This window comes from Tachyglossus aculeatus, chromosome 22 (assembly GCF_015852505.1).
Source record: "Tachyglossus aculeatus isolate mTacAcu1 chromosome 22, mTacAcu1.pri, whole genome shotgun sequence".
Classification (NCBI taxonomy): domain Eukaryota; kingdom Metazoa; phylum Chordata; class Mammalia; order Monotremata; family Tachyglossidae; genus Tachyglossus; species Tachyglossus aculeatus.
In genome coordinates, this window is record NC_052087.1 from 38,169,906 (window position 1) to 38,291,801 (window position 121,896).

The window sequence follows — 121,896 nt, forward strand, 5'->3', positions numbered from 1 at the left end:
CCCGGGCTCTTTTCCACTGACGCTGCTTCTCTTACTTCTACTGCAATACCAGGCTGGTGTCCTCTACTCTCAGAACTCATGGCGGTAATAATGAAATCAGGATCTCTGGCCTGGGATCAATCAGGCAATCAATGATATTTATTGAGCACTTACTATATGAAGAGCGCTGCACTAAGCGCTCAGGAGGGTACACTACAACAGAATTAGCAGACATGTTCCCTGCCCAGAATGAGTTTTCAGTCTAGATCCCTTCCTGCGATCTTGGGAATGTAATAATAAATAATAATAATAATAATAATAATGATTATGGTATTTGTTAAGTGCTTACTATGTGCCCGGCACTGTACGAAGTGGTGGGGTGGAGACAAGCTAATCAGGTTAGGCACATGGGTCTCACAGTCTCAATCCCCATTTTCCAGATGAGGTAACTGAGGCCCAGAGAAGTGAAGTGATTTGCCCAAGGCCACATAGCAGACAGGTGGTAGAGTCGGCATTAGAACCCATGACCTTAAGACTCCCAAACCTGTGCTCTATCCATTAGGTCACACGGTCTACAGGCCCGGAGAACAGGGTTCGGATTCTTTCCCAGCAAGAGGGTGGGTGCTCCTCATTTTAATAATGGCATTTATTAAGCGCTTACTATGTGCAAAGCACTGTTCTAATAATAATAATAATGCTGGTATTTGTTAAGCGCTTACTATGTGCAAAGCACTGTTCTAAGTGCTGGGGGGAACACAGGGAGATGAGATTGTCCCATGTGGGGCTCACAGTCTTAATCCCTGTTTTACAGATGAGGGAACTGAGGCACAGAGAAGTGAAGTGACTTGCCCAAGGTCACACAGCAGACATGTGGGGGAGGCGGGATTCGAACCCATGACCTCTGACTCCCAAGCCCGCGCTCTTTCCACTGAGCCACGCTGCTTCTCTAAGCGCTGGGGAGGTTACAAGCTGATCAGGTCGTCCCACGGGGGGCTCATAGTTTTCATCCCCATTTTACAGATGAGGGAACTGAGGCCTAAAGAAGTTAAGTGACTTGCTCAAAGTCCCACAGCTGACGGAGGCGGGATTAGAACCCATGACCTCTGACTCCAAAGCCCGAGCTCTTTCCACTGAGCGACGCAGTGTCGCTCAGTGGAAAGAGCCCGAGCTTTGGAGTCAGAGGTCAAGGGTTCAAATCCCGGCTCCGCCAATTGCCAGCTGGGTGACTTTGGGCAAGTCACTTGATTTCTCTGGGCCCCAGTGACCTCATCTGGAAAAGTAGAGGCCGAACCTCCCATCTCTGAGTGCCCATTTTGATGCTAGTGACGCCTGTCTACTCGTTTTGTTCTGCTGTCTGTCTGGACTTTGAGCCCATTGTGGGGTAGAGACCGTCTCTCGATGTTGCCAACTTGTACTTCCCAAGCGCTCAGTACAGTGCTCTGCACACGGTAAGCGCTCAATAAATACGATTGAGTGAATGAAGGGAAAATGGGGATGAAGACTGTGAGCCCCGCTGTGGGACAACCTGATCACCTTGGATCTCTCCTAGAGCTTAGAACAGTGCTTGGCACATAGTAAGCGTTTAACACTGTGATCCCACTGTTGGGTAGGGGCTGTCTCTATATGTTGCCAACTTGTATTTCCCAAGCACTTAGTACAGTGCTCTGCACACAGTAAGCGCTCAATAAATACAATTGAATAAATGGAGGGAAAATGGGGATGAAGACTGTGAGCCCCACGTGGGACAACCTGATCACCTTGGATCTCTCCTAGAGCTTAGAACAGTGCTTGGCACATAGTAAGCGCTTAACACTGTGAGCCCACTGTTGGGTAGGGGCTGTCTCTATATGTTGCCAACTTGTACTTCCCAAGCGCTCAGTACAGTGCTCTGCACACGGTAAGCGCTCAATAAATACGATTGAATAAATGGAGGGAAAATGGGGATGAAGACTGTGAGCCCCGCTGTGGGACAGCCTGATCACCTTGGATCTCTCCTAGAGCTTAGAACAGTGCTTGGCACATAGTAAGCGTTTAACACTGTGATCCCACTGTTGGGTAGGGGCTGTCTCTATATGTTGCCAACTTGTACTTCCCAAGCGCTCAGTACGGTGCTCTGCACACAGTAAGCGCTCAATAAATACGATTGATTGATTGATTGATTGATTAACAAACACCATCGTTGTTATTATTATTTTACACACGGGAACCGTGAAGGTGGAGAGGAGAGGGGGACCCGACGCCCCCCATTTGAGGGTGGCTCCCCGCAGCCCGGCCCCTGGCTATCCTCCCCCGCGCGTTTGCCAGATTTAGTCCCGGAGGGAGGCGGGCCCGGTGTCTTTATTTTAAGCCTCCCGGAGCGTGGCACGAATGCGTTTCCCGGCGGCACAAAAGATTCCCCGGAGATGCCGGGCAGGTGCAGGCTGCGGGGTGGAGGAAGGGAGCTCTGAGGCCTTGTCCTGGGCTGGGACCCTCTCTCTGGGCCCAGCTCTTGGAGGAGGAGGAAGGAGCTCTGAGGGTTGGCCGGTGGTCGCCCTAGGCCCTCGCCTGCGGCCCCCTCACCCTTTTAGACTGTAAGCCCACTGTCGGGTAGGGACTGTCTCTATATGTCGCCAACTTGGACTTCCCAAGCTCTTAGTCCAGTGCTCTGCATCATCATCATCGTCAATCGTATTTATTGAGCGCTTACTATGTGCAGAGCACTGTACAGAGCAGAGTACAAATTGGCACCAAATAGAGACAGTCCCTACCCGACAGTGGGCTCACAGTCTAGAAGGGGGAGACGGAGAACAAAACCAAACATACTAACAAAATAAAATAAATAGAATGGATATGTACAAGTAAAATAAATAGAGTAATAAATATGCACAAACATCTATACATATATACAGGTGCTGTGGGGAAGGGAAGGAGGTAAGATGGAGGGGATAGAGAGGGGGGCGAGGGGGAGAGGAAGGAAGGGACTCAGTCTGGGAAGGCCTCCTGGAGGAGGTGAGCTCTCAGCAGGGCCCCCAGGAAGCGCTCAATAAATACGATGGATTGATTGGAAGCCGGTTCCAGGGGAGTCCAAGCAGAAGTGGGGCCCGCTCGGGTACTGCAGCTGGGTCCTGGGGAGGGGAGGGGGCTGGGCGCCCAGGGTGAAAGCTGGTTGGGATGGCTCTTGGTGACACGCTCCTGGCTCGGGCCTAAGAGGGGCCAGGCTGCTCGTCCCGCTCCCGGCCCTTCCGGAGGTCCGAGGCTCGTCGGGGTGGGATGAGGGTGGGATGTCCCACTGTTGGGTAGGGACCGTCTCTATATGTTGCCAACTTGTACTTCCCAAGCGCTTAGTCCGGTGCTCTGCACACAGTAAGTGCTCAATCAATACGATTGATGATGACGAAGGGTGGGATGAAGGGTGCCCAGGCTGCATGCCCCGTGTCTGCAGGATGGACGGGCTCTCCCGGCGGCTCACGGGAGTTGGAGGCGCAGCGCCCGGCCTAGCTAGGCCCAGCCCTGTCCGGCCCGGCCCTGTCCGGCCCGGCCCACACCGCCGCCGCCGCCGCCGCCTCCATCCCTGCCCCGAGCCTCCTCCGATTGCTATTTTTGGTCGCCTCGCCAGGGATTCGCTCGGCTCCCTCGGAACTGAGGCGGCGGCGGCACAAGGAGGGACAGAAATAGCAAGCTGGGCCAGGCCAGGCCGCTCGGACTCCAGCCTCCCCCGCTCCTGGGTCTGGCCGGCGGAGCCACCTGGGGCTAGGCCTATAATAATAATAATAATAATAATAATGATAATGATGAATCTCTAGACTGTGAGCCCACTGTTGGGTAGGGACCGTCTCTAGACGCTGCCAACTTGGACTTCCCAAGCGCTTAGTCCAGTGCTCTGCACCCAGTAAGCGCTCAATAAATCCGATTGGTATAGCCTTTACTATATGCCAACCACTATTCTAAGTGCTGGGGTAGATACGGAGTGGTCAGGTTGTGCCACGTGGGGCTCGCAGCTTTAATCCCTATTTTACAGATGGGGTAACTGAGGCACGGAGAAGTGACGTGGCTTGCCCAAGGTCACACTGCAGACAAGCGGGGGAGCCGGGATTGAGAAGCAGCTTGGCCTAGTGGCAAGAGCACAGGCTTGGGACTCAGTTCTGCCACTTGTCTGCTGTGTGACCTTGGGCAAGTCACTTCTCTTCTCTGTGCCTCAGTTTCCTCATCTGGAAAATGGGGATTAAGACTGTGAGCCCCACGTGGGACAACCCGATTGCCTTGTATCTACCCCAGCGCTTAGAACAGTGCTTGGCACAGAGTAAGTGCTTAACAAATACCATCATTATTATTATAAATGCGGGAATGTGGCTGTTTATTATTGTACTCTCCCGAGCTCTTAGTACTGTGCTCTGCACGCGGTAAGCGCGGCAATGCATCTGTTTATCGTTCTATTGTATTTTTTTTCAATTGTATTTATTGAGCGCTTATTGTGTGCAGAGCACTGTACTAAGCGCTTGGGAAGGACATATAGAGACGGTCCCTACCCAACAACGGGCTCACAGTCTAGAAGGGGGAGACAGACGACAAGCCAAAACAGGTAGGCAGGTGTCAAAACCGTCAGAATAAATAGAATTATAGCTACAGGGAGTGAGACTGTGAGCTTCACGTGTCCAACCCGTACTCTCCCAAGCGCTTAGTACAGTGCTCTGCGCACAGTAAACGCAGGAATGTGTCTGTTTATTGTTCTAGTGTACTCTCCCAGGCACTTAGTACAGTGCTCTGCACACAGTAAGTGCGGGAATGTGTCTGTTTATTGTTCTATTGTAGTCTCCCAAGCGCTTAGTACAGGGCTCTGCACACGGTAAGCGCTCAATAAATACGATGGACTGACTGACTTGAGATTCCGCACCCCTCGGAGAAGTGGGGGCTTCCAGGGGGAGTTCTGTGTCCTAGTGTACGGGCCCAGGAATCAGAAAGACCTGGGTTCTAATTTCTCCTCTGCCACTCATCATCATCATCAATCGTATTTATTGAGCGCTTACTGTGTGCAGAGCACTGTACTTAGCGCTTGGGAAGTACAAGTTGGCAACATATAGAGACAGTCCCTACCCAACAGTGGGCTCACAGTCTAAAAGGTCACACTCATCTGCTGTGTGACCTTGGGCAATCCGGTTTACTTTTCTGTGCCTCAGTTTCCTCATCTGTAAAATGGGGATTAAGACTGTGAGCCCCATGTGGGACAGACCCTGTGTCTAACCTGATTATCTCGTATCTACCCCGGGGCTCAGTACAGTGTCTGGCACATAGTTAGTGCTTAGCACATACTGTTAAAAAAAAAGGTTTCGACGTAAGTGCCACAGAAGCAGCGTGGCTCAGTGGAAAGACCACAGGCTTTGGAGTCAGAGGTCATGGGTTCTAATCCTGCTCCGCCACTTGTCAGCTGTGTGATTTTGGGCACTTCACTTCTCTGGGCCTCAGATACCTCGTCTGTAAAATGGGGATGAAGACTGTGAGCCCCCCGTGGGACAACCTGATCACCTTGTAAGCTCCCCAGCGCTTAGAACAGTGCTTTGCACATAGTAAGCGCTTAATAAAGGCCATTATTATTATTATTATTACTATTATTATAGCTCCTCACTCTCCCAGGCAACCAGGTAGGGAAGAGTGGGGAGTCCAACTGAACAGTAGCTGCAATTCTATTTATTCTGACGGTTTTGACACCTGTCTCCATGTTTTGTTCTGCGGTCTGTCTCCCCCTTCTAGACTGTGAGACCCTTGTCGGGTAGGGACCGTCTATGTTGCCGACTTGTAGTTCCCAAGCGCTTAGTACAGTGTTCTGCACACAGTAAGCGCTCAATAAATACGATTGAATGAATAAATGAAAAAAGTGGGAAGGGTCAGACCTGAAAAATGGGATTCTGAGAGGTAGTGGCCAGGGGGAGGAGGAAAATGCCCAGCAGCGCGGGAGGCACCGTGGTGTTGTCCCTTGATTCAAGAAGATGCTTTTCCTCCCCAGGGGCCAGGAGAAAACTAAACGATTTCCGCGTCTTTGAAGCAGCGTGGTCAGAAGGGAGTCAGAAGGTCATGGGTTCTAATCCCGCCTCTGCCACTCGTCTGCTGTGTGACCACGGACAGGTCATTAAACAGCGTGGCTCAGTGGAAAGAGCCCGGGCTCTGGAGTCAGAGGTCACGGGTTCAAATCCCCCCTCCACCAATTGTCAGCTGTGTGACTTTGGGCAAGTCACTTCACTTCTCTGGGCCTCACTTCCCTCATCTGTATAATGGGGAGTAAGACTGTGAGCCCCCCGTGGAACAACCTGATCTCCTTGTAACCTCCCCAGCGCTTAGAACAGTGCTTTGCACATAGTAAGCGTTTAATAAATGCCATCATTGTTATTATTATTATTCTCTGGGCCTCAGTTACCTCATCTGTAAAGTGGGGATGGGCACTGTGACCTCCATGTGGGACAGGGACTGTGTCCAACCCGTATTTGCTCGTATCCGTCCCGGCGCTTAGTACAGTGTCTGGCACATAGGAAGCGCTTAACAAATGTTATTATTATTATCATTATTCCTAAACGCGGGAGGAGCGTCCGTGTGTTCCTAGGGAGAGAGGGAGGGCGGAACAGGCGGAAACAGCGTGGTTTAGTGGAAAGAGCCCAGAGGTCATGGGTTCTAATCCTGCCTCCACCGCTGGTCAGCTCTGTGATTTGGGGCAAGTCACTTCAACTTCTCTGCTTCTCAGTGACCTCATCTGTCAAATGGGGATTAAGACTGTGAGTCGCACGTGGGACAACCTGATTACCTTGTATCTAGCCCAGCGCTTAGAACAGTGCTTGGCACAATGTAAGCGCTTAACAAATACCATGATTATTATTAGGTGCGAAGGCCAACGGCTGCCCAGAGGGAGGGAACGACCTAGGCGTCTTTCCTGCCCCTCCCACCCTGTCAGGGAAACAGCGTGGCCCATTGGAAAGAGCCCGGGCTTTGGAGTCAGAGGTCATGGGTTCGAGTCCCGACTCCGCCACATGTCCGCTGTGTGATCTTGGGCAAGTCACTTCACTTCTCTGAGCCTCAGTTCCCTCATCTGTAAAATGGGGATTAAGACTGTGAGCCCCACGTGGGACAACTTGATCACCTTGTATCCCCCCCCAGCTTTTAGAACAGTGGTCTACACATAGTAAGCGCTTAACAAATGCCATTATTATTATTATTATTATAACGGTTCCCACTCAACCGGCTGCTGGTTGAAAGGAAATTCAAACTGGATGCAAGATGCAAAGATCAGAAGGGGCTAATTTCCCCCGTTCTCTCCTTCCTCCGGGCCAGTTGGACTTCAAGGGGCAGAAAAAGCTGGCCAGGAGCGCTTAGTCGGAATAATAATAATAATAATAATTAAGCACTTACTATGTGCCAAGCACTAGTCTAAGCGCTGGGGTAGATACCAGACAATCAGCTTGCCCCACGTGGGGCTCACAATCTTCACCCCCATTTTCCAGATGAGGTCACTGAGGCCCAGAGAAGGGAAGTGACCTGCCCAAAGTCACACAGCTGACAAGTGGCGTTGTCGGGATTAGAACCCACGACCTCTGACTTCCAAGCCCGGGCTCTTTCCGCTAAGCCACGCTGCTTCTCACGTGTGGGATGGACCCACACGGAACCAGAACAGGCCCCGCAAACCAACCCCCAAGTAATAAGAATAATAATAGTGGCATTTGTTAAGCGCTTACTATGTGCCAGGCACTGTACTAAGCGCTGGAATGGATACAAGCAAATCGGATCGGACGCAATCCCTGTCCCACGTGGGGCTCTCAGTCTTAGAGAAGCAACGCGGCTCAGTGGAAAAGAGCCCGGGCTTTGGACTCAGAGGTCATGGGTTCAAATCCTGGCTCCGCCACTTGTCAGCTGTGTGACTTTGGGCAAGTCACTCCACTTCTCTGAGCCTCAGTGACCTCACCTGTAAAATGGGGATGAAGACTGTGAGCCCCCGGCGGGACAACCTGATCACCTTGTAACCTCCCCAGCGCTTAGAACAGTGCTTTGCACATAGTAAGCGCTTAATAAATGCCATCATTATTATTATCATTATTATTCTCGGAGCCTCAGTTCCCTCATCTGGAAAATGGGGATTAAGATTGTTAGCCCCACGTGGGACAACCTGATCACCTTGTATCCCCAGTGCTTAGAACAGTGCTTCGCACATACTAAGCGCTTAATAAATGCCATCATTATTATTATCATTATTATTCTCTGAGACTCAGTTCCCTCATCTGGAAAATGGGGATTAAGATTGTTAGCCCCACGTGGGACAACCTGATCACCTTGTATCCCCAGTGCTTAGAACAGTGCTTCGCACATACGAAGCGCTTAATAAATGTCATCATTATTATTATCATTATTATTCTCTGAGACTCAGTTCCCTCATCTGGAAAATGGGGATTAAGATTGTGAGCCCCACGTGGGACAACCTGATCACCTTGTATCCCCAGCGCTTAGGACAGTGCTTCACACATAGTAAGCGCTTAACAAATGCCATCATCATCAATCAGTCAATCAATCAATCGTATTTATTGAGCGCTTACTGTGTGCAGAGCACTGTACTAAGCACTTGGGAAGTACAAGTTGGCAACATCTAGAGACAGTCCCTACCCAACAGTGGGCTCACAGTCTAAAAGGGGGAGACAGAGAACAAAACCAAACTTACTAACAAAATAAAATAAATAGAATAGATATGTACAGGTAAAATAAATAAATAAATAAATAGAGTAATAAATATGTACAAACATATATACAGGTGCTGTGGGGAAGGGAAGGAGGTGATGATGAATGATCATCATCATCATCACTTTTATTCCCCTTTACAGATGAGGTAACTGAGGCCCAGAGATGGGAAGTGACTGGCCTAAGGCCACCCAGCAGACAGGTGATGGAGGTGGGATTAGAACTCAGGTCTTTCTTACTGCCAGGCCTGGGTTCTAGCCACTGACCCATGTTTCTTCTCCCAAGGTACCATTTGGGTCCGTGGCTCAGTGGAAAGAGCCCGGGCTTGGGAGTCAGAGGTCATGGGTTTGAATCCCGCCTCTGCCAATTGTCATTCATTCATTCAATAGCATTTATTGAGCGCTTACTGTGTGCAGAGCACTGTACTAAGCGCTTGGGAAGTACAAGTTGGCAACAGAGAGAGACGGTCCCTACCCAACAACGGGCTCACAGTCTAGAAGGGGGAGACGGACAACAAAACAAAACATGTGGACAGGTGATACAAGCTAATCAGGTTGGAAACAGTCCATATCATTCATGCGTTCAATCTTATTTATTGAGCACTTACTGTGTGCAGAGCACTGTACTAAGTACGTGGAAGAGTACAATACTGTGTGACTTTGGGCAAGTCCCTTCACTTCTCTGGGCCTCAGTTCCCTCATCTGGAAAATGGGGATGAAGACTGTGAGCCCCCCGTGGGACAACCTGATCACCTTGTATCCTTCCTTACTAGCGCTTAACAAATGCCATTATTATTATTATTATTGTTAATCCCTGTATATATGTATATATACACATATATATACATATATATACATATACATATATATGTATATGCACATATATATACATATATACATACACTCTGTATATATGTATACATATATACATATATGTATATTTTTCTCTGTCTCCCCCTTTTAGACTGTGAGCCCACTGTTGGGTAGGGACTGTCTCTATGTGTTGCCAATTTGTACTTCCCAAGCGCTTAGTACAGTGCTCTGCACATAGTAAGCGCTCAATAAATATGATTGATTGATTGATTGATTGATATATATATGTGTTGCCAACTTGTACTTCCCAAGCACTTAGTACAGTGCTCTGCACACAGTAAGTGCTCAATAAATACGATTGATTGATTGATTGATTGATTGATATATGTATATATGTTTGTACATATTTATTACTCTATTTATTTATTTCTTTTACTCATACATATCTATTCTATTTATTTTATTTTGTTAATATGTTTGGTTTTGTTCTCTGTCTCCCCCTTCTAGACTGTGAGCCCATTGTTGGGTAGGGACCGTCTCTCTATGTTGCCAACTTGTCCTTCCCAAGCGCTTAGTACAGTGCTCCGCACACAGTAAGCGCTCAATAAATACGATTGATTGATTGACTGGTTAATCCCGAGGGCCCCGAAGAAGCCAAGCGGAAACTAGATGGCGGACGATATTTGCTGTGGGTTAATGATATGAATAATAATGATGGTATTTGTTAAGCACTTCCTATGTGCCAAGCCCAGGAAAGGAAATCCCACTGTTGGGTAGGGACCGCCTCTATATGTTGCCAACTTGTCCTTCCCAAGCGCTTAGTACAGTGCTCTGCACACACTAAGCGCTCAATAAATATGATTGAATGAGTGAATTAATGAACTTGATGGGAAACGGGAGAGGAGCGGAGGATTTTGGTATGGCTCAATGTGGCCTTGGCATCTGTTGGGCCACCTGCCTCCATTTCCACCTGTCCAGTTTCGGGGAGCGGCCGAGCGCCTAGCACAGTGCTCAGTACCGTGCTCAACATGCAGCGGTGCTCAATAAATAAGCATGTCGATTCCCCGGGCCCACTCCCCTCGGCTTCTCAGCGGAGACATTTTGCATCCGGGCGCAGCACCTCTGCAGATGGTGGGTAAGGGAATCAATCAATCAATCAATCAATCATATTTATTGAGCGCTTACTGTGTGCAGAGCACTGTACTAAGCGCTTGGGAAGTCCAAGTTGGCAACATAATAGAGACAGTCCCTACCCAACAGTGGGCTCACAGTCTAAAAGGGGGAGACAGAGAACAAAACCAAACATACTAACAAAATAAAATAAATAGAATAGATATGTACATTGTACGTATGTACAAGGGAAGGATGGCCAGCGTGGCTCAGTGGAAAGAGCGCGGGCTTGAGAGCCGGAGGTCATGGGTTCGAATCCCGGCTCCACCCCTTGTCAGCTGTGTGCCTCTGGGCAAGTCACTTCACTTCTCTGGGCCGCAGTTCCCTCATCTGGAAAATGGGGATTAAGACCGGAAGCCCCATGTGGGACAACCTGATCACCGTGTAATCCCCCCAGCGCTTAGAACAGTGCCTTGCACATAGTAAGCGCTTAACAAATACCATTATTATTAGAGAAGCAGCGTGGCTCAGGGGAAAGAGCCCGGGCTTTGGAGTCAGAGGTCATGGGTTCAAATCCCGGCTCCGCCAATTGTCAGCTGTGTGCCTTTGGGCAAGTCACTTGGCTTCTCTGTGCCTCAGTTCCCTCATCTGGAAAATGGGGATTAAGACTGTGAGCCCTCCCGTGGGACAACATGATCACCTTGTAACCTCCCCAGCGCTTAGAACAGTGCTTTGCACTTAGTAAGCACTTAATAAATGCCATCATCATTATTATGGCCAACCCGGAAGCTTTTAGGTCGTGGGTTCTAATCCCGACTCCGCCAATTGTCAGCTGTGTGACTTTGGGCAAGTCACTTGACTTCTCTGTGCCTCAGTTACCTCATCTGGAAAATGGGGGTTAAGACTGTGAGCCCTCCCGTGGGACAACTTGATCACCTTGCAAACCCCCCAGCGCTTAGAACAGTGCTTTGCACTTAGCGCTTAATAAATGCCATCATCATTATTATGGCCAACCCGGAAGCTTTTAGGTCGTCGGTTCTAATCCCGACTCCGCCACTTGGCAGCTGCGTGACTTTGGGCAAATCACTTCACTTCTCTGAGCCTTAGTTCCCTCACCTGTAAAATGGGAATTAAGACTGTGAGCCCTCCCGTGGGACAACTTGATCACCTTGTAACCTCCCCAGCGCTTAGAACAGTGCTTTGCACTTAGTAAGCGCTTAATAAATGCCATCATCATTATTATGGCCAACCCGGAAGCTTTTAGGTCGTGGGTTCTAATCCCGACTCTGCCACTTGGCAGCTGCGTGACTTCGGGCAAATCACTTCACTTCTCTGGGCCTCAGTTCCCTCACCTGTAAAATGGGAATTAAGACTGTGAGCCCCACGTGGGACCATCTGATAATCTGGTATCTACCCCAGCGCTTAGAACAGTGCTTGGCACATAGTATGCGTTTAACAAATGCCAATATTATTATTATTTCAGCCAACGCGGGAGGAGGAACCGTCGCCCACGTCCTGCCTCAGGTCTGGAACGCCCTCCCTCTTCATAGTATTTATTGAGCACTTACTGCGGGCAGAGCACTGTACTAAGCGCTTGGGAAAGTAGAGAAGCAGCTTGGCTTAGTGGAAAGAGCCCGGGCTTGGGAGTCAGAGGACCTGGGTTTTAATCCCGGCTCTGCCACCTGTCTGCTGTGTGCCTTTGAGCAAGCAACTTAACTTCTCTGTGCCTCAGTGACCTCATCTGTAAAATGGGGATTGAGACTGTGAGCCCCACGTGGGACAACCTGATTACCTTGTATCTACGCCAGCGCTTAGAACAGTGCTTGGCACATAGTAAGCGCTTAACAGATACCTTCTAGACCGTGAGCCCACTGTTGGGTAGGGACCGTCTCTATGTGTTGCCAACTTGTACTTCCCAAGCGCTTAGTACAGTGCTCTGCACACAGTAAGCACTCAATAAATACGATTGAATGAATGAATGAAATACCATAATAATTATTCTTACAAAACAACAATAAGCAGGCACATTCCCTGCCCACAACGAGCTTATTAATAATAATAATAATGGCATTTATTAAGCTCTTACTATGTGCAAAGCACTGTTCTAAGCGCTGGGGAGGATGCAAGTTGATCAGGTTGTCCCACGAGGGGCTCACAGTCTTAATCCCCATTTTCCAGATGAGGTAACTGAGGCACAGAGAAGTGAAGTGACTTGCCCAGAGTCACACAGCTGACGAGCGGCGGAGCCGGGATTTGAACCCATGGCCAATAGTTATTGAAGGCACACCTCCTCCAGGAGGCCTTCCGTGACTAAGCCCCCCTTCCCTTTTCTTCCACAGCCTTCTGCGTCACCGTGATTTATTCCCTTTATTTATGAGCCCACTGTTGGGTAGGGACTGTCTCTATATGTTGCCAACTTGTACTTCCCAAGCGCTTAGCACAGTGCTCTGCACACAGTAAGCGCTCAATAAATACGATTGATTGATTGATTGATTCCCCCTCGCAACCCCACAGCACTTATGCACCTATCTGTCATTTAGTTAGAACAGTGCTCCAGTGCTTAGAGCAGTGCTCGGCACATAGTAAGCGCTTAACCCGCCACTTATCAGCCCTGTGACTTTGGCCAAGTCGCTTCACTTCTCTGTGCCTCAGTTCCCTCATCTGTAAAATGGGGGTGAAGACTGTGAGCCCCCCGTGGGACAACCTGATCATCTTGTAACCTCCCCAGCGCTTAGAACAGTGCTTTGCACACAGTAAGCGCTTAATAAAGGCCATCATTACTACTTCACTGCTCTGGGCCTCAGTTACCTCATCTGTAAAATGGGGATTAAGACTGTGAGCCCCCCGTGGGACAACCTGATCATCTTGTAACCTCCCCAGCGCTGAGAACAGTGCTTTGCACATAGTAAGCGCTTAATAAAGGCCATCATTACTACTTCACTGCTCTGGGCCTCAGTTACCTTATCTGTAAAATGGGGTTGTCACGTGGGACAACCTGGTCATCTTATAACCTCCCCAGCTCTTAGAACAGTGCTTTGCACATAGTAAGTGCTTAATAAATGCCATTATTATTATTATTATTATTATTGTTATTAACCGAAGCCACCGTCATCATTATTACTTATTTGTATTAACTAAGTGCACAGCGCTTAGTACAGTGCTCTGCACATAGTAAGCGCTCAATAAATAAATACGATTGATGATATTAACGTCCATCTCCCCCGCTAGACCGTAAGTTCGTTGTGGGCAGGTCTGTTATGCCCTGTTATGCCCCCCCCCCTTTTAGACTGTGAGCCCACTGTTGGGTAGGGACTGTCTCTATGTGATGCCAATTTGTACTTCCCAAGCGCTTAGTACAGTGCTCTGCACATAGTAAGCGCTCAATAAATACGATTGATTGATTGATTGTTATATTGTTCTATCGTCCTCTCCCAAGCCCTCAGTGGGATGGGAGGGTACATAGTCAGCGCTCATTAAAAACGACCGATTGATCGGAAAGCTCCCAAGCGTTTAGTACAGTGTTCTGCACCCAGGAAACGCTCAATAAATATGATCGATCGATTGATTGAAAAGCCACCGCTCCCGGGGAACCGGGCGTGGGGGTCCAATTCCACGACCACCCGGGCCAGGCCTGCATCTGGACAGAGTGGCCCCGGAGGCGTCTTTTTACGAGGGTCCACCCAAAGAATCAATCAATCATATTTATTGAGCGCCTACTGTGTGCAGAGCACTGTACTGAGCGCTTGGGAAGTCCAAGTTGGCAACATATAGAGACAGTCCCTACCCAACAGTGGGCTCACAGTCTAGAAGGGCCTGTGTTGGGTAGGGACCGTCTCTAGATGTTGCCAACTTGGACTTCCCAAGCGCTTAGTACAGTGCTGTGCACACAGTAAGCCCTCAATAAATACGATTGAATGAATGAATAGAAGGGGGAACCCAGGCTCCTTCTCCTCAGCCGCCCCCACCTCCCTTATTCCCCCCTTCAGCGGGGCTCAGTGGAAAGAGCCCGGGTTTGGGAGGCAGAGGTTGTGGGTTCTAATCCCGCTCCGCCACTTGTCTGCTGTGGGACTTTGGGTAAGTCATTTTACTTCAGTTGCGTTGCCAACTTGGACTTCCCAAGCTGCACACAGTAAGCGCCCAATAAATACGATTGATTGATTCTCCGTGCCTCAGTTCCCTCATCTGTAAAATGGGGATGAAGACTGTGAGCCCCACGCGGGGCAACCTGATCACTTTGTGTCCCCTCCAGCGCTTAGAACAGTGCTTGGCACAGAGTAAGCGCTCAATAAATACGATTGATTGATTCTCCGTGCCTCAGTTCCCTCATCTGTCAAATGGGGATGAAGACTGTGAGCCCCACGCGGGGCAACCTGATCACTTTGTATCCCCTCCGGCGCTTAGAACAGTGCTTGGCACAGAGTAAGTGCTCAATAAATACGATTGATTGATTCTCCGTGCCTCAGTTCCCTCATCTGTGAAATGGGGATGAAGACTGTGAGCCCCACGCGGGGCAACCTGATCACTTTGTGTCCCCTCCAGCGCTTAGAACAGTGCTTGGCACAGAGTAAGCGCTCAATAAATACGATTGATTGATTCTCCGCGCCTCAGTTTCCTCATCTGTCAAATGGGGATGAAGACTGTGAGCCCCACGCGGGGCAACCTGATCACTTTGTGTCCCCTCCAGCGCTTAGAACAGTGCTTGGCACAGAGTAAGCGCTCAATAAATACGATTGATTGATTCTCCGTGCCTCAGTTCCCTCATCTGTCAAATGGGGATGAAGACTGTGAGCCCCACGCGGGAAAACCTGATCACTTTGTGTCCCCTCCAGCGCTTAGAACAGTGCTTGGCACAGAGTAAGCGCTCAATAAATACGATTGATTGATTCTCCGCGCCTCAGTTCCCTCATCTGTCAAATGGGGATGAAGACTGTGAGCCCCACGCGGGGCAACCTGATCACTTTGTATCCCCTCCGGCGCTTAGAACAGTGCTTGGCACAGAGTAAGTGCTCAATAAATACGATTGATTGATTCTCCGCGCCTCAGTTCCCTCATCTGTGAAATGGGGATGAAGACTGTGAGCCCCACGCGGGGCAACCTGATCACTTTGTGTCCCCTCCAGCGCTTAGAACAGTGCTTGGCACAGAGTAAGCGCTCAATAAATACGATTGATTGATTCTCTGCGCCTCAGTTTCCTCATCTGTCAAATGGGGATGAAGACTGTGAGCCCCACGCGGGGCAACCTGATCACTTTGTATCCCCTCCGGCGCTTAGAACAGTGCTTGGCACAGAGTAAGCGCTCAATAAATACGATTGATTGATTCTCCGTGCCTCTGTTCCCTCATCTGTGAAATGGGGATGAAGACTGTAAGCCCCACGCGGGACAATCTGATCACTTTGTGTCCCCTCCAGCGCTTAGAACAGTGCTTGGCACAGAGTAAGCGCTCAATAAATACGATTGATTGATTCTCCGCGCCTCAGTTCCCTCATCTGTGAAATGGGGATGAAGACTGTGAGCCCCACGCGGGAAAACCTGATCACTTTGTATCCCCTCCGGCGCTTAGAACAGTGCTTGGCACAGAGTAAGCGCTCAATAAATACGATTGATTGATTCTCCGTGCCTCAGTTCCCTCATCTGTGAAATGGGGATGAAGACTGTGAGCCCCACGCGGGGCAACCTAATCACTTTGTGTCCCCTCCAGCGCTTAGAACAGTGTTAGGCACAGAGTAAGCACTCAATAAATACGATTGATTGATTCTCCGTGCCTCAGTTCCCTCATCTGTCAAATGGGGATGAAGACTGTGGGCCCCACTCGGGGCAACCTGATCACTTTGTGTCCCCTCTAGCGCTTAGAATAGTGCTTGGCACAGAGTAAGCGCTCAATGAATACGATTGATTGATTCTCCGCGCCTCAGTTCCCTCATCTGTCAAATGGGGATGAAGACTGTGAGCCCCACGCGGGGCAACCTGATCACTTTGTATCCCCTCCGGCGCTTAGAACAGTGCTTGGCACAGAGTAAGCGCTCAATAAATACGATTGATTGATTCTCCGCGCCTCAGTTCCCTCATCTGTCAAATGGGGATGAAGACTGTGAGCCCCACGCGGGGCAACCTGATCACTTTGTATCCCCTCCGGCGCTTAGAACAGTGCTTGGCACAGAGTAAGCGCTCAATAAATACGATTGATTGATTCTCCGCGCCTCAGTTCCCTCATCTGTCAAATGGGGATGAAGACTGTGAGCCCCACGCGGGGCAACCTGATCACTTTGTGTCCCCTCCAGCGCTTAGAACAGTGCTTGGCACAGAGTAAGCGCTCAATAAATACGATTGATTGATTCTCCGCGCCTCAGTTCCCTCATCTGTCAAATGGGGATGAAGACTGTGAGCCCCACGCGGGGCAACCTGATCACTTTGTATCCCCTCCGGCGCTTAGAACAGTGCTTGGCACAGAGTAAGCGCTCAATAAATACGATTGATTGATTCTCCGCGCCTCAGTTCCCTCATCTGTCAAATGGGGATGAAGACTGTGAGCCCCACGCGGGACAATCTGATCACTTTGTGTCCCCTCCAGCGCTTAGAACAGTGCTTGGCACAGAGTAAGCGCTTAACAAATGTCATTCTTATTATTATTATCCTCTCCAGACATGATGGTCACCCTCTCGATCCCAGCTATTTAAAAAAGCGGCTCCAACTGCCCTTCCTAGGAAGGATCTGGGAAAGTGGGAAATAAGTATTTTCCCCCTCGTCCCCCTCTCCATCCCCCCCATCTTACCTCCTTCCCTTCCCCACAGCACCTGTATATATGTATATATGTTTGTACATATTTATTACTCTATTTATTTATTTGACTTGTACATATCTATTCTATTTATTTTATTTTGTTAGTATGTTTGGTTTTGTTCTCTGTCTCCCCCTTTTAGACTGTGAGCCCACTGTTGGGTAGGGACTGTCTCTGTATGTTGCCAACTTGTACTTCCCAAGCGCTTAGTCCAGTGCTCTGCACATAGTAAGCGCTCAATAAATACGATTGATGATGATGATGAAAGCGCAGTTTCTAATTAGGGTGGGTTTTTTTTTTCTCTTTCCGTCTCCTGGGTGTTGCTTCCGTGATGAGAAAGGGGCTTCCATCGACCGCTTCCTGCTGCATCCCTCCCCCGTGCCCGGCGCTGCCAGTGGGTAAGACCCTCGCCCAAACCTCGCCCCCCTAGCAAGGCGAGTCGGCCTTTGATGCCAGCCAATCAATCAATCAATCAATCAATCGTATTTATTGAGCGCTTACTGGGTGCAGAGCACTGGACTAAGCGCTTGGGAAGTCCTTTTCAGTCCGGTCCTGCGGGCTCTGAGGTCGGGGCCCTCCCTCCCACGGGGCCCGAGTCCGGCTGCCGGCCTCACGATAATACTAATGATAGCACTTATCAAGCGCTTACTATGTGCAAAGCACTGTGCGACTTGGGGCAAGTCACTTCGCTTCTCTGGGCCTCAGTGATCTCACCCGTAAAATGGGGATGAAGACTGTGAACCCCCCGGGGGACAACCTGATTACCCTGTATCTCCCCCAGGGCTTCGAACAGTGCTTGGCACACAGTAAGCGCTCAACAAAATACCATCATCATCATCATCATCAATCGTATTTATTGAGCGCTTACTATGTGCAGAGCACTGTACTAAGCGCTGGGGAAGTACAAATTGGCAACACATAGAGACAGTCCCTACCCAACAGTGGGCTCACAGTCTAAAAGGGGATCATCATCATCATTTATTATTATTATTGTTATAATTCCGCAGGGAGGGAAGCCCGGTCCGGAGCTTGCCCACTTGGAATCCCCCTCCATCCCTCCCTCTCTTCCCCTCTCTCCCTGTGCCCCCGTTTTCCCCTCTGCCCCCATCCACCCCGGGCATCTCCCAGCCCCCCAATTTCTGGTGACTTCCCCGGGGCTCTCTTGGAAGGGGCCCCGGCTCCTCCTCCCCTTTTTTCCTTTCCCCCCATCCCAACCCACGCTTCCCTGGAGGCCTCGCCAGCCTGTAGCTCCAAGTCGGTCGCCCCCCGGTTTCTGCTCGGTCTTTCCAGAAGGAACTGTCCGCCGGAGCGAGGCCTTCCCATCTGCCTCGTCTCATCTCTTCCCACCCCCGCGCTCTTTCCACGCGGTTCGTGCCCATTGCACAGATGGGGAAAACCAAAGGAGCCAGAGACCGTTCCAGGACAGACCTTATTCTGACTCTCACCACGTCACTCCTTTTCGCGTCTCTCTCCACACCCGACCGTTTCTTTTGATTTAGATATAGTCTCCATTGACATTTTTTGGCCCGGGTGACCAAGGTAACTGTTCCATTTATACTCTTCTGGAGAAACATAGTCGTAATGGTATTTGCTCAGAGCTTACTATGTGCCAAGCGCTGTTCTGAGCTTTCTCTCTTTCTCCAAATACCCGGGGTGGGTATTTGGAGGCCCAGGAGGGGAGAATGAGGTGTGAAGGTGAGGGGATTCCTCCTGAACGCTGCGGTTCTTGACTCAGCCCGGGCTCCGGATGGGACATCTCCCTTGTCCCCTTGTAGGGGACTTCATTAGGGACAAGCCTTCCTTCCTCAGCTGCTCCGGACGGGCATTGGGATTGGGGGCGAGGCAGGAGGCCGAACTGAGCGCCAGCCTAAGGGATCTGTCGCTTAGAACGGTGCTTTGCACGTAGTAAGCGCTTCACAAATGCCATTATTACTGTTGTCTCCCCCTTTTAGACTGTGAGCCCACTGTTGGGTAGGGACTGTCTCTATGTGTTGCCAATTTGTACTTCCCAAGCGCTTAGTACAGTGCTCTGCACATAGTAAGCGCTCAATAAATACGATTGATTGATTGATTGATTGATTGATTATTCTCAGTCGGGAGGTGACGAGGAACCCGAGTTCACCGAGGGCTCTCAAGATCCAGGCCAGGTCCGGTAGTAAGACGGACTCGTGGCCTCGGCAGAGGGAGAGGAGCCTCATCCCATGAGCCAGGGGCAGGCCCCAGGCGCCCCGGACTAGGGTCCCTCGGCAATTTTAGGGCCCGTAGCCACCACGAGGGCCTTCTCTCCGGATTGCCAGCTCCGAAACCACCTCAGGTGCCCGGTGGGTGGGTGGGTGGGGTCCCAGGACCTCGGCCCCTTCCCCTCCCAGGGCCTCTGAATCCTCCAGATTTGGGGACCGCGGTGGGGGCTTCAATCCCCAAGAAGAGCGAAGGATCCGGGCCGCTCCGTCGTCAAGGCGGCAACGGATTTGGTGACCCGGGGTCAGGCCGCCGGAGATGAGACATTAAGACAGAAAACAGAACCCCGGTTGCTGGGAGGGATGTGTTCGTGGGTAGAGCCAACTTCCTCCCCTCCCTCCCTCCCTCCCTCTCTTTGCCCCCTCGCCCTCCCTCCCCTGCGTCCCCCGGGCAGGACCAGCTCCCCTCCGGGATGGAGGGGCGGGAGGGTGAGGAGCTGGGAAGCCCGGTGGGCAGGACAGGAGCCACCTCTGCCCTCAACTCCCTCCTCGGGGGGCTGCTCCTCCACCTGCCAGGCTCCGAAGGTGTGAACTCTTCTCCCACCGCCCCCGACCTCTGTCCCCATCCAGGGGCGGCCCTCTGGGTACCAGCTGGGCTCCAGGGGCCGAGGGTCTCCCCTTTTCCACTGTTGGGTAGGGACTGGCTCTAGATGTTGCCAACTTGGACTTCCCAAGCGCTCAGTCCAGTGCTCTGCACACAGTCGGCGCTCAATAAATACGATTGATTGATTGATTGATTGATTGATTGATTGACCTACCTGCCTGGGGCTGTCCCCGGCTTCCCTCGGCGGGGCGGAGCCGGGGGGGTTCCGGGGGGGGGCCCCGTCCCCTCCGGGGCGGTGTCCGGAGCCCCGCTGGCCGCTGCCCAGCTGGTCGATGCCCTGCAAGCCGATGCCCTGCAAGCCGATGCCCTGCAAGCCGATGCCCCCGTTGCTCGCTGCTTGCTGCTTGGCAGCGCTGCGGGGCTGCAATGAGCAGAGGAGGAGGGAAACCGCCTCAGGTGCGCCCCCTAGTGCTCAGAGGGCGCCCGACTCGGGGAAGCCCCCTTTAATAATAATAATAATAATAATAATAATAATAATAATAGCATTTGTTAAGCGCCTACTACTACTACTGCTACTCCTAATAATGATGGCATTTGTTAAGCGCTTACTGTGTGCAAAGCACTGTTCTAAGCGCTGGGGGCGGGGGATACAAGGTGATCAGGTTGCCCCACGGGGGACTCACAGTCTTCATCCCCATTTTACAGATGAGGTCACTGAGGCGCAGGGAAGTGACTCGCCTAAGGTCACACAGCGGACGTGCGGGGGAGCCGGGATACGAACCCATGCCCTTGTGCATGGTTCTAAGCGCCGGGGAGGACTCAGGGGCATCAGGTTGGCCCACGTGGGGCTCGCCGTCTTCATCCCCATGTGACAGAGGAGGTCACTGAGGCCCACAGAATAATGATGACCATGATGATGATGATGATGATGGCATTTATTAAGCGCTTACTATGTGCAAAGCACTGTTCTAAGCGCCGGGGAGGACTCAAGGTCATCAGGTTGTCCCACGTGGGGCTCGCCGTCTTCATCCCCATTTGACAGAGGAGGTCACTGAGGCCCACAGAATAATAATAATGATTATGATGATGATGATGATGATGATGGCATTTATTAAGTGCTTACTATGTGCAAAGCACTGTTCTAAGCGCCGGGGAGGACTCAAGGTCATCAGGTTGTCCCACGTGGGGCTCGCTGTCTTCATCCCTATTTGACAGAGGAGGTCACTGAGGCCCACAGAATAATAATAATGATGATGATGATGATGGCATTTATCAAGCGCTTACAATGTGCAAAGCATTGTTCTAAGAGCTGGATGGTATTTGTCAAGCGCTTACTATGTGCAAAGCACTGTTCTAAGCGCTGGGGGGATCCAAGGTGACCAGGTTGTCCCAGGTGGGGCTCACAATCTTCATCCCCATTTGACAGATGAGGTCACTGAGGCCCACAGAATAATAATAATAATAATGATGATGGTATTTGTTAATTGCTTACTATGTGCCAAGCACTGTTCTAAGCACTGGGGAGGATACAAGGTGATCAGGTTGTCCCACGTGGGGCTCACCGTCTTCATCCCCATTTGACAGATGAGGTCACTGAGGCCCACTGAAGTGAAGTGACTTGCCCAAAGTCACACAGCTGACAAGTAGCAGAGCAGGGATTTGAACCCACGACCTCTGACTCCCCAAGGAGCCACGCTGCTTAAGTGCTTACTAGGTGCTAAGCTCTGGGGAGGATACAAGATGATCAGGTTGTCCCACATCGGGCTCACCGTCTTCATCCCCATTTGACAGAGGAGGTCACTGAGGCCCACAGAAGTGAAGTGATTTGCCCAAAGTCACACGGCTGACAAGTGGTGGAGCGGGGATTTGAACCCATGACCTCTGACTCCCAAAAGAGCCAAGCTGCTTAAGCGCTTACTAGGTGCTAAGCGCTGGGGAGGATACCAGGTCAACAGGTTGTCCCACATTGGGCTCACCGTCTTCATCCCCATTTGACAGATGAGGTCACTGAGGCCCACAGAAGTGAAGTGACTTGCCCAAAGTCACACAGCTGTGGTGGAGCGGGGATTTGAACCTACGACCTCTGACTCCCAAGCCCGGGCTCTTTCCATTGAGCCACGCTGCTTAAGCGCTTACTAGGTGCTAAGCGCTGGGGAGGATACAAGGTGATCATTCATTCATTCATTCAATCATATTTATTGGGCGCTTACTGTGTGCAGAGCACTGTACTAAGCGCTTGGGAAGTACAAGAAGGTTGTCCCACGGGGGGCTCACCGTCTTCATCCAGCGTGGCTCAGTAGAAAGAGCACGGGCTTTGGAGTCAGAGGTCATGGGTTCAAATCCTAACGCCACCAGTTGTCAGCTGTGTGACTTTGGGTAAGTCACTTAACTTCTCTGGGTCTCAGTTTCCTCATCTGTAAAATGGGGATGAAGACTGTGAGCCCTACGTGGGACAACCTGATCACCTTGTAGCCTCCCAGCGCTTAGAACAGTGCTTTGCACATAATAAGCGCTTAACAAACACCATCATCGTTATTATTGTTATCCCCTTTTGACAGATGAGGCAACTGAGGCCCAGAGAAGTGAAGTGACTTGCCCAAGGTCACAAAGCAGATAAGTGGCAGAGCTGGGATTCGAACCCATGACTTCTGACTCCCAATCCCTTGCTTTTTCCACCGAGCCATGCTGCTTCTTCCAGGCTGGACCACCCCAGCCCACCCCCCCATCCCACCCACTCCCCACAGACGACCCTTCCAGGTGGTGTCTACAGCCCCGAGGGGAAGGACGGGGCGTCGGAGTTGCAGCCAAGCATCCGGGAAGGCCCACAGAATAATAATAATGGCATTTATTCTAGACTGTGAGCCCACTGTTGGGTAGGGACCATCTCTAGATGTTGCCAACTTGTACTTCCCAAGTGCTTAGTACAATGCTCTGCACACAGTAAGCGCTCAATAAATACGATTGAATGAATGAATGAATTTATTAAGCGCTTACTATTAAATTTAATTTGAACTATTAAATTTGAATTTATTAAGCGCTGGGAAGAATGCAAGGTCATCAGGCTGTCCCACGTGGGGCTCACCGTCTTCAGCCCCATTTGACAGATGAGGTCACTGAGGCCCAGAGAAGTGAAGTGACTTGCCCAAAGTCACACAGCTGACAAGTGGCGGAGCAGGGATTTGGACCCATGACCTCTGACTCCAAAGCCCAGGCTCTTTCCACTGAGCCACAGCAGCTTCTCCATAGAGTGCTCTGCACACAGTAAGTGCTCAATAAATACGATTGAAGGAATGAATGAATGAATGAATTATTATTATTAATGATCTTCCTTCCTCTCCCCCTCGTCCCCCTCTCCATCCCCCCTTCTTACCTCCTTCCCTTCTCCACAGTACCTGTATTTATGTATATATGTTTGTACATATTTGTTACTCTATTTATTTATTTATTTATTTTACTTGTACACATCTATTCTATTTATTTTATTTTGTTAGTATGTTTGGTTTTGTTCTCTGTCTCCCCCTTTTAGACTGTGAGCCCACTGTTGGGTAGGGACTGTCTCTATATGTTGCCAACCTGTACTTCCCAAGCGCTTAGTCCAGTGCTCTGCACCCAGTAAGCGCTCAATCAATACGATTAATTGATTGATTCTAGACTGTGAGCCCACTGTTGGGTGGGGACCGTCTCTATATGTTCCCAACCTGTACTTCCCAAGCGCTTAGTCCAGTGCTCTGCACACAGTAAGCGCTCAATAAATACAATCGATTGATTGATTGATTGATTGGAGGCCGCAGAACTTGCTTGCTTACGGCTCAGCCCTGTGACGGATGGAAAACAACTGAGTTAGGGCCCCAGCTCATGGTGGGGAGGAGGAGGAGCCGGGCGCCTCGGGACCTGACCAGCTGCAGCCCCCCAACCCCCAGCCCGGGCACAACCCCCACTTCCCTGCCCACCTGCCCCCCGCGTTTTCCAGGGGGGGAAACTGAGGCTAGCAATGGGCCCAAATCAGCTAGAGATTCAAGGGCAGGGAATCCGGAGCGGCGGCAAAGAGCAGAGACCACGTCCTCCTCATCCCCCACAGTGATTTATTGAACTCCCCCCCAGGTGCGTGGCCCTGGTTGACTGGCGGGGAAACTGAGGTTCTCTGCCGGTGGGAGGGAGAGTGCCCTGAGGGCGACAGAGCTCAGGCCCACTAAAGGCCGAAGCTGACCAGGGAAGAAAAATTGAGTTTTATTCTGCCTCACACGTTGGATCCACACGCTGGAGTATTTGTTAAGCGCTTACTATATGCCGGGCACACGAGGAGGTGGGGGGATATTTCACGGAAACCGCCACAGATCATCATGCTCATCCTCCTGTCTCCTGGGAGAATAAAACTAGAGCATCCCAGGCACGGATGTAAATAGGGGAGGGGGGCGGACTTGGAGTTCAGGACATCAGCGACGGAGTCAGGCATTGAATCCAGGTACCCTGCTTTCTGGTCCGGAAATCTGGTTCCCGGATCTCACGTCCTGGTGCCCGAAATGAGTTCTCTGGACTCAGGGTCACTTGTGGGCACCTCCTTGCGGGTCCCCGGCCGGGGCCCGGAGAGAAATCTTCTGCTGGGGCTCAGCCTCTCCTAGCCGCCGGGCTCTGCGGGGTCAGAATGTGACTAGGGAGGGGGAGACTGAGGAAGGGGAAAAAAAGGGGAAGGGGGGAGAGAAAAGGGGGCTGGGGAGAGGGAGGAGAAGAAACAGAGGGGCAGCTTGCTACTTACCCGTTCTCCACTTCCTCCACGGTGTCCTTCAGGGGCTGGTTCCGGGTCTCTGGCAAGGCGAGGGCCACCAGGCCGGAGAGGACGGGGGTGGCCCCGTAGATGATGGGGGGCAGCAGGGGGGTCCTCTCACCCATCAGCTTCACCACGGGGGCCACGATGCCTCCCACCCGGGCCATGGTGCTGCCCACACCCAACCCGGTCTGCCTGCAGAGAGAGACCATCATCATCATCATCATCAGTCGTATTTGTTGAGCGCTTACTGTGTGCAGAGCACTGGACTAAGCGCTTGGGAAGTACAAATTGGCAACATATAGAGACAGTCCCTGCCCAACAGTGGGCTCACAGTCTGAAAGGGGGAGACAGAGAACAAAACCAAACATACTAACAAAACCAGTCAGTCGGGCAGTCAATCGTGTATTTATTGAGTGCTTACTGTGTGCCGGGCAATGTACTAAGTGCTTGGCAGAGTACAATGTCACAATATGACAGACCCATTCCCTGCCCACAAGGGGACAAGGGGAGTCACCTACGCAGCCGGGCCCGGGACTCGGGCCTGGATTCTGCCCTATCCCCTCCAGACTCAATCCATCGATTGGAAACGTGGAAGCGTGCCTACCAACTCTGTTACAGTGTTCTGTTGTACTCTCCCAAGTGCTTAGTACAGTGATCCACACACCGTAAGCGCTCAAAGAATACGTTTGATATTGAGTGCTTTCTGGGTGCAGAGCCCCGAATTAACCGTTTGGGAGAGTACAGTATAACAGAGCTGGTAATAATAATAATAATGATGATGGCATTTTGTTAAGCGCTTTTGGGCAAAGCACTGTTCTAAGCGCTGGGGGGGATACAAGGTGATCAGGTTGTCTACGTGGGGCTCACAGTCTTAATCCCCATTTTACAGATGAGGGAACTGAGGCTCAGAGAAGTTAAGTGTCCTCTCCTGGTTCTCCTCTTATGTCTCCGGCTGTTCATTCTCAGTCTCTTTTGCGGGCTCCTCCTCCCCACCCATCCCCTTACTGTAGGGGTTCCTCAAGGGTCAGTTCTCAGTCCCCTTCTGTTCTCTATTTACGCTCACTCCTTTGGTGAACTCATTCGCTCCCACGGCTTCAACTATCATCTCTATGCTGATGACACCCAAATCTACATCTCTGCCCCTGCTCTCTCTCCCTCCCTCCAGGCTCACATCTCCTCCTGCCTTCAGAACATCTCCATCTGGATGTCTGCCCACCATCTAAAACTCAACATGTCCAAGACTGAACTCCTTATCTTCCCTCCCAACCCTGCCCTCTTCCTGACTTTCCCATCACTGTTGATGGCACTATCATTCTTTCCGTCTCACAAGCCCGCGACCTTGGTGTCATCCTCGACTCCGCTCTCTCATTCACCGCTCACATCCGATCCGTCACCAAAACCTGCCAGTCTCAGCTCCGCAACATCGCCAAGATCCACCCTTTCCACTCCATCCAAACCGCTACCCTACTCGTTCAATCTCTCATCCTATCCCGACTGGATTACTGCATCAGCCTCCTCTCTAATCTCCCATTCTCCTGTCTCTCCCCACTTTAATCTATACTTCACGCAGCTGCCCGGATCGTCTTTGTGCAGAAACGCTCTGGGCATGTTACTCCCCTCCTCAAAAATCTCCAGTGGCTACCAATCAAACTGCGCATCAGGCAGAAACTCCTCACCCTCGACTTCAAGGCTGTCCATCACCTCGCCCCCTCCTACCTCACCTCCCTTCTCTCCTTCTGCAGCCCAGCCCGCACCCTCTGCTCCTCTGCCACCGCTCACCTCCTCACCGGGCCTCGTTCCCACCTGTCCCGCCGTCGACCCCCGGCCCACGTCCTCCTCCTGGCCCGGAATGTCCTCCCTCCGCACATCCGCCAAGCTAGCTCTCTTCCTTCCTTCAAAGCCCTCCTGAGAGCTCACCTCCTCCAGAAGGCCTTCCCACACTGAGCCCCCTCCTTCCTCTCCTCCTCCTCTCCCTCCCCAACCCCCCCCGCCTTATCTCCTTCCCCTCCCCACAGCACCTGTATATATGTATATATGTTTGTACATATTTATTACTCAATTTTACTTGTACATATTTATTCTATTTCTTTTATTTTGTTAATATGTTTTGTTTTGTTGTCTGTCTCCCCCTTCTAGACTGTGAGCCCGCTGTTGGGTAGGGACCATCTCTATATGTTGCCAACTTGTACTTCCCAAGCGCTTAGTACAGTGCTCTGCACACAGTAAGCGCTCAATAAATATGATTAAATGAATGAATGAATAAATAAGTGACTTGCCCAAGATCACACAGCAGACATGTGGTAGAGAAGCAGCGTGGCTCTGTGGAAAGAGCCCGGGCTTTGGAGTCAGAGGTCACGGGTTCAAATCCCGGCTCCGCCAATTGTCAGCTGTGTGATTTTGGGCCAGTCACTTCACTTCTCTGGGCCTCAGTAACCTCATCTGGAGAATGGGGATTAAGAATGTGAACCCCCTGTGGGACAACCTGATCACCTTGTATCCCCCCAGTGCTTAGAACAGTGCTTTGCACATAGTAAGCATTTAACAAATACCATTATTATTATTATTATGTGGGGGAGCCGGGATTAGAGCCCATGACCTCTGGCTCCCAAGCCCGTGTTTTTTCCACCTAGCCATGCTGCTTCTCAATGTTCAACGTGGTAGAACATTCCCTGCCCACAACAAGCCTACAGTCTAGAGTGAGTTTAGACAGTGATATAAATACAAAAATGACAGAGAAGGCCATGAGTGCTGTGGTGCTGAGGGAGGGGTGATTAAAGAGGTGAGTACAAGGGTGAAGACACCTCTTTTACACCTCCCTCTCAGGGCCGCTTCACATCCCAGCTCCTTCGCCCTTGTACTCTGAGTTCTTGCCTGGCTTTGCTGCTCCAATCAATCAATCATCATCAATTGTATTTATTGAGTGCTTACTGTGTGCAGAGCACTGTACTAAGCGCTTGGGAAGTACAAGTTGGCAACATAGAGAGACAGTCCCTACAGCTCCTGGCCATCTCCACTCCCGCCGCCCACTCTACCCCCAACTATCTCTCTCCAAACTCCTCCCCTTTATTTCTTTCATTCAGTCATTCAGTTCAATCACATTTATTGAGCGCTTACTCTGTGCAGAGCACTGTACTAAGCGCTTGGGAAGTACAAGTTGGCAACATATAGAGACGGTCCCTACCCAACAATGGGCTCACAGTCTAGAAGACAACGGGCTCACAGTCTAGAAGCCCTCTTCTCCCAGCTCAGAGTCAGCCTAGCTCAGAGGCCCCCTGTGCTGGCTACCTAAGGAACCTTAAAAAAGCCTCAGTTTCCCTGATATACCCCACATCTCAGACTTCCTCCCCTAACCAGAAAATGGCTCCGGCCTGGCCCGGAGAACATTTTCCATGGCTCCGTCTGCTGACCGTGTCCAACCCTATTACCTTGTAATAATAATAATAATAATAATAATAATGGCATTTATTAAGCGCTTACTATGTGCAAAGCACTGTTCTAAGCGCTGGGGAGGTTACAAAGTGATCAGGTTGTCCCACGTGGGGCTCGCAGTCTCTATCCCCATTTTACAGATGAGGTAACTGAGGCATAGAAAAGTTAAGTGACTTGCCCAAAGTCACACAGCTGACATTAGAGAAGCAGCGTGGCTCAGAGGAAAGAGCCTGGGCCCTGGAGTCAGAGGTCATGGGTTTGAATCCCTGTTCCTCCGCTTGTCAGCTGTGTGACTTTGGGCAAGTCACTTCAATCAATCAATCAATCAATCAATCAATCGTATTTATTGAGCACTTACTATGTGCAGAGCACTGTACTAAGCGCTTGGGAAGTACAAATTGGCATCACATAGAGACAGTCCCTACCCTACAGTGGGCTCACAGTCTAAAAGGGGGAGACAGAGAACAGAACCAAACATACCAACAAAATAAAATAAGTAGGATAGAAATGTACAAGTAAAATAAATAAATAAATAAATAAATAGAGTAATAAATATGTACAACCATATATCCATATATACAGGTGCTGTGGGGAAGGGAAGGAGGTAAGACGGGGGGGATGGAGAGGGGGACGAGGGGGAGAGAAAAGAAGGGGCTCAGTCTGGGAAGGCCTCCTGGAGGACTTCACTTCTCTGGGCCTCCGCTCCCTCGACTGGAAAATGGGGATTAAGACTGTGAACCCCACGTGGGACAACCTGATCACCTTGTATCCTCCCCAGTGCTTGGAACAGTGCTTTGCACATAGTAAGCGCTTACCAAATACCAAAATTCTTATTATTATTATTTGGTGGAGCTGGGATTTGAACCTATGACCCCGCACCCTCTGCTCCTACCCCGCACCCTCCAATCCTCTGCTGCTAATCTCCTCACCGTACCTCGTTCTCGCCTGTCCCGCCATCGACCCCCGGCCCACGTCATCCCCCGGGCCCGGAATGCCCTCCCTCTGCCCACCCGCCAAGCTAGCTCTCTTCCTCCCTTCAAGGCCCTACTGAGAGCTCACCTCCTCCAGGAGGCCTTCCCAGACTGAGCCCCTTCCTTCCTCTCCCCCTCATCCCCCTCTCCATCCCCCCATCTTACCTCCTTCCCTTCCCCACAGCACCTGTATACATGTATATATGTTTGTACATATTTAGTACTCTATTTATCTATTTATTTTACTTGTACATATCTATTCTATTTCTTTTATTTTGTTAGTACGTTTGGTTTTGTTCTCTGTCTCCCCCTTTTAGACTGTGAGCCCACTATTGGGTAGGGACTGTCTCTGTATGTTGCCAACTTGTACTTCCCAAGGGCTTAGTCCAGTGCTCTGCACGCAGTAAGCGCTCAATAAATATGATTGATGATGATGATGATGATGGAGCCACGCTGCTTCTCGCTGCTTGTATCTGCCTCCACGCTTAGTACAGTGCCAGGCACGTAGTAAGCGCTTGATCAATGCTATGATTTCTTTTTTCTGGTGGCCCAACAAGGGACCTGACCTCTCCCCCTTCTCCCTAGGCCAGTGCCAGCCTCTCCCCTCCTCTCTTCTCCCCTCCACACCCCCAGAGTCGCTTGTACCTGATGGCGGTGGGGTAGAGCTCCCCGGTGTACAGATAGATGCAGTTGAAGGACGCGGCCAAGCAGCCTTTCCCCAGCACGGCCAGGGTGGTACGCAGGGCCCGGAGCTCTGAGAAGGAGACAAAAAGAGAAGCAGTGTGGTCCAGTGGCTAGAACACAGGCCTGGAAGCCCGAGGACCGGGGCTCTAATCCCAGCTCCGCCACTTTTAAGAGCAGCAGAGTGTTTCGGCGGAAAGAGCCCGGGCTTTGGAGTCAGAGGTCATGGGTTCAAATCCCGGCTCCACCAATTCATCATCAATTGTATTTATTGAGCGCTTACTACGTGCAGAGCACTGGACTAAGCACTTGGGAAGTCCAAGTGGGCAACGTAGAGAGACGGTCCCTACCCAACAGGGGGCTCACAGTCTAGAAGGGGGAGACAGAGAACAAAACCAAACATACTAACAAAATAAAATAAATAGAATAGATAGGTACAAGTAAAATAAATAAATAAATAGAGTAATAAATCTGTACAAACATATATACATATATACAGGTGCTGTGGGGAAGGGAAGGAGGTAAGAAGGGGGGGATGGAGACGGGGACGAGGGGGAGAGGAAGGAAGGGGCTCTGTCTGGGAAGGCCTCCTGACACCAATTGTCAGCGGTGTGACTTTGGGCAAGTCACTTCACTTCTCTGGGCCTCAGTGACCTCATCTGTAAAATGGGGGTGAAGACTGTGAGCCCCCCATGGGACAACCTGATCACCTTGTAACCTCCCCAGCGCTTAGAACAGTGCTTTGCACATAGTAAGCGCTTAATAAATGCTATCATTATTATTATTATTATTGTCTGCCACTTGTCTCTGGGCCTCAGTGACCTCATCTGTAAAATGGGGATGAAGACTGTGAGCCCCCCGTGGGCCAACCTGATCACCCTGTAACCTCCTCAGAGCTTAGAACAGTGCTTTGCACATAGTAAGCGCTTAATAAATGCTATCATTATTATTATTATTATTGTCTGCCACTTGTCTCTGGGCCTCAGTGACCTCATCTGTAAAATGGGGATGAAGACTGTGAGCCCCCCGTGGGCCAACCTGATCACCCTGTAACCTCCTCAGAGCTTAGAACAGTGCTTTGCACATAGTAAGCGCTTAATAAATGCTATCATTATTATTATTATTATTGTCTGCCACTTGTCTCTGGGCCTCAGTGACCTCATCTGTAAAATGGGGATTAAGACTGTGAGCCCCATGTGAGACGGAGACTGTGTCCAACCTGATTAGCTTGTATCTACTCCAGTGCTTAAGACAGTGCCTGGCACATAGTAAGCGCTTAACAAATACCATAAAAAAAAAAGAAGCTGGAAGGTAGGCAGACGGGAGAGGTGGGGAGAGACCTGCCCCTTCATGACTGAATGTTCCCAGGCATCTTCTCTCCTCTGGTTTCAGCCCAGCCCCCAGATCAAATGGTATATTTGTGGTATTTGTTCAGTGCTTACTGTGTGCCAGGCACTGTACTAAACACTGGGATAGATACAAGCTAATCAGGTTGGACACAGTCCCTGTCTAATACGGGGCTTGCAATCTCACTTCCCATTTTACAGATGAGGTAACTGAGCTCCAGAGAAGCGCAGTACTTGCCCACAGTCACACAGCAGACAAGCTTGACTGTGGAAAGCAGCGTGGCTCTGTGGAAAGAGCCCGGGCTTTGGAATCAGAGGTCATGGGTTCAAACCCCGGCTCCGCCACTTGTCAGCTGTGTGACTTTGGGCAAGTCACTTCACTTCCCTGTGCCTCAGTTCCCTTATCTGTAAAATGGGGATGAAGACTGTGAGCCCCCCGTGGGACAGCCTGATCACCTTGTAACTTTCCCAGTGCCTAGAACAGTGCTTTGCACATAGTAAGCGCTTTATAAATACCATCATTATTACAAGTGACGGAGTCAGGATTAGAACCCACGACTTCCGATTCAGTCTCCACGCCTCCAGACTCTCACATCCCTCACCCTTAGTTCTATCCCTGACCCACTGACTGGACTCCAAAGGCCCAGTCAGATTCCCTCTTTCCATAGGCATCATCTTTCTCTAGTAGTCCCTCCCTCTTCTTTGCTAACTCAGACTCCCTTGCTGCCGTCCTCAACAGCCAACCTAATTACCTTGTATTTACCCCAGTGCTTAGAACAGTGCTCGGCACATAATAAACGCTTAACAAATGCCATCATTATTATTATTATCATTATTACTGATGCAAGTAGGGGTATTGTCCCTGAGAAGTAAGCCCCTTCCCCAGTCCTGGTCTGGGCTGGGCTTGGCTAGAGTGGCAGCCAGGGCAGCAGAGCTTGAGTTAAAACCAGACCAGATCAGGCCTGAGGCTGAGGCTTACTTCTAAGAGATAGTACCCCTATTTGCAGTCGATAGTAACAATAATAATAATGGTATTTGTTAAGTGCTCACTATGTGCCAAGCACTTTTCTAAGCACTGGGGTAGATACAAGGTAATCAGTCTGGACCCAGCCCCTGTCCCACGTGGAGCTCACAGTCTTAATCCCCATTTTACAGAGGAGGCGTAGAAAAGTTAAGTGACTTACCCAAGGTCACACAGCAGACATGTGGCAGAGCCGGGATTAAAACCCGCATCCTCTGAATCCCAGGTCTGTGCTCTTCCCACTAGACCATGCTGCCTCCAGTGAAAACCATGATAATGATAATTATTATTAGCAGTCTTGAGGAGGGGGCAGCTGCACACATTCAGAAATGCGGCTCGTGTGGAGATGAGGCTCGGCCGGGCCCTGTCTGGCTTGGCTGAGGCTCACTTCTGGCTCAGAGAAGCCGGGCTGCCCAGCTGGGCCTCCTCCCTGACTCCCAAAGGACTGAAGTCCCATCAGGGTCAGCTTTGTGCTGGGCCAACCCTTCCCAGGTAACCAGGTGGAAAATAGAAGGGGTCAAAGAGGGCAGGAAGAGGAGAAAAGGAGAGGGGAAGGGGAAAAAAAGGGCAAGAAGTGGGGAAGAGAAAGCTCCTCCCATCCCTTCTCCTCTTCTTTTCCAGCTGACTTTATCAGTTCACTCTAAGCTGTAAGCTCACTGTGGGCAAGGAATGCATCTGTTCATTGATTTCTTGTATTCTCCCAAGCAGTTTGTACAGTGCTCCGCACACAGTAAGTGCTCAATAAATACAATTGACCGATTGACAATTCTAGCCAGCCGGACAGCCCTTCTATAGAGAGACAGTCCTTCTAGACTGTGAGCCCACTGTTGGTAGGGACCATCTCTATATGTTGCCAACTTGTACTTCCCAAGCGCTTAGTACAGTGCTCTGCACACAGTAAGTGCTCAATAAATACGATTGATGATGATAAATATGATTGAATGAATGAATGAATGAGATAGACGCATGAGAATAGGCATGCCCTAGTGGGTCGTGCACGGACCTGGGATTCCGAAGGATCTGGGTTCTAATCCCAGCTCCGCCATTTGTCTGCTGCTGGGTGACCCTGGGCAAGTCACTTCACTTCTCTGTGCCTCAATTACCTCATTGTAAAAGGAGGATTAAGACTGTGAGCCTCACGTGGGACATGGATGGTGCCCGACCTGATTAGCTCGTGTCTACCCCGGAGGGTCGGACAGGGGCAACTTGCTGTGGATTGGCTCACCGTGGGGGACGAACAGGTTGGCCAAGATGGCCAGTCCCGCCAGCACGAGGGCAGCCACCTGAGTGCCCCGCCGGCCGGCCTGGCTCATGGCCAGGGTAGAGAGGAGCTTGGCAGGAATGTCCACGGAGCCGAAGAGCAGCTGCAGCAGGTGCACGGGCAGCCCGAAGCCCTGCAGGTCCATGGCAAGGCCGTAGTAGGCGAAACTGGTGGCAAACCTTCAGTGGTGGGGCGGAGGGGGGAGACAATCAATCAATTAATCAGTGGGATTTATCGCACGCTTTCTCCGTGCAGAGCACTGTACTAAACGCTTCAGTAGGCCCCGGGCCAGCCCTAGAGCCGGAGGAAATCCTTCTGCCTTGGGGCGCCTGGGCTGTCCCCGTGTTAGAGGAGGCAACGTGGCCTAGTGGAAAGGAAACGGACCTGGGATTCAGAGGACCTGGGTTCCAATCCCACTCTGCCACTTGGCTGTGTGACCTTGGGCAAGTCATTTCACTTCTCTGGGCCTCAGTTACCTCACCTGCGAAATGGGGATTCAATACCTGTTCTCCCTCCTGCTTAGAATGTGAGCCCCATGTGGGCCCGATTATCTTGTAGCTACCCCAGGACTTATTACGATGCTTGGCACAGTTATTATGATCAACAACAATAATAATAATTGTGGAATTTGTTAAGCGCTTACTATGTGCCAGGCACTGCTCTAAGCACTGGGGTGGATACGAGCAAATTAGGTTGGACACAGTCCCTATCCCATATAGGGCTCACAGACTTAATCCCCATTTTACAGATGAGGTAACTGAGGCACAGAGAAGTGCCCAAGGTCACACAGCAGACAAGTGGCGGAGCCGGGACTAGAACCCAGGTCCTTCCGACTTCCAGGCCTGGGTTCTATCTCCTAGGCAACGCTGCTTTTCTTATGTCACTTAGTTTCCCTGTACCTCAGTCTCCCCACCTGTAAAATGAAGTTAGATCCGGGCTACACCACAAGGAGGTTGTGAAAGCCATATAGAAAAGCAGCTGAAGAACAAGTGTGCTCTGGAACGTCTGGGTGAACTTATTCATTCATTGTTTCATTCAGTCGTATTTATTGAGCTCTTACAATGCGCAGAGCACTTTTAGAGGCTCTTCCTGGAGGACCGGGGCAAAACCTCCCACTCCTCTTTGGTAGCCAACCCCTGGTGGAGCCAGGACCGCCCCGGGCCCCCCCGCTGTCTGCCCCCGGAGGGGTCTCCGAACGTACCAGACCACGGCCAGGCAGCAGGAGATGTGACGCACGACGGGTGTGCGCACCAGGTCCCAGGGGGTGACGGGGGTCTGGGCGAGGGCCAGCTCCTTCTGCAGGTGGGCCTGCAGGACCTGGGCCAGAGACCAGAAGCCGCCGGGTTTTGCCACCCAACCGAGGCCCATCTGCCTGCTCGTTCAGCCACTCCTCAGTCTACTGGCTCTCCCCCAGCGCTGGGCACAGAATAGGTACTTAACAAATCCCACAATCATTTCGGTCATTCTCAGGCAGAGGCACTGGTTAGCATCCGGAACTCACCGAGACTTTGGCCAGTGGCTCGGCCAGTAAACCCATCGTGCCTGTGGGGTCCCAGTGGGGGCCTGGGCCTCCCACCCTATGGCAGTCAGAGCCCCCTGGCCTCTGGCTCCCTGGCACTGCTCCCCCAACACCCCCGGGGCCAGGCAACACCAGAGGGACAGACGAGGGTGGGAGGGAAAGAGAGGGACCGTAGACTGAAGACTCAGTCCAATGTCACCTTGCCAGGGAGGCTGGAGACCGACCGGAGCCTCTTGGTACTGGGGCCTAAGGAGGCAGTTTTGACCTGGGCTCTTTGGGCAGCTGAGAGCTCTCCCACCACCCAGGGCATCATTCTCAATCAATCAATCGATCAATTGTATTTATTGAGCACTTACTGTGTGCACAGCACTGTACTAAGCGCTTGGGAAGTACAAGTTGGCAACATATAGAGACGGTCCCTACCCAACAGTGGGCTCACAGTCTAAAAGGGGGAGCATCAGAAGGGCCAGAGTCCAGCCTGCCCTGAGGCTTCTCCTGCTCTTTGGGCTCAGGTGCAAGCGCACTCTCTCTCTCTCTCCCTTCCCCCCTTCTGCGTTTGTCTCCTTCCACCTTTTCCCCACTGATCCGGCCGGCCCTCTTCAGTACCCAGAATGAAGGCTCAGTCCCGTGCCACCTTGCCCGGGAGGCTGTAGGCCGACCAGAACCGCTTGGCATTAGGCCCTAATGTGGCAGTTTTGACCTGGGCTCTGGGCAGACGGGAACAGTGCCCCCCCCCCCCCCCTGCCCCTACCCCCTAGGCATCGGTCCCATCAGAGGGGCCAGAGTCCAGCATGCCCTGATGCTCCCCCTACTCTCTGGGTTGAGGGGCAAGTGTGCTCTCTTTCTCTTTTTCCTCACCTCCTCACTGAGCTCGTCTCCTTTGGCCTTTTCCCCGTTGATCCGGGCGACCCTCTTCAGCACCCGGACGGCCTCCTGGGGCCTCCCCGCCAGGACCAGCCAGCGTGCCGACTCCGCAAACCACCTGGCCGGGGACAAAGAAGACCCCCAGAGGGGAGCCCAACCCCAAGGGCCACCACACCCCCACTTCCAATTCTGTCCCCCGACTCTGGGAGGAAACGTCTCCCCTCACCCAGTGTCAACTGAAGGTGGGTCGGGAGAGATAGTGGTGTGCCAACCACAAGGACGGCCCCTGGCCAAACTATCTCCTGCCTTGGAGCAGTTTGGTTGAGGCCCGGGGTCTGTTCTGAGCCTGAAGCTTGCCCACCTGCCCCCACCTCACCTTACCCTCCCTCCTCCTCCCTACCTCGCCTGCCCACCCCCTCCACTTCCATCCGGGCATGAGGCATGTGCCCTGCTTCATGCACCTACCAGGAGTAGAAGAAGAAGATGAAAAAGGGCAGGGAGATGGCCAGCTGGAGCCAGCGCCAGTTGGGGAAGGCGAATGCCAGGCCAGGGAGGAGGATCTGCCCCAGGGTAGCTGAGTAGCCTGTCAGCACCCCGGTGATGGTGCGGGTCCGGGTGGGCGCCCACTCCAAGACTGGAAAGGAACGTATTTGGGTCCCCACGCCCCCTTCGGCCTCACCCGGCCGCCCCTTCCCGACTCCCCTTGGGCCCCCATATCTCTCCTGGGCTCCCTCTGTTCCTGGAATTCCTCCTTCCTTCCTTCCTTCCTGCATCCCTCAATGCCTTCTTCTCCCACCTCCGTGTGTCTGCAAATCCCACGCTCTCCCGTGGGCCTAGAACTGCTTCCCACTGACCATCTGACGAGCTGCTTCCTGGGCCTTTTTTGGAGACTTTATTCCATCAACCAGTGATATTTACTGAGGGCTTAATGTGTGCAGAGCACTTTAATAATAATAATGATGATGATGGCATTTATTAAGTGCTTACTATGTGCAGAGCACTGTTCTAAGCGCTGTACCAAGCACTTGGGACAACGGAGTTGGTAGACACATTCCCTCCCTACAACAAGTTTACAGTCTAGAGGGGAGACAGCTATTAAAATGTTATGGCTATATACCAGAGGGCTATGGGTGGAGGATGGGGTGAATACCGATTGCTTAAAGGGTAGAGATCCAAGTTCATAAGTGATAGGGAAGGGAGAGGGAGTTGGGAAATGAGGACTTAGTTGGCGGATGCCTCTTGGAGATGTGATTTTCATAAGGCTTTGAAGGTGGGGAGCAAGGTGGTCTGTTATATACGAAGGGGGAAGGAATTCCAGGCCAGAGGAAGAGGCAGGCGAGGGGGTCGGCGGCGACATAGATGAGCTCAAGGTACAGCGGGGGGCGTTAGAAGAATGAAGTGTGCGGGCTGGGTTGTAGAGAAGCAGTGTGGCTCAGTGGAAAGAGCTCAGGCTTTGGAGTCAGAGGTCATGGGTTCAAATCCCGACTCCGCCAATTGTCAGCTGTGTGACTTTGGGCAAGTCACTTCACTTCTCTGGGCCTCAGTTCCCTCATCTGTTAAATGGGGATTAAGACTGTGAGCCCCACGCGGGACAACCTGATCAACTTGTATCCCCCCCGGCGCTTAGAACAGTGCTTTGCACACAGTAAGCGCTTAACAAATACCATTTTTATTATTAGTAGTAGTAGTAGTAGGAAGTCAGCGAGGTGAGGCAGGAGAGGGCAAGGTGATTGAGTGCCTCCACTATACCTAGGGCTGCTGAAGCCGAAGGACAAAGAAGCAGCTGACCTAAGTCACTTCATTGGAGGGCATGGGAGGCCCTGCCAGAGGCCTGCAGGATTGTTGGTATGTAGATGGTGGCCTGGGTGCCTCTGTGCCCTGGGGAGGGTGCCAGGGGGCAAACCCAGTGATAGTCTTCCTCCACCCTGGTCCCACCAGAAACTTAATTTTTTTTTAAAAATGGTATTTGTTAAGCGCTTACTATGTTCCAGGCACTGTTCTAAGCGCTGGGGAAGATACAAGATAATCAGGTTGGACATGGTCCCTGTCCCACATGGGGCTTACAGTCTTCACCCCCATTTTAGAAATGAGGGAACTCCTTCCCCCCTGGTCATGGTGGGAGTCCTTCTCCAGCCTTCCCCTGCCCTCTTTCTCCTTGCATACTTGGGTAAGTCACTTCACTTCTCGGTTCCCTCTTCTGTAAAATGGAGATGAATACCTTGAGCTCCACATGGGACAGGGACTGTGTCCAACCTGATTAGCTTCCAGTTTGCTCCAGTTCTTAGTAAAGTGCCTGGTACATCATAAGCGCTTAACAAATATAAAAAAGGGGCATCAAGAGGGAGCAGAATTGATTTTCTGCCCCTGAACCCCTTGGTCTTCCATCATATTGTCCCCCAATTATCCCTGCCATCTTCCCCTCTCCCACCCCAGGACAGGGACACAGTGGGAGAGCCCTGGAGTGGGCGGCAAGATCCAGGCTCTGCCATGCCTCCGGCCTCCAGCCCACCCCTTCTCTGTCTCCTGCCCATCCTGCAGGCATTTGCTAACATCCAGACACTGGGGAGTTAATAGGCCCCAGAGGGGAGTCGGGGCACAAGCCCTTCCTGGATGAGAACCAGGGGCCTGGAGAGAAGCAGGGGAAGCAATTAAGCCGATGGGTGTGAGCCGGGATGATGGGGGTGAGCCCCGAGAGGGGAACAGGCCGGTGTTTATGGAAACCCGAGAGGCAGCTTCCTCCCTCCCTGTCCTGTGTCCGAGGCCCAGCCTAGCCCCAGGGTAAGAAATCCCATGGAGCCAAAACAGAATTTGTTCTTGCGCTTGAGTGATGGCATTCCAGGCTGTGGGTCTGGGGAAAGAGGAGGAGCGGGAGCTGGGGGTGAAGGCGGGCGGGTGGGATGTGGGCAGGAGGGCGAGAGGGGCAGGGATGGGGAACTACAGGCAGTACAAAGGGATGGTTAGTCTCTAGACTGGAAGCTCGTTGTGGGCAAGAGAATGGGTCTGTTTACTGTTGTATTGTACTCTCCCAAGCTCTAAGTTTAGTGCTCCGCACATCCGCACACGGTAAGTGCTCAGTAAGTACGATTAAATGAAGTTAGGGGAGTGATGCTGGGCTGGGGGACTGGGTGGCCATAGTAGGGGGCACACATCCAAGGAGAAGCAGGGTGGCCTAGTGGAGAGGGCCAGGGCCTGGGTTCTAATCCCTGCTCTGCCACTTGTCTGCTGTGTGACCTTGGACAAGTCAATTTACTTCTCTGTGCCTCGGTTCCCTCACCCGTAAAATGGGGATTAATACTGGGAGCCTCGTGTGGGACAGGGACTGTGTCCAACCTGATTAGCTTGTACCTACCCCAGCGCTTAGAATAGTGCCCGGCACGTAGTAAGCGCTTAGCAAATGCCATCAAAAAGAAAAAGGAGATCTGGTGGGCTTGGTGATTCAGGGGAGAGAAGAGGGAAGGAAGATAGAGCTCAGAGGGGTGGAGTTGGTGGGATGGGTGGGGGCCAGAGGGAAATGGAGAGAGGTTGGGGGGGGGTCTTTACCAAGCGAGATGCAGTTGAGGACGATCCCGGAGAGCGCCATCCCGACGAGAAAGCGGAGGGCGCAGTAGGTGGAGAAGCCAGGGGAGAAGGCCATGGACGTTCCTGCCACACCCAGCTGCAGGTAGGACCAGCTGAGCAGGGCCTTACGCCCAAACCTGGGGACCCCCGGAGGCAGGCAGGTCACAGGGGACCCCCCGGGAGGAGGGACCAGCTCCCCGGGTTTGGAGCCGGGATGGGTGAGGGGCAAACAGGGGGATGGAGAGTTAAGGAGGGGTGTGAGCCAAGGTGGAGAGGATGGGGGCTGCGATGGGCCACTGCAGCGGCTAGGGCCCTGGGGGTGGGACGCCCGGGTCCTATCCCGGCTCTCCTCCCCACCGCCCATAACCCGCGCCCCCGCTTCCTCCCTAGGAGACCGCACCTGTCCGCGAAGCTCCCGAAGAGCAGGGCGCCCACCAGTACCCCCGCCATGTAAATGGACTGGGCCATCTGGGTCAGAGTCCATGAGTCACACACCAGGTCCCACTGGAGAAGAGAGACACAGCGGGGGAAGGACCCTCAGTCAGGGCAGAAGGCCGGGGGTGGCACCAGCCCAGCTGGGACCCTTTTGGGGGGCTGAGCAGAGCCAGAGACCCTACCCCTCACAGTTGTTGGGGAAGAACAGCGCTTTGGGCACAGCTGCCGGCCACATTGCCAGCCTCTCTCTCTGTGGAATTTGTGAAGTGCTTACTTCCCTGCCCATAACAAGCTTATAGTCTAGAAGACAAGTTTACAGTCTAGAGCTTACAGTCTAGACAAATGTATGAGAGCTCTTTTCCTCTCTTCAAAGCCCTACTGAGCGCTCACCTCCTCCAGGAGGCCTTCCCACACTAAGCCCCCTTTTTCCTCTCCTCCTCCCCATCCCCCCGCCCTACCTCCTTCCCCTCCCCTCAGCACCTGTATATATATTTGTACAGATTTATTACTCTATTTATTTTACTTGTACATATTTACTATTTATTTTGTTAATGACATGCATATAGCTTTAATTCTATTTTTTCTGACGATTTTGACCCCTGTCTCCGTGTTTTGTTCTGTTGTCTGTCTCCCCCTTCCAGACTGTGAGCCCGTTGGTGGGTAGGGACCGTCTCTAGATGTTGCCAACTTGTACTTCCCAAGCGCTTAGTACAGTGCTCTGCACACAGTAAGCGCTCAATAAATACGATTGAATGAATGAATGTGGCAGGCACCATTCTAAGCGCTGGGGAAGATCCAAGCTAATCGGGTTGGACACTGTCCATGTCCGCCCAGGGGCTCACAGTCTTAATCCCTATTTTACGGATGAGGGAACTGATTTGCCCAAGGGCCCACAGCAGACAAGGGATACAGACGGGATTAGAACACGGGTCCTTCGGGCTTCCAGCCTGTGTGTCATCCATTAGGCTACGCTTCGTCTCTCGATCCCTGCCTCCCCATTTTGGGATGCTCCCTCCTGTCCCCGATCGGATTCTCCGAAGATGCTTCTCTGGAGTCGGCCATGGAGTCGGGATGGGCGGAAGGATGAATCTGGGCCACAGAAAAGTTCTGGCGGACTGCCTTTTCAGAGGATGCTGCTTCTCAGAGGAAATAGCATGAGCCTGGGAGTAAGAGGACCTGGGTTCTAACCCCGGCTCCTGCTGTGTGACCTTGGCCAAGTCACTTCACTTTTCTGGGCCTCATCTGCAAAAAGGGAATTCAATACCCGTTCTCCTTCTTACTTAGTCTGTGAGCCCCGTGTGGAACCTGACTATGTCTTGTATCTACCCCAGCGCTTAATACAGTGCTTGGCACATAGTAAGTGCTTTACAAATACCACAATTATGTCTCCATGTTTTATTTTGTTGTCTGTCTCCCCCATCTAGTCTGTGAACCCGTTGTTGGGTAGGGACCGTCTCTATATGTTGCCGACTTGTACTTCCCAAGTGCTTAGTACAGTGCTCTGCACACAGTAAGTGCTCAGAGAAGCAGCGTGGTTCAGTGGAAAGAGCATGGGCTTTGGAGTCAGAGGTCATGGGTTCAAATCCCAGCTCTGCCAATTGTCAGCTGTGTGACTTTGGGCAGCTCTGCCAATTGTCAGCTGTGTGACTTTTGTGCCTCAGTTACCTCATCTGTAAAATGGGGATTAAGACTGTGAGCCCCCAGTGGGACAACCTGATCACCTTGTAACCTCCCCAGCGCTTAGAACAGTGCTTTGCACATAGAAAGCGCTTAATAAACACCATTATTATTATTATTAATAAATATGATTGAATGAATGAATTATTATGGTATCATTATTAGTTTGCTTGTCAGCTCATCATATGCCAGACTCCAGTCAGCCCATCAGCGGTACTCATTGAGCGCTTACTCTAGGCAGAACACTGTACTAAGTGCTTGGGAGAGGACAGTACTTTAAAGCAGGGAATCACGATGCCTGCCCACAAGGAGCTTACAATCTAAATAAATTAGAGAGAGGGAAAATGGCAGGGTATAAGGATATATACCTAAGTACTGTGGGCCTGAAGGTGGGTGGATAATAAGTGCTTAAAGGGGACAGATCCAAGTGCATAGGTGACATAGAAGGAGTCGGGGAATTAGGCTTAATCGGGGAAGGCTTTTCGGAGATGTGATTTTAGGAGAGCTTTGAGGGTGGGGAGAGTGACGGTCTGTTGGATATAATAATAATAATAATAATGGCATTTAGTAAGTGCTTACTATGTGCAAAGCACTGTTCTAAGCCTTGAGAAGGTTACACGGTGATCAGGTTGTCTCACCGCGGGGCTCACAGTCTGTATTCCCATTTTCCAGATGAGGTCACTGAGGCCCAGAGAGGTGAAGTGACTTGCCCAAAGTCACACAGCTGACAATTGGCGGAGCCGGGACTTGAACCCATGACCTCTGACTCCAAAGCCCGGGCTCTTTCCACTGAGCCACGCTGCTTCTCCAGGATATGAAGAGGGAGGGAGTTCCAGGCCAGAGGGAGGATGTGGGCAAAGTGTCGGAGGTGGGATAAGATGAGATCGAGCTGCAGAGGGTAGGTTGGTTTGAGAGGAGTGGAGGGGGTAGGATGGGTTGTAGTAGATCAGCGAGGAGAGATAGGAGAAGGGGGGAGCTGGTTGGTCCTTGCCCAACCGTCTACACCACTGACCCTTCTCACTTGGTGACCTCGAGCCCCCCAGGTTCCTGGCCTCTCCCTCCAGACCCTGCTAACCCTCCTCACCTCCCTCACTGGGGTCCCCAAATTTGGGCAGAAGCCCCCCGCTCTGCCAGGGCAACCTGCAGGTGGGAGAGGCAGGCACATCATGGCTTCCTCCTCATTCATTCAGTTGTATTTATTGAGCACCTACTGTGTGCAGAGCACTGGACTAAGCACTTTGGGAAGTACAAGTCAGCAACATATAGGGACGGTCCCTACCCAACAACAGTCTAGAAGGGGGAGACAGACAACAAAACGAAACATGTGGACAGGTGTCAAGTCGCCAGAACAAAGCTACATGCACATCATTAACAAAATAAATAGAATAGTAAATATGTACAAGTAAAATAGAGTAATAAATCTGTACAAACACATATACAGGTGTTGGGAGGGGAAGGAGGTAGGGCGGGGGGGATGGGGAGGGGGAGAGGAAAACGGGGGCTCAGTCTGGGAAGGCATCCTGGAGGAGGTGAACTCTCTGTAGGGCTTTGAAGGGAGGAAGAGAGCTAGCTTGGTGGATGTGTGGAGGGAGGGCATTCCAGGCCAGGGGGAGGACTCCTCCATCTCTCTCTCCCTCCTTCCTAACCTTCCATTCTGGTTGCATAGGCCTGAGCCCTTAGATTCTCTGGAGGGAGAAAGACTCCCAGGAGCCGAAGGTGGTGTGGCTGTGGTGGAGAAGAAGCCTCGCAGGGAGAGAGGAGGAAGGGACGGTCTGGGGGAGAAGGCTGGAGAGGGGCAGGAAGCAACGAGCAGCTTTGGAGAAGGGAGCGGGGCGGGGAGGAGCTGGGGGGACTCCAGGGAAGTCATGGGGGGTGGGGGGAAACGGACCGACAAGAGAAGAGGGATGGGGAGGACTGAGGACTAGGGGGATGTGGGGGGTTGAGGGGTGGGGGGGAAGTTGCTGGGGGCATTGCCAGGAGGAAAATCCAAGACAGGCTGGACAAGGTGGGCCGAAGCAACGGGTCACGATAACTAGTCTGCAGGAGGGTCAGGTGGCCAGAGTTGGCTGGACGGCTGAAAGGATTTGCAGGGATGTGAGAGTAGGGTAGCGGGAGGGGAAACAGTAGTGAGGCCTGTAGGATAGAGCGCTCTCCTGGGAGTTCTAATCCCGGCTCCTCCTCTCATCTGCTGTGTGACCTTGGGCAAATAATAATTTTGGTATTTTTTAAGTGCTTACTACGTGCAAAGCACTGTTCTAAGCACTGAGGAGGATACAAGGTGATCAGGTTGTCCCATGTGGGGCTCACAATCTTAATCTCCATTATACAGATGAGGTAACTGAGGCACAGAGAAGTTAAGTGACTTGCCCAAAGTCACACAGCTGACAAGCGGCGGAGCTGCGATTTGAACCCATGACCTCTGACTCCCAAGCCTGTGCTCTTTCCACTGAGCCAGGCTGCTTCTCTGCCTCATTTGTCTTGTTTTATGCCGTCGAGTCGCCTCCGACCCATAGTAGTTGCCTCATCTGTAAAATGGCAGTTAAGACTGCCAGTCCCATGTGGGACTTTCATTAATTCAATCATTCAGTTGTATTTATTGAGCGCTTAGTGTGTGCAAAGCATTGTTCTAAGCGCTTGGAAAAGTGTAATGACAATAAACAGACACATTCCCTGCCCACAACAAACTTATAGCATGGCTCAGTGGAAAGAGCCCGGGCTTTGGAGTCAGAGGTCAGGGGTTCAAATCCCTGCTCCGCCAATTGTCAGCTGTGTGACTTTGGGCAAGTCACGTCACTTCTCTGGGCCTCAGTGACCTCATCTGTAAAATGGGGATGAAGACTGTGAGCCCCTCGTGGAACAACCTAATCACCTTGTAACCTCCCCAGCGCTTAGAACAGTGCTTTGCAGATAGTAAGCGCTTAATAAATGCCATCATTATTATTATTATAGTCTAGAGAGGGAGACAGACATGAACGTAAGTGTTGGACAGGGACTGTGTCCAACCCCTTTATCTTGTATCTACCCCAGTGCTTCGTACAGTGCCTGGCACATAGTAAGCGCTTAGCGAATATCATTGAAAAAAAGGGGGAAAGGAGGAAGATCATCATCATCAATCGTGTTTATTGAGCGCTTACTGTGTGCAGAGCACTGTACTAAGCGCTTGGGAAGTACAAATTGGCAACATATAGAGACAGTCCCTACCCAACAGTGGGCTCTGGGCCGCTCCTGAGCAGCCCGGCTGTCTCCAAGCCCGGGCTCCCCGTTACCTCCGTGACGATGGTCTCCGTGAATTCGCTGCGGTCATAGGTCCAGCCGTGGCGGCAGGGCTCGGTGGCGGCGGCGGCGGCGGTGGTCCCATTGGTGGTCGTGCCGTTGTCGGGCTCCAGGAGCTGCCACTGCGGGTGGGAGAACTGGAGGCAGCTCACCGGCCTCCGGCCGGTGTCCAGCGGGACCCAGACCCTGAGCAGGGCCTCGGCGGTCCAGTTCCCCGCCGGGGTCCCAGGGGGTGGAGGGTGGGGCCGGCAGTGGTGTCGAGGGACGGCGGCCGAGAAGTTCTGCAGGAGGTTGTGGGAGGCCGTGAGCAGCACCGGGGCCACCAAGGCAGCCATGTGCACCCACTGGAAGCGCCCCAGGCCCCCGAGCTGCTCCAGGACCTCCGCGAAAGTCATGGCGTCCGGCAGGGCCAACCCCCCAACCCCACCCCTGGCCGGGTGGGAAGTGGCCGTCCGGGCCCGAGAACACTCAGTGTGGAAATGCGGTGGTGGGTGGTAGCGGGAGCCCAGCCCCGGCCCCGGTGGGGGGCTCCAGGCCCCGCCATCCGATCCTCCCTGCCGCCGGAGGCAGGAAACGGCCGAGCTGTGGGAGAGGGGTCGGGGGGCGGCCCACCGCTGGGCCGCTTCGTCCAGCTGCAGGGGCAAGAGGGACGGCCCTCCTCCCTTCTCCCCCCGGCTGACCCCCACCTCCCGAAGCGTCCGTGGGGGGAACCAAAGGATAGTCCTCCGGAGGCGACCGAGCGGGGAAGAGGGCCCGGACGCTCGGGCCTAGCCGGCCGGGCAGGCCCCGGCCGGAGCGGAGCCCGGACGGGGGCAGTGAGGGACCAGTTTGGGGAAGGGGAGATGTTTCTAATCATATTTACTGGGTTAATCTGTTAGCGGGGCTCTGGGGAGAGTAGCCGGCCAGGAGGAGGTGGGTGGAGGTCCAAAGGAGCGGAAAGGGCGACGGCGGCGGGGGGATTTTAGCAAGAGGAAGGCAGCTGAGATGGCAACTGCCGTGGGTTGGTGGGCTGAGGCCGCTGCTGGCCTCCACCCCGTCAGGAGAAGCAGATGTAGCCCCGTAATGAAGTAAACCTGGACAGAGCAGTTCTCGTACCTCTCCCCGGGGGCCCTGGGAAGACAGGATAGACTGGAAGCTCCTTGAGGGCCAGGGCCGGGTCTTTCCTTTCTACCAATTTCAGTGCTCTGCCCCCAGGAAGAACTCAGTCTATGCTGCCGAGGGGGATAAGACCCGTAAAGGGAGGTTAGTTCAGTAGTTGGCACACCGTAAGCACTCAATAAATAGGATAATGAATGAATAATGATAATAATAATAACGGTGGTATTTATTAAGTGCTCACTACGTATTAAGTGCTGAGGTGGATACAAAGGAATCGGATCAGACACAGTCCCTGTCCCACATGGGGTTCACAGTCTCAATCCCCGTTTTACATATGAGGTAACCGAGGCCCAGAGACGTGACTCGTTCAAGGTCATACAGCAGACAAGTGGCAGATCCAGGATTAGAACCCATGACCTTCTGACTTTCAGGCCCATGGTCAATCCTCTACAACATACTGCTCCTCAGGAGAGGGCTCTTAATTAGGTAATTGGACCCCCTTCCCGCCTCCCCAGGTTCCAATCTTGTGGGGGTAGATTCTAGACTTTAAGCTTGTTGTGGGCAGACACGACTCTCTTCTATCGTACCCTCCCAAGCGCTTAGTTCAGTGCTCTGCACAGAGTAGACGCTCAATAAACCCAATTGATTGGGTAACAAGCCCACTCTGAGTCCCAGTTTCCATCTTAGGAGAAATGGTCAGTCTTTTAAGAAGGAACGGAGGAAAAAGTGAGAGGGTTTGGGGCAAGTCAGAGCTCTCCAAAAACTTAGTACAGTGAGCTACATATAATAAGTGCTTAATTAACATTATTACTACTATTCTCAGGGGCTGGGGCTAGAGGAGGCGGGCTGGGGAGGGGCGAGCAGAAAAAAAAGAAAAATGGTATTTGCTTTTTGGTTATGGTATTTGTTGAGTGCTTACTATGTCCCTGGCTCTGTACTAAGTGCTGGGATAGATACACGAAGCTTATCAGATTGAGCACAGTTTCATAAAGTTCTTATAATGCTCAGAGGAGGCTCAGATTCCCTGGTTCTGCTCTAGTCATTCATTCATTCATTCAATCGTATTTATTGAGCGCTTACTGTTTGCAGAGCACTGTACTAAGCGCTTGGGAACACATAGAGACGGTCCCTACCCAACAGCGGGCTCACAGTCTAGTCCCCAAGCCAACATGGCCTGTCTCTGGCAGGATGCAAAATACTGATCTTGGCTCTGTTGAAGGAGGGACAATGGGGAAGCCTCCTTCGCTCTTATGCTCGAGCTGCCGAACGCTGCTGGCGAAAGTCTAAACACCATGCCAACCTCGTTCACTTCAAGTTTATCCTTTCCTGCCTTAACTCAGCCCTCTCTTCTGCCAGACTAAACTATTTCTCCTCCCTTATTGACACCCATGCCCATCACCCCCGCCAGCTCTTCCGTACATTCAACTCCCTTCTCAGGCCCCCGGTTCCTCCCCCTCCTCCTTCCCTCACCCCCAACGATCTGGCCTCCTACTTCATTAACAAAATTAAATCCATCAGGTCCGACCTCCCCAAAGTCTCTTCCCCCCTTTCTCCAACCCCCCGGCTCTCAACACTCTCTGCTACTCTCCCATCCTTCCCAGCGGTATCCTCAGAGGAGCTCTCCTCCCTCCTCTCAAGTGCTACTCCGGCCACCTGTGCTTCTGACCCCATTCCCTCTCATCTTATGAAATCTCTCGCTCCATCCCTTCTCCCCTCCTTAACTTCCATCTTCAACCACTCACTCTCCACTGGTTCCTTCCCCTCTGCCTTCAAACATGCCCATGTCTCTCCCATCCTAAAAAAACCCTCTCTTGACCCCACCTCACCTTCTAGTTATCATCCCATATCCCTCCTACCATTCCTTTCCAAACTCCTTGAACGAGTCGTCTACACACGCTGCCTAGAATTCCTCAACGACAACTCTCTCCTCGACCCCCTCCAGTCTGGCTTCCGTCCCCTTCATTCCACGGAAACTGCCCTCTCAAAGGTCACCAATGACCTCCTGCTTGCCAAATCCAACGGCTCATATTCTGTCCTAATCCTCCTCGACCTCTCAGCCGCCTTTGACACTGTGGACCATCCCCTTCTCCTCAACACGTTATCTGACCTTGGCTTCACAGACTCCGTCCTCTCCTGGTTCTCCTCTTATCTCTCCGGTCGTTCTTTCTCAGTCTCTTTTGCAGGCTCCTCCTCCCCCTCCCATCCTCTTACTGTGGGGGTTCCCCAAGGTTCAGTGCTTGGTCCCCTTCTGTTCTCAATCTACACTCACTCCCTTGGTGACCTCATTCGCTCCCACAGCTTCAACTATCATCTCTATGCTGATGACACCCAGATCTACATCTCTGCCCCTGCTCTCTCCCCCTCCCTCCCGGCTCGCATCTCCTCCTGCCTTCAGGACATCTCCATCTGGATGTCTGCCCGCCACCTGAAGCTCAACATGTCGAAGACTGAGCTCCTTGTCTTCCCTCCCAAACCTTGTCCTCTCCCTGACTTTCCCATCTCTGTTGACGGCACTACCATCCTTCCCGTCTCACAAGCCCGCAACCTTGGTGTCATCCTCGACTCCGCTCTCTCATTCACCCCTCACATCCAAGCCGTCACCAAAGCCTGCCGGTCTCAGCTCCGCAACATTGCCAAGATCCGCCCTTTCCTCTCCATCCAAACCGCTACCCTGCTCATTCAAGCTCTCATCCTATCCCGTCTGGACTACTGCACCAGCCTTCTCTCTGATCTCCCATCCTCGTGTCTCTCTCCACTTCAATCCATACTTCATGCTGCTGCCCGGATTATCTTTGTCCAGAAATGCTCTGGGCATATTACTCCCCTCCTCAAAAATCTCCAGTGGCTACCAATCAACTGCACATCAGGCAGAAACTCCTCACCCTGGGCTTCAAGGCTGTCCATCACCTCGCCCCCTCCTACCTCACCTCCCTTCTCTCCTTCTCCAGCCCATCCCGCACCCTCCGCTCCTCCACCGCTAATCTCCTCACTGTACCTCGTTCTCGCCTGTCCCGCCATCGACCCCCGGCCCACGTCCTCCCCCGGGCCTGGAATGCCCTCCCTCTGCCCATCCGCCAAGCTAGCTCTCTTCCTCCCTTCAAGGCCCTGCTGAGAGCTCACCTCCTCCAGGAGGCCTTCCCAGACTGAGCCCCTTCCTTCCTCTCCCCCCTCGTCTCCCTCTCCATCCCCCCATCTTACCTCCTTCCCTTCCCCACAGCACCTGTATATATGTATATATGGTTGTACATATTTATTACTCTATTTATTTATTTATTTATTTATTTATTTCACTTGTACATTTCTATCCTATTTATTTTATTTTGTTGGTATGTTTGGTTCTGTTCTCTGTCTTCCCCTTTTAGACTGTGAGCCCACTGTTGGGTAGGGACTGTCTCTATGTGTTGCCAATTTGTACTTCCCAAGCGCTTAGTACAGTGCTCTGCACATAGTAAGCGCTCAATAAATACGATTGATTGATTGATTGATTGGGGAAGAGATTACAACTGCACCAGGAAGGATGGTGGTTAGCTCTCGGAAAGAACCGAGGGTGCGGAGGGAAAGGAGCAGCTCTGGAAGAAGAGAGCAATACCCATCCATTGGGAATTGTTCACACGGTCCTGTCAGGGGACAGAAGGTTGAACTTGAAGACCGCTTGATACCCAACCCAGGGATTAAATAAACCCGTTTAGCTGCCATCTTTTGGGCAAATCTCCCCTCCTCTCAACCTCCTTTCAATTCCCAGGGGGAGGGCAGTCCATTAGAGATTGGGAGTACGCAGTCAAATCTTTTAATGTCAGAAATCTGGGAGGTGTAAGAGGGAAGGGGAATCTACCAGAGAGGCGGAGGAAGGGAGGATAGAGGGGGAAGGAGGGAAGAAAGAGGGGGAAGGGGAGAAGATTAGAAAATGTGAGTTATCTGAGAAGGAGGGGAAAAGACAGTGAGGATAAGGGAAGAGAAGACAGAGATGGAGCGGGGAGGAAGAGGAAAGAGGTTAGGGGAAAGGGAATGTTTTTTTCCAGTCTTTGTTGCTTTTTCCATTCCAGAGTTGGGCGGGCCCAGCCCTGCTGCAGGTCCTTCTTCATGCAGGTCCCCCCAAGCTGGCCAGGACCAGCTAGGTGCCACGGGGCCTTCGCCTCTTGCCTCGGTCAGGGCCCCAGACCCGAAGTCCGGCTCTCCGGCCCTCCTCAGATCCCGAACTTTTCCTGCTCAGGGGTCTTGAGGGGGATTGCCTGCAGCTGCTCCTGTTGCTGTCGCAACCGCCATCTGTTCTTCCTACTCCTGCAGCAGAGGGAGGGATGGTGAGCGACCCTGGGCCGGGCCTGCAGACCCCTGGTGCTGATCTTTAAAGCCCTCCATCACCTTGCCCCCTCCTACCTCAATTCGCTACTCTCGTACACACCCCAGCCCCGCACGCTTGACTCCTCTAATGCCAGCCTCCTCACCGTGCCTCAATCTCCTCTAGCTCACTGCCGACCTCTCACCCGTGTCCTACCTCTGTCCCGGAATGCCCTCTCTCCTCAAATCCGACAGACAACGACTCTCTCCCCCTTCCAAGACTTATTAATAATAATAATGATAATAATGATGGCATGTATTAAGCGCTTACTATGTGCAAAGCACTGTTCTAAGCGCTGGGGAGGTTACAAGGCGATCAGGTTGTCCCACGGCGGGCTAACAGTCTTAATCCCCATTTTACAGATGAGGTAACTAAGGCACAGAGAAGTGAAGTGACTTGCCCAAAGTCACACAGCTGACAATTGGTGGAGCTGGGATTTGAACCCCTGACTTCTGACTCCAAAGCCCGTGCTCTTTCCACTGAGCCACGCTGGGCACAACTCCTCCAAGAGGCCTTCCTGACTAAGGCCTCCTCTCCTCACCTGGAATGCCCTCCCTCTGCCCATCCTCCAAGCTAGCTCTCTTCCTTCAAGGCCCTACTGAGAGCTCACCTCCTCCAGGAGGTCTTCCCAGACTGAGCCCCTTCCTTCCTCTCCCCCTCGTCCCCCTCTCCATCCCCCATCTTAGCTCCTTCCCTTCCCCACAGCACCTGTATATATGTTTGTATATATTTATTACTCTATTTATTTATTTATTTTACTTGTACATATCTATTCTATTTATTTTATTTTGTTAATATGTTTGGTTTTGTTCTCTGTCTCCCCCTTTTAGACTGTGAGCCCACTGTTGGGTACGGACTGTCTCTATATGTTGCCAGCTTGTACTTCCCAAGCGCTTAGTACAGTGCTCTGCACACAGTAAGCACTCAATAAATACGATTGATTGATTGATTGATTCTCCCACTCCCTTCTGTGTCACCCTGTCTTACTTTCTTCCTTCATCGCCTCCTCTCAACCTCACAGAACTTACGACATATAATAATGGCATTTGTTAAGCACTTACTATCTTACTATCTACATCTCTGCCCCTGCTCTCTCCCCCTCTCTCCAGGCTCGCATCTCCTCCTGCCTTCAGGACATCTCCATCTGGATGTCTGCCCGCCACCTAAAACTCAACATGTCCAAGACTGAACTCCTTGTCTTCCCTCCCAAACCCTGCCCTCTCCCTGACTTTCCCATCTCTGTTGACGGCACTACCATCCTTCCCGTCTCACAAGCCCGCAACCTTGGTGTCATCCTCGACTCCGCTCTCTCGTTCACCCCTCACCGTCACCAAAACCTGCCGGTCTCAGCTCCGCAACATTGCCAAGATCCGCCCTTTCCTTTCCATCCATACCGCTACCCTGCTCATTCAAGCTCTCATCCTATCCTGTCTGGACTATTGCATCGGCCTTCTCTCTGATCTCCCATCCTCGTGTCTCTCCCCACTTCAACCCATACTTCATGCTGCTGCCCGGATTATCTTTGTCCAGAAACGCTCTGGGCATATCACTCCCCTCCTCAAAAATCTCCAGTGGCTACCAATCAGTCTGCGCATCAGGCAGAAACTCCTCACCCTGGGCTTCAAGGCTGTCCATCACCTCGCCCCCTCCTACCTCACCTCCCTTCTCTCCTTCTCCAGCCCAGTCCGCACCCTCCGCTCCTCCACCGCTGATCTCCTCACCGTACCTCGCTCTCGCCTGTCCCGCCATCAACCCCCGGCCCACGTCCTCCCCCAGGCCTGGAATGGCCTCCCTCTGCCCCTCCGCCAAGCTAGCTCTCTTCCTCCCTTCAAGGCCCTACTGAGAGCTCAGCTCCTCCAGGAGGCCTTCCCACACTGAGTCCCTTCCTTCCTCTCCCCCTCGTCCCCCTCTCCATCCCCCCATCTTACCTCCTTCCCTTCCCCACAGCACCTGTATATATGTATATATGTTTGTACATATTTATTACTCTATTTATTTATTTATTTATTTTACTTGTACATATCTATTCTATTTATTTCATTTTGTTAGTATGTTTGGTTTTGTTCTCCGTCTCCCCCTCTTAGACTGTGAGCCCACTGTTGGCTAGGCACTGTCTCTATATGTTGCCAACTTGTACTTCCCAAGAGCTTAGTACAGAGCTCTGCACACAGTAAGCACTCAATAAATACGATTGATGATGATGATACTATGTGCAAAGCACTGTTCTAAGCGTTGGGGGGGGATGCAAGGTCATCAGGTTGTCCCACGTGGGGCTCACAGTCTTAATCCCCATTTTGCAGATGAGGTAACTGAGGCCCAGAGAAGTGAAGTGACTTGCCCAAAGCCACACAGCTGACAAGTGGCAAAGCTGGGATTAGAACCCGTGACCTCCGGCTCCCAAGCCCGTGCTCTTTCCCCTGAGCCACGCGAATTTATTTCTATTAATGTCTGTCTGTCCCTCTAGACTGTAAGCTCGTTGTGGGCAGGGAATGCATCTGTTGTCCTACTGTACTCTCCCGAGTGCTTGGTACAGTGCTCTGCATAGAGTAAGCGCTCAATAAATGCGATTGAATGAATGCATGAACGATCGAGGTGAGGCAGAGTGGGCTCAGGGTTGCCGGGGGGCTTGGGGCAGGGCAGAGCAGGGCAGGGCTCACCCATTCTCCATCTCCTCCAAGGTGTCGGGCAGCGGCACGTTGAGCGTCTCCGGCAGGAAGAAGGCGGCCACGCCGGCTACGAGGGGGACGGTCCCATAGATGAGCGAGGGCATGGAGGGGTAGAGCTCTCCGGCCATGCTCACCAGCGGAGACACGATGCTGCCCACTCGGGCCGTGGTGCTGCCCGTGCCCAGGCCCGTCTGCCTGGAGCACCCAGGGAGAATACATATTTACTATTCGATTTATATTGTTAATGATGTGTATATTCATTCATTCATTCATTCATTCAATCGTATTCATTGAGCGCTTACGGTGTGCAGAGCACTGGACTAAGCACTTGGGAAGTACAAGTTGGCAACGTCTAGAGACGGTCCCTACCCAACAGTGGGCTCACAGTCTAGAAGGGGGAGACAGAGAACAAAACATATTAACAAAATAAAATAAGTCGAATAAACATGTACAAGTAAAATAAATAAATAAGTAGAGTAATAAATCCGTACAAACATATAGACATATATACAGGTACTGTGGGGAAGGGAAGGAGGTAGGGCGGGGGGAAGGAGAGGGGGAGGAGGGGGAGAGGAAGGAGGGGGCTCAGTCTGGGAAGGCCTCCTGGAGGAGGTGAGGCCTGGACTGTGAGCCCACTGTTGGGTAGGGGCTGTCTTTATATGTTGCCAACTTGTACTTCCCAAGCGCTTAGTACAGTGCTCTGCACTCCGTAAGCACTCAATAAATACAATTGATTGATTAATTGATTGATCGGAGGAGGTATATATTTACCTCCTTCCCCTCCCCACACCACCTGTATATATGTATATATGTTGGTACGTATTTATTTATTTATTTTATTTGTACACATTTATTCTATTTATTTTATTTTGTTAATATGTTTTGTCTGGTTGTCTGTCTCCCCCTTCTAGACTGTGAGCCCACTGTTGGGTAGGGACCGTCTCTAGATGTTGCCAACTTATACTTCCCATGCACTTAGTCCAGTGCTCTGCACACAGTAAGCGCTCAATAAATACGATTGAATGAATGAATGTATATAGCTCTAATTCTATTTGTTCTGACGACTTTGACACCTGTCTACATGTTTGGTTTTGTTGTCTGCCTCCCCCTTCTAGACTGTGAGCCCGTTGTTGGGTAGCGACCGTCTCTATCTGTTGCCGACTTGTACTTCCCAAGCGCTTAGTCCAGTGCTCTGCACACAGTGGGTGCTCAATAAATATGATTGAATGAATGAATGTGATTAGGGAATGTAATAATAATAATAATAATGGCATTTGTTAAGTGCTTACTATGTGCAGAGCACTGTTCTAAGCACTGGGGGGGATACAAGATGATCAAGTTGTCCCATTTGGGCCTCACAGTCTTATAATGTGTCTGTTATATTGTTGTGCTATACTCTCCCAAGTGCTTAGAACAGTGCTCTGCACACAGTAAGCGCTCAATAAATATGATGGAATGAATAATAATAATAATAATGATAGCATTTAAGTGCTTACTATGTGCAAAGCACTGTTCTAAACTCTAGGGTGGGATACAAGGTGATCAGGTTGTCCCACGTGGGGCTCACAGGTTTAATCCCCATTGTACAGATGAGGTAACTGAGGCCCAGAGAGGTGACTTGCCCAAAGTCACACAGCTGACAATTGGCGGAGTCGGGATTTGAACCCATGACCTCTGACTCCAAAGTCCGGGCTCTTTCCACTGAGCCATGCTGCTTCTCTATGAATGTCAATTTGTACTTCCCAAGCACTTAGTACTGTGCTCTGCACACAGTAAACGCTCAATAAATACGACTGAATGAATGAATGAATGTGACTTCACTTCTCTGTGCCTCAGTGGCCTCATCCGAAAAACAGGGATTAAGACAGCCCCAAGTGTGACAACCTGATCACCTTGTATTCTCCCCAGGGTTTAGAACAGTGCTTTGCACATAGTAAGCGCTTAACAAATACCATCACCATTATTATTACAGGTTTGGTGACCCTGAAAAATGGAGATGCGCTTTGTGTTTTTTTTTTTGTCTGTCTCCCCCTTCAAGCCCACTGTTGGGTAGGGACCGTCTCTACTTGTTGCCAACTTGTACTTCCCAAGCGGTTAGTACAGTGCTGTGCACATAGTAAGCGCTCAATAAATACGATGGATTGATTGTGACCCCGTTGTTGGGTAGGGACCGTCTCTAGATGTTGCCAGCTTGTCCTTCCCAAGCGCTTAGTCCGGTGCTCTGCACACAGTGAGCGCTCAATAAATACGATTGAATGATTGAATGAATGAGAAGACCACAGTGCCAGGCTGGAGGCTTCCCCGGGCCGCTAGGGGGCGCCCAGCAGGCCGGGTTCTCGGCCCCGCCCACCTTTACTAGGTGGCCACGCCCCTCGCTCCAACCAATCACCGCCCACTATGTTGTTTCCCCGCCCAATCACGTTCGACGCCCCGCCCACCCCCGTTCTTCGTCCCGCCCCCCTTGGCGTGGGCGCGCGCCCCCTACCGGATGACGGTGGGATAGAGCTCTCCGGTGTAGAGGAAGACGCAGTTGAAGGAGGCGGCCAAACAGCCCTTCCCCAGCACGGCCAGTACAGTCCTCAGGGTCATCAGGGCTGAGCTCCGTGGCGAGGAGGAGGAGGAGGAGGAGGAGGAGTAGCAGGTCAAGGCCCGTCTCCTACATGAGGCCTTCCCACACTAAGCCCGCTTTTCCTCATCACCCACTCCCTTCTGCGTAGCCCTGACTTGCTCCCTTTCCTCTCCCCCTGCACTCAACCCCAAGGCACTTATGCAAATATCTGTCATTTTATTTATTTGTTTTGATAATAATAATAATGACAGCATTTATTAAGCGCTTACTATGTGCCAAGCACTGTTCTAAGAGCTGGGGAGTTTACAAGGTGATGAGGTTCTAGTGGGCTTCTAGACTGTGAGCCCACTGTTGGGTAGGGACTGTCTCTATATGTTGCCAACTTGTACTTCCCAAGCGCTTAGTACAGTGCTTTGCACACAGTAAGCACTCAATAAATACGATTGATTGATTGATTGATTGGGGTTGTCCCACAGTCTTAATCCCCATTTTACAGATGAGGTAACTGAGGCACAGAGAAGTGAAGTGACTTGCCCAAAGTCACACAGCTGACAATAGGCAGAGCTGGGATTCGAACCCATGACCTCTGACTCCAAAGCCCGGGCTCTTTCCACTGAGCCACACTGTTGATGTCTGTCATTCGTTCGTTCAGTCGTATTGAGCGCTTACTGTGTGCAGAGCACTGTAGGAAGCGTTTGGAAAGTACAATTCTGTCCACCCTCCCACCCACCCCCCAGTCTGTGAGCTCGTTGTGGGCAGGGAATGTCACTGTTTATGATGATGGCATTTATTAAGTGCTTACTATGTGCCAAGCACTATTCTAAGCACTGGGGAGGTTACAAGGTGATGAGGTTGTCCCATGGGGGGCTCACAGTCCTAATCCCCATTTTACAGATGAGGTAACTGAGGCCCAGAGAAGTTAAGTGACTTGCCCAAGGTCACGCAGCTGACAAGTGGCAGAGCTGGTATTTGAACCCATGACCTCTGATTCCAAAGCCCATGCTCTTTCCACTGAGCCACGCTGTTTCTTGTTGAATTGTACTTTTCCAAGGAGTTAGTACAGTGCTCTGCACACAGTAAGCGCTTAGTAAATACAACTGATTGAATGGATGACCTTGCAGAGGCTGTGACTGTCGGGGGTGGAGGGAGGGGAGCCAGGCCCAGGTGCACTAGCAGTTTAGCTCCTGTTGAGTGTTTACTATTCGTTCATTCAATCATATTTATAAGCACTTACTGTGCGCAAAACACACCGAGCACCTGGGAGAGTTTACTGTGCGCCAGGTACTGTACTAAGCTCTGGAGTGGATACAATTGAACACCCTCTAAAGGTGCCCCTTCAGGCAAGGAGCTGGGGCTGGCCCCTCCATCGTCCGGCCCTACGGCTGGACGAGGGGATGGACGGCTCCAGGGGCCGCTCACCTTTGGGCACGAACACGTTGGCCAGAATGGAGACCCCAGCCAGCAGCAGCGAAACCATCTGGGCGATGCGGCGGCCCACGTAGTTGGTGATCAGGAAGCCCACCAGCTTGGCCGGCAGATCCACGGCTCCGAAGATGATCTGGACCAGGTAGATGCTGACCCCAAAGTTCTGCAAGTCCATGACCAGGCCGTAGTAGGCAAAGCTGGTGGCAAACCTGCACGGGGGGCAAGCAGAGGGTGGCGGGGGCGACCGGGGGCTCGGCCCCAGGAGAGGCGGGCGGGACGGCGGGACTCTGGCCCCGTCCCAGCCATCCACCAGATGTGTGAACCTGAGCAAGCCGGGGCTCTCCAGCCTTCAGATCCTTCCGGGATTAAGTCTTTTAGACTGTGAGCCCACTGTTGGGTAGGGACTGTCTCTATATGTTGCCAACTTGTACTTCCCAAGTGCTTAGTACAGTGCTCTGCACACAGTAAGTACTCAATAACTACGATTGATTGATTGATTGATTAGGTCGGGGAGAGATTGGAGTTCATGGGATTGTCCCGTGCTGACCCAGGGGCTCCTTAGTGGGGTGAAGGGGGGCTTAGAGAAGGAAATACGGGCAGAAAAGGACCCCAAAAACCTGCTTTAGGCTCCTCCCGTGTTCTCCTCAGAGTCAAGGAAAAGGACTACAAGAGTTTGTCCTAGCTGCCTTTCTGGAGCAGGTTTGTCAGCCTATCTGTCCAAGAATCTGTCTGATTTCCTGCATGGTCTCATCTCTCAAGCATCCATCTGGCCATCCCTTCCCTTCCCAACCAGCTTGCCGGCCCCCAGGCCACCTGTCTCACCTCTTCTAATCAATCAATCAATCAATCATATTTATTGAGCGCTTACTATGTGCAGAACACTGTACTAAGCGCTTGGGAAGTACAAGTTGGCAACATATAGAAACAGTCCCTACCCAACAGTGGGTTCACAGTCTAAAAGGGGGAGACAGAGAACAAAACCAAACATACTAACAAAATAAAATAAATAGAATAGATATGTATAAGTAAAATAAATAAATAAATAGAGTAATAAATATGTACAAACATATATTCATATATACAGGTGCTGTGGGGAAGGGAAGGAGGTAAGATGGGGGGATGGAGAGGGGGAGAGGAAAGAAGGGGCTCAGTGTGGGAAGGCCTCCTGGAGGAGCTGAGCTCTCAGTAGGGCCTTGAAGGGAGGAAGAGAGCTAGCTTGGCAGATGGGCAGAGGGAGGGCATTCCAGGCCCGGGGGATGACGTGGGCTGGGGGTCGATGGTGGGACAGGCAAGAACGAGGCATGGTGAGGAGATTAGCGGCAGAGGAGCGGAGGGTGTGCTGTGCTTCTAGACTGTGCACTCCTTGTGGGCAGGGAATGCGTCTGCTTGTTGTTGTATTGTGCCCTCCCAAGCACTTAGTACTGTGCTTTGAACACAGTAGGCACTCAATAAATACAACTGAATGAATGAGGGACTTCAGGCGGACTCCAGGGGCAGAGCCCGCTGGGAACTATTGCTGCTCTCTAGCTTGTAAGTTTTTTGTGGGCAGGGAATGTGTCTGTTATATTGGACTCTCCTAAGTGCTTAGTACGGTGCTCTGCACACAGTAAATGCTCAATCAATACCATTGACTGACTGTCTGGAAATGATAATAATGATAATGATGCTTAATAATAATAATAATGGTGGTATTTGTTAGGCGCTTATGTGCAAAGCACTGTTTGATAATAATAATGGTGGTATTTGTTAAACGCTTATTATGTGCAAAGCACTGTTCTAAGCACTGGGGGGGATACAAGGCGATCAGGTTGTCCCACTTGGGGCTCACAAGCTCACAATCTACGCACAAAGTAAGTGCTTAACAAATGCCATTATTATTGTTATTATTATTGCAAGTACAAGATACTTGTAAAGCACTTACTAGGTGCCGAGCACTGTTCTAAGCACTGGGGTAGACACAAGATAATCGGGTTGGACACAGTCCCGGTTCCACATGGGGCTCACACTCTTAATCCCCATTTTACAGGAGAGGTAATTGAGGCCCAGAGAAGTGAAGTGAGTTGCCCAAGGTCACACAGCAGACATGTGGCGGAGCCGGGATTAGAACCCAGGTCCTTTTGAGTCCCAGGCCCAGGCTCTATCCTCCCCTGGCAACCCAATCCATGCCACTGCCCCCCTCCCCCTCTTGTCCTGCTCCCCCAGCTCAGTACTTACCATACCAGGGAGAGGCAGAAAAAGATCTTTCGGAGGTGGGGGACCCGCACCAGATCCAAAGCGCTGTGTTTGGCCTTGTTAATGGCCAGTTCCTTCTGCAAGCTGGTTTGCAACACCTTGAGATGGATGGTGGATTGGCGGCAGTGGGGGGGAAATGGAGGGGATTCCGTTCCACTGAGGGTGCGTAACCCTCCACCTCCCCTCTCCCTTCCCACACCAAACCAGGGTGGGAGCACCTCAGCTGGGCTCACTCTGGCTACGGCACAGTGCTTCACCCCATCCTCCCCTCTTATGCCAGAGCCAGTAAAACCGAAGTTTGGAAGGGAACAGGGCCCGGTCCAAGGGTCAATGGCTGAGCCAGGAGTAAGACCCAGGAGCCTGACCTCCCTCCCGGGTCTCACCCTCCTGGCTCCGTCTGGGGCCAGGCTTTGCCCCAGGAAGGCAATAAGTAGTCATAGTTGGCTGGGTTGGGGGAATGCCCATGGAGGGGCAAAGATCGCAGCCCGGCGAGGTTCACCTCAATGCTCAGCTTTTCCCCTTCTTCCCTCTTCCCGTTAATCCGGGCCACCTTCCGCAAGGTCTTCAGAGTCAGGTCCAACCTCCCCACCGAGGCGTGCCAGCGGGCCGATTCGATGAAGAACCTTCAGGGTGGGAGAGGGGACCCCCCTCAGGGAAATGGAGTCCTTTCCCCCACCGAGTCGCCCCTCCAGCGGGCCCCAGGCCGTGACCTTCTCAAGCTCTGCCATCTAACTGGACAGATTAATGGGTGACAGTAACTCCTGATTTACACGTGCATGCACACGTGTCTGTGTGTATGTGAATACGAGAGAGAGACGTCTTACTGCTCTGCTAAAGACCACCCTGGGCCATCTCTAGACTGTAAGCTCCTTGTGGATGGAGAACGTGTCTACCAACTCTGTTGTACTCTCCCAAGCATTCCATTCAGTGCTCTGCACACAGTAAGTGCTCAATAAATACCGCTGGCTGATTGGGTCATCATCATCATCAATCGTATTTATTGAGCGCTTACTATGTGCAGAGCACATAGAGGGTCCTACTCCGGCATCCTTCCTTTGCCCGCTCCACCTGTGGAGCCTGTCCTTCTACCTCCCACAGAGGTCCCCTCCTTCCCCCGCCCCCAAGAATAAGCATGGAAAACACATTTTAGGGATGTGAAGGGAACGGGGGTCTCATGGCCGTAGATTTCCGCTCTTGGCAGGAAGTGGACTGGAGCCGGTGAATTTGGAGGGATCGGATGAAGGGGCCAAGATGGCAGGGAGAGCCGGCCCTTTGTAGCTCAGATCCCCGGCCCCTGGAGAGAGCAGGAGTGGGGAGAGGAAGGAGCAAGGAGGAGTGGGAAGTGGGGCTGTGAGCAAGGCAGAGGAGGGAGGACCAGCCTGGCTTTAGAAAGCTGGCCCTTCTGGAACCCGGTCCAAGTGGACCTCTGAGCTCCACAGGGCTGGAATCTCCTTTCCCAGTGTCTCCCCACAGACAAGAGGGCTGGTGGGTCGGGGCCCAGGGGGTCACCTACCAGGAGTAGAGGAAGAAGACAAAGTAAGGCAGAGAGACCAGCAGCTGCAGCCAGCGCCAGGGCCGGACGGCGTAGGCCAGGCCCGCCAGGAGGAACTGGCCCAGACTGTAGGTGTAACCGATCAGGGTCCCCGTGACCGCCCTCCATTGTACGGGCATCCACTCCAGATCTGGGGAGGGAAACTCTCTTTAGCTCTCTTCCTCCCTTCAAGGCCCTGCTGAGAGCTCACCTCCTCCAGGAGGCCTTCCCAGACTGAGCCCCTTCCTTCCTCTCCCCCTCGTCCCCTTCTCCATCCCCCACTTCTTACCGCCTTCCCTTCCCCACAGCACCTGTATATATGTATACATGTTTGTACATATTTATTACTCTATTTATTTATTTATTTTACTTGTACATATCTATTCTATTTATTTTATTTTGTTAGTATGTTTGGTTTTGTTCTCTGTCTCCCCCTTTTAGACTGCGAGCCCACTGTTGGGTAGGGATTGTCTCTATATGTTGCCAATTTGTACTTCCCAAGCGCTTAGTACAGTGCTCTGCACATAGTAAGCGCTCAATAAATACGATTGATGATGATGATGATGATGATGATGATGATGATGAAACCGAGGCGGCCTCTTGGGTCTCAGGTGGGTCCCGTGGTGGGCTGGGCCCCACTGTTATTCTTCAGCTGTCCCTTGAGTGCAGGGCTCCTTCACAGAGGTTTGCCTCCTCCGGCTGACCCAGCCCAGCCGCCCCCCACCCTCTCCTTCCCTCCCACTGCCTCGCCTCCCTGCTGCTCAGAACCCTTCCCTTCTTCAGGTCTCGCTTCTGACAGCCCTTCCCTTGATGTATCAAGCGCGGGGCCTGGGTTCTAATCCCGGCTCCGCCACCTGTCTGCGGTGTGACCGTGGGCAAATCACTTCACTTCTCTGGGCTTCAGTTACCTCTGGAAAATGGGGATTGAGACTGTGAGCCTCGTGTGGGACAGGGACTGTGTCCAAACCAATTTACTTGTGTCCACCCCAGTGCTCAGTACAGTGCCTGGCACACAGTAAGCGCTTGATGAATACCACAATTATTATTATTATCTCCCTCTTCCCTTGGCAATTCCTCCTCCATGCCCACTCCTTACTTGAGGCCTTCCTTTCCCCTCCGGCGGCAATCAGTCAGTCCCATTCTCCTCCCAGGGTAGCGGGAGCCATTGGGTGGGGTGGAGCTGGTTGGCAATAGACTAGAGACAGGAAAAATAGCTTCCCATGCCAAGGCAGATTGGCACCCTTTAGACGGTAAGCTCTTTGAGCACAGGAAGCATGCCTACTGACTCTGTTTTATGGTACTCTCCCAAGTGCTTAGTCTAATACTCTCTGCACACAATTAGTGCTCAATCAGTGTCACTGATTGATTGACAGTGAATGGTCCGGGATCATTCCCAGGGTCCAGTAGGATAGCCCAGCCCACCTTAAGGACTCTCCCTTAAGGATGGAGGCTGTTGCTTCAGGGCAAGTCACTTAACTTCTCTGTGCCTCAGTTCCCTCATCTGTAAAATGAGGATTAAGACTGTGAGCCCCATGTGGGACAACCTGATCACCTTGTATCTCCCCCAGTGCTTAAAACAGTGCTTTGCACATAGTAAGTGCTTAATAAATGCCATCATTATAATTATTGATCATCAGGTCAACAGTGCAAGCATGGAGGAGTCACAGGACCAGAACACCCATGGCTAGGAGGGATCAAAGCGGGCACCTCGACCTCCCCAGCCCAACCAGGCCTGGCGCAGGGCTCCAGAATGGGGAGCTGGCACTGGGGAAAGCTCCTGTCTTCCCCTCTAGACTGCAAGGTCGTTGTGGGCAGGGAATGTATCTGTCATATTGTACTCTCCCAAGCGCTTAGTACAGTGTTCTGCACACAGTCAGCGCTCAGTAAATACAATTGATTGACTGACTGGGCTGGCTGCCTCTTCTCCCTTTGGCTCCCAGGGGGGCCGGGGAAATGACACCAGGCATAAAGGGATGAACTGAGCTGGATTGGGAGCCCCCAAGTGCCCTCGAGGAATCTGGGTGAACTAGAGATAGACTCTCCTATGCCCTCTCCTAACTAAATGTCCTCCCCAAATAATAATAATAGCGGTATCTGTTAAGCGCTTTGCTATGTGCCAAGCACTGAATTAAGCACCAGGCTAGGGACAAGTTAATCAGGTCGGACACAGTCCTTGTCCCATACGGGGCCCACAGTCTAAGTCGGAGGGAGAACAGGTATTGAACTCCCCTTTTATAAGTAAGGAAACTGAGGCCCAGAGAAGTGAAGTGATTTTCCCAAGGTCCCACAGCAGACAGGTGGCGAAGCCGAGATCAGAACTCCTGTCCTCTGACTCCCAGGCCATCTGTAAAATCATCAATCGTATTTATTGAGCGCTTACTATGTGCAGAGCACTGTACTAAGCGCTTGGGAAGTACAAATTGGCAACATATAGAGACAGTCCCTACCCAACAGTGGGCTCACAGTCTAAAAGGGGGATTAAGGGGATTAAGTAAAATGGGGATTAAGACTGAGAGCCCCATGGGGGACAGGGACTTTGTCCAAATTGATGATCTCGAATCTACCCCAGTGCTTAGTACAGTGCCCGGCACATAGCGAGAGCGTAACAAGTTCCAAAATACGAAAACAAACCAAAAAAAAACCCCTGGGGTCCCACTTACTGAGCGTCATGGCGTTGAGCGCGACGCCTGCCAGGGCCATGCCCGTGAGGAAGCGAAAGATGCAGTAAGTAGTTAAGTTGGGGGAGAAAGCAGAGCAGGTCCCCGAAACTGCAGTCTGCAGGTAACACCAAATCAGCACCTTTTTCCGGCCCAGCCTGGGGAGAAAAGGGACAGGGGAGGGGGCTTGGGTCTCTGGATTCCTCCAATCGGGCAGCAATTCACAGTCAATCGGTAGTACAGTGCTTGGGGCCTAGTAAGCACGTAACCGACATCCTATTATTATTAGTGGTAATATAGACTGTAGACTGGAAGCTCCTTGTGGGAGGGGAACGTGACTCCCGACTCTGTTATAATGTACTCTCCCAACATTGGTCTGAACGCAGTAAGTGGTTGGTAAATACTACTGATCGATTGATAATGATCTTTATCGAGTGCCCCCTGAGAGCTTGGAAGAGTACAAAAGCAGCCAGAGGCAGGATTCCTGCCCTCACGGGGCTTATAGTCTAGCTCCCTCAGACTTTACATCTCTTCAATTCTACTTTCATTGCCCAGGAGCTCAACGTGCTGCCCAGGTGGGAACCTCCCCGACTGCCTCCTCTCTGACACCCGCACTCCCCGCTCTGGATGCCCCCCAAACACACACACAAAAACACACACCCACTCTCTGTCTCTCTGTGTCTCTCTCTCCCTCCCCGCACAGTCCCCCTCGGCTCCACAGTTGCTCAGAGAAGTGTGGCCCCGTTGCCATCGGTCGTAAAAGATACTGACCTGTCTGCCAGGTTCCCAAGCACCACAGCGCCAACCAACACCCCGGCCATGTACAAGGACTGACCCAGCTGGCGCAAGGCCCTGTGACCGCACACAAGATCCCACTGCGGGGAGAAGTGGAGAGGAGCGGGGAGAGAGGAGGGCAGAGGGGCGGCCGGCGGGCAGGAGGGAGAAGAAGAAGAGGCTGAGGGTGGGGGGCCCAGGCAACCCGGAGCTAGGAGACGGATTCCCCTTGCCAGGAATCGGGAGGCAGGGAAAAGGCCTCAGGGGAATGCTGAGCTGTAGGGGAGGATGCTCGGGGACGGGAAGGGCCGCCTTCCCTAGAAGGGAAGTGGGAAGAGGAGAACGGTCACCTTTCCTCACTCCCAGCTCGGGCTGGGGTCCCAGACTCTGGCCGCAGCCAGCATCACTGAGAGTGAGGCCCCCGGGGGCCACGTTACCCAAGCCGGGACCCCGGGGGGTCCCACGTGGCCCGCCCCGCCACCCCAGTCGCCTACCTCGGTCACGATGGTGGAGGGGAACGTGCTGCGGTCATAGGCCCAGCCGTCGGCGCAGGGCTCGGTGGCCAGGCCGGCGTCCCCGCTGACGTTGGCCAGCAGCCCCCACTGCGGCCCGCGGAACCGACGGCACGACTCCGGCCTCCCCTGGTCATCCCAGGGCACCCAGGCCCGCAGCTGGGCTTCGGCGTCCGGCCCGTCCGGCCCGCTCAGGTTGGCGCCGGGGGGGACCCGGCAGCGGTGGGGCGGGACGGCGGCCGTGAAGTTCTGCAGGGTGTTGTGGGAGGCCATCAGGAGTACCGGCAGGATGACCAGAGAGGCCTGGATCCACTGGAAGCGGCCCGTCCCTCCCACCCGCTCTAGGAGTTTGGCGAAGGCCATGGTGCCGGAGGCGGAGGTGCGACGTCGGAGGTGGGCGGCGGGCCGGGGACCACGTGGACCGAGGGACCTTCCGCTCTCTCCGGCCCTCCGAGTGGCGAGTGCCCACTCGGAACTTGCCTCCTGGAGGCAGGGAGGGAACGGGCACTGACGGGGATCCTCTTTGGACGCCGCAACGGCCCGGACCCTCACTCCGGAGGGAGCCGGCTCCTTCTCCACAGGGTGGGGACAAGCACCCCAGCAGGGGCAGGCCGGCCCTCTGACCCCTCAGGAGTGCCTGGGCCTGGAGTCTCCCTCACCCACCTCCCCTGACGCTGGGCCTCGGTCGCTGGGACTCGGGACGGATCTGCAGCCTCCCGGTCTCTAACAGGTTTTATAAGGTCGCATCCACTGGAATGAGTTAAAGTTTTACTCTGCGTCGGTGGGATTAACCCACTGGGGAAAGCGTGGGGAGTGGCGTTTTCTCCCACCGGGCGCTGCTCGCTAGCTGGACCTATGCCCGGGGGCTCTGTCCAGAGCAACCTTTCTCGGGTCCCGTGGGGTCCCCTTGGCTCGCCACCCCCCGGGACAGGATTTGGAAGGGAGCCATTTGGCGATGTTGGGAGCCAAAACAGGGGATTTGTGAATTGGCCGGAAAGTAGGGATGTAGGAAGGCAGCCGGGTTTCAGATGGGCCCTCCAGGGCACCTCTCGGGCATCCTCCGGACACCCCTGCTCACCAGGCAGGTGTTTTGGATAGAGTGGATCCCTCGGGATGGGGTGATTGTTCCCATTCTTCCCTTCCCTGGCCCCCAGTCTCCATCTCTCTGCGTCCCCCTCCCCTCTTCATCTTCACTTCACTTGTCCACTTGTTTTGTTTTGTTGTCTGTCTCCCCCTTCTAGACTGTGAGCCCGTTGTTGGGTAGGGACTATCTCGATCTGTTGCCGAATTGTACTTTCCAAGCGCTTAGTACAGTGCTCTGCACACAGTAAGCGCTCAATAAATATGACTGAATGAAAGAATCCAATCCACCTCCAAATCCCCCCAGCCCAAGACTGCTCACCTCAGTCTGGCACTCAGCTGTTTACTTTCTTTAGGGCCTAAAAGTGATCGCTAGGGACTGTCTCTATATGTTGCCAACTTGTACTTCCCAAGGCTTAGTACAGTGCTCTGCACACAGTAAGCGCTCAATAAATACGATTGATTGATTGATTGATTGATCGAGCCAGCCAGGTACTCTGAGGACTGGCCCCAGCTGAGTGTCACTGGCCGTGTACTGGGTCGGAGTTGACAAGGAGCAGCCTGGCCAGAGAGTGGGAGCAGGGAGACTGACTGGGATTAATGGTTCGGCTCCAGCAAGGCCCCGGGGGACCAGGCTAGACCGAGGGACCGGAGGCAACAGAGAGAGACTAAGGGAAGCGGCCCGGCTGACCAGTTCGGACCCCGTCGGTTCCCTCTGCCCCCCAGGAGTAGACTGGATCTGGAAGCTTCAGCTGAAACTTGGGGTGATGCCTGTTTGAATATCCCACAAAGACCGGGCAAAGCCAGATGGAAAAATTGTCTGAAGTGGCCATCTTGGTTTCTTCTGAACTTAATAATAATAATAATGGCATTTATTAAGTGCTTACTATGTGCACTATTCTAAGCGCTGGGGGAGATACAAGGTGATCAAGTTGTCCCACGGGGGGCTCACAGTCTTCATCCCCATTTTACAGATGAGGGAACTGAGGCACAGAGAAGTTAAGTGACTTGCCCAAAGTCATCCAGCGGACAAGTGGCGGAGCCGGGATTTTAACCCATGACTTCCGACTCCAAAGCCCAGGCTCTTTCCACTGAGCCACGCTGCTTCTCTAGAGTCTAGAGTCCTCTAGGACTAGGGCTGCCTCCATTAGCTGTCAGCTGGGTGACTTTGGGCAAGTCACTTCACTTCTCTGGGCCTCATTTACCTCATCTGTAAAATGGGGATTAAGACTGTGAGCCACCCGTGGGACAACCTGATCAGCTTGTAACCTCCCCAGTGCTTAGAACAGTGCTTTGCACATAGTAAGCGCTTAATAAATGTCATTATTATTATTATTATTATATGGTCCCTCAGACCTGGGTTTTTCCTCCGGTCGAACAAGTGCCATGCAATAATAATAATTATTATTGTGGTATTTTTTTAAGCGCTCACTATGTTCCAGGCACCGTACTAAGGGCCGGGGCAGAAATGAAATAACTGGGTCGGACACGGTCCCTGTCCCGCACGGGGCCTCACAGTCTTAACCCCCATTTTACAGTTGGGGAAACTGAGGCCGAGAGAAGTGACTTGCCCAAGGTCACACAGCTGACGAATGGTGGAGCTGGGATTAGAAACCAGATCCTTCTGACTCCCAAGCCCTTGCTTTGCTCTCTAGGCCATGCTGCTTCTGTGTGAATGCTATGTGTGTGGAACTCACAGAACGTGAGATATTACTCAGTCCAACCCTCTCAGGGGTATCGCTGTAGCTCTTGTTCTTTTCAATGAGAACAAGGACGAGCGCGTATTATGTGTTGCTAGTATTCAAGGTCGTTTATTGATAAAAATTAGTCATGTTCCCATCACCTCCCTTCTCTCCTTCTCCAGCCCATCCCGCACCCTCCGCTCCTCTGCCACAAACCTTCTCTCTGTACCTCGTTCTCGCCTGTCCCGCCGTCGACCCCCTGCCCACGTCCTCTCCCTGGCCCGAATGCCCTCCCTCCACACATCCGCCAAGCTAGCTCTCTTCCTCCCTTCAAAGCCCTACTGAGAGCTCACCTCCTCCAAGAGGCCTTCCCAGACTGAGCCCCCTTTTTCCTCTCCTCCTCCCCATCTCCCCCCACCCTACCTCCTTCCCCTCCCCACAGCACCTGTATATATGTTTGTACAGGTTTATTACTCTATTTATTTTACTTGTACATATTTACTATTCTATTTATTTTGTTAATGATGTGCATTTAGCTTCAATTCGATTTGTTCTGACGACTTGACGCCTGTCTACATGTTTTGTTTTGTTATCGGTCTCCCCCTTCTAGACTGTGACCCCGTTGTTGGGTAGGGACTGTCTCTATATGTTGCCAACTTGTACTCCCCAAGTGCTTAGTACAGTGCTCTGCACACAGTAAGCGCTCAATAAATACGATTGAATGAATGAATGAATGAATCAGTGTTAGTTTTTCATTTCAGATCTATCAACTGTTCCTCTTCCTTCCCATCACCCGAACTGAGAGGTAGAGGGGCAGTCGCTGGAGTGCTTTCCCCACCTGAGGTGAGGGATGGAGGTTGTGTAGCCCTTTGAGTGGTACCTTTACAAAAAAAAAATTGCACTCCGCGCTCCCTGGGGTAGGGACCACCACGATCACCACCATCAGCATCATCGCCAGAGCTTAGGGGAGTTCAGGGAGTCTCCACCCAATACAGATCCTCTCTCTCCCCTGTGGTTGGCGATTAGCAAATAGGCGCCGGCTGACTGGTGACTTGCCCCAAAGCAGGAAGGGGAAACTGAGTCTGGGTGATTTCCACTCTTCCCCCCGCCAAACTGTCACACAGTCCCATCCACACAAACGTCTCCACACACCCACCAACTTACAGAATCTGTCCGGTCCTTTATCTATCTCGCCACCAACCTCTCGCCCCCATCCCGCCTTTGGCCTGGAATGCCCTCCCTCCTCATATCCGACAGACGGTTACTCTCTCCACCCTTCGCCCACCCTTTATTGAAGGCCCATCTCCTCTAAGAGGCCTTCCCTGACTAAGCCCTCCTTTCCTTTTCTCCACTCCCACTCTGACTTGCTCCTTTTATTCATCCCCCTTCCCAGCCCTACAGCACTTAGGTCCATGTCTGTCGTTTATTTCTATTAATGTCTGCCTCCCCTTCTAGGTTGCAGACTCGTTGCGGGTGGGGAATGCATCTGTTTATTGTTCCACCATACTCTCCCAAGCACTTCGTACAGTGCCGTGCACACAGTAAGCGCTCAATAAATACGGTCGACAGACCGACCGACTGGCTGGTCGGCACTGGCTTGGGCAACCAGCAGTTTTTGCTCCTAACCACAAAGCCAGACAGCCGTGTTTCTTATTCCCAGGTCTTTATTGAGCAGACACTACGTGTCTGGTGGGTAGCAGCACAGAATGGGGTGAGCTACAGTGTCTGCTCTAGCGGAGACCATTGGGTAGAGAGGCAAGCTGGGACCAGACCGGCAGGTGGGCTGGGAAGACTGGGACATCCAAGTGGGAGCTGGATTAGGACGAGTGGCTGGGATTGGGAATGGGGCTGGCAGGGGAGATGATGGTCGGGGGAGGGTCCCTTGGCGGTTGTGTGGATGGAAGAGGAAAAGCCGAGAGCAGGAAAAAGGAGCTGGGAGGTGAGAGAAGGTTTTCTCGGTCAGGGTGAGGAGAGTGAGTTGGGGACGGTGAGGAGATGTGGGCCAGGAGGTGGGATATGAGTGCCACGAGAAGCAGCTTGGCTAAGTGGCTAGAGCCTGGGCCTGAGAATCAGAAGGACCTGGGTTCTAATCCTGTCTGCTGTGTGACCTTGGGCAAGTCACTAAACTCCGTGCCTCAGTTACCTCATCTGTAAAAAATGGGGATGAGGAGTGTGACCCCCAAAGTGGGGCAGGGACTGTGTCTAATCTGATTAATTTATATCTACCCCAGTGCTCAGAACAGTGCTTGCGCATAGTAAGCGCTTAACAAGTACCATAATAATTATTATTACATGAGTCCTGGACCCCAAGGATGTGGGGTCGGGATTTGGGAGCAGAAGATGTGGGAAGCAAGAGCAGGGTTTAAAGAGAGAAACGAGGCCCTTGGAAAGTTGGTCAAGTGAGGGTCTGACAGGTAAAGCCTTGGGATTTTGAAGGGCCGTTTCAAACTGGCTCTTTTCCCAACACAAAATGGGGCAGGTGTGGTTTTTGGGCCCCGGGTGGTCCAGAGGCGGGGGAGGGTGGAGGGTCTGCCAGAAGGAGCCGGGGGACAGGACGGTGCGGGTATGTTCCCCTAGTCTTCTGGGATCAATCAATCAATCAATCAATCAATCGTATTTATTGAGCGCTTACTATGTGCAGAGCACTGTACTAAGCGCTTGGGAAGTACAAATTGGCAACACATAGAGACAGTCCCTACCCAACAGTGGGCTCACAGTCTAAAAGGGGGAGACGGAATGGGATGATTTCTGGGATGATTTCATCAGCAGCCGGAGAGAGCCAGCAATGCAGGGCTTAACTGGTGTCCTTGGCCAAGTCATGGTAATGAAGGGAAATCTTCATTTTGTAGTCTTCTTTGTCTTTCTTTCTCCCTCTTTTCCTAGAAGAGGAAAGGAATCCCCAAGCGAGGTCCGGGGGCCAAAGGGGATCTTGGCAAAGAGCCGCCGCACCCGTTCCTCCACCCCCCATTGTGCTGAAGGTCAGGAAAGGCCCAGGTGAGAGATGTCTGGGTACAGACTCCTTCCCCACCCCACAATCGGGGGGCTGGGTTCTTGTCCTGTCCTCTCACAGGGCCTCAGTTTCTCCTCCTGCTAAATGGGGAGAATCTTCCTAGGATTAAGGTAAGGAGCGAGACTGTGTTGATGCTCGGAAAGAGCCAAGGGCCCAAAAGGAGTCTGGGCAATGAGCCTCTTTGGGAGTCTGGAGGGATGATGGGGGGCGGGGGGGGGACCATTGGGAAAGGCCGCATAGGCCTGGAGAAAGTGCCAACCTGTTCTCCACATCTTCGATGGTCTCTGGCAACGGCACGTTGAGGGTCTCTGGCAGTAAGAGGGAGGCGCTGCCCGCCACAATGGGCACTGTTCCGTAGATGATGAAGGGGATGAACGGGGACACCTCCCCTATGATCTTGACCAAGGGGGCCAGCATGCTCCCCACCCGCGTCCAGGTGTTGCAGATCCCCATAGCAGTCTGCCTGTGTGCGGAGAGGAGCCGGTCAGAGCCGGTAGGCCAGGACTGAGAGTCAGAGTAATAATAATAATGATGACATACGTTAATCGCTTACTATGTGCAAAGCACTGTTCTAAGCACTGGGTGGGGATACGAGGTGATCAGGTTGTCCCACGGGGGGCTCACAGTCTTCATCTTCCTCCCTTCAAAGCCCTACTGAGAGCTCACCTCCTCCAGGAGGCCTTCCCAGACTGAGCCCCTTCCTTTCTCTCCCCCTCGTCCCCCTCTCCATCCCCCATCTTACCTCCTTCCCTTCCCCACAGCACCTGTATATATGTATATATGTTTGTACATATTTATTACTCTATTTATTTATTTTACTTGTACATATCTATTTTATTTATTTTATTTTGTTAGTATGTTTGGTTTTGTTCTCTGTCTCCCCCTTTTAGACTGTGAGCCCACTGTTGGGTAGGGACTGTCTCTATATGTTGCCAACTTGTACTTCCCAAGCGCTTAGTACAGTGCTCTGCACACAGTAAGCGCTCAATAAATACGATTGATTGATTCATCCCCATTTTGCAGATGAGGGAACTGAGGCACAGAGAAGTGAAGTGACCTGCCCCAAAGTCACACAGCTGACAAGTGGTGGAGCTGGGATTCGAACCCATGACCAAGCCCGGGCTCTTTCCACTGAGCCATGCTACTTCTAGTCAGAAGACCCAGGTCCCAGCCCCCGTTCTACCACTTGCTGGCTGGGTGACCTTGGGCCAGTCACTTCGCTTCTCGGGGGCCTCAGTGCCTTCATCTGTAAAATGGGGAGGGGGGATAAAACATCTGTTCTCCCTCCCCCTGAATAATAATAATAATAATTGTGGTATGTGTTAAGCGCTTACTATGTGCCTGGCACTGTTCTAAGCACTGGTTAGAAGATAATCAGGTTGGACACAGTCCCTGTGCCACATAGGACTCACAGTCTTAATCCCCATTTTACAGATGAGGGAACTGAGGCCCAGAGAAGTGAAGTGACCGACCCAAGGTCACTTAGCAGACAAGTGCTCTATCCACTAGGCCATGCTGTACAGCCCAGGACCGAGAGTCGGCAAATCAAGGTTCAGGGCCCAGTTCTGCCACTTGCTGGTTGGGTGACCTTGGGCCAGTCACTCCACTTCCTCAGTTCCTTCAGTTGTAAAATCGGGGAGAGGATAAAACACCTGTTGTCTCTTCCTAATAATAATAATAATGGTATTTGATAAGTGCTTACTGTGTGCCAGGTACTGTACTAAATACTGGGATAGATACAAGATGATCAGGTTGGACATAATCCCTGTCCCACATAAGGCTCACAGTCTTCCCCATTCGACAAGGTAACTGTGGCCGAGAGAAGTCAAATGACTTACCCAAAGTCACCCCGCAGACAAGTGGCGGGGCTGGGATTAGAAGCCAGGTTCTTCTGACTCTCAGGCTCGTGCTCTGTCCACTAAGCCACGTTCCTCCTCCCTTTTGGAACAGGGACTGTGTTCAACCCAAAATTACCTTTTAACTACCCCAGCGTTTGATACAGTGCCTTGGTACATAGTAAGCGCTAAAGAGATACCACAATTATTATTATTATTTTGGAGTCAGAGGTCATGGGTTCAAATCCTGACTCCGCCACTTGTCAGCTGTGTGACTTTGGGCAACTTTTCTGTGCCTCCGTTACTCATCTGTAAAATGGGGATTAAGACGGTGAGCCCCACACGGGACAACCTGATCACCTTGTAACCTCCTCAGCGCTTAGAACAGTGCTTTGCACATAGTAAGCACTTAATAAATGCCATTATTATTACTATTATTATTATTAGACCCCCATGTGGGACAGGGACAGTGTTTGATCTGATTATCTTCTGTCTACCCCAGCATTTAGCACAGCGCTTGGTATACAGTATGCACTTAATAAATGTTACTTTGATAATTGTGCTGGCTTCTCAGAGGGGATCTCTGACAGGCCCATAGTGGCGTTCTCCCCTTTCTGCTCCAAAGTGCATTCTCACAGTTGTTCCAGCCCTGACTCTTCCTCACCCAAGCTCTTTTCCCGGATGCAAAACATTTTATTGAACTCCACTTGTGCTTACAGCAGATGGAACACAGTCCCCAGACCCAGAGGAGGCTCACTCAACCCCTTCTTTGAGGGGGAACGTGGCTGCCACACATTTGGGGAGTGGAAAGTGGGAAGAGCCCAATGGGGAGTGGGAAGTGGGAGGAGACCAATGGGCAGCGGGATGTGGGAGACCAAAGGGGAGTGGGAAGCTGGAAGAGGCCAGTGGGAAGTGGGAGAAGGCCAATGGGGAGTGGGAATTTGGAGTAGATCACTGGGGAATGGGAAATAGGAGTAGACCAATAGGGAGTGGAAAATGGGAATGGACCAAAGGGAAGTAAGTAGGAAGAGTTGGTGGGTTAAGGGGGCCTTGAGGCATTAGGGCTGTTTGGAAGAAAGTGGAACAGGATCATCTGGGGAGGGAAGGGAACTAGTAAGGAGAAGAGTTCTAGGGGTGGGGGCTTGATAGTGGTAACGGGGCCCTGCCAACTCTTTCTCCCACCGTGGAGCCCTCCGTCAACTCAGGACGCTTTCACCTACCGGATCACTGTCGGGTAGAGCTCCCCGGTGTAGAGGAAGACGCAGCTAAAGGAAGCCGAGAGACACCCCTTTCCAAACACTGCCAACCCAGTCCTCAAGGTCTGCAGCTCTGGGGAGAAGGAGACGAAGACATCAGAACCCCTAGAAGCCGGAGTCTGCTACAGCACAGCTGAAGGGCTCTGAGTTCGGTTGGAGTGTCGGTCAATCAGTCATATTTATCGAGGGCTTCCTGTGTGCAGAGCCCTGTGCTAAGCTCTGGGGAGAGTACATTATAACAATAAACCAACACGTTCCCTGCCCACAACAAGCTTACAGTCTAGAGGGGGAGACAGATGTTGATAATAATAATAATAATATTAATGGCATTTATTAAGCACTTACTATGTGCTAAGCGCTGTTCTAAGTGCTGGCACTGTTCTAAGCGCTGAATCTAAGGGCCAAGTCCCACTCTTCTTCTCTTATCCTTGGGATGCCTTCACACCCGGGCAAAACAATCTTTTATTTCTTTGTTAAGTGGTTGCTATGCATCAGGCACTGTACTAAGCACTGGGGTAGATACAAGTTAATCAGGTTGGACACGGTCCATGTCCCACATGAGGCGCACAGTCTTAATCCCCATTTTACAGATGAGGCACGGAGAAGTTTAGCGGCTTGCCCAAGGTCACACAGCAGACGAGTGGTAGAGCAGGGATTAGAACCCAGATCCTTTTGACTCCCACACCCATGGTCCTATCCATTAGGCCACACTGCTTCTCACTCCTCTCTTCCCACTCTGTCACCTTTGGACTTGTTGGATTCCCCAGAGTTCCCAGAATGGATAAGTGCCTGCAATCCCCATATATAAAAAGGGATTAAAAGGCTTTTGTTTTGTTTTGGAAACCCTGCTGCTCTCCAGCCTACCTTTTTACGGTATTTGTTAAGCCCTTACTATGTGCTATCAATCAATCAATCAATCAATCAATCAATCAATTGTATTTATTGAGCACTTACTGTGTGCAGAGCACTGTACTAAGCGCTTGGGAAGTACAAGTTGGCAACATATAGAGATGGTCCCTACCCAACAGTGGGCTCACAGGCACTGTACTAAATTCTGGGGTAGATACAAGATAATCAGGTTGGACTCAGTCCATTTCCTATAACGGGGCTCATGGTCTTAATCCGTATTTAACAGATGAGGTAACTGAGACAGAGAGAAGTTAAGTGATTTGCCCAAAGTCACAGAAGTGTGATTTTATATGTGTGTATATATATATGCATACCACTTAACAAATTATTAAGTGCTTATTATGTGTCAAACACTGTTCTAAGCACTGAGGTAGGTACAAGTTAATTAGGTCAAACACAACCCTTGTCCCACATAGGGCTCAGAGTTGAAGTAGGAAGGAGAACAGGTATTTCATCCTCATTTTACAGTTGAAGAAGCGGAGGCACAGAGAAGTGAAGTGACTTGTCCAAGGTCACGCAGCAAGGAATTGACAGACCTTAAATTAGAACCCAGGTCCTCTGACTTCCAGGACTGCACTCTTTTCACTAGGGCAAAAATTTGTTTTCATCTGGATCGAAGAACATAGTGGTTCAGCAGAGCCGTTTGACAGTGGTCACTACAGGATTCATTCATTCAATCGTATTTACTGAGCATTTACTGTGTTCAAAGCACTGTACTAAGCACTTGATGCTTGGGGGTGGGGTGGGGTGGGGCAGGGGGAGGACCAGGTGATGTGTCTTTCCTCCTCCTTTTCATCCTTCCCAGGACATTTTTTAATATCACAAATATTTTCTTCTGGTAACCCATCCTAAACCTCTTATCTATGAATCCAAACTTTTCTTGAAACTTTTAACACATCCAACTTTTCCCCTTAATAACCTGTAATAAACATACCCTCTGGGAATGTACCCAAACCCATCTGGAACCTAATGATATCCTTTGCCTGAACAACTTTCCTCTATCTAATGAATCCCATATGTTTATTACCCGCTGGGCAAAAAAAAATGTGTCTTCTTTTGATTGCCTTGACCCTTCAACCTTTAAGTTTCAACAAATACCCTCTAGTTCTGGCTGTTGTGGGATTTGTTAAACTCAACTGGCTTTCCCCTTATCCACGTCCCCTCTCGGCCCAATCTTTTCCATCTAGCCTTGTGTGGAAAATTGCTCCATCTCCCGGGATTGTTCTCATTGTCCTTTTCTGAATCTTTTCCAGCTTCTCTTGATCCTTTGTAAAAACTGGTGGTCTCTCTTCATTTGGAGGAATTCCGGCACTTCTTCGCTAGCCCCTAGGACTTCTCCACTCTTTCCCCTTTCCGCCCTAGAACTGGAACCATATTCACAGTGTAGCTACATCATGGGTTTTTTTTTTTAATAGAAGCAGAAAATCAGACTTGTTTTGGAAACTGCTGCAGTTCTCCAGCCTTCCTTTTTTTTTGTTTTTGTTTTTAATGGTATTTGTTAAGCTCTTACTATGTTCCAGGTATGGGGTATATCCAAGCTAATCAGGTTGAACACAGTCCATGACCCATTTGGGGCTCACAGTCTTAATCCCCATTTTACAGATGAGGTCCCTACCCAACAACGGGCTCACAGTCTTGAAGGGGGAGAATCCCTGACCAGCAGCTCAGAGCCTCTGTTTTATTGTACTCTCCACACAGTAAGCAATCAATACGATTGACTGACTCTCATCCCACAGTCGAGAGTTAGATAATTTTTCATTAAGAGATGATTAAAACTCCTCTGCCCCTTATCTGCTCATTCATCCCTTTGAAATGTTTGGAAAGCGTTGGCCTGAGAGTCGGATTTATGCTCAGTTATCAGAATTGGTGTCTGTGTATCAGAATCCATTTTGGGCCGCTAATGATGTGTTTGGGGAAGCACCCTGAAATGTGTGTGGAAAAGGCTTCAGATTTCATTCGTTCATTCAGTCATATTTACTGAGCGCTGACTGTGCACAGAGCACCGTACTAAGCATTTGGGAGACTACAATGTAACAATAAACAGACATATTCCCTGCCCACACCCCCTCTAGATTGTGAGAAGCAGCACTGTCTTGCGGGTAGGATTCAGCCCCGGGGAGTCAGAAGCACCTGGGTTCTAATCCTGGCTCTGCCACTTCTCTGCTTTGTGACCTTGAGCAAGTCACTTCACTTCTCCGGGCTTCATTTACCTCAATTATTCAGTGGGGATTAAGATGGTGAGCCCCACATGGGACAAGGACTATGTCCAACCTGACGAGCTTTGTATCTACCTCAGCCCACGGTACAGGGCCTGGAATGATGATGGCATTTATTAAGCGCTTACTATGTGCAGAGCACTGTTCTAAGCACTGGGGAGGTTACAAGGTGATCAGGTTGTCCCACGGGGAGCTCACAGTCTTAATCCCCATTTTACAGATGAGGGAACTGAGGCCCAGAGAAGTGAAGTGACTGGTCCAAAGTCACTCAGCTGACAAGTGGCGGAGCCGGGATTTGAACCCATGACCTCTGACTCCAAAGCCCGAGCTCTTTCCACTGAGCCACGCTGCTTCTCAACGTAGTACAACATGGAACATAGTAAGTGCTTAGAAGGTATCATTAAACAAAATTGCTCGTTGTGGGCAGGGGATGTGTCTACCCCCTGTTTTATTGTACTCTCCCAAGTGCTTAGTACAGTGCTCTGCACACAGTAGGCACTCAATAAATATTATTAATTTGTGCAGAAAATATTGTGGGAAACATTTGTGCCTGAATGTGCATTCTGGCCTCAGAAAAGAGACATTTCTGGATTCTAAAGCCATCACTCTTCCCTGTGATCATCTTCTGCCTCCTTGATTGGGTGGGGAGGGGAGGGGGGCTTTACCAGGGTAGGGATGGAGACCGTGAACCCCCCCACCATGGGGTTCTGTGTCTGGCCTGATTATCCCCTCTACCTGATTATCAATCAATCAATCAATCATATTTATTGAGCGCTTACTGTGTGCAGAGCACTGTACTAAGCGCTTGGGAAGTCCAAGTTGGCAACATATAGAGACAGTCCCTACCCAACAGTGGGCTCACAGTCTAAAAGGGGGAGACAGAGAGCAAAACCAAACATACTAACAAAATAAAATAAATAGAATAGATATGTACAAGCAAAATAAATAAATAGAGTAATAAATATGTACAAACATATACAGAAGCAGTATGGCTTACTGGAAAGAGCCCGGGCTTAGGAGTCAGAGGTAGTGGGTTCTAATCCCGGCACCCTTGTCAGCTGTGTGACCTTGGGCAAGTCACTTCACTTCTCTGGGCCTCAGTTCCCTCATCGGTAAAATGGGGATGAAGACTGTGAGCCCCACGTGGGACAACCTGATTACCCTGTATCCTCCCCAGCGCCTAGAACAGTGCTCGGCACATAGTAAGTGCTTAACAAATACCAACATTATTATTATTATTACCCCAGTGCTTGGTACAGTGTTTGGCACATAGTAAGCACTTAAAAAACACCACAGTTATTATTACTGAAAGCAGGGTACTCTGCTGCTCATCTCACTGTTTGCATCTTTTCAATCACTCAGTTGTATTTATTGAGCACTTACTGTGTGCAGGTCGCTATACTGAGCACTTTTTTTTCCCCTTTTTTGTACGTATCCCAGGCGCCTGGGACAGGGCCGGGCATCCAGGAGTGTCCTGGTCAATACCGTTCAATAACTGATAAATTAAAAACGTGAGGCAGAGTGGCTTAATGGAAAGAGCCCGGGCTTGGGAGTCAGAGGTCATGGGTTTTAATCCCTGCTCTGCCACTTATCAGTTGTGTGATTTTGGGCAAGTCACTTCACTTCTCTGCTGCTCAGTGACCTCATCTGTAAAATGGGGGTGAACACTGTGAGCCCCCCGTGGGACAACCTGATCACCTTGTAACCTCCCCAGAGCCAAGAACAGTGCTTTGCACATAGTAAGCGCCTAATAAATGCCATCATTCTCTGTTGCTCAGTGACCTCATCTGTAAAATGGGGATGAAGACTGTGAGCCCTACGTGGGACAACCTGATTACCTTATATTGACCCCGATGTATAGAACAGTGCTTGGCACATAGTAAGCGTTTAACAAATACCATCATCATCATCATTATTATTCAGTGCTTAGAACGGTGCCCAATGCTTAGAACAGTGCTTTGCACATAGTAAAGAGGCATTTTCATAAATGCCATTATTATTATTATTACTATTGCTATGGCTATTGATGCTCATATGTATGTTGGGGCAAGTACCTGGGATGTCAGGGGATCCAAGGAGCAAGCTTGGATTTAGGAGGTCCCCCCGGCCACCTCTACAACTTTTTTTTTTAATGGCGTTTATTAAGCACTTACTACGTGCTTAATAAAGTCACACAGTCCAAAGTCACACAGCTGACAATTGGCAGAGCCGGGATTTGAACCCATGAACTTGCTAAGAGACCTGAGCAGGACACTTCCCCGTGTACACTCCCCTCTGTTTGGTTGAACACCAACACATCACATCCCCTGCTGACGGGTTTCCCACCTGGTACCCTTGAAATGGGATGGGAGGCAGTGGGAACGGGTCTGTCTTGCCTTCTATTATCCTATCTATTAACCACTTTCTATGTGCCAGGAGCTGTACTAAGCGCCGGGGTAGAATACAAGCTAATATAAGCAGCGTGGCTCAGTGGAAGGAGCACGGGCTTTGGAGTCAGAGGCCATGGGTTCAAATAATAGTAATAATAATAATGATGGCATTTATTAAGTGCTTACTATGTGCAGAGCACTGTTCTAAGCGCTGGGGAGGTTACAAGGTGATCAGGTTGTCCCACAGGGGACTCACAGTTTTAATCCCCATTTTACAGATGAGGTAACTGAGGCCCAGAGAAGTGAAGTGACTTGCCCAAAGTCACACACCTGATGGTTGGCAGAGCTGGGCTCAGTGGAAAGAGCATGGGCTTTGGAGTCAGAGGTCATGGGTTCAAATCCAGGCTCCGCCAATTTTCAGCTGGATGAGTTTGGGCAAGTCACTTCACTTCTCTGGGCCCCAGTTACCTCATCTGTAAAATGGGGATTAAAACTGTGAGTCCCCTGTGGGACAAACCTTGTAACCTCCCCAGCGCTTAGAACAGTGCTTTGCACATAGTAAGGGCTTAACAAATACCATTATTATTGTTATTATTAACCAGGTTGGATACAGTCCCTGTCCCATTTGGGGCTCGTAGTCTTCATCACCATTTTCAGATGAGGTAACTGAGGCACAAAGTGTGAAGTGTTTTGCCCAAGGCCACACAGCCGACAAGTGGTGGAGCCAGGATTAGAACCCAGGTCCTTCTGACTCCCGGGCTCTCTCCACTGAGCCACTAGCCTTCTTTAAGACCAAATATTTCAAACTTGACTTTGAGGGTATCCCCCAGAGGCTCTCAGTCTGGGAGAAGAGACCAGCTGGTAGACTTGATTGGAGAACTAAAACAACATTTTCACCATCAAAGAGATGTAGCTCCTTGACATTAGAGAGCCCACAGAGTACATTTCCTTAACCTCATAATAGTAAATGTGGTATTTGTTAAGCACTTACATATACCAAGCACTGCACTAAGCGCTGGGGGAGATAAAGGATAATCAGGTTCCACATGGGGCTCCCAGTCTTAGAAGGAGGGAGAGAACCCATTTTGCAGATATGGTAACTGAGGCACAGAGCAGTTAAGTGACTTTCCCAAGGTTGCACAGGGGGTAAGTAACAGAGCCGGGATTAGAACCCAGGTCCTATGATGCCCAGGCCTGTGCTCCTTCTACTAGACCACTCTGCTTCTCCCTTATCTTCCCTTCGGTAAGGAATACCGCAATAGTCCAGACTGTGAGCCCATTGTGGGCAGGGATTGTCTGTATTTGTTGCTGAATTATATTTTCTAAGCGCTTAGTACAGTGCTCTTAGTAAGCTCTTAGTACAGTGCTCCCAGTAAGCGCTCAAAAAATACGATTGAATGAATGAATGAGGGCCATATAGCGACATTAACGATGTTAGAACCCCTGATGGGAAAGCACCGATCTAGAAGCGGCATTGTGGACTGTAAGCTCCTTGTGGGCAGGGAATGTGCCTACTAACTCGGTTCTATGGTCCTCTCCTGAGCACTTAATACAGTGCTCTACCCACAGTAAGCACTCAGTAAATACCATTGATTGATACGAGCTGTCGAGCCCCTTCCTTCCTCTCCCCCTCATCCCCCTCTCCATCCCCCCATCTTACCTCCTTCCCTTCCCCAAAGCACCTGTATATATGTATATATGTTTGTACATATTTATTACTCTATTTATTTATCTATTTATTTTACTTGTACATATCTATTCTATTCATTTTATTTTGTTAGTATGTTTGGTTTTGTTCTCTGTCTCCCCCTTTCAGACTGTGAGCCCACTGTTGGGTAGGGGCTGTCTCTATATGTTGCCAAATTGTACTTCCCAAGCGCTTAGTACAGTGCTCTGCACACAGTAAGCGCTCAATAAATACGATTGATGATGATGATGATGATTCATTCCAGTTGGTGCAGGCAGTGAGGGTGATGTCAGGTGGGTCACAGACTCCTGGGAAAAACCCCTCCGTCCACTGCTTCCCAGGGAAGCCCAGACTCACCGTGGGGTACAAAGATGGTGGACAGGATGACCCCGCCGGCCAGAATCAGGGACATGGCTTGGGTGGTCCGGCGTCCGAGGTAACTGATGGTCAGGATGGCGATGAATTTGGCTGGGATATCGACCCCGCCGAAAATCACCTGGAGCAGGTACACGTTGACTCCAAAGCCCTCCAGGTCCATGGCCAGACTGTAGTAAGCAAAGCCGGTGGCGAACCTGCCAAAGACAGCATGGTGTTCCCGTGGGGTGTCCGCTTCCCTTAAGTTCAATCAATCAATCAATCAATCAATCAATCGTATTTATTGAGCGCTTACTGTGTGCCGAGCACTGTACTAAGCGCTTGGGAAGTACAAGTTGGCAACATATAGGGACGGTCCCTACCCAACAGTGGGCTCACAGTCTAGAAGGGGGAGACAGAGAACAAAACAAAACTCATTAACAAAATAAAATAAATAGAATAGATATGTACAAGTAAAATAAATAAATAAATAGAGTAATAAATACATACAAACATATATACATATATACAGGTGCTGTGGGGAAGGGAAGGAGGTAAGGCGGGGGGGATGGAGAGGGGGACGAGGGGGAGAGGAAGGAAGGGGCTCAGTCTGGGAAGGCCTCCTGGAGGAGGTGAGCTCTCAGCAGGGCCTTGAAGGGAGGAAGAGAGCTAGCTTGGCAGATGGGCAGAGGGAGGGCATTCCGGGCCCGGGGGAGGATGTGGGCTGGGGGTTGATGGCGGGACACGTGAGAACGAGGCCCAGTGAGGAGGTGAGCAGTGGCAGAGGAGCGGAGGGTGTGGGCTGGGCTGGAGAAGGACAGAAGGGAGGTGAGGTAGGAGGGCGCGAGGGGATGGACAGCCTGAAGCCAAAGGTGAGGAGTTTCTGCCTGATGCGTAGGTTGATTGGTAGCCACTGGAGATTTTTGAGTTCCCTGCTGGGCCCTGGATTACCGCCTACGCCAATGTGTCATCGATAGGGAAGCAGCATGGCATAATGAGTGGATAGACCGTAAGCCCATTGTTGGGTAGGGACCGTCTCTGGATGTTGCCAATTTGCACTTCCCAAACACTTAGTACAGTGCTCTGCACACAGTAAGCGCTCAAAAAATACGATTGAAAGAATGAATGAATAAAGCACAGGCCTGCGAGTCAGAACGTTGGAGGTTCTAATCCCGGCTCTGCCACTTAGCTGCTGTGTGGCCTAGAGCAAGTCACTTCACTTCTCTGGGCCTCAGTGACCTCATCTGCAAAATGAGGATTGAGACTATGAGCCCCATGTGGGACAGGAACTGCGTTCAACCTGTGTACGCGGCACCTGTATATATTCATTCATTCATTCAATCATATTTATTGAGCACTTACTGTGTGAGGAGCACTGTACTAAGCTCTTGGGAAGTACAAGTCGGCAACATATAGAGACGGTGCCTACCCAACAACGGGCTCACAGTCTAGAATGTTTGTACAGACTTATCACTCTATTTATTTTACTTGTACATATTTACTATTCTATTAATTTTGTTAATAATGTGCATCTAGCTTTATTTTTATTTATTGTGATGACCTGACACCTGTCCACATGTTTTGTTTTCTTGTCTGTCTCCCCCTTCTAGACTGTGAGCCCATTGTTGGGTAGGGACCATCTCTCTATGTTGCCAACTTGTACTTCCCAAGCGTTTAGTCCAGTCATCATCAATCGTATTTATTGAGTGCTTACTGTGTGCAGAGCACTGTACTAAGCGCTTGGGAAGTACAAGTTGGCAACATATAGAGACAGTCCCTACTCAACCGTGGGCTCACAGTCTAAAAGGGGTGACAGAGAACAAAACCAAACATACTAACAAAATAAAATAGAATAGATATGTACAAGTACAATAAATAAATAAGTAAATAGAGTAATAAATATGTACAAACATATATACATATATACAGGTGCTGTGGGGAAGGGAAGGAGGTAAGATCACAGCAGACATGTGGCGGAGCAGGGATTAGAACCCATGCCCTTGGATTCCCAGGCCCATGCTCTTTCCACTAGGCCACACTGCATCCACCTGAGAGCTCACCTCCTCCAGGAGGCCTTCCCAGACTGAACCCCCCTTTTCCTCTCCTCCTCCTCAATGCCCCCACTCCCTCCCTCTGCCCTACCCTTTTCCCCTCCCCGCAGTACATATTTATTACTCTATTTTATTAATGATGTGTGTATAGCTATAATTCTATTTATTCTGCTGGTATTGACATCTGTCTACTTTTGTCATCTGTCTCCCCCTTCTAGACTTCTAGTCCAGTGCTCTGCACACAGTAAGCGCTCAATAAATACGATTGAATGAATGAATGAATGAACCTGATTAGCTTGTACCCACCCCAACACTTAGTACAGTGCCTGGCACGTGGTAAAGTCCTCAACAAATACCCCAATTATCATTCCCTCCCAGAGGTTGGGGCAGTGCTTAATTCATGGAAAGTGCCTATTAAAGTCTTCATTGATCATCACTGGCCGGTTGGGTGAGATCAGGGTTGGGGATATCCTGGAAGCTGGGAGGCTCCCTGGTTCTCTCCTCAGACTCCTTGCCTCGTCTTACGCTTTCGAGTCGTCTCACGGACACATCTCTCCCAGAACGTCCCACCTCCGTCTGCCATCGTTCTGGTTGTGGATCCATAGAGTTGGTAAATATATGGAATCAATCAATCAATCAATCAATCGTATTTATTGAGCTCTTACCACTCAATAAGTGGTTTACCACTGCCTCCTTCTGTGCAGTAAACTTGGGTCCCTGTCCTCGATTCTCTCCCATGCAGCTGCTGCCCAGCACAGGTGAGTTTTGAGTTGTAGCAGATTGTCTTCCACTTGCTAGCCAGTGCCCAAGCTAGGAATGGAATGGGGAATTCATTCATTCGTTCAATCGTATTTATTGAGCGCTTACCGTGTGCAGAGCACTGTACTAAGCTCTTGGGAAGTACAAGGTGGCAACATAGAGAGCCGGTCCCTACCCAACAGTGGGCTCACAGTCTAGAAGGGGGAGACAGAGAACAAAACAAAACATAGTAACAGAATAAAATAAATAGAATAAATTATGTACAAGTAAAATAAATGGAGTAATAAATACGTACAAACATATATACATATATACAGGTGCTGTGGGGAAGGGAAGGAGGTAAGGTGGGGGGATGGAGAGGGGGAGGAGGGGAAGAGGAAGGAGAGGGTTGAGTGTGGGAAGGCCTCCTGGAGGAGGTGAGCTCTCAGTAGGGCCTTGAAGGGAGGAAGAGAGCTAGCTTGGTGGATGTGGGGAGGGAGGGCATTCCAGGCCAGGGGGATGACGTGGGCCGGGGATGCCTCTGCTTGACTCTCCCTCCCGTAGTCGAGACTGGTGGAGTACTGGAAACTCTCCAGGTGTGACCCTGAGAAACTCCGACTCCTAGATTACAAAAATCATCAGGCGGGACAGTGCAGAGAGGCACTAGCCCCCAGCCCAAGGATTTGGCTCTCTAGTGAAGGAATCCTGGGAGCTGGGGGTCTGGAGGAGCTGGGGCCAGACCCCCAACCTCAAGAGCCTGTAGGGTAATGGAGCACCTCCTTTATATTGCAGGCTGAGCCTCCGGCCTGCCTGGGAAAAAGAGAGCTCCTTGACTTACCACACCAGGGAGATGCAGCAGGTGATGAGACGCAGAGTAGGCGTCCTTAAGAGGTCGACCGCGCTGTGGGAGACCTTGGCGGAGGATATTTCCTTCTGGAGGTTGAAGATGAGTTCCTTGGAGTGGAGAGAAGACTGGTCTCGGCAAAGGCGCTAACTCGTTGTCGTAAGCCCGGGGCGGGAATTTTAGGGTGGGTGGGGATTGGGAAGGAGTGGGCTTCAAAGAGCCAACAGGATGGGCAGGGAATGTGTCTGTTTATTGTTTGTACTCTCCCAGTCTCTTAGTACAGTTCTCTGCACACAGTAAGCGCTCAATAAATACGATCGAATGTCAGAAAGTGGCCATTTGGGGGCTTTTCAGCCCCGCCTGGAAGCCCTCAGGTCTCACGTCTCATCAGAGATCCGGGCTGGGGGGTGAATGGGAGCCCAGATCATGCCACCCTGGGGATCACGCCACACTGGTGACCACAGCCCCTCTCGTCCTGCGAAGGGAGCACCTATGTGTGTCAGTTTGCTATCACTGCTTGGGAGACTCCTGATGGGAGCAAAGGAGAGACGAGTCACCTCGCTCACACCCTCCTCTCTTTGCAGGGGGCAGGATAGGGCTAACTGATTCTTGAGTGGCCGCAAAGTCGTAGGCCATCCATAAACCGTTTTCTTTCCCAGCAGGTTTTGGGTTTGGCTTTTACCTTGCCTAAGGTGTTCCTCCTCTGGTCTACCATTCCCCATGAACCAGACCATGCAAGTATCTGACTGACTAGGACCAGTCTCCCCTATTGGAGCAGGCTGGGAAATCAGAGAGTGGGCTGGGGTGGGGTGTGTGGAGCCAGAGTTAGCTCCTGACCCTCCCAGTAGACATTCCCACAACTCTTCCCCAGCCTGGCTTTTCTGTTTTGTTTTTTTAAATGGTATTTGTTAAGCACTTACTATGTGCGAGGCACTGTACAAAGTGCCGGGATAATAACAATAATAATGATGGCATTTATTAAGCACGAGGGAGGTTACAAGGTGATCAGGTTCTCCCTTGGGGGGCTCACAGTCTTCATCCCCATTTTCCAGATGAGGTAACTGAGGCACAGAGAAGTTAAGTGACTTGCCCAAAGTCACACAGCTGACAGTTGGCAGAGCTGGTATTTGAACCCATGACCTCTGACTCCAAAGCCCGGGCTCTTTCCACTGAGCCACGCTGCTTCTCTACAAGCAGGGAAGGAGAGTGGCCTGAGAAGTAGCATGGCCTAGTGGATAGACCACGGGCCTGGGAATCCGAAGGACCTGGGTTCTAATCCTGGCTCTGCCACTTGTCTGCTACGTGGCCTTGGACAGATCACTTCACTTCCCTGAGCCTCAGTTACCTCATCTGTAAAATGGGGATTAAGATGGTGAGCCTTGTGTGGGACAGGGACTGTGTCCAGTCTAATCAGCTTGTATCTACCCCAGGGCTTAGAACGGTGCCTGCACATAGAAAATGCTCAAAAATACCTTTTTTTAAAAAAAAAAAAAAAGCTAATCAGATTGGACACAGTTCATGTCCCACAAGGACTCAGAGTCTTAATCCCCATTTTACAGATGAAGGGACTGAGGCACAGAGAAGTAAAGTAACTTGCCCAAGGTCACACAGCAGACAAGTGGCAGAGCCAGGATTAGAACCCAGGTCCTTCCGACTACCAGCTCTGTGGTCTAGCCACTAGGCCACACTGGCTCCACTAGGCTTCTGCCTCCCTCCTCATATTCGCTTCAATCCTCAAATATTCTTATCAAACTCCAGCAGCCTCTGAAAACCTGGCACCTGTTACAGAGGGAAAGAGATGGTCTCTTTGAGGAGTACTTCCCAAGGGCTTAGTACAGTGCTGTGCACACAGTAAGCGCTCAATAAATATGATTGATTGATTGATTGATTGATTCCACACCCCCACTCCTCTAGAGCAGCATCTCAGGGCTTTGAGAATTTGGGGGGGTCTTTCCTCTGGGAAATGAGGCAGGGTATAACAGTCTGTGCAGCTGAAACTGCTGCTTCTCCTTCCACGTCAGGGAAGCAGCATGGCCTAGGGGAAAGAGCACGGGGCTGGCAGCCAGAGATCCTGGGCTCTAATCCCAGCTCCGCCACTTTTCATTCAATCGTATTTATTAAGCGCTTACTGTGTGCAGAGTACTGTACTAAGCGCTTGGGAAGTACAAGTTGGCAACATATAGAGACGGTCCCTACCCAACAACAGGCTCACAGTCTAGAAGGGGGAGACAGACAACAAAGCAAAACATGTGGACAGGTGTCAAGTCGTCAGAATAAATAGAAGTAAAGCTAGATGCACATCATTAACAAAATAAATAGAATAGTAAATATGTACAAGTAAAATAAATAAAGTAATAAATCTGTACAAACATATATATAGGTGCTGTGGGGAGGGGAAGGAGGTAGGGAGGGGGGGGATGGGGAGGGGGAGAGGAAAAGGGCCTCAGTTCCCTCATTTGGTACCTGTTCTCCCTCCTACTTAGACTGTGAGCTCAATGAGGGATGGCTTCAGTGCCCCACCTGATTATCTTGAACAGTGCTGGATACATAGTAAGCACTTAACAAATACCATTGTTATTCTTCTCCTTAGTAGTTCCCATCCTTCCTCTCCCTTCTCTCCCCACTGCCTCGCTTGCCGCAACCTCACAGTTGGTGGGGGTCAAGGCCAGTTCCACATGGAAAGCAGCATGGCCTAGTGGATAGAGCACAGCCCGGGAGTCAGAAGGACCCGGGTTATATTCCTGGCTCCACCATTTGTCTCCTACGTGACCTTGGGTAAGTCACATCACTTCTCTGGGCCTCCATTCCCTCAGCTGTAAAATGGGGGTAAGACTGTGAGCCCCATGTGAGTCATGGACTGTGTCCAACCTGATGAGCTTGCATCTATCCCTGCGCATAATAATAATAATAATAATGATGGCATTTGTTAAGCGCTGTTCTAAGCGCTGGGGTAGACACAAGGTAATCAGGTGGTCACAGTCTTAATCCCCATTTTACAGATGAAGTAACTGAGGCACAGAGAAGTTAAATAACTTGCCCAAAGTCACACGGCTGACAAGTGGCAGAGCCAGGATTAGAACCCACGCCCTCTGATTTCCAAGCCCGGGCTCTTGTCACTAGGCCACGCTGCTTCTCTGTACAACACTGTACAGTACTCCGCTTAGTACAGCGCAAGTTGTCCCAGGCGGGCCCTGGGCCGGAGCAGGGCCCTTCTTTCGCACCTCAGCCGGCGGCCTCTACCTCCACACTGAGTTTTTTTCCCTCCTCCTTCTTCCCGTTGCAGGTCGCCACTCTCTGGAGTTCCCTCAGGGCCTTCTCCGGTTTGCCCGTCAAAACCAGCCAGCGCACGGACTCCGCTATCCACCTGCGTGAGAGGAGAAGCAGAGAGTCACCGGACAACAGCGGAGCCAGGTTTCCTCGCCCTCCTTCCAATCAATCAATCAATCAATCGTATTTATTGAGCGCTTACTGTGTGCAGAGCACTGTCCTAAGCGCTTGGGAAGTCCAAGTTGGCAAGTTGGCAAGTTGGCAAGTTGGAAGCGGCCCCCTTCCACTCCCCTCCCCACCCCCACGGGGCCCCGGAGGGCCGCAGAGACTCCCCCCGGGGTGAAAAACAAGATGCAGCACTGCAGATTTCATGGTGTTTGAACTCGGCCAAACTTTGGACTTTTGCTTCTCAGTGCCAGGGCAAACTCTGACTTCCATTCTTCCTTTTCCAAAAGCAATTTCTGGCTGGGGGCCGTGTTGTTTCTCGGATGTCTATCTCAGCTGGGGAGTTCAGTTCCCCCGCAGAACTGCTGGGTATGATTGAAGCCGGCCGGGCCGGGCAGGTGGGAGAGGGAGAGCTGGAAGGAGCTCAAATGGGCCAAGCCGGGCCGGAGAGGAACGTGCGGGGAGGTTTCAGACGGGGAGGGCCTTTCTCGAGTGCTGGTCACCGGGGCCCGGTTGCCGCTGAGCTTGGAGCCAGGCTGGAAGCAGAATGTTCCAGAGGAAGTGGCCCCCCTGTCATGTTTTCCCTGCCCATGCCTCTCCCTGTCCTTTCCAATAACAATAATTGTGGCATTTGTTAAGCGCTTATTATGTGCCAGGCATTGTACCAAGAGATAATAATAATAATGATGGCATTAATTAAGCCCTTACTATGTGCAAAGCACTGTTCTAAGCGCTGGGGAGGTGACAAGGTGATCAGGTTGTCCCACGGGAAGCTCACAGTCTTCATCCAATATTTTCCAGATGAGGTAACTGAGGCCCAGAGAAGTGAAGTTTAAACTGTGAGCCCACTGTTGGGTAGGGACTGTCTCTATATGTTGCCAACTTGTACTTCCCAAGCGCTTAGTACAGTGCTCTGCACACAGTAAGCGTTCAATAAATACGATTGATGATGATGATGAAGTGACTCGCCCAAAGTCACACAGCTGACAATTGGCAGAGCTGGAGTTTGAACCCATGACCTCTGACTCCAAAGTCCGGGCTCTTTCCACTGAGCCACGCTGAAGAGATGGGGTGAATACAAGCAAATCAGGTTGGAACCAGTCCCTCATTGCTTCATTGCTTTTACAGATGAAGTAACGGGGCCCAGAGAAGTGAAGTGAGTTGACCAGGGCCACACGGCAGACAACTGGAAGAGTCAAGATTAGAACCCATGACCTTCCAACTCCCAGGCCTGAGCTCTATCCACTATGCCATGCTGCTTCTGCTGGTCTCGGTGCCTGGGGTGGAAGGAGGCTCAGGATATCATGGTCTGAGGCCACACGGAGCAGGGAGAGTGACCCCACAGGGATGTGGGGATGGGGGGTGAGCTAGTGGTCTCTCTCAGGCCAGCCCCGGGGGATGATAATATCTTGAATTTTCTATAGCCCCATGTTTTTCCAAAGGGCCTTCACATTGCGTATAATAATAATAATAATTGGCATTTGTTAAGCGCTTACTATGTGCAAAGCACTGTTCTAAGCCCTGGGAAGGATACAGGGCGATCAGGTTGTCCCATGTGGGGCTCACAGTCTTAATCCCCATTTTACAGATGAGGTAACTGAGGCCCAGAGAAGTTAAGTGACTTGCCCAAGATCACACAGCAGACATATGGCAGAGTCGGGATGCGAACCCATGACCTCTGACTCCAAAGCCCCTGCTCTTTCCACTGAGCCATGCTGCTTCTCTGAATAGAGTTTGTTGTCTTCATGTGTTGTCTACATATTTATAAATTATAAATTATAGATTATTTATATCAATGTTTGTCTCCCCCTCTGGACTGTAAGTTTGTTGTGGGCAGGGAACGTATCTACCAGCTGTGTTATATTGTACTCTCCCTAGTGACTTGACACCTGTCCATGTGTTTTGTTTTGTTGTCTGTCTCCCCCTTCTAGACTGTGAGCCCGTTGTTGGGTAGGGACTTGTACTTCCCAAGCGCGTAATCACTTAACTTCTCTGTGCCTCGGTTCCCTCATCTGGGGATTAAGACTGTGAGCCCCACGTGGGACAACCTGATCACCTTGCATCCTCCCCAGCGCTTAGAACAGTGCTTTGCACATAGTAAGCGCTTAACAAATGCCATCATTGTTATTATTATTATTGCAGTGCTCTGCACACAGTAAGCGCTCAATAAATACGAATGAAAGAATGAATGAATAGTGCTTAGTGCAGCGCTCTGCACATAGTAAGCTGAAGCAGCATGGTGTAGGGATACAGCACAGGCCTAGGAGTCAGAAGGTCATGGGTTCTAATCCTGGCCCCGTCACTTGTCTGCTGTGTGACCCTGGGCAAGTCACTTCACTTCTCTTGGCCTCAGTTACCTCATCTGTAAAATGGGGATTGAGACCATGAGCCCCCAGTGGAATAGGGACTACGTCCAACCCGATTTGTTTGTATCCACCCCAGTGCTTAGTACAGTGCTTGGCACATAGTAAGTGCTTAACAAATATCATCATCATCATCAATAGTATTTATCGAGCGCTTACTGTGTGCAGAGCACTGTACTAAGCGCTTGGGAAGTACAAGTTGGCAACATATAGAGACAGTCCCTACCCAACAGTGGGCTCACAGTCTAAAAGGGGGAGACAAAGAACAAAACCAAACATACTAACAAAATGAAATAAATAGAATAGATATGTACAAGTAAAATAAAAAAATAAATAAATAGAGTAACAAATATGTACAAACATATATACATATACAAATACCATAATTATTATTATTAATAAATATAACTGAATGTTCGATTACTTAATTCAATTCTCTGCAGGCCAGAAGCACTCAATAATAATTATTATTATTATTATTATGGTATTTGTTAAGCTCTTACTATGCGCCAGGCACTGTACAGAGCCCCCCGCCCCCGGCCCCAGCAGAGGATCCGTGGTCTGGGCCGCCCCCAGACCTGCCCTGCAATCTTCCCTGTAAATTAGCCAGAGTGGGGCCTAATAGAAAGAGCATCCATCGGCCTGGGAGCCAAAGGACTTGGGTTCTAATCCCATCCATAATGCTTACCTGTTGGGTGACCTTGGGCAAGTCATTTAACTTCTCTGTGCCTCAGTTCCCTCATTTACAAAATGGGGATTCATTCATTCATTCAATCGTATTTATTGAGCGCTTACTGCGTGCAGAGCACTGTACTAAGCGCTTGGGAAATACAAGTTAATTAATTCAATACCTGTTCTTCCTCCTACTTAGACTATGAGCCCCAAGTGGGGCCTGACTATCTTGAATCCACCCCCGTGCTTAGGACAACCCTGGACACAAAGTAGACACTTATCAAACATTATTATTAGCATGGCCTAGTGGCAAGAGCTCGGACTTGAGAATCAGAGGACATGGGTTCTAATCCCGGCTCCGCCACTTGTCTGCTGTGTGACCTTGGGCAAGTCGCTTCACTTCTCTGGGCCTCAGTTACCTCATCTGTAAAATAGGACTTAAGACGGTGATCCCCACCTGGGACAACCTGATTACCTGGTATCCACCCCGATGCTTAGAACAGCGCTTGGCACACAGTAAGCGCTTAACAGATAGAGAAGCAGCGTGGCTCAGTGGAAAGAGCACGGGCTTTGGAGTTAGAGATCAAGGGTTCAATCCCAGCTCCGCCACTTGTCAGCTGTGTGACTTTGGGCAAGTCACTTCACTTCTCTGGGCCTAAGTGACCTCCTCTGTAAAATGGGGATGAAGACTGTGAGCCCCCCGTGGGACAACCTGATCACCTTGTAACCTCCCCAGAGCTTAGAACATTGCTTTGCATATAGTAAGTGCTTAATAAATGCCATTATTAATGTTATTATCATTCATCCACCTTATGACTGGGGGCAGAGAGAGACCTATCCACTGGACGTTTCTCCGACTGGGTTCCCCCAGAGCTTCCCTCCACCTTCTGCTCCCATCTCCCCTCCTGAAGAGCCCCTGGTTGCTGACCTGCAGAAAACCTGATTGGATCTGAAGGCTTAAAGGTTCAGCTTTCTCCTCTCAGCAGAATGCCCAGGGTTATTATCTTTAACAGGGACTCATCTCCTGCTGGGCAGATTGGGGGGAGATGGGCAGGCTGGCTGGCTCCATCCAGAACACGAGAAAAGCAAACGGGTCCTGGGGGCCCCCCAGAATCCCTCCCCTCTAAAGGGCTCCTTACTTGTGGGACTTGTTGTTTTATCCCCTCGCTCGGAGGTCTTGGACAAGGAGTGCACTACCAGCCCGTCCAGTAAATAGAAGGGTCAAGAAAGGGACTGGGAATGGGGGGGATGGAAGAGAGGCTCAGCGGGTAGGGGAGAGGCTAGAGAAGATGCTGGGAAAGTCCAGGAAAGGAAACTCCAGAGAGTTAGATGGCAGAAGTTCCCAGGAGCCGTAAGTTCAAGGGCGGGGGCCCCGGGCCTATTAGAAAGTGCTCCTGAATGGGTTCATAGGGGCATTCATTCATTCATTCATTCAATCATATTTATTGAGCGCTTATTGTGTGCAGAGCACACTTGGGAAGTACAAGCTGGCAACATATAGAGACGGTCCCTACCCAACAGCGGGCTCGCAATCTAGGAGGGGGAGACGGACAACAAAACAAAACATATTAACAAAATAAAATAAATAGAATAAATATGTACAAATAAAATAAATAAATAAATATGTACAAACATATATACATTTATACAGGTGCTGTGGGGAGGGGAAGGAGGTAAGGGGTAGGTCCTTCTGTGTGTGAGTATTTATTCTATTTATTTTATTTTGTTAATATGTTTTTGTTTTGTTGTCTGTCTCCCCCTTCTAGACTGTGAGCCCACGGTTGGGTAGGGACCGTCTCTATATGTTGCCAACTTGTACTTCCCAAGAGCTTAGTACAGTGCTCTGCACACAGTAAGCACTCAATAAATACGATTGACTGAATGAATGAATGAATGGATGAGTCTGGTTGTCTGTGTGTGATAGTGGCTGCTGTCATGCTTAGATACCTGTGTGAGTGTGAGTTTGTATTTGTGAGAGACTGGGTGCTGCCATGCTTGGGAACGTGTACAGTGCCTGGCACATAGTAGGTGCTTAACAAATACCATCATCATTATTATTATTATGTGAACATTTGTGTGTGTGTCTGCATAGGGGTGTGAGAGTGGGTGTTGTCATGCTGAGGTGTGTGTGAGGGTGTGGGTGCTGCCAATGCTTAGGAACATGTGAATGTGTGGTGTGTCTACAAAGATGTGTGAGGGGGGGTGTTGCCATGCTTAGGAACATGTGAATGTGTGGTGTGTGTCTGTGTGTCTGCATAAGTTTGTGAGAGTTGCCATCCTTAGGTATATGTGTGAATGTGAGTGTGTGTGTGTAGGTGCTGCCGTGCTTAAGCACATGCGGGAGCACATGTGTGTGTGCATATGTGTGTGAGAATGCCCTCCCTCCACACATCCGCCGAGCTAACTCTCTTCTTCCCTTCAAAGCCCTACTGAAAGCTCACCTCCTTCTGGAGGCCTTCCCACACTGAGCCCTCTTTTTCCTCTCCTCCTCCCCATCTCCCCGGCCCTACCTCCTTCCCCTCCTCACAGCACCTGTCTATATATTTGTACAGATTGATTCCTCTATTTATTGTACGTGTACATATTTACTATTCTATTTATTTTGTTAATGCTGTGCATTTAGCTTTAATTCTATTTGTTCTGACGACTTTGACACCCGTCTACATGTTTGGTTTTGTTGTCTCTCTCCCCCTTCTAGACTGTGAGCCCGTCATTGGGTAGGGACCGTCTCTAGATGTTACCGACTTGTACTTCCCAAGCGCTCAGTACTGTGCTCTGCACACAGTAAGCGCTCAATAAATACGATTGAATTAATGAATGAATGAGAAAGAGTTGAAGGGACCTTTGTTTTCCTTTATGTGCTTTGTGGTGCCCAGCGCACCGAGAGGGCTCGGTACAATAAATATCAATCGAATATTTTTAGTAACAATAAAATAACCTTCCTGGGGGAAAGGAATCCAGCTGGTTCCAGGTGCAGGCAGGGACCCGAACAGAGGATGGTTTCAAAGCGGAGTGGGGTTAGACGGCAGGGCCAGAGACAAGACTCTCCCTTGCCCGTTCACATCTGAGCCCCCTTTTTCCTCTCCTCCTCCCCATTCCCCCGGCTCTACCTCTTTCCCCTCCCCGCAGCACCTATATATATGCTTGTAAAGATTTATTGCTCTATTAATTTTACTTGTACATATTTACTATTCTATTTATTTTGTTAATGATGTGCGTCTATATATGTATAGATATATGTATATGTATGTATATGTATACATATGTATACATACATATACAGATATATAATAATAATAATAATAATAATGGCATTTGTTAAGCGCTTACTATGTGCAGAGCACTGTTCTAAGCGCTGGGGGGGTTACAAGGTGATCAAGTTGTCCCATGTGGGGCTCACAGTCTTAATCCCCATTTTACAGATGAGGTAACTGAGGCTCAGAGAAGTTAAGTGACTTGCCCAAGGTCACACAGCAGACATGTGGGGGAGTCAGGATTCGAACCCATGACCTCTGACTCCAAAGCTGGTGCTCTTTCCACCGAGCCACGCTGCTCCTCTATATGTATGTATATGTATATATATATGTATGTATGTATATGTATATATATACCTGTATATATGTATATATGTCTGTACATATTTATTACTCTATTTATTTATTTATTTATTTTATTTGTACATATCTATTTTATTTATTTTATTTTGTTAGTATGTTTGGTTTTGTTCTCCATCTCCCCCTTTTAGACTGTGAGCCCACTGTTGGGTAGGGACTGTCTCTATATGTTGCCAACTTGTACTTCCCAAGCGCTTAGTACAGTGCTCTGCACACAGTATGCGCTCAATAAATATGATTGATTGATTGATTGATCAATCTAGCTTTATTTCTGTTTATTCTGACGACTTGACACCTGTCCACATGTTTTGTTTTGTCGTCTGTCTCCCCCTTCTAGACTGCGAGCCCGTTGTTGGGTAGGGACCGTCTCTAGATGTTGCCAACTTGTGCTTCCCAAGCGCTTACTACAGTGCTCTGCACACTGTAAGCGCTCAATAAATATGATTGAATGAATGAATCTATTCCCAGAGGGGACAAGTAACCAGCAGCCATTTTGAGCTGGAAACTGAACCAAAGCCGCCTCCTTCGGCCCGACCACCAAGGCTTCCCGGGCGGGCAGCCCGGACCACCTCGCCGGTGTTGTTTGGATACTTTGCCCATCCCGCGCGATGCCCCGGTGTCAGGCCCAGGCCGGGGGCTCGAGTCTACAACCCTACCCCCCCCACCACCTGGAATCCCGGGAATCTCAGAACTTCCGGGGATGGTTGGGGGCTCCCAAATCCCCTGGGTTGTGGGGGGGCCCTCAGGCACTTACCAGATGCACAGGAAGAAGATGAAGAATGGGACCGACACCGCCAACTGCAGCCAACGCCACTCTGGGATGGCGTAGGCCAGGCCGGGCAGGATGAACTGCCCAAGGGTGTAACAGTACCCAGTCAGCGTCGACTGGATGGCACGCACCGACATGGGCACCCACTCTATACCTGGAAGGGACATGATAATAATAATAATAATAATAATAATAATAATAATAATAATAAAACTGTGGCATTTGTTAAGCGCTTACTATGTGCCAAGCGCTGGGGTGGGTACAAGCTAACCAGGTTGGACACAGTCCCTGTTCCGCATGGGGCTTATAGTGTTAATTCCCATTTTACAGATGAGGGGTACAGAGAAGTGAAATGACTTGCCCAAGGTTACACAGCAGACAAGTGAGAAGCAGCGTGGCTCAGTGGAAAGAGCGCGGGCTTGGGAGTCAGAGGTCACGGGTTCTAATCCCGGCTCCGCCACTTATCGGCTGTGTGGCTGGGGCAAGTCACTTCACTTCTCTGTGCCTCAGTTCCCTCATCTGGAAAATGGGGATGAAGACTGTGAGCCCCATGTGGGACAATCTGATGACCTTGTATCTCCCCCAGTGCTTGGCACATAGTAAGCGCTTAACAAATACCAAAATTCTCTTCTAGACTGTGAGCCCATTATTGGGTAGGGACCGTCTCCATATGCTGCCAACTTGTACTTCCCAAGCGCTTAGTACAGTGCTCTGCACACAGTAAGCACTCAATAAATATGGTTGAATGAATGAAAATGGCAAAGAGCAGATATATATGGGCACTGAGTGTTGACACCTCCCCCGTCCATCCCCGTTCATCTACCCCTTCTCATCCTGCCCCACGCCCACCCCACAGTCCCCAGAAGCTCGATGTGGTTCACTCCTCCCCTGCCTTGGCCCCAGTTCAGGTGCCAGTGTAGGGAAAGGTGGCATCCCTTTATTGGCTGCCAGAGACGAGGCCAGAGGTGGGCAACGGCCTGGGTGGAAGGATAATAATAATAATAATAATAATAATGATAATAATAATAATAATAATAATAATGACATTTATTTAGCGCTTACTATGTGCAAAGCACTGTTCTAAGTGCTGTAAGGATGTCTTGGTTCTGCTTCAGCCTCAAACACTGGTGGTCCGTGAATGCTTTCTCCAGGAGCAGGGAGAAGGGAGAGGGAGGCCCGTGACGTCTGGATTTCAGTTAGTTGCCTGGAGTTAGGGACTGGTTGTTTCTCTTAGGTGTTAAGCCTCCTCATGTTCCTCATTTGGTGCTTTAAGACCATCCCTGCTCCCCAGGCAAGGAGTCCTTCTTAGGAGGCCCCTCCGGGTGGGGGTAGGGGCAGGATCTGCCACACCTCTGGGTCTACTCTCCCCAATCCTGCCCTTATCCAAGGGGGTACAGACTGTGAGCGCACTGTTGGGTAGGGATCGTCTCTATATGTTGCCAACTTGTACTTCCCAAGTGCTTAGTCCAGTGCTCTGCACACAGTAAGTGCTCAATATATACAATTGAATGCACGAGTGAATGAATGCTCAGGGTCAGGCACGAGTGATGGGATTAAGTTTACGGCAACCACCGGCAGGGATTTTGCCCAACCGAGCTGCTTGCCCAGGGACCCAATGGGTGGGGTCCGTGTCACTGCTCAGACAGTGGCCTTTTTTTCATGGGTCCAGTGTTCTGCAGTGTGGACCACCACTGCCCCTGAGGCCCTGGGGCTCTGTCATTTTGGATTCCACCATTTCTGGGCCCCACACTCCCCACGGAGGCCCCTGGCTCTCAAGCAGAGGGAGTCGATAATAATAATAATAATAGTATTTGTTAAGTGCTTACTATGTGCAAAGCACTGTTCTAAGTGCTGTGGAGGTTACAAGGTGATCAGGTTGTGCCACAGGGGGCTCACAGTTTTAATCCCCATTTTACAGATGAGGTAGCTGAGGCCCAGAGAAGTGAAGTGACTTGCCCAAAGTCACACAGCTGACAGTTGGCGGAGCCTGGATTTGAACCCATGACCTCTGACTCCAGAGCCTGTGCCACGCTGCTTCTCAGGCTCCGGCCTCCTCCTCCTGCTCTACTCCCACACGGGAGATGTGTCGGGGAGAGGGGCGGTGGCTAGGGGTGTGGGCTGTGGACTGCTCCCTGCTTGGGCTTTATGGAACTCTGAAATTATGGGAAAAAGGGCAATTCCGAACTAGTACCCGTGCCACCCTCTAGCTCATGGACTGAGGGTTGTCGAGGCCTGGTGTGTGGTGCGCATCCCTTTCCCACTCGCCCTCTTCTCCTCCCCAAAACTACTTCGGCACCAAGTCCGGTTACTACGAGGAGAGAGGTGGAAGGGCAGGGGCGGGAGAAGTCCGGCTTCTCCCCTTTCTCCTCACTCCTCCTGCCCCCTGAAACCTCCCCCATTCCCTGCCCTCTGGTCCCTGCCCCCTCGGCTTGGGCCGCCCCCGTTTGGATGTCGAGCGGGCCGGCCGGGGGAGGCAGGGAGACTCACATAGGATCGTCGTGCTCAGGCTGATCCCGGAAAAGCTGAAGCCATTGAGGAAGCGGAACACCACGTAGGCCGTGAGGTTGGGGGAGAAGGCGGTGCAAGTGCTGGTCACCGCCAACAGCAGGTAGCCCACGGCCAGGATCAGCTTCCTCCCAAACCTGCCACCGGAAAACAAGTTCGTGGGGCCAGCGAAAAGACCCCTGGGCTGGGTCAGGCGAGAACATGCTGAGGGCGACTGACACTGCAAGTTTCGGGGGTGAAAGGTCGACTCGGACAGGCGGCACGGAACAGGGTTTGGGTGGAACTCTGGCTCCCGGGACATCAGCGGGCCCATAATGGCTGTTTTCAAACAGGTTTACAATTAGGTATTTGGCTTAATGAATGACACTCTGTGACCCACCAGGCCCCTGAGCACCGGGAATCACTGAGTGCTCTCCAGCGTTTCGGGCCAGTGCCTTGTCCAGGTCGGCCCTGGCTCGTCCGGTCACCGCTGGACAGCCTGTGCCGTTCTAGCCAGTCTGGGGAGGGCTGGGCCTGGGACGTGGAGGAGGGTGAGTCCAGACCGGAGGAGCCCGAGTGAGCCACGGTGGGGACAGGAGCAGTGGGAGAGTCTGGACGGGGAAGGCTGAGACCGGCGAGGTCAAAGGAAGAGGCCATCCCTAGAGCTGGAAAGGGGAGTTGAGGCGGGGGTGGGATAGAACTAGGGAGTCCTTAAATAATAATAATGATAATAATAATTATGGTATTAGTTAAGCGCTTATCATGCACCAGGCACTGTGCTGAGCACCGGAGTGGATACAAGCAAATAGGATTGGACACAGTCCCTGTCCCACGTGGGACTCACAGACTCGATCCCCATTCTCAAGATGAGGTATCTGAGGCCCAGAGAAGTGAAGCGACTTGGCCGAGGTCACAGAGCAGACAAGTGGCGGAGCCGGGCTCTTCTCCTCAGTCCTCATAGCTGCCCTAAAGCTCCACGGGAGAAGGGGAGGAGGCAGGGTCTCATCCCTGATTTTGCAAGAAGGAAACTGAGGCCCAAAGAGAATAATGATAATAATTGTGATATTTGTTAGGCACTTCCTATGTGCCAGACACTGTACTAAGTGCTGGGGTGGATACAAGTAAATTGGGTTGGGCACAGTCCCTGTTTTGCATGGGACTCACAGTCTTAATCCCCATTTTACAGATGAGGTAAACTGAGGTACCGAGAAGTGAAGTGACTTGAGAAGTGGGGAGAACCTGGTTCCGGAGCCCAAGGTGAGAGTGAACCCCGGAGCCAGTTCATCTCCCCCTTCTAGACTGTGAGCCCGCTGTTGGGTAGGGACCGTCTCTATATGTTGCCAACTTGTACTTCCCAAGTGCTTAGTACAGTGTTCCGCATACAGTATGTGCTCAATAAATACGATTGAATGAATGAATGAATGAACGAATCTCTGGCCAAAGTTCTCTTCCCTCCTCCGGAGCTAAACTCCCGGAAGGTAGGGGTTGGAGGAGGGAGGCCAGTCTGTGGTCGCGGGGGACACTGGTTGAAGGGGTCAGATCCAGGAGGGGGCCCATCCCTTTCACCCCCAAAGCCCCGCTCACCTGTCGGACAAGGGTCCGAACACGATCCCTCCGATCAGCACGCCTGCCATGTACACGGACTGAGCCATTTCCTTCAGCTTCCGGGATTCACACACCAGGTCCCACTGCCAGAGAGAGCTGGACTGAGTGTTGGAGAGGACACAGGGCCAGGCCAGGGCCCGTCCGGGCTTCTTGGCCTCGATGCTGCAGTCAATTCCTTCTGATCTCCCCCTACCACTGCCCGCCGTTTTTGTCAGTCACAGTCAATCTTACTCCTTTGGTGAACTCATTCGCTCCCACGGCTTCAACTATCATCTCTACGCTGATGACACCCAAATCTACATCTCCGCCCCTGCTCTCTCTCCCTCCGTCCAGGCTCGTATCTCCTTCGGCCTTCAGGACATCTCCATCTGGATGTCTGCCCGCCATCTAAAACTCAATATGTCCAAGACTGAACTCCTTATCTCCCCTCCCAAACCCTGTCCTCTCCCTGACTTTCCCGTCACTATAGACGGCAATGCCATCCTTCCCGTCTCAAAAGCCCGCAAATTTGGTGTCATCCTTGACTCCACTTTCTCATTCACCCCACACATCCAATTCGCTGTTCTCACCTTCTCAACATCGCCGAGATCCGCCCTTTCTTCTCCATCCAAACCACTACCTTGCTTGTTCAATCTCTCATCCTAACCCAACTGGATTACTGCATCAGCTTCCTCTCTGATCTCCCATCCTCCTGCCTCTCCCCACTTCAGTCTATACTTCACTCTGCTGCCCAGATTATCTTTGTACAGAAACACTCTAGGCATGTCACTCCCCTCCTCAAAAATCTCCAGTGGTTGCCTCTTAACCTACGAATCAGGCAGAAACTCCTCACCCTGGGCTTCAAGGCTGTCCATCCCCTCGCCCCCTCCTACCTCCCCTCCCTTCTCTCCTTCTCCAGCCCAGCCCACACCCTGCACTCCTCTGCTGCTAACCTCCTCACTGGGCCTCATTCTCGCCTGTCCCGCCGTCGATCCCTGGCCCACGTCCTTCCCCTGGCCTGGAATCCCCTCCCTCCACACATCTGCCAAGCTAGCTCTCTTTCTCCCTTCAAAGCCCTACTGATGATGATGATGATGGCATTTATTAAGCACTTACTATGTGCAAAGCACTGTTCTAAGTGCTGGGGTGGTTATAAGGTGATCAGGTTGTCCCACGGGGGGCTCACAGTCTTCATCCCCATTTTACAGACGAAGTAACTGAGGCACATAGAAGTTAAGTGACTTGCCCAAAGTTACACAGCTGACAAGTGGCGGAGCCGGGATTTGAACCCATGACCTCTGACTCCAAAGCCCATGCTCTTTCCACTGAGCCACGCTGCTTCTCCCAATAATGGTATTTGTTAAGCGCTTACTATGTGCAAAGCATTGTTCTAAGCACTGGGAAGGTTTTAAGGCGATCAGGTTGTCCCACTGGGGGCTCACAGTTTTAATCCCCATTTTACAGATGAGGTAACTGAGGCCCAGAGAAGTGAATTGACTTGCCCAAAGTCACACAGCTGACAGTTGGCAGAGCCGGGATTTGAACCCTTGACCTCTGACTCCAAAGCCCATGCTTTTTCCACTGAGCCATGCTGCTTCTCCAAGCAGCTCTTCTATTAAGAGCTCCCCTCCTCCAGGAGGCCTTCCCAGACTGAGCCCCCTTTTCCTTTCCTCCTCCCCATCCCCCCCCACCCTACCTCCTTCCCCTCCCCACAGCACTTGTATATATTTGTACAGATTTATTACTCTATTTATTTTACTTGTACATATTTAATACTCCATTTTGTTAATGATGCACATATAGCTATAATTCCATTTATTCTGATGGTTTTGACACCTGTCTACATGTTTTGTTTTGTTGTCTGTCTCCCCCTTCTAGACTGTGAGCCCGTTGTTGGGTCGGGACCATCTCTATATGTTGCCGCCTTTCCTCTCCAAGCGCTTAGTACAGTGCTCTGCACACAGTAAGTGCTCAGTAAATACGATTGAGTGAATGAATGAATTTATTGAGTACTTACTTTACTAAACACTTGGGAACCCGATTTGCTTGTATCCACTCCATTGCTTAGTTCAGCACCCGGCATATAGAAAGTGCTTATAAATACCACAGTTATCTCTATAGACTGTAAGCTCTTTGTGGGCTGGGAATGTGTCAGTTTATTGTTATATTGCACTCTCCCAAGTGCTTAGTACAATGCTCTGCATGCAATAAGCGTTCAATAAATACATTTGAATGAATGGGAGTACAGTACAACAATAAACAGATAAGTTCCCTGTCCAAAACGAGTTTAGTTTTGCCTCTGCAGTTCCACTGTGGCTGTGTTTTGGAATGTGGCCCTTCTCATCCAGACTTCCTCTTTGTAACCAGCAGCTGCTAGCTCAGCCCACAATCAATCAGTCAATGAATCCTATTTATTGAGCGCTTACTGCGTGCAGAGCATTGCCACTTGTCTGCTGTGTGACTCTGGGCAAGTCACTTTATTCCTCTGTGCCTCAGTTACCTCATTTGTAAACTGGGGCTTGAGACTGTGAGCCCCACATGGGACACAGACTGCGTTCAACTGTATTGGCTTGTATCCAACCCAGAGCTTAGTACAGTGTCTGGCGTTTAATAAATACCATTATTATTATTATGACTGGGGCCATGCCAGGAGGAGTCTCCCCACACTGTCCTCATCCCCTATCCCCACCCTGATACACTTCTGTAGTTTAAACCTCTTTTCTCCCAGCTCCCCTCACCCTAGGAGGGCTTTGCACAATCATACCTTGTTTATTCTGGGGTACTTTTATGTCTTTCAAAGTGCTTGCACATCAGTAATCTCATTTTACTCTCACAACATTCCTGTGAGATAGGGAGAAGCAGCTCTTACCATCCCCATTTTATTTTGTCCACTTCAAGTTTATCCTTGCAGGCTTTGACTCTGCCCTCTCCTCTGCCCGACAAAACTAATACTCTACGCTTATTGACACCCATGACCATTCATTCATTCATTCATTCAATCGTATTTATTGAGCGCTTACTGTGTGCAGAGCACTGTACTAAGCGCTTGGGAAGTACAAGTTTGCAACATATAAAGACAGCCCCTCTACAACTGTGGGCTTTCTAGAAGGGGGAGACAGACAACAAAACAAAACATATTAACAAAATAAAATAAATGGAATAGTAAATATGTACAAGTAAAATAAACAGAGTAATAAATCTGTACAAACATATACAGGTGCTGTGGGGAGGGGAAGGAGGTGAGGAGGGGGAGAGAAAGGATGGGGCTCAGTCTGGGAAGGCCTCCTGGAGGAGGTGAGCTCTCAGTAGGGCTCATCCCAGTTCCTCCACTTGTCTGCTGTGTGAACTTGGGCAAGTCATTTCATTTCCCTGGGCCTCAGTTCCCTCATCTGTAAGATGGATTGAGACTGAGCCCTATGTATAATAGGGCTATTTCCAACCCAGTTTTCTTATATTGACCCCAGTGCTTAGTACAGGGCCTGGCACAAAGTGCTTAGCAAGTGCCGTAATGATTTGAGAAGCCGCATAGCCTAGTGGCAAGAGCATTTATTCATTCATTCATTCAATTGTATTCATTGAGCGCTTACTGTGTGCAGAGCACTGTACTAAGTGCTTGGGAAGTACAAGTTGGCAACATATAGAGACAGTCCCTACCCAACAGTGGGCTCACAGTCTAGAAGGGGGATACAGAGAACAAAACAAAACATATTAACAAAATAAAATAAATAGAATAAATATGTACAAATGAAATAAATAGAGTAATAAATATGTACAAACATATATACATATATACACGTGGTCTGGGGAGGGGAAGGAGGTAAGGCGATGGGGAAGGGGAGGAGGGGGAGAGGAAGGAGGGGGCTCAGTCTGGGAAGGCCTCCTGGAGGAAGTGAGCTTTCAGTAGGGCTTTGAAGGGAGGAAGAGAGCTAGCTTGGCGGATGTGCGGAGGGAGGGCATTCCAGGCTAGGGGGATGACGTGGGCCGGGAGTCAATGGTGGGACAGGCGAGAACCAGGCACGGTGAAGATATTAGTGGCAGAGGAGCGGAGGGTGCGGGCTGGGCTGTAGAAGGAGAGAAGGGAGGTGAGGTAGGAGGGGGCGAGGTGATGGACAGCCTTGAAGCCCAGGGTGAGGAGATTCTGCCTGATGCGCAGGTTGATTGGTAGCCACTGGACCATCACCTTGTCCAGTTGTTCCAGACATTTAACTCTCTCCTAAGGCCCCCTATCCCCCTGCCTCCCCACTCTCTTGACCCCAATGACCTGGCTACCTACTTTACTAAGAAAATTGACACCATCATGTGTGAGGTCCCTAAAATCACCCCTGCCCCTCCTCAATCCCTCTCCCTTCTGGTCCCCTCTTCAACACTCCCATCCCTCCCAGCAGTATCTCTAGAGGATATTTCCTGCCTGCTCTCAAAAGCCCCCCTCCACCACCACATGCTCATCAGACCCCATTTCTTCCCACCTTAGAAAAACTCTTGCCCCCTCCCTTCTTCCCTCCCTAAAAGCCATCTTCAACAGTTAGCTCTCCAATGGCTTCTTCCCCACTCCTTTCAAACATGCCCGTGTCTCCCTTATCCTAAAAAACCCCTTCCTTGACCCCAGGGCTCCCTCCAGTTATCGCCCCATCTTCCTCCTACCTTTCCTCTCCAAACTCCTTTAGTGAATTGTCTACACCCATTGTCTCAAATTCCTTTCCTCCAATTCTCTCCTTGACCCCCTCCAATCTGGCTTTCATTCCCTTCACTCCACAGAAACTACCCTCTCAAAGGTCACCAATGATCTCCTTCTTGTCAAATCCAACAGCCTCTACTCCATCCTAATCCTCCTCGACCTCTCAGCTGCCTTCGACACTGTGGACCACCCCTTTCTCCTGGAAACGGTATCCAACCTTGGCTTCACTTACTCTGTCCTCTCCTAGTTCTCCACTTACCTCTCTGGCCATTCATTCTCAGTCTCCTTTACAGGCTCCTTCTCTTCCTCCCACCTCCTAGTTGTGCGGGTCTCTCAAGGTTCAGTTCTGGGTCCCCTTCTATTCTCCATCTACACCCACTCCCTTGGAGAACTCAATCACTCCCATGGCTTTGATTACCAACTCTATTTAGATGAAACCCAAATTACATCTCCTCCCCTGATCTCTTTCCCTTTCTCCAGTCCCACATTTCCTCCTGAATCAAGACAACTCTACTTGGATGTCCTCCCATCACCTCAAACTTACCATGTCCAAAACAGAGCTCCTTATCTTTCCACCCAAATCCTGTCATCACCCTGACTTTCCCATCATTGCAGATGGCCCCACCATCCTTCCTGTCTCACAAGCCCATAACCTTGACGTTATCCTTGACCCTCTCTGTCATTCAACTCACATATTCAATCCGTCACCAAATCCTGTTGGTCCTACCTTCATAAGTTAGCTAAAATTTGCCCTTTCCTCTCCATCCAAACTGCTACCACGTTAATACAATCACTTGTCCTGTTCCACCTGGGTTACTGTTTCAGCCTCCTTAGTGACCTCCCAGCCTCCTGTCTCTCCCCACTCCAGCACATACTTCACTCTGCTGCCAGGATTATTTTTCAACAAAAACATTCAGGACATATCAACCCGCTCCCCTCTTAAAAAAATCCAGTGTTTGCTCATCCACCTCTGTAATAAACAAAAACTCCTCCCCATTGGCTTTAAAGCACTCCATCACCTTGCCCCTTTCTCCTTCACCTCCCTTCTCTTCTTCTACAACCCAGACGACACACTTCAATTCTCTAGTGCTAACCTTCTCACTGTGCTTCGATAATAATAATAATGATGGTATTTGTTAAACACTTACTATGTGCCAAGCACTGTTCTAAGTGCTCAGGCAGATACAAGGTAATCAGATTGTCCCACGTGGGGCTCACAGTCTTAATCCCCATTTTACAGATGAGGGAACTGAGGCACCGAGAAGTCAAGTGACTTGCTCAAGGTCACACAGCATACAGGTGGTGGAGGTGGGATTAGAACCCACGTCCTCTGACTTTCAAGCCCGCACTCTTTCCATTAAGCCATGCTGCTTCTCTATCAGCAAGGAGTTAGTCAAAGCAGGATAGGGTAATAACTGGTATTTGTGAAGCGCTTACTGTGTACCAGGCACTGTACTTAACGCTGGAGTGGATACAAACAAATAATAATGATGACATTTATTAAGCGCTTACTAAGTGCAAAGCACTGTTCTAAGCTCTGGGGAGGTTACAAGGCGATCAGGTTGTCCCATGGGGGGCTCACAGTCTTAATCCCCATTTTACAGATGAGGGAACTGAGGCACAGAGAAGTGAAGTGACTTGCCCAAAGTCACACAGCTGACAATTGGTGGAGCTGGGATTTGAACCCATGACCTCTGACTCCAAAGCCTGTGCTCTCTCCATTGAGCCACGCTGCTTCTCCAAATCGAGTTGGACACTATCCCTGTCCTACGTGGGGCTCACTAGTTTCAATCCCCATTTTACAGATGAGGAAACTGAGGCCCAGAGAAGCGAAGTGACTTATCCAAAGTCACACCTCTCCTCGGGGTGACTCAGTGGAAAGAGCCCAGGCTTTGGAGTCAGAGGTCATGGGACTGTCTCTGCTGAGAGCTCACCTCCTCCAGGAGGCCTTCCCAGACTGAGCCCCTTCCTTCCTCTCCCCCTCGTCCCCCTCTCCATCCCCCCATCTTACCTCCTTCCCTTCCCCACAGCACCTGTATATATGTATATATGTTTGTACATATTTTTTACTCTATTTATGTATTTATTTTATTTGTACATATCTATTCTATTTATTTTATTTTGTTAGTATGTTTGGTTTTGTTCTCTGTCTCCCCCTTTTAGACTGTGAGCCCACTGTTGGGTAGGGACTGTCTGTATATGTTGCCAATTTGTACTTCCCAAGCGCTTAGTACAGTGCTCTGCACATAGTAAGCGCTCAGTAAATACGATTGATGATGATGATGTCTCTATGTGGTGCCAACTTGTACTTCCCAAGCGCTTAGTACAGTGCTCTGCACACAGTAAGCGCTCAATAAATACAATTGATGATGATGATGATGATGATGATAAATGCCATTATTATTATTATTATTATTATTACACCACGGACAAGTGGCAGAACCGGGATTAGAACCCATGATCATCTGAGTCCCAGGCCTGTGCTCTATCTACTCTGCCGTGCTTAGATCAGCGTAGCGGCGGTTTGGATCGATAGGAAAGGGTGGGTTTTTAACAATGTTGTGAAGGTAGAACCGACAGGATTTGGTGACAGATTGAATAGTAAGCGCTCAATAAATATGATTGATTGATTGATCGATTGATTGAATACGTGGGTTGGACGAGAGAGTTGAGTCGAGGACAGCACCAAGGTTACGGGTCTACCTGCACTCCCTGCTCTGAGCTGTCAGCCAGGGTGGATCAGATCCCTCTTGGGGCCGCCCCCACCCAGGGGGAGAGCTGGACATCAAAAATGTTTCTCTGCTCTCCCGACACCAAAGGGGTGACACCCCTAGGGGATGAGGTCCTGATGGGACCTGATGGGACCACCACAAGTCTGCTGTGTGACCTCGGGCAAGTCACTTAACTTCTCTGAGCCTCAGTTCCCTCATCTGTAAAAATGGGGATTAAGACTGTGAGCCCCGCGTGGGACAACTTGATCACATTGTATCCCCCCCAGCGCTTAATCACAGTCTTAATCCCCATTTTACAGATGAGGGAACTGAGGCACCGAGAAGTTAAGTGACTTGCCCAAGGTCACACAGGAAACAGCTGGTGGAGGTGGGATTAGAACCCATGTCCTCTGACTTCCAAGCCCGCACTGTTTCCACTAAGCCATGCTGCTTCTCTATCAGCAAGGAGTATCATCAATCGTATTTATTGAGCGCTTACTATGTGCAGAGCACTGTACTAAGCGCTTGGGAAGTACAAATTGGCAACATATAGAGACAGTCCCTACCCAACAGTGGGCTCACAGTCTAAAAGGGGGAGACAGAGAACAAAACCAAACATACTAACAAAATAAAATAAACAGGATAGAAATGTACAAGTAAAATAAATAAATAAATAAATAAATAGAGTAATAAATATGTACAACCATATATACATATGTACAGGTGCTGTGGGGAAGGGAAGGAGGTAAGATGGGGGGATGGAGAGGGGGACGAGGGGGAGAGGAAGGAAGGGGCTCAGTCTGGGAAGGCCTCCTGAAGGAGGTGAGCCCTCAGCAGGGCCTTGAAGGGAGGAAGAGAGCTAGCTTGGCGGATGGGCAGAGGGAGGGCATTCCAGGCCCGGGGGATGACGTGGGCCGGGGGTCGATGGCGGGATGGGCGAGAACAAGGTACGGTGAGGAGATCAGCGGTGGAGGAGCGGAGGGTGCGGGCTGGGCAGTAGAAGGAGAGAAGGGAGGTGAGGTAGGAGGGGGCGAGGTGATGGACAGCCTTGAAGCCCAGGGTGAGGAGTTTCTGCCTGATGCGCAGATTGATTGGTAGCCATTGGAGGTTTTTGAGGAGGGGAGTAATATGCCCAGAGCGTTTCTGGACAAAGATAATCCGGGCAGCAGCATGAAGTATGGATTGAAGTGGAGAGAGACACGAGGATGGGAGATCAGAGAGAAGGCTGATGCAGTAGTCCAGATGACATAGGATGAGAGCTTGAATGAGCAGGGTAGCGGTTGGGATGGAGAGGAAAGGGCGGATCTTGGCAATGTTGCGGAGCTGAGACCGGCAGGTTTTGGTGACGGCTTGGATGTGAGGGGTGAATGAGAGAGCGGAGTCGAGGATGACACCAAGGTTGCGGGCTTGTGAGACGGGAAGGATGGTAGTGCCGTCAACAGAGATGGGAAAGTCAGGGAGAGGACAAGGTTTGGGAGGGAAGACAAGGAGCTCAGTCTTCGACATGTTGAGCTTTAGGTGGTGGGCGGACATCCAGATGGAGATGTCCTGAAGGCAGGAGGAGATGCGAGCCTGGAGGGAGGGGAAGAGAGCAGGGGCAGAGATGGAGATCTGGGTGTCATCAGCGTAGAGATGATAGTTGAAGCCTGTTACTCTAGACAGTAAGCCTGTTGTGGACAGGGAATGTGATTGTTTATTGCTGTGCTGTTCTCTCCCAAGTGCTCAGCACAGTGCTCTGCACACATTAAGCGCTCAATAAGTACAATTGAATGGCTGAATGAATGCATTCCAGCCTCTGTACTGAGTACCTCCCCCCTCGTCCCCCTCTCCATCCCTCCGTCTTACCTCCTTCCCTTCCCCACAGCACCTGTATATATGTATATATGTTTGTACATATTTATTACTCTATTTATTTATTTATTTATTTATTTTACTTGTACATATCTATTCTATTTATTTTATTTTGTTAGTATGTTTGGTTTTGTTCTCTGTCTCCCCCTTCTAGACTGTTATCCCACTGTTGGGTAGGGACTGTCTCTATATGTTGCCAACTTGTACTTCCCAAGCACTTAGTACAGTGTTCTGCACACAGTAAGCGCTCAATAAATACAATTGAATGAATGAATGAATAAGTATGAGCCCCACGCAGGACAGGGATTGTGTCTGACCTGATTAACCTGTATCTACCCCAGTGTTTAGAATAGTGCTTGGCACATGGTAAGCGCTAAACAAGTTCTATAACTATTATTATTATAGTTATTATCCTACCTACAGAGAAGCAGCATGGCTCAGAGGAAAGAGCATGGGCTCTGGAATCAGTGGTCATGGGTTCAAATCCCGGCTCCACCAACTGTCAGCTGTGTGACTTTGGGCAAGTCGCTTAACTTCTCTGTGCCTCAGTTACCTCATCTGTAAAATGGGGGTTGACTGTGTGCCCCCCCTCGTGGGACAACCTGATCACATTGTACCCTCCCCAGTGCTTAGAACAGTGCTTTGTACTAAGTATTAAGTATTAATATTAATTAATAAGTATGAATTAAGTAAGCACTTAATAAATGCCATCATTATTATTATTATCTACTGCCAAGTCTAGAGAAGCAGTGTGGCTCAGTGGCAAGAGCCCAGACTTGGGAGTCAGAGGTCATGGGTTCTAATCCTGGCTCTGCCACGTGTCAGCTGTGTGACTTTGGGCAAGTCACTTCACTTCTCTGGGCCTCAGTTCCCTCATCCGTAAAATGGGGATGAATACTGTGAGCCCCACGGGGGACAACCTGATCATCTTGTATCTCCTGAGCGCTTAAAACAGTGCTTTGCACATAGTAAGTACTTAACAAATGCCATTACTATTATTATTCCCCCCCAGCGCTTAGAACAGTGATTTGCACATAGTAAGCGCTTAACAAATACCACCATTTATTTTATTTATTTTATTTTTAAGTCATTTAGCTCCTGCCATGGTCTTGCTGCTACCAGTCAGCTGGGAGGAAGGGAAGCCAGGACACCCGTGGTTGCTGCTGTCAGCATGGGGCTGCCTCCAGGGTATTTGTTGAGCGCTTACTACGTGTCGGGCACTGTATCGATCACTGGTAGAGATACGAACTAATCAGGTTGGACACGATCCCTGTCCCACATAGGGCTCACAGTCTTGATCCCCATTTTACAGATGAGGGAACTGAGGCCCAGAGAAGTGAAGGTCTCACAGCAGCAGACAAGAGGCAGACCCAGGATTGAAACCAGGGTCCTTCCAACTCCCAGGCCCGTGATTTAGCCACTAAGCTACACCGCTTCTCACGCTACACCATGTGGGCAGGGATCAAGTCTACTAGCTCTGAAGTTTCTGAACACAGTAAGTGCTCAATAAATACCACTGATATGTTGACTGATCGATTGATTTCTCTGTCCTCAAGAGGCAGGAAGTTTCTCAAGGCCGGGGTCTTGCCTCATTTTCCCCAAAGCCGCTAAAACAGTGCTCTGCTCCCAGCAGGGGCCCTATAGATGCTCTTCGTGATGCTGTCGATGGCCTGCTCAGTTTTGTTTGCAGTGTCTGAAGCCCTTCCAGTTGAGCGGGAACTGCAATCAATCAATCAATCGTATTTATTGAGCGCTTACTATGTGCAGAGCACTGTACTAAGCGCTTGGGAAGTACAAATTGGCAACACATAGAGACAGTCCCTACCCAACAGTGGGCTCACAGTCTAAAAGGGGGAGACAGAGAACAGAACCAAACATACCAACAAAATAAAATAAATAAGATAGTACAAGTAAAATAAATAAATAAATAAATAAATAAATAAATAGAGTAATAAATATGTACAGACTGGCAGGGCCAGAAGCTCCGGGGGAAGAGACCCCTGTAGCCCCCCAGGAGGGGCAGCCATGGCAACGGGGAGGTGGCGGAGGAGACAGCGGCAGGGGAAATCTGGCAGCAGCAAAGGAGGACTGGGTTTGGTGGCGGCAGTGGCAGAGGCGAGGCCATCCTGGACACATCCCCTCCCTCCTTTTGTGGTTGGATGAGTGTGTGTGTGCGTGCGTGGGTGTGCACATTGCGCACGTGTGTATATGCACACGCACACAAGCACGCAAGACTGGGTTCCCGCATCCCCTTTTGGCCTCTCGTACTTTTTTTCAAACGTTATTTGTTTAGCACTTACTATGAGCCAGGGACTGTACTGAATGTTATAGTAGATACAAGCTAATAAGGTTGGACACAGTCCCTGTCCCACAGAGAGCTCACTGTCTTAATCCCCATTTTACAGATGAGGGACCTGAGGGCACAGAGACATTAAGTGACTTAATAATAATAATCGTGGTATTTGTTATGCGCTTACTATGTTCCAGGCACTCTACTAAGCACTGGGGTGGATACAAGCAAATCGGGTCGGACACAGTCCCTGTCCCATGTGGAGCTCACAGTCTCAATTCCTATTTTACAGATGAGGTCACCGAGGCCCAGAGAAGTGAAGTGACTTGCCTGAGGTCACACAGCAGACAGGTGGCAGAGCCCAGACTTGGAACCCCAGGCAGGTTCAGCGCTGCTGGCCCCAATTTGGCCTCCCATTTTGCCACCAGTCTCCATCACGCCCGACAGAATCACACCTGTCATGGCCACGGCCCCCACTACCTCTCTCTCCAAAGGGCACCCTCTCTGGCTGCCCCTGGATTAAGATCATGAGCCCCACGTGGAATTTGGACTTCATCCAATTTGATTTGCTCATATCCACCCCAGCACTTAGTACAGTTCCTGGCACCTAGTAGTAAGCACTTAACAAATACCATTAATAATAATAATAATAATGATGGTATTTATTAAGCGCTTACTATATGCAAGCACTGTTCTAAGCGCTGGGGAGGTTACATGGTGATCAGGTTGTCCCACGGAGGGCTCACAGTCTTAATCCCCATTTTCCAGATGAGGTAACTGAGGCCCAGAGAAGTGAAGTGACTTGCCCAAAGTCACACAGCTGACAATTGGCAGAGCCGGGATTTGAAACCATGACCTCTGACTCCAAAGCCCGTGCTCTTTCCACTGAGCCGTGCTAGTAAGCGCTTAACAAATATCATCATCATTATTATTATCGTCCCCCGCTGGCCACGGCCATCCCCACTAGCATTCCACTTGGAATTTTTTATTTTAACTTTCAGCACAGGAGGAAAAGGGAGGAGAGCGGCTAAGAGTGATCTGCAGACCCTTACTCTTCGGGGACAAACGGGGCAAGTGAGGAGCCTGGGTTTCAAGTCGTGGTCCATTCATTCATTCATTCAATCGTATTTATCGAGCGCTTACTGTGTGCAGAGCACTGTACTAAGCGCTTGGGAAGTAAAAGTTGGCAACATAAAGAGACGGTCCCTACCCAACAGCAGACTCACAGTCTAGAAGGGAACACTCTGACCGTGCTCTCCCCTGGAGGCTGTTGGTGGTTGGGTGGGGAGGGGTCCCCATCTCAACAGGGGCCCTGTGGTCTGGGTGGGGCGATGTTGGGGTGAATCTGTGCCCTCTAGCTAAAGAGCTTTCTTCCTTATCCTCCTACCTCTGGCTCTCCCTCACTCCCTGTTGTCCAGAGCTGGACAAAGCATCACATCCCATCACTGTTGACGGCACTACCATCCTTCCCGTCTCACAAGCCCGCAACCTTGGTGTCATCCTCGACTCCGCTCTCTCATTCACCCCTCACATCCAAGCTGTCACCAAAACCTGCTGGTCTCAGCTCTGCAGCATTGCCAAGATCCGCCCTTTCCTCTCCATCCAAACCGCTACCCTGCTCGTTCAAGCTCTCATCCTATCCCGTCTGGACCACTGCATCAGCCTCCTCTCTGATCTCCCATCCTCGTGTCTCTCCCCACTTCAATTCATACTTCATGCTGCTGCCCGGATTGTCTTTGTCCAGAAACGCTCTGGGCATGTTACTCCCCTCCTCAAAAATCTCCAGTGGCTACCAATCAACCTGCGCATCAGGCAGAAACTCCTCACCCTTGGCTTCAAGGCTGTCCATCACCTCACCCCCTCCAACCTCACCTCCCTTCTCTCCTCCAGCCCAGCCCGCACCCTCCACTCCTCTGCCGCTAATCTCCTCACCATGCCTCGTTCTAGCCTGTCCCGCCCTCGACCCCCGGCCCACGTCCTCCCCCTGGCCTGGAATGCCCTCCCTCTGCCCACCCGCCAAGCTAGCTCTCTTCCTCCCTTCAAGGCCCTACTGAGAGCTCACCTCCTCCAGGAGGCCTTCCCAGACTGAGCCCCCTCCTTCCTCTCCTCCTCGTCCCCCCTCCATCCGCCCATCTTACCTCCTTCCCTTCCCCACAGCACCTGTATATATGTATATATGTTTGTACATATTTATTACTCTATTTATTTATTTAGTTATTTATTTTACTTGTACATGTTTATTCGCCTTATTTTATTTTGTTAATATGTTTTGTTTTGTTCTCTGTCTCCCCCTTCTAGACTGTGAGCCCACTGTCGGGTAGGGACTGTCTCTATATGTTGCCAACTTGTACTTCCCAAGCGCTTAGTACAGTGCTCTGCACACAGTAAGTGCTCAATAAATACGATTGATTGATTGATTGATTGATATGGCTGAACAAGGGTGTCCTTTTTTCCTTTTGAGTGCCCAGAGTGGAAAAGGGTCAGGGATGATAGGGAGGAGGAGGATCTGGGGGAGGGGGCACAGGTTTCAAAGAGCTAATAGGCCAGAAAGCCACCATTTGGAGTCTTTTCTGCCCCAGATGGAAACTCTCAGGTCTTGTCAGAGACCTGGGAAGAGCCAGTCGGAGAACCAGGGAGAGCTCAATAAATACGATTGACTGACCGAATGACTGACTAACCCAGCTCAAACAGCTGTAGGAAAAACTACCCCCCGAAGAATAGTATCTGTGAGCCTGGGTGTACTTGGGGAGGGGCTGTTGAATAAAAAAATATCCAGGTGCATTCACTGCAATGACAGTACAGTGCTTAGTATATAATAATAATAATGATGGCATTTATTAAGCACTTACTATGTGCAAAGCACTGTTCTAAGTGCTGGGGAGGTTACAAGGTGATCAGGTTGCCCCATGGGGGGCTCACAGTCTTCATCCCCATTTTACAGATGAGGTAACTGAGGCACAGAGAAGTGAAGTGACTTGCCCAAAGTCACACAGCTGACAGTTGGCGGAGCCAGGATTTGAACCCATGACCTCTGACTCCAAAGCCCGTGCTCTTTCCACTTAGCCATGCTGCTTCTCGAACACATAGCACATAGTACCCAGCACATAGTAAGTGCTTAAGAACTACCACTGTTATCAGTATGCCAATATAATACATCTCAGGTTATATATATATATATACACACATACATATATATAAATATGTGTATATACATATTTATACACATATACAAATATAAATATATATATCAGGAGATATATACCAGATAGATCTTCTGATGATACTTACTCCTCTGGAGTTTTGCTTCTTCTTCAGTCCCAGTAAACAATTGCTTGACTCCTTATGGGCATTCTAAGTTCCCACCAGCCATCAATAACAGTAATAGTGATAATTATACTAATAACCATATATATATCAGGAGATATATACCAGATAGATCTTCTGATGATACTTACTCCTCTGGAGTTTTGCTTCCTCTTCAGTCCCAGTAAACAATTGCTTGACTCCTTATGGGCATTCTAAGTTCCCACCAGCCATCAATAACAGTAATAGTGATAATTATACTAATAACTGCGGTATTTATTTGGCACCTACTATGAGCTCAGCCCTGTACCAAGCACTGGGGTTGATGCAATATATGCAGACCAGATGCAGTCCCTGTCCCAAATGGGGCTCACAGTCTAAAGGGGAGGAGGAACAAATATTGAATCCCCATTTTACAGATGAGGAAATTGGGAAGCTGAGAAATGAAGTAACTTGTCCAAGGTCACACAGCAGGTGATTGGCAGAATTTATATTAGAACCCAGGTTCTCTGAATCCATCCTGGGCCCATATCTGAGAGACAATTACTCTCCCCACCTTCAAAGCCTTACTGAAGGCAAAACTCCTCCAGGTGGCCTTCCCTGACTAAGCCTTCATTTCCTCTTCTTCCACTCCCTTCTGCATCGCCCGGACTTGCTCCCTTTACTCATCGTGTCCCTAGCCCCACAGCACATATGTATATATCTGTAATCGATATCTTTATATTAATGTCTGTCTCCCCTTCTAGATTGTAAACTCACTGTGGGCAGGAAATGTGTCTGTCATATTGCTGTGTCGTATCCTCCCAAGAGCTTGGTACAGTCCTCTGCACACAGTAAGTGCTCAGTAAATACAACTGCTGGATAAATGTGATTTATTGATTGATTCCCTCCTACTTACTCACTCTCCTCCCTCTCACTCTATCCCAGCCCATATGCTTTGTTCCTCTTAAGTTGATCTACTCTCTTCCTTCCTTCAGTCATGCTTATTGAGCACTCACCATATGCAGAGTACTGCAGTAAGCCTGTATATATGTATATATGTTTGTACGTATTTATTACTCTATTTATTTATTTATTTATTTTACTTGTACATATCTATTCTATTTATTTTATTTTGTTAATATGTTTGGTTTTGTTCTCTGCCTCCCCCTTTTAGACTGTGAGCCCACTGTTGGGTAGGGACTGTCTCTATGTGTTGCCAACTTGTACTTCCCAAGCGCTTAGTACAGTGCTCGGCACACAGTAAGCGCTCAATAAATACGATTGATGATGATGATGATTGGGAGAGTACAGTATAACAATATGAGACACATTCCCTGCTCACAACGAGTTCTACTCACCGTGCTTCATTCTCACCTCATCCGCTGCCAGACTTTGCTCGTGACCTCCCCTTTGGCTAGAACGTCCTTCTTCACATCCGACAGACAGTAAGACAATCCATCAATCAATCAATCAGTGGTATTTATTGAGTGCTAATTGTGTGCAGAACACTGTAATAAGCATTTGGGAGCATACAGTACAACAGATTTGGAAGAAATGTGAGTTTACAGTAAATGTGAGTTACTCCTGCCCATGGTGAGTTTACAGTCTAGAGGTCTCCCAGTTTTCAAAGCCCTTCGAAAATCACAGCTTCTCCAGGATTCATATTTCCCCACCTTATATCCCCCAACTGCCGCTTCAGCTCTTCCATATCACCTAAGCCCTTAAACACAACACACACACAGTGTGGCCTACTGCAAAGAGCACGGTCCTGGGAATCAGGGGAACTGGTTTCTAATCCCGGCTCCACCGCTTGTCAGCTGTGTGACCTTGGATGAGTCACTTCACTTTTCTATGCCTCAATTTCCTCATCTACAAAATGGGAATTCAAGGCCTCTTCTCCCTTCTTCTTAGACCGTGAGACCCATATGGGATACAGACTGTGCCTGACATGATTAATTTGCACGTACCCCACGCTTAGAAGAGCACTTCGTACACAGGGCTTAAATAATACAACAATAATAACACAACGTGTATTTACATACCTTTATACTCTAAATATACGAGGACAAAACTCATGTATACCAACCCTATCATACCTTCTCAAGCACTTAGTACAGTTCTCAGCACACAGTAGGGGCTGTTGAGTGGTGGAAAATAGTTTGAGATCACCCCACTAGACTGTAAATTTGTCATGGGCAGGGAATGTATCTGTTACATTGTTGTGTGGTACTCTTCCAAGTGCTTAGTACAGTGCTCTGCACACAGCAAGAGCTCACTAAATGCAATTGATTGACTGATCCCTCGACCAAAGGTGGTTCTCCACCACTCTTTCTGTCTACTGGAAATACAGTTGTATGACATATTGATGTCAAGGCCGGATTCGCATTTCTTACAATCTCAGATTAAGGCCTAGCAGAAAGAGCATGGGTTTGGGAGTCAGAAGGATCTGGGTTCTAATCTCGGCTCCACCGCTTACCTGCTGTGTGACCTTGGGCAAGTCACTCCACTTCTCTGTGTCTCGATTCCTTCATCAGCAAAATGGGGATCCAATACCTCCGATTTAGACTGTGCGCGCCACATGGGACCTGATTGTCTTGTGTCTTCCCAGTGCTGAGTAAATACAGTGCTTGGCACATAGGAAGCACTTAACAAATACCACTGTCATAAAAGAATTCTAGAAATAAAGGATATTTGGCTACTAGGTCGTGGAAACCTGCCTCACTGCGGGGGAGAAGTCCCAGTCTGTTCCACTTCCTTCTGATTTGGTGGGAGTGGGAGGCAGAAACAGGAGTAGAGAAGCAGTGCGGCTTAGTGGATAGAGCACGGGCCTGGATGTCAGAAGGACCTGGGTTCTAATCCCGACTCTGCCACTTGTCTGTGACCCAGGGCAGGTCACTTCACTTTCTTGTACTTCAGTTAACTCATCTGTAAAATGGGGATGGAGACTGTGAGTCCTATGTGAGACAGGGACTGTGTCCAACCTGATTATTTTGTATCTACCCCAGAACTTAGAACAGCGCCCGGCACATAGTGTAGAGAAGCAGCGTGGCTCAATGGACAGAGCACGGGCTTGGAAGTCAGAGGGCATGGGTTCAAATCCTGGCTCCACCAATTGTCAGCTGTGTGACCTTGGGCAAGTCAGTTAACTTCTCTGTGCCTCAGTGACCTCATCTGTAAAATGGGGATTAAGACTGTGAGCCCCACGTGGGACAACCTGATCACCCTGTATCCTCCCCAGCGCTTAGAACAGTGCTTTGCACATAGTAAGCACTTAACAAATGCCATCATCATCATTATTATTATTATTATAGTAAGCTCTTAAAAAATACCACAGTTATTATTATCATTTTTTTTACATGCGTACTCTGTGCCCTGTACTAAGTGCTGGGGTAGATACCATGTCTATATGTTGCTGACTTGTACTTCTCAAGGGCTTAGTACAGTGCTCTGCACACAGTAAGTGCTCAATAAATACGATTGAATGAATAAGGCGATCAGATTCTTTTGGGACAGGGGCACTCCCCCTTTCTCTGCCCCACTCCTTCATGCTCTCCGCCTACCTCCAGCACCTGGTGCGATCAAGAGTTCAGCAATGGAAGAGAGGAGAATAATAATAATGGCATTTGTTAAGCGCTTACTATGTGCAAAGCACTGTTCTAAGCGCTGGGGGGATACAAGGTGATCAAGTTGTCCCAAGGGGGGCTCAAAGTCTTAATCCCCATTTAACAGATGAGGTAACTGAGGCTCAGAGAAGTTAAGTGACTTGCCCAAGGTCACACAGCAGATACGTGGCAGAGTCGGGACTCGAACCCATGACCTCTGACTTCAAAGCCCGTGCTCTTTCCACTGATCCATGCTGAGAATGGGGTACAATGAGTAGTTAGCTTGAGAAGAGCAAAGAGTGCGAGCTGGGGTATGGTGGGAGAAGAGTGTGGATAAGTCTGAAGCTGAGGGAACGCTACAGAGAAGCAGCGTGGCCTAGTGGAAAGAGCGCAGGCCTCAGAGTCAGAGGATGTGGGTTCTAATCCCACCTCTGCCACATGTCTTCGGCGTGACCCTGGGCAAGTCAGTTCTCTGTGCCTCAGTTCCCTCACCTGTACAATGGGGATTAAGACTGTGAGCCCCGTGTGGGACAGGGACTGTGTCCAACCCGACTGTCTTGTGTCTACCCCAGAGCTTAGCACGTAGTATGCGCCTAACAAATACCACAATTAGTATTTCTAGAGAAGCCCACACAGGGAAGTTCCTCTGGATTGACAGCTTTGGTGGAGGCTACTTGGGGGGTTTCCTGCAGCCGCTAAAAGACGAGATAACTGAAGACGGCAGCCCAGGGTAGACCTGCTCTGAGCCAGCAGCAGCAGGCTCAAATCTGCCCTCTGGCCTGCAATCATTCATTCAATCGTATTTATTGAGCGCTTACTATGTGCAGTTAGGGAAGCCAACTGAGCTCTGAACCTTGACAATTTCCCAAACCTTCAACTGGAAACAGGAGGAGCGGGGGTGGAAGCTGCCCGGAACATTCGTTCATTCAATTGTATTTATTGAGTGCTTATTATGTGCAGAGCACTGTACTAAGCGCTTGGGAAGTACAAGTCGGCAACCTATAGAGACGGTCCCTACCCAACGGCGGGCTCACAGTCTAGAAGGGGGAGACAGACAACAAAACAGAACATCATCGTCATCATCAATCATATTTATCGAGCGCTTACTGTGTGCAGAGCACTGTACTAAGCGCTTGGGAAGTACAAGTTGGCAACATACAGAGACAGTCCCTACCCAACAGTGGGCTCACAGTCTAAAAGAATAATCGTATTTATTAAGCACTTACTATGTGCAAAGCACTGTTCTAAGCACTGGGGAGGTTACCAGGAGATCAGGTTGTCCCATGGGGGGCTCACAGTCTTCATCCCCATTTCCCAGATGTGGGAACTGAGGCCCAGAGAAGTGAAGCGACTTGCCCAAAGTCACCCAGCTGACAAGTGGCAGAGCTGGGACTCGAACCCATGACCCCTGACTCCAAAGCCCGGGCCCTTTCCACTGAGCCACACTGCTTCTCTGTAGCTTCAAGTCAACATGGAGACAGGTGTCAAAGTTGTCAGAACGAATAGAATTATAGCCTGGCCTGATATCTGTTGAAGGTTTGGGAAAACCAGAGCAAGTAGGGGGAGGAACGCACAGGAGCCGGGAGGGGAGAGGACAAGGGAAGGCAGAGGGAAAAGATCAAAGGTTGTGGGTCGAGCAGGGAAAGGCTCAGGATCTGGAGGATCTGGGAGCAAAGGGATGGGGATGAGGTGACAAAAACCGGGAAAAGAGAAGGGAAGAGGGAGATTGGGGATGGAGGAGCAGGAATGTGGAAGAGCCGGGGAGGGAAAGGAGGTGGAGGGAGAGGGAAGGGTCTACCTGCAATGGAAGCAATGCAATACCTCTTAGTGGAAGGAGCATGGGCCACAGAGTCAGGGGACCTGAGTTCTAATTCTGACCTGGCCAATGCCTGCTGTTTGATGTTGGGCAAATTGCTTAACCTCTCTGAATCTCAGTTTCCTCATCTGTACAAAATACAGATGAGGAAACAATCTGTACAAATAATGATGGTATTTGTTGAGCCTATGTGCGAAGCACGGTTCTAAGCACTGGGGGGATACAAGGTGATCAGGTTGTCCCACGTGGGGCTCACAATCTTAATCCCCGTTTTAGAGATGAGGTAACTGAGGCCCAGAGAGGTTAAGTGACTGGCCCAAAGTCACACAGCTGACAATTGTCAGAGGCGGCATTTGAACCCATGACCTCTGACTCCCAAGCCCGGGCTCTTTCCACTGAGCCCCGCTGCTTCTCTGCTGCTTCTTTCCCCTCATCCCCCCCAGCTACCTCTGTTCCTCCCTCTGTCCCTCTTTTTCTCCCTCCTTTACCCTCTGCCTTACCTCAGTCACAATGGTGGAGGTAAACATGGAGTGATCATAGGACCAACCGTCTTGGCAGGGTTCCGTGTCCACCTGGGTCCCATTGGGGAGGCTTGCGTTGGGCTGAGCCAGATGCCACTGAGGCTGCGTGTAACGGCGGCACCTCTCGGGCTCTCCGTCGGGCCCCAGGGGCACCCACACCCGCAGGAGGGTCTGGGGGTCCAGCCCGTGGGGGGCATGGGTGCCATCCCCAGAGCTGTTGGGAGGCGGGCGGCAGTGGTGGGCCGGCGTGGCCGCGCTGAAGATCTGCAGGAGGTTGTGGCTGGCCATCATGAGCACCGGAATGGACAACAGGACCAGGTGGCGGATCTGGAAGAAGCCCAGGCTGCCCACCTGCTCTAGGATCTCTGCAAAGGTCATGGTGTTGGGCGGGACCCGCGGAATTGGTCCAGCGACTGTGGGAAGGTCTGAGGGGCCTGGGGGATGGTCGGGGGTGGAGGGAGGTTGATGCAGAAGGGAGAGCTGCATGAGGGAAGCGGGGCTCACAAGTGCGGCGGCGGAGCCTGTGGGGTCTGCAGCGGGCGATGGCAAGGACGTAGCAGTTGAGCCGGATGAAGACCTTTGAGGTTAGGAGGCCTGTGATGTGGGAATCATGCGAGTGCAGAGTCTGGAAGGCGATCGGCTTGGTGAGGAGCTCTTCAGAGAAAGGGGCCCCTACCAGACGCAGGAAGAGTGATCATCGCTACTAGTCCTCCTATCTGCACCACGACTACTACTGCGAGGGTGGGAATAGCAAGAGCCAATGGATACCAGTGGCCCGTCTCCCAGGCACCCAGTTGGCCGAGGGGGTTGGAGGGGAACTGTCGGCCGGGGAAGGACTCACAGGCGATCCACTTCCATGGGAGGATGGAGGGGCGAGCCCAGTGCGAGGAGAGTGATGGCCTGAAATCCAAGTCCCCTCAGAGCGGAGGGAGGGAGCTCAGCGGTGGCAGAAGACCAGAGCCGGACCGAAGTCGGGGGTCGGGGGGGTGACCCTGGGGGGCCCCTGCGGTGTGAGCCGAAGGATGGAGTCCCTCCCTGTCTGAGGGGATCCCTCCACCCCGAGATTTGGTGAGGATCCCAGCTCGCTCCGGGCTGGACTCTGTCCTTGGACTCGCTTTGCCCGAGTTTGGGGCAGGCAGAATTTTTTTATGGGTTTTTTTTTGCGCTTCCTCTTCCAGAAACAAACTAAACTATGTTTGTATCTCCCCAGGAGCTGTAAATAAAGCTTAATCTGCTCCCCGGGTTAAAGTTTGACTTCATTTGGAGGGATTAACTAGGGGAAAGAAAGGACTACAGGGCCAGTGGATGAAAAGTGCAGGCTCAGCAAAGACCAGGTGGCAAATAGAGAAGGGGAGGTGATTTCATCTGGGGCCGGGGCTGTCCGGGAGCAAATTGGCATCTCCCGAGTCTGCCACTTGCCTGCTGGGTGACCCTGGGCCTTACTTCACTTGTCTGT

The 121,896-nt window shown here is 50.7% G+C and overlaps 3 protein-coding genes across 4 annotated transcripts; all 3 read right to left on the reverse strand.

Annotated features, from left to right (window-relative positions):
* Positions 1 to 24,202: 24,202 nt before the first annotated feature.
* Positions 24,203 to 45,502, reverse strand: LOC119943675 (solute carrier family 22 member 6-A-like). Its single transcript, XM_038764793.1, has 10 exons — positions 44,934 to 45,502; positions 39,956 to 40,059; positions 39,538 to 39,692; positions 36,463 to 36,631; positions 35,992 to 36,115; positions 34,816 to 34,931; positions 33,579 to 33,793; positions 29,951 to 30,059; positions 24,894 to 25,097; positions 24,203 to 24,769 (listed from the first exon to the last, which is right to left on the reverse strand). The coding sequence occupies exons 1-10, from the start codon at positions 45,333 to 45,335 to the stop codon at positions 24,682 to 24,684; spliced, it is 1,686 nt and encodes a 561-aa protein (XP_038620721.1). The 5' UTR covers positions 45,336 to 45,502; the 3' UTR covers positions 24,203 to 24,681.
* Positions 45,503 to 49,809: 4,307 nt separating this feature from the next.
* Positions 49,810 to 65,448, reverse strand: LOC119943891 (solute carrier family 22 member 6-like). The gene is made up of 10 exons (XM_038765079.1): positions 64,723 to 65,448; positions 64,226 to 64,329; positions 63,458 to 63,612; positions 60,780 to 60,948; positions 59,766 to 59,889; positions 59,249 to 59,364; positions 57,029 to 57,243; positions 55,526 to 55,634; positions 53,032 to 53,235; positions 49,810 to 50,316 (listed from the first exon to the last, which is right to left on the reverse strand). Exons 1-10 carry the CDS (start codon positions 65,101 to 65,103, stop codon positions 50,223 to 50,225), a joined length of 1,671 nt encoding a protein of 556 aa, XP_038621007.1. The 5' UTR covers positions 65,104 to 65,448; the 3' UTR covers positions 49,810 to 50,222.
* A 4,713-nt stretch (positions 65,449 to 70,161) lies between these two features.
* LOC119943357 (solute carrier family 22 member 8-like) lies at positions 70,162 to 121,595 on the reverse strand. 2 transcript variants are annotated; one of them, XM_038764282.1, is made up of 10 exons: positions 120,420 to 121,595; positions 99,690 to 99,793; positions 98,109 to 98,305; positions 95,607 to 95,775; positions 88,012 to 88,135; positions 84,766 to 84,881; positions 81,142 to 81,356; positions 73,568 to 73,676; positions 70,772 to 70,975; positions 70,162 to 70,381 (listed from the first exon to the last, which is right to left on the reverse strand). In XM_038764282.1, the coding sequence occupies exons 1-10, from the start codon at positions 120,924 to 120,926 to the stop codon at positions 70,297 to 70,299; spliced, it is 1,830 nt and encodes a 609-aa protein (XP_038620210.1). In that variant the 5' UTR covers positions 120,927 to 121,595; the 3' UTR covers positions 70,162 to 70,296. The 2 variants fall into 2 exon arrangements, with proteins under 2 accessions (XP_038620210.1, XP_038620211.1); XM_038764283.1 differs by having other exon boundaries at positions 98,109 to 98,263; positions 120,420 to 121,592.
* Between the last annotated feature and the right edge of the window lie 301 nt (positions 121,596 to 121,896).

What these genes read in the sequence shown, in the direction of transcription:
- LOC119943891 (XM_038765079.1), bottom strand. Translation starts at nt 65,103, where the DNA reads ATGGCCTTCGCCAAACTCCTAGAGCGGGTGGGAGGGACGGGCCGCTTC. An exon ending in CCTCCACCATCGTGACCGAG is followed by an intron (nt 64,330 to 64,722) that starts GTAGGCGACTGG and finishes TTCTCCCCGCAG; the next exon opens with TGGGATCTTGTGTGCGGTCA. An exon ending in GGGAAAAGCTGAGCATTGAG is followed by an intron (nt 59,365 to 59,765) that starts GTGAACCTCGCC and finishes ATCCATCTCAAG; the next exon opens with GTGTTGCAAACCAGCTTGCA.
- LOC119943357 (XM_038764282.1), bottom strand. Translation starts at nt 120,926, where the DNA reads ATGCAGCTCTCCCTTCTGCATCAACCTCCCTCCACCCCCGACCATCCC. An exon ending in CACCATCTTTGTACCCCACG is followed by an intron (nt 73,677 to 81,141) that starts GTGAGTCTGGGC and finishes CCTTCTCCCCAG; the next exon opens with AGCTGCAGACCTTGAGGACT. An exon ending in ATCGAAGATGTGGAGAACAG is followed by an intron (nt 70,382 to 70,771) that starts GTTGGCACTTTC and finishes TTCCTCTTCTAG; the next exon opens with GAAAAGAGGGAGAAAGAAAG.
- LOC119943675 (XM_038764793.1), bottom strand. Translation starts at nt 45,335, where the DNA reads ATGACTTTCGCGGAGGTCCTGGAGCAGCTCGGGGGCCTGGGGCGCTTC. An exon ending in ATCTTCTTCTTCTACTCCTG is followed by an intron (nt 36,116 to 36,462) that starts GTAGGTGCATGA and finishes GTCCCCGGCCAG; the next exon opens with GTGGTTTGCGGAGTCGGCAC. An exon ending in GTGGAGGAAGTGGAGAACGG is followed by an intron (nt 24,770 to 24,893) that starts GTAAGTAGCAAG and finishes CTGACCCCGCAG; the next exon opens with AGCCCGGCGGCTAGGAGAGG.